The sequence below is a fragment of the Dasypus novemcinctus genome, chromosome 20, assembly GCF_030445035.2.
Source record: "Dasypus novemcinctus isolate mDasNov1 chromosome 20, mDasNov1.1.hap2, whole genome shotgun sequence".
Lineage (NCBI taxonomy): Eukaryota > Metazoa > Chordata > Mammalia > Cingulata > Dasypodidae > Dasypus > Dasypus novemcinctus.
This window is the reverse complement of record NC_080692.1, coordinates 53,388,229-53,531,651: the sequence shown is the minus strand read 5'-3', so window position 1 is coordinate 53,531,651 and position 143,423 is coordinate 53,388,229. Positions and strand designations below refer to the sequence as shown.

At 46.9% G+C, this 143,423-nt stretch overlaps 1 protein-coding gene and 1 long non-coding RNA gene across 5 annotated transcripts; one reads left to right on the top strand and one right to left on the bottom strand.

Moving 5' to 3' along the window:
* The first annotated feature begins 29,648 nt into the window (after positions 1-29,648).
* PKP2 (plakophilin 2) lies at positions 29,649-114,358 on the top strand. Of its 3 annotated transcripts, none has more exons than XM_058283042.1 (13): positions 29,649-29,962; positions 55,947-56,059; positions 56,344-56,837; positions 63,225-63,357; positions 71,362-71,569; positions 79,901-80,078; positions 99,783-99,900; positions 100,685-100,846; positions 101,523-101,690; positions 105,715-105,868; positions 109,677-109,866; positions 112,690-112,777; positions 112,921-114,358. In XM_058283042.1, exons 1-13 carry the CDS (start codon positions 29,740-29,742, stop codon positions 112,987-112,989), a joined length of 2,298 nt encoding a protein of 765 aa, XP_058139025.1. In that variant the 5' UTR covers positions 29,649-29,739; the 3' UTR covers positions 112,990-114,358. The 3 variants fall into 3 exon arrangements, with proteins under 3 accessions (XP_058139025.1, XP_058139024.1, XP_058139026.1); XM_058283041.1 differs by having other exon boundaries at positions 101,520-101,690; XM_058283043.2 differs by having other exon boundaries at positions 29,695-29,962; positions 56,344-56,528; positions 101,520-101,690.
* Positions 30,848-31,971, bottom strand: LOC131274827 (uncharacterized). 2 transcript variants are annotated; one of them, XR_011646693.1, is made up of 2 exons: positions 31,842-31,971; positions 30,848-31,078 (listed from the first exon to the last, which is right to left on the bottom strand). It is a non-coding gene; the product is annotated as an uncharacterized lncRNA (long non-coding RNA). The 2 variants fall into 2 exon arrangements; XR_009182141.2 differs by lacking the exon at positions 31,842-31,971 and adding an exon at positions 31,601-31,734.
* Positions 114,359-143,423: the final 29,065 nt, after the last annotated feature.

The window sequence follows — 143,423 nt, the reverse complement described above, 5'->3', positions numbered from 1 at the left end:
TCAGCCTCCTCAAATATGCTATTATATGATTCCATTTTTTTTTATTTCATTGATTGCAACTTTCATTTCCATAAGATCTGCTACTTTTCTATGTATGACTTCAAGTTCTTCTTTGTGCTCATCCAGTGTCTTCTTAATATCCTTAATCTCTTTAGCCATCTCATTGAAGTTATTAAGGAAATTTGTTTGAACATCTATAATTAGTTGTCTCAACTCCTTTATGTCATCTGGAGGCTTATCTTGTTCCTTTAACTGGGCCATAGCTTCCTGTTTCTTGGTGTGGATTGTAATTTTTTGTTGGTGTCTTCACATCTGGCTTACTAGAGTATTTTTTCTAGGTGCAATTTTTCTCTTTAGTTTAGGGCTTCCTATCATTTCTGCCTTGCTGGCTATGTAGTAGGAGCCAAGCATGTAGTTGGTGCTGTAAGCTGTGGAGACTCAAACTGTCCTTATTGCACCACAGACCAATGAAGCTTATTTCAACTTTCTCCTCTGCCAGGGGTAGGGAAAGAGTCATAGTTATGTGAAATAATCCACATGCAGGCCTAGACTGTAGTTGCCTGGAGAGACTGATGAAGCTTCACATCCCTTTCTCAGTTGCCTGGGGCAGGGATGGAACAGCAGGTGTGGGCAGCAATCTATGCAGCGCAGGTCCAAGATGACTGCAGTTGCCCTGGTAGACTTCTGATTTTCAGTCTATGGCAGCCAAAGTTCCCTGCAGTTACCTACCTAGGCTGCTGCAGGGCTCCTCAGCCTCCTCCCTGCCAGAGGCGGGACTGAAGCCTAGGCTAGGGCTGCAGGCTGATCTGCATCAAAGAAACCGATTCCTGAAGACACTGGGAGTTTCAGCCAGCCCAGCTTCCCCTCAGGCTGGGGATGGAGTCAGAATGGTGGCCACTGGCCTCTTTCTGACTTGGGCTGGTTCTCACCCAGCTGTTCCCAGGTTTATCTCTTAGCCATCCAAGACCAGCAATCAGTAGCTGAAATCAGCAACCAACCATCTCCTCCTCCCCTATTTCTGGGAAATGGAGCTTCCAATTCCCATCACAGAGCAGCTCCTGGGGTGGCTAGTGCCGCCAGAGGAGGACAATCACTGGCCTCCACGGCTTGCCTGGCAATTTCCTGGGAGAGGCTGGTGCAGGTCCTCACAGCTTCCTCCCTGCTGGAGGTGGCACTGGGGCCTCAGCGAGAGCTGCAGTATGATCTGGATTGGAAGAAGCCGGTCCCCACCAGCACTGGGATTTTCAGTCCACCCCACTTCCCCTCGTGCCAGGTGTGGAGTTAAGATGGCAGGTCCCAGCCTCTTTCTGACTTGGACAGGCTCAAACTTTAGCTGTTCTCAAGATTATACCTTAGCCTGCTGAATTCACTTGTCAGTAGCTGAAGTTGGTGCCCAACCATCTCTTCCTCCCCTGTTTTGAGGAAGTGGAGCTTTCGATTCTAGCCACAGAACAGTTCCCAAGGCAGCTTGGGCCTCCAGTGGAGGATAGGCACCAGCCTCCTTGGTGTGGAGCCTCTATTTACAAGTCTTCTCTGCAGATGGGCAGTCTCCTCCTTCTACTCCTTCAAGGACATTGTGGGATGCTCTTCTGGTCTTCTGGAGCCCCCAAACAGGTGCTTCAGCCAGCTCCAGAGAGCTCTGGGTGTTTGCTAACTGCCCTGGAGCAGGAGCTGGCTCTAGGAGCTCCTTACTCCACTGCCATCTTGCTGGTTGTCCCCTCATTCTTTTACTTTTAACCTATTTCTGTCTTTGGGTTTAAGGTGAGTCTCTTGTAAACAACATGTAGTTGGAAAATCCCATTTATCCATTCTGCCAAACTGTGTCTTTGAGTCAGGAGTTTAATCCCTTCATATTCAGTGTGTTGGAGTAAATCTATTTACTTTGTCTGGAGTATGTAGTGCTACTTGGATATTATATTTATGTCTTTTATAAGAGTTGGGAAGTTTTGGCCATTATTTCCTCAAATATTCTTTCTTCCCTTTTTCCCTTCTCTTGTCCTACTGGAACACCCACGACATGTATGTTTGTATGCTTTGTGCTGTCACCCAAATCCCTGAGATACTGCTTTTTTTTTTTTCTATTCTTTTCTTTACCTGTTCTTCTGACTATATGATTTCAATTTTCCTGTCCTCTAGTTTGCCAATTCTTTCTTCTGCATGTTCAAATCTGCTGTTGTATTTTTACTCTATTATTGCTTTTCATCCCCATAATTTCTATTATGTTTTTTATATTTTTTATTTCTTTTTTGGTCACATACCGTCTTCTTAATATACTTTATCTTTATGCAAGTTTTCCTTCATCTCCTAGAATTGACTTAAGAGATTTGTTTGAACATCTTTGATTTGTTGTTCCAAATGAGTCTCCCCCAATGTTCTAATTTGAACATCGGAGCCATATCTTCCTATTTCTTAGTATGGCTAGTGATTTTTGCTCATGGCTAGGCATCTGGTCCTCTTGTTGGGTTAACTCTAAAGGTCTGTTTCTCCCTCCTGCCTAAGGGGTTATTGTTGATTGACTTTGTGTTAGGGCTCTTTTTGACTCTTGGTCTTATCCTAGACCTTTAGAGTAGCATGTGTTTAACTATTCAGATTTTCTCAGGTCTTCTTCATCTGATTCTCACACTGGATATATTGTGCAATTTTTAAGATTGTACTTTTTGTGCATTGTTTCACCTCCAGGAGAGAGCTTTCCCTTCTCTGTCCCTTTTCTTGGAATTTTGATTTGTTCTGTTTATTTTTGTGAAACTTTTCTCCCAACTCCTATGATTTGCTGCCAAGGCAGTATACCAGAAATGGTCTGGCTTTTACAATGGGGATTTATTAACTTATAAGCTTACACATCTGAGGCTGAGAAAAATGTCCAAACCAAGGTATCAAGTGAGGTTCTGTCCCTGAAGACACAGCTACTGGTGATCCTGGACTCCTGCCACATGGCAGGGTGCAACGGCAGCATCTGCCAGTCTCTGCCTTCTCTTCCAGACCCTATTGCTTTCAGCTCCTTGCTGCACCTTCAGTGACCTTCTCTCTCTCAGGTCCTGCTGATTTCAGCTTCTTGCTCTCCTGGATTTCTCCCTCAGCTTCTGTGAGGTCCTTTGTGAGTTCCTGAGTCTCTTCTCTGTCTGTCAGAACTCATCCCACTTGTAAAGGACTCCAGTAAGAGGATCAAGACCCCCCCTGGGCCATGCCTTACTGAAGTGATCTAAGCAAATGGCCCTGAACTGAGTCTAATCAGAAGGTCTGACCTACAGTAGGTTCACCCCCACAGGAATGGATTAATTTAAGATCATGATTTTCTGGGGTCCACAAAAGCCTCAATCTCACACACACACCTTTTTTTGTCTGTGGGGTTTTTCTGCCTCCAGTTTCTTTCCTATTAGGGTATGCCACCCTGGGGAACCATCTATGTAGTTTCTCATTTGTGGAAAGCAGTCAGTGAATAATTGATGGATTAATAGAAGACATTAGATAATAGTATCATACAACAAGCAAGACTGCTTCAATTTCCATCCTCACTAAAGAATATCACCTGTATAAATTTCTTGAGGACTAACTGAAATTTCTCCATTTGCTCAGTGGCTATTCAAAAATGAATTCTAACATATCCATTCCTTTAAATTAAGACTTATTTTATTAAAATGAGAATATTCTTAGGAAAGATAACATGAAATTTTCTTAGTCTTTGTGCCTACAATTAAACTTTATTAAATTTAAATGGAGGACAGATTCGTGCTCAGTAAATATTTTTTAAAGATTTATTTATTTGGGAAGTGGATGTGGCTCAATTGATAGAGTGTCCTCCTACCATATAGGAGGTTCAGGATTTGAACCCAGAGCCTCCTGGCCTGTGTGGTGAACTGGCCCACACACAGTGCTGCTGCATGCAAGGAGTGCCATGCCACACAGGGGTGTCCCCCGCATAGGAGAGCCCCACACGCAAAGAATGTGCCCTGCAAGGAGAGCTACCCCCACACGAAAAAAAGCACAGCCCACCCAGGAATGGTGCCGCACACACAGAGAGCTGACATAGAAAGATGACGCAACAAAAAGTGACACAGATTCCCAATGCCATTGAGAATGCAAGCAGACACAGAAGAACATAGAGAAATGGACACAAGAGCAGATAACTGGGGGGGGGGGAGGGGCGGGGATAAATAAAATCAATCTTAAAAAAAAAAGATTGATTTATTTACACACACACCCCACTGTCTGCTCTCTGTCCATTCGCTGTGTTTTCTTCTGTGTGTGCTTGTCTTCTCTTTAGGAGGCACCAAGAACTTATCCTGGGACCTTCCGGAATAGAAGAGCGGTGCTCAATCTCTTGCGCCACCTCAGCTCCCTGGTCTACTGCGTCTCTTACTGTCTCTCCTCTGTGTCTCTTTTTTTTGCGTCATCTTGTCAACCAGCACTCTGCATGGCCAGCACTCTGTGTAGGCCAGCTTGCATGTGGGCCAGCTTGCCTTTACCGGGAGGCCCCAGGAATCGAATCTTGGACCTCCTATGTGGTAGACAAGCCCAATCGCTTGAGCCACATCCACATATCCCAGTAAATATTTTTGATTTGACTAGGTAAGTGCATGGATTAATAAATAGGTGAATAAGAGTGAGAATGACTCCATGAATAACACAAAAAAGAGAAATTAGCCCAACCCAAGAATCATAGTCTTACCTCTTTGTACCAGTCCTATGACAGTGAAGATATAATAATTTTGCTCATTTAACAGATGAAAAAGTAGAGGAACAGAGATGTTGATATTTGATCAAAAGAAGAGGAAGGGGAAGGGGACTTGGCCCAATGGATAGGGCGGTTCAGATCCCGGGCATCCTTGACCCGTGTGGAGCTGGCCCATGCACAGTGCTGATGTGCGCAAGGAGTGCCGTGCCACGCAGGGGTGTCCCCCACATAGGGGAGCCCCACATGCAAGGAGTGTGCGCCCGTAAGGAGAGCCGACCAGCATGAAAGAAAGTGCAGCCTGCCCAGGAATGGTGCCATACACACGGAGAGCTGACACAGCAAGATGACGCAACAAAAAGAAACACAGATTCCCAGTGCCGCTGATAAGGATAGAAGCGGTCACAGAAGAACACACAGCAAATGGACACAGAGAGCAGACAACCTGAGGGGAGTGGGAAGAGGAGAGAAATAAATAAATAAAAAATCTTTAAAAATAAAAAAAAAAGAAGAGGAAGGAGCACAAAATGGAACTTAGGAGCCAAGCACCAAACATTGTTTAATAACCTTAATATACCCAGTATATCAAGTCAAACCTGAAGTTTGAATACAGACACAGTATGTTGGAGACTTTGTCTGAAGTTACTTTCCAGTTGAGAATCTCAAAGACATTGCTAGCTAGATTTACTTCAGACAGTAGTCAGCAGGCTTGTGTGAAAGTAACAGGTGCACTGTGTCCTCACCGTCTTCTGTGAGCTTTGCAGGCATTTGCTGTCACACCATTAAACCTGACTCACCTGTCTGTCGCCCCACCACACCTCACATGCAGGTGTGGCGCTCCTACTCAAACATTTTACACTAGAGGTGAGCACTAGTTCCAAAGGGCCACTGTAAGTAAATAGAAGAATAGATGAAGGGTGGGGTTAGACATCTGAGTGAGATGGCTATCAGAGTAAGCAAACATCCTAGGAGGACTTTAGGGAGGGGAGCCACCCACGCGACAAGGTCAGGAACACAAATCAAACAATACCCAGAGATACTCAGGGTCCAACCATCCCAGCTTGCTCACGACTTCCTGGGACATGGGACTTTCAGTGCTAAACCAGAACAGCCCAGAGCAAAGCAGGGTGGTCTCCTAAAATAAATCCATAACCAGCTTGAGATAACATGAGAAATTTCATTAAGTAGGTTTTCTATGTAGGAAGGTGACTTTTCCCTTGTCTGTAAAATGGGCTAATGGTGCCTGCCTCCCAGAGAGGTTGTGAAGATTCAATGACTCGATACACGTATGTGCCTAGAAACAGTGCCTGGCACATAGTAAACTACTCAGTAAACTCCGGCTCTTGCCATTATTATTTTTTATTATTTTATGAGGTGCTCATGAATGTGTGCTTTATGTCAATGTAATAAGGCAACTGCATCTAATTCTGTGGTGTCCATTCCAAATATATATACACAACATGATTTTAACTGTCAGATAATTCACTGTCCATCTGGACATGTGCTTTCTTTTCAGAAAATATCCTGGGTTTGATTATTAAATGAAAATAAAGTGAAATTTAACTATTGAATATTAAGTATCTATGTGGACTTTTTAGACTATCATTTGATAGTAACTGCCTAGCTCCAAATTAAAGGCTCCAGTGACAGTCTAGTTTAAGATTAAAATGAATAGACATGAATTTTCCCATAAACAGACATTCTGTTAGAGGAGAAATAACTTGGCTAATATGTATTGGAAAAACACCCTAAGTCTAGAATCCTGTTTGTGTCTATGTCTAGAAAATGCCACTCCTGTTCCTTTTCAGTGATTCCTACACAGGGATTCTGTAAATAGATAGACCAGGACAGGTCACCTTCGGTACTGATTGGTTATTATATATCTCACCACCACCACTAGAATGTAAGTCAGGGCCTTGCCGTCTTAGTCTCCACTGTATTTTACTACCCATCATGATAACTAACTGATCACAAGCACTCAATTAAAGATGATATCAAAGTAAGCATGTTTTAACACCATATTTTTTTCCAAAACTGAAATATACATTGAAAAAAATATCAGCCAAGGCAAGACATTAAAATTCTATAACATCTCTACCATAAAGTGTTGCCAGCTTTTACCATGAATTTCTAATTTTAATTAAGTCGTTAAATAAAAACAGTGCTTTAAATTCCCTAAACACAGGTTAAAAATAACTAAAACCCAAGGATTTTCTCCTCAAAAATATTTTAAGTTCAGGAGGACATGATTTTCTACTTGGCACTCCCCCGTGCTTAACTGGAGATACTTTTCCAGTGTGTGAACACAGACACTCTCTGGAATTGCTCTACCTGTAGCGGAGTCATGCTGTAATATGCTCCTTCACTCGTTCTGGCTATTTATAACATTTCAAAGCCGAGCGGCTGCTCTTGTCCTCCTTATGCACCGTCTGAATAAGGAGATGACAGTTCCTAGACCAGCCATGGCACCGTCGACTGAAGTCTGAGAATCCGCTCGCCCCCCGGCCTTCGCGCCCAGCCACACAACAGCGTGTACTTCTCCAGAGGTAAATATCAGCTTTCCAGACTCTCCCACTCTTCCTCAAAGTGGACATTTGAGACCTACATTTAAGAGTACATTTATGTTTCCCCAACATACATACTCAAATATTAAGTTTAGTATAGGAACTATAAGGCTACACAACTTCACCAAAATTCCAAATTAGGCAGTACACGAAAGGGAACTACAATTTTGACTGGCACTTCCAAATGTGGGGAGGGATGGAGACTGTTTTGCCACTTATTTTACTTGCTGGTTTTTCCGTTTGGACTTGCTGATAATCTTTGCTTTCATTTATCAGAACGAGTGCTTACTGGAAAACACTCACACTCATAAAATCCACATAAAGTCATCAGAAAATAATGGCACCAAAGGCAGTCGATACCAATTGAAGCAACAATTTCATCTCGTTTCCACACTTGGTAAAAATGAATTTAAAATGCTCAGTGCAACCACTTACCATTTGCTCATGCAGGCATTTCCACTTCCCAGTGAGTGACCCAAGTCTCGATCACATCGTAAATGTATTTAAATTTATGCAGCAACTATTACCTATGCTATTTGATATGGCACAACCTTTCAAAAAGTACCTGCGGGGGAGTAATTTCTTCTTGCCTAATTTCCACATTTATTTCCAAGCATGAGAGAATTTGGGAATTATATTTCACTTATTAAACTTGGTGTGAATGATTTTCAACACGTAACCTGCAAACAGCACCAACAGGGACAGAGTGCACGGCATGACCTGTTTGTTTCAGTCTTTTCGTGTGATCAAAAGGAAAAAGCATCCGTCCTTGGAGGGATCCAAGTTATCCCAGCTTAGAAGCAAGACTCTTCCTTGGGTAAGGGAGATGACCGAGTCTGTGGTTGAGGTTGTTTAATCTCCTGGCTGTGTGATAAACAGAGCATCAGGGCTAGGGGTCAGCTTGTAGAGGGAGAAGAGTCCTGAGGGCAGGGCAGAAGCTGTGCCTGCGCAGAGAGCCCAGCCGAGACCTCCGCACTGGTGGTCTGCTTTCTAACAGTTCCTGGGATTGCAACCATCCCAAGATCACATTAAATTGCAGACCTAGATAAGACACGTGTGATTTCAATGCCTCACCTGGGTTAGCAGGAGGGAAAGAATATTTTGAACGTCCACTATCCTGCAAAAATAACCTAAAAGTAATACATTTGGGCTGAGGACCATGACCTAAATTTTGGCACTGTAAATAGCCAGTGCATGCAGAAAGCGCTCCAGGACACAGCTGCAGATACTTTCCAACACAATGAAAGCCAACATTATAAATATTGCAAGAATATCTTTATTCATATGCAAAACACTTTTATATCCAGGAAAATTCATTTTGTCAGTCACAGTTGGAAGAGGATGGGGGAGAGACTTGGGTTCCTCTTTTCAAAATGATATAAACTCTAAAATTTGTATCAAGTCCAAAAAAAACACATATAATTGAGAAATGGCCTTTATTCAACACACACACACCATCTTTACAGACCTTTGCCTTGATTTTCCTGAAGCTTCTAAAGCAGAGTTCAATCTCGGGTTTATTTTCCAATTTACAGCAGATTTACCACCTAGACCGACAGAAAAGTCCCTCTTTTGGATGACTGCTTTCCACTCGTCTCTCCCTGTCGCTCAGCACAGCCTGTCAGGGGCCTTTGGCTCAGCCTCTACCCAAGGTCCAAATACAAGGTCGTATTTCTCTCTCTTCTCTCACATTTTACTGCGATTAGCAAGAAGATGCCAGGGGATATGCCCACATTCTGGAAACCTCCTTAGCTACATCACCCAGATCATCAGGTATATTTTCTACTTTCCATGTCACCTCATGTGACAGTGTTGCTAAACATTCTGCCACTACATAACAAAGATCCCCTGCCATCCAGTATCCAAACACACTTCCCTCCATTTCCTTTAAACTCTCCCTGGCTGCCTTCTCCAGGCCCCTGGCTTCCACTAGCAGTCTTCGAGTCAAAGCCTAGCTGTCACTGATGCTCCTCACAGTCATCGCAGCCTGTGCCCACTGCCAGGCCCCAAAGCCACCCCCACACTGCTGGGTTTTGTTGTCACAACATTCCACTTCCAGGTACCACATGTGTACTAGTTATCTAATGCTACATGGCAGATTACTCCAAACCTTAGCACCTTAAAATAATCAACGTTTATCACCTCACACAGTGTCCACAGGTCAGGAAAGTAGAAGAGGCTTAGCTAGGTGTATTAGTCAGCCAAAGGCGTGCTGATGCAAAGCACCAGAAATCTGTTGGCTTTTATAAAGGGTATTTATTTGGGGAAGAAGCCTATAGTTATAAACCCTAAAAAGTTCAACTCAAGGTATGATAAGAGGTTCTTTCTTACCCAAAGTCTGTTGCCACATGTGGGGGTTAGGCTATTGTGTCAACTCGGTCTGGTAATTGTGCCCAGCTGTTTTCAAGCAAGCACTGGGCTACTGTAATACAAGGGCATTTATGGGCTTTAGTCACCATTGACTTTACTGCAGTGGTAAATCCTAGATAGCTGGTTATAATTACATCAATCAGGGAGATTGCCATCAGCAATGAGTGATGCTTAACCCAATCAGTTGAATGCCTTAAAAGGGGAAGTGATTCCAGCATTGAGAGAATTTCCCAGCTCGTCTTTGGACAGCCAACATTTCCTAGAACTTGTCAAGAAACTTCACTGGACTTTCTTTGCAGCCCCTGGTTGCAGCCTGCCTGCGGAACTTGGACTTGTGCATCCCCACAGTCACAAGAGAGACTCTTACAGAATCGCATACTATTGACAGATCTCCCTTGCTGATTCTGTTTCCCTAGAGAACCCTGACTAATACACCATGTGTTGAAGCAATATGGCGGGTGATGTCCATGAGGGTTCAGCCCTCCTCTTCCTCTTAAGGCTCCATGGTCCCAGCTTCTTTCTATCTCACCTGAAGGCTGGCATAAGGCTCATCTCTCAGGGCTTCTCAGCTGCTCTATTCTCTTCAGCTGCAAAAGATCAGGCTCATCTCTCTTCCCGGGAACTCTGCCATGTCAGTGGAGCTGTCTCTCTCCCTCTGTGCTCTGCTTCTTTGTGCATCTGCATCTTCATGTTCTTGACTGAGCATCCATTTATATATCATAGCCCACCAAGGGGGTTGGCACCCAACACTGCACGCCCTAATGACTGTGGTCGAGTCAAAGCCCAAATCTTGACTTAATAAAGTAAAAGTGAAACCTCCAAATCTAATGCAATCAAAGGGGTATCACGCCTAGAGGAACAGACCAGTTTACAAACATAATCAATAGCTCTTTTGGGAATTTATAAATAATATCAAACTGCCACAGTGTGAGTTTTAGTTTCCTGGCTCCTGGAGCAAGTACCATGCAATGCGTTGGCCTCAATGAGGGAAATTTATTGGCTCACAGTTTTGAGTCTAGAAGAAGTCCAAAATCAGGCGTCATCAAGACAATGCTTTCTCCCAGACTGTGGCTCTCTAGGGCCGGCTGCCGGCAGCCCTTGATCCTGTTCCTCTGGCACATGGCGAAGCACACGGCAGCCTCTCCCCGCCTCCCCCTTCTAGGTTCTACCTCGGCTCTCTCCATCTGAGCCTGAAGAGGCCTTCAGTGAGGATTAAGGCAGTCCTGATGGGCTGGGCCACGCCTCCCCTGCAGTGGCCTCGTCAGAAGGTCGTACTTACAAGTGCTCACACCCTCGGGACTGGGTCTGGTTGAAAAGCATGTCTTCCTGCAGCAGCTGGCTCCGCACTACGTGTGGTTCAGGCCCCCTCAGGAGCTGCGTCCAGACGTCAGCCAGGGCAGTGGTCACCTGGCAATGGGGCGCAGCTCAGGAGAACCCCAGAGCTGGCGACTGTGTGCTGGCTGTGGAAGAAGGCCCGGCTCCCAGCCAGGACCCCTCCTTACGTGTCGCAAAGACTCTTAGACCTTTACTACGGTGAGGGCGAGAAGGGGTGCTTAGCTCTCTCTGACTCTTCTAAAACCTTCCCTGGCCACCCTAAAACAGCTACGTACATCAAGTTCCACTTCTTCAAATCTATCCATTGCAAGACTCAAGTATAAAATGACACACAAGTGTATTCACTGCAGCAAAATATTGACAACAACCCTGAGAACTGTTAAATAAATCAGACTGTTCATACTGTGGAATACTCCACAATCACAAAAACAACTCATAAAGCTCTTTGATATGGAGTGATCATCAAAATATATAGTTAAATGGAGAGCAGATGTGGCTTAAGCAGTCGAGCTCCTTCTTCCCTCATGGGAGGTCCCAGGTTCTGATGCCAGTACCTCCAAAAACAAGCAAATAAATGAAAAAAACAACTCAGGGAGGCCAATGTGCCTCAGTAGCTGAGTGCCACTTTCCCACTTAGGAGGTCTTGGGTTCATTCCCTGGCCCCCAATACTTAAATATATATACATATATAGTTAAGTGAACAAAATAAGTTGAGGAAGAATGTGTGAAGAATCTTACCATCTGTGTTAAAGAGGGGGAAAGAATATTACAACTTTGCTAATATAGGTGTAAAATGCCTACATATCTACATACACTAAGAGTTGGATAACATTAATTACCTCTAGGGAAGAACTGAATGGCAGAGAGAATGGGGTATGATGGAGACTCTACACTTAAGCTTTATTAACGTTGGAACTTCACAGTTGTGTTGCTTATTGAGCAAATTTTAAAATAATTTTAAGAATAAAGAAAACTCTAAAATATAATAAAAATGTGATGCCCCTGCCTGATCACGATAGTGGAGTGAGAAGCTTCCCGGATTTGTCCTCGCACGGAAACTTTGAGTAACCAACAAGAACTGACAAAAATGTCTTTCTCAAAGCTCTGAAAGCAGCAGTAACAAGGCAAGCCCCAGATCGAGGAAAAGGGAACCTGAAAGCAGGAGGATCTCATGGCACCCTGTCTTGCCCTCTCCTGTGCCGTCCCTGGCTTGGCACAGAGCCCATCCGGGTTCCCAAGGGAGCAGAGTAACCCTCGGGCACACACAGGAGTGGCTATCCTTGGTGCAGCCCAAAGGACCAAAACAGAAAACTCCTCACAGGCCCATCCAGAGCTGCCCTGTTGAAGAACACAGCTCAGCGTGCTCTCTTATGATGCCCTGGGAGATCAGTCAAGACATACAGCCTGGGGCAAGGGACGCTGGCTGGGGACACACAGCAGGGCCAGGAGGAAACTGTGGCCTAGGGAAGAGCACTCATTCCTGTGTAAATGGAGAATTCCAGGGTCTCACATGCATAAGCAAGACAAGAGGCCCTAGCAGAAAAGATCCAGAATACTCCTGCACTTTGGCCTCGAGCTATTCTCTTAACTCATTGTACTGATAAACTCTCCAGGAGAGCACTCAGACAGGTCAATATACAAAAACTGGTAAAAGGTTTTTGTTTGTTTTGTTGTTTTGTTGCTAGTTACTGACATTCAATGAAAGCTGTGTCATAACATCATAATGCTAGCTGGATACAAGGTTAAGGAACAGATACCTCAGGGTCTAAACCCCAGTGATAACGTGCTGCATGATATTGATCTCCGCAGCCTGATAAACTAAGACAGCATTCCAGTAATGCCAGGAAGTCTTCTGCAGGACACCGGTTTAGGAGCTTCTGGGCCGGATCATCCCATGAAGTGGACACAGCTGGCGATCTTAGCCCAGGGAGCATCCATAGCACTTGGGATGATTTTCCAAAATTCAGAACCTCAGAACCCATCCCAGATGTTTTAAATTGAATTCATGCTCTAATCCTTTATGTGGTAATCTGCCACTTAAAGTTTCAGAGGGTAATCTACTTCCCTCCTTTCCAATTTTGTAGCCAGCACCTCACTATCAATACCATTTGCAGACAAAACTTTCTGCAGTACCTTCTGTGTGATGCCCAGCCCTCTGGTTTGGAGATCAGATCTCTTCACCCTATGAAGCCTCAGTGACCCATTCAGACAGTCAGTGGAGGACACCAGCTCCCCCACGGTCTCCTACACCTGGTCATTTTTTCCCTATCCTGTACCTGCTGTTCCCCATTATACCTATTTGCTTACCTGTTCTCTCTAACTAGACCACTACTTCCTTTAGGGTAAATCCTCAACTTTGCATCTATACATTCCCAGTGCCTTTCAACATGCTTATCAAAAAATATATATTCAATAAACATTTTTTTTGTTGATTTGTTTGTTTAGATTGAAGTAAATTGAAATCTACTCAGTTTATTCTACTTCCATACATGATACTCAGGCAGTCGAGCATAACATCCACAAATACTGAGTGCTTTATGCAGCCCAGTACCCCACTTCACATACGCTCGTCCTGTGCTTATTAGGACGTGTCGGGGTTGCACTGCTATCGGCCCAGCCTAATCAATGGTGGCAAAAATTTATGTGGGGCTATATCCAAGAAGATGATGTTGAATAAGACATGCACAGGAAGTGAGCATCCAGAACACTGGGGTAGCACTTGAACCAGATCCCAGAGCCCTGGCCCGTCGATCTGCCAGGGGCTATCACCTCCCAATTATGATCTGTTAGCATCGGCCACAGAGCATTGGAAAGTTAAGAAGAATCGAGGCACCAAAAATGAATTACCAAAGATTAAAAGTAATAGTAGTAATAATAACAGTAATAATGTCTATTCTATTTATTCGCCGTCTCCTCCTGTGCTGGACACTTTACACACACTACCTCCATGTCTTCATGCCACTTGTTCTCCCCACTTATCACCTACCCCATCTCTGGGCGATTTAGCTTTACCCTCATAATTCTAAGAGACAAGAATAGGAGAGGAAACACTCTTGGAGGTTACCTAATCTGCAACCCATCCTCTCTTCTTCTCTTCTGCTCATCTAGTCCAAGAAATGAAACTTTGTTCTAGTGATAAGATGTACAGGAAAGCCTTGACCCTGGAAGGAAATTCTGGGCTTTCCTCTAAAAAATGTAGGTGACCCTTGATAGATCCAAAACTGTCTTATTAATAATGTTCTCCTTCACCCCACGGTACCAGTCTTCCCTTCCAAATTTGGTCAAGTAGGCTTTCACATTCAGTGGTTGAAGTGATTAGAAAAGCAAAGTAGCTCAGAAAAAATTCTTTATGGAAAACAATAATAAAACTAGAAGAACACAAGGCTGCAAGCCCAAGACCAAAAATAGTGCTCCTATCTATTGGGCAAATCTCTTAGGTTCTTGGGCCTCAGTTTTCCGACATTTAAATTGGAGGGAATGGGAGCGGAGGTGGCTCAAGCCATGGGTGCCTCCCTCTCACATGGGAGATTCCGGTTCAGTTCCCAGTGCCTCCTAAAAAGAAGAGCAGACAACTAGCAGACAGTGAGCCCAAACAACGGAGGGGAGGGGTGGTAAGTAAAATAAATCTTTTTTAAATTTTTAAAAATAAAATATTGAAGGGAGTTAAATGACCCCTGTAGGATATTTCAGCCTAAAGGATCTATACTTTTGTAAAATCTCTGTCTCAAAAAATCACCAATGACCCTTTTTTAGACACAGAATCTTTTAATCTTTTCTCATTCCCCTTTGCCTCTGCAACATTTGACACTCTTGACCACATTTCCTTTCCTCTCTTGACTTCGCTGCACGGCCGAGGCTTCCTTAAGAAGTAGTGGCACACAGAATCACTGGATATGGTTGTGTAAAGCGGTCATTGTCTAACCTGCCAAACCTAAAAGCCACCATGCCAAAGACATCACTTATGCACTAAGATAGTCCCCACAGATGACAGTAAAGGACCTTGTCAAAAAAAATCAGTACGACAGTTTTTCAAAAAAGGTAATGTTTTCTAATTCACACAAAGGCATCTCAGAGGCTGGCAGTAGCCCTGGTAGCAAGACGGCATTTTCCCTTAGGTTTCTGCATTAGCAGAGTCCCTGGAACATGGGTTTTCCCAACTTGCATTTATTGCTCAAGAAGATATATTGGCCTGATATTCAAAGCCGTCCAAGAGCTGCCCTTCCAGCTGAACCCACACACGCTCATGGGGCAGGGGACAGAAGGACTTGGCAAAAGGCAATTATTATTGGTCACAATATGAACTTTTAGACAGCAGTATGTAGTCCAAGGAAAAACAAATTTGTTCAATCATTTTAGCCTCTAATTAGGTAAAATAAAGCTAAAAAATCAGTACTTTATTTTGAGTCTTAGATAATTTCATGGGGATTTATGAAGTTCCCAGTATTTGGTTCCAGGAACACTCTCAGTTTGAGGCAAGGCAAAGTATTTTTTCCTCATTTTGGAACTACTGATTATACAGAAACTAAAGAACAACACTGATGAATTCCTCCTGATTATTCATGCATAAATGTGAAATACAGAGGCATTCTAGACTGACAGTTCAAAAATAGATAACATATAAAAGTTCTCTCCCTCCCGATTATTTGTGATCACTGAGTTGTCTGCTCAGCAAGTCCACGACCGGCCACATCAGCTGGCTGCTGTTTTTAGTTTGTATATGAATTTTCCTCCTGCCAATTTCCTGAACGTGTCTGCCCACCCTGAGTGACTTAAAATGAGTGAGCATTAAGGAGCTAACCTGAAGATGTTCTTTCTCCCACTTAGAAGGTGGTAAAAACATAATTTTTAAATGAAATTTATTTCCTTTTAAGATTTTCAAATCACAAAATAGAGAAAAAAATTAGGAAAATTGAATCTGAGAAACACAGGGAGGAGAAGCAAAGCGCACATCCTGTGAACTGATGCATTTGTTGGGCAGTTCGAGCTGACGTGGGTACTTGTGATTGGTGGCTACTCTAGTGGCACAGCAACCGTCTGTGACACATCGGCTAAGCAAGGCTGCCTGGGACAAGAATAATCCCACTTTTTTCTTTATAATTGAGTGTTCTGTCTGTGCCTCAGTCCAGGGTAACTAAATACACTTTCCTTGTTTACACACCAATTAATTGCTTAACTTCCTCTTATTCTTTGGTTGTAACTTGAGTGGGTCTTATTCTACTTACCAAATATATTTATCGAAAGTGTATACATTAAATCTTAAACTTAGTCATAGAATAAATGTACTCTTGAGGTGACTGTTTAAAGGATATCTTTGATTAGTATTATTATAAGGTAAAGGTCCTGAGAACCACCTAATTTCTCTCCTATGAAATCTGGTTTCTACATATAGGGGTGTGTAAAATGTGCTGTATCTCTAAATGTTTTTGTTCTTTTTAGTGAACAAACTTCCCAGAGCTCCTTTGCTTTGTGCATTAGAAATCAAGGCATTGAGCACTATTATTCTTTGGATACCCAGGTGTTCGCTCACTCCTGCCGATTGTGGAAGGGTTTGGCTTCATCACAGCCTCACTGCATCTTCTCGGTGCAGCCTGCAGGATTCTCACTACTCGTGCCTGGTCATCAGTGAGCCACATTGTTCTAAACACCCCGGCAGCTTCATCAGCATCGCCAGGCTTTTTGCATGTACAGTTTGTCTCCCTTGCTTTCACTTCACTGAACCACCCAGTTCTAGAAACAACAGAACAATGATGTTTATACTGGATTGCATTTAAAAGATCACAGGGCAGGCTTGAATTTTGTTCATTTTCTCTTTTAGCATTCCTGGTAAGTGAGGTATGCAAGAACTAAAAGATACATCCTCAAACCGATGGGGAGGAGGGAAATGAAAACAACACATTATTTAGGTTAATTTATTTAAATATCAAAGCCAATATCAGTGAAAAGGGAAAGCAATGCAAGAAAGCCCTGTCACAACCACTGGAGGTCACTGCTGCAGTTACTCTCCTAGAGATGAGCCACCTGGACGGAGAAGTGGGAGAGTCCGGCGACCAGACGCCCCAGGACCCTTCCAAGGGCGGTGCCGGCTTGCAGCTACTTTGGCTGTCCCCGGAACCCTGCGGAGGCGAGCGTAAGAGCGACCCCTCTGATGACCTCCTGGCTTTTTTTGGAGACTCATAGCCATATAAACTCACTTGTCCTTTCCATTTCCCCCTTTTATTCAAGGTCAAAAAGCATTTTTGACATCTAATATTACATGTAGGCTGAGATATTCTGTTGGTATGAGTTGACCCTTTGATTCAAGGTTGTTTTCTAGTTACATCATCAGTCCTGCAGGGACAGATGCTGGACATTGTATGTCCTGCCATGGCCCACTGGGTGGACTGGGGGAGAGTGTAAAGTACACTGTAAACCATTATCCATGCGGTGCAGCAGTGCTCCAAGATGTGTCCACCAAACGCAGTGAATGTGCCACGATGATGGAAGAGGTTGTTGATGTGGGAGGAGTGGGGTGAGGGGGTGGGGGCTATATGGGGACCTCATATTTTTTTAATTTAACATTAAAAAAATAATAAAGACAAAAAAATAGGCGGTGCGGGGCCTGCTTTAAACGGGACTGTCCACCACGGATCTTCCGCTGTTCCAAGAGGGAAGAGAAGGCGAGAAGGGGCGGAGCAGACCTACTGGACAGGGGCAAACATTTCCCCTCTGTGGCTCTGCTGGGCAGCTGTCCTCAGGCCTCAGCGGGGAGCTGGGCGGGGAGGCCGCAGAGCCGGGCGGTGGCCGGGCCTTCGTCCAGTGTCTGCACCAAAGGAGGCGGCCAGGGGCGACCCCCAGGAGGGGAAAAGGGCGGGAGTAGACCCCTCTAGGGGGGGAGGGCCGGGGAGGGGAGAGGAGGGCAAAGAAGGGGAGGAGAGGGGAGGGGAGGGCAGAGGAGGGGAGGGGAGGAGAGGGCTAGGGAGGGGAGGGCAGAGGAGGGGAGGGGAGAGGAGGGAAAAAGAGGGGAGAGTCGGGGAGGGGAAGGCAGAGGAAGGAAGAGGAACCCCGAGACCAGACTCGCGGGGGGGCCCGCCCAGGGGGCCCGTGGAGAAGGGATTTAGAAAGAGACTTCCACTCCGTGTTAATTTCAGGCAAGGAAGCCCCTCCATTTTCCTCATTTTAGCTGTTTTTTGGGTATTTTCATGTCACGCTTCCTTCATTCTTTTAGTCGAGGTGAAAGTCACATCGTCGTTTCTATGAACAATTCGGCGGCGCCGTTCCCATCAGCCGCTGCTAGTAACCCCCGGGCAGCTGTGCCAGCTTCCACCAGCTCCTGCCGGCAGCCTGCGAGCAGTATAAGCCCCAGCGGCGGTGTCTGGGCAGGGGTGGGGCCTGCCCCCCCAGCCCTCCTTCCCGGCAGGCCGGCGGGGGCCGTGGGCTCAGCGGGCACTTGGCAAGGCCTCCGCGTGGCATCCTGCCACCCAAACCCTCTGTTACTTAGCCAAAATCTGACCTTGTGCCTGCAGGCAAGCCCCCAGTTAGTGGTAAAGGTTTTCTAATTTTTCTAAGTTTTATGAACTATTGCAATAAATCCTTAAACATTGCTGGGTTCTCAGGCAGCTATACCTATGTAACCATAGCATTTGCACAGGACTGCATATTGCATTTTGTCTTGCCTCTTACTATACATACCTGATTCCTTCAAAACAAGAACCACTTCTCATTACTCTTGGAATCGTAAGAACGGTACTGTGTTTCCTAAGTAATTTTCAGTGAAATAATTTTTTTGTCCCAGACTAATCTTCCAAAATTTTATCTTTGTTCACAGCACTCACCTAGTTAAAACCAAACTGTTGTTGCACAGTGTTTATAGGAAATTCCAAACACCTGGACTGTTAAGGTCTTTGTGTGTCATTGTTGGGTTTCTGCATGTACGCTCTACATTGGGTTCAGCATAATACCTACATTCCTGCAACAACCAGACAGGCAGAAAAATCCACCTGGAGATCCTTGTAAAAATACAGATGCTGTACTCTACTCCAGAACTTCAGAACTGGATCTCTGTGGTGGGACACAGGCATTAATATTTTATAAGTCTCTAGAAGTGATTCCAAATATGAGTAAGGTTTGGAAATCTCTCTTCTACTTTCCTCTACACCTCTCCTAATTTATAATACTAGAGAATGTAAGATGATCTGATATTTTATATAAATGAGTAATTCTATATTTTCATATCTGGACATGTTGCTCAAAAGGAACTTATTGGGGGGAGCAGATGTGGTTCGGGCAGTTGAGCTCCTGCCTCCCACATGGGAGGTCCCAGGTTCGGTTCCCAGCACCTCCAGAAAAACACAAAAATAAACAACAAGAAAACAAATGAAAAAACCAACTCAGGGAAGCCACTGAGCTCGGTGGTCGAGTGCTGGCTTCCCACACACGAGGCCCCAGGTTTAATCCTGGCCATGATGCCTAAAAATATAAATAACTTACTGGATGCAGTGTACCACTCACATAACCTTTCTCTCTTCCCTCTTCTTTCCTTTGTGTTTACTCTTTTTCTGTTCTCTAAATATTAAACAATATCCATTCCCATAGTACCGATAACTATGTCTTCTGCTTTACTTACACATCTATTTCCAACTAAAGGAAAGCTGAGCTTGTCCCATCTCGCTTTGTGGCTTGGCGCTCCTTTGGTGGCAAGTGCTATCCTAGTTTCAGCATTATTCCTAAGAACAAAAACAAGCTGTTAGGAGCCAAATTATGTGCCTGATCCTGTATAAGACATTTCAAATACATCTAAATATTCTTTCACAAAGTCCTATGTGAAAAGTACTTTCACCTAATTTTACAGATGAAGACGTGGAAGCTGGAATCCTGCCTCTTCTACCCACCCCCACTGCAATCCTAACATCCGCAGTCCTGATCAGGTGCCCTGTCCAGTTTACACTCTCCCATTTAGATGCTGCTTAGAAATAGGACCACCTTGCTGCTAAGCAATTTATTAAGCGCCCAGTGTGCAAACTTCAAGGAAAAGTAGATTACAAATTACACGTAAAGAGCCCTACATAATGACAGATGCAATCTCCTTAGTAAGTTGTATGGTTTGGGTTACTAAGAAGAGACGCAATGGCAAACAAGAGTCGCCACAAACTTCTCTGTGACCATCAGGCACACTTAGGACACTGCTAGAAATGTTGCCGAGGGAGGCACGGAACCTCCTACACTTTGTACAAAATGAATGATACCCGCTTTCTTTCTGTTGGCAGGAGGCAACTGGTGGCGCCACCTTAGTTTAATAAATTTAAGACTTCTTGTGTTCTTTCAACAACACAGTGCATTTCAGCTCTTTTGTAGGAAACGTCAACACTCTCCGATTTCTTGCTTGCTTTTAGACCTCAAAGGAGATTTGAGACTAAAAACAGACTCACCCAACCAATGATTTATGTAAGAAATAACAATTTTGGTATACTCTCTAATTCTGCCTTCTTCCTGACACAACTGAGGACATCAAAGCAAAAATTGCATTGCTCTGATAATAGCCAAAATAATGATTATTCCAGCACCAGATACCTGAATCACTGCCAACAGATAGAAAGCAGGTACCATTCATTTTGCTCACTTGAGTAATCTGAAAGAGCAATTCTGGACCAGCCTGAGTGCCAGACCTCTGACCTGGCAGGCATCCAGCTGGGGCACTTTTTAGAATGTCTCTCCCTGCCTCCAGCCACCATGGCAATGGAGAAGCAGAGGAGCAGGTGGAGCTGCTTCATTTAAACCAGCAATTCTCCAACTTTTGGGTTTCCATAACTCTTTTTTTTTTTTAAAGATTTATTTATTTATTTAATTCCCACCCCCCCACCCCCGGTTGTCTGTTCTCTGTGTCTATTTGCTGCGTGTTGTTTCTTTGTCCACTTCTGTTGTCGTCAGCAGCACAGGAGGTGTGGGCGGCGCCATTCCTGGGCAGGCTGCACTTTCTTTCGCGCTGGGCGGCTCTCCTTACGGGGTGCACTCCTTGCGCGTGGGGCTCCCCTACGCGGGGGACACCCCTGCATGGCAGGGCACTCCTTGCACGCATCAGCACTGCGCATGGCCAGCTCCACACGGGTCAAGGAGGCCCGGGGCTTGAACTGTGGACCTCCCATGTGGTAGACGGACGCCCTAACCACTGGGCCAAGTCAGCTTCCCTGGAACATGTTTTAAAAACCACTGATTCAAACTTACAGGCTGGCTAGAGACAGATATACAGAAACAGCTGGACTGGAAATTTGGAATTCCCAAGCAAATCAGTTGAAAAAAGTCCCCTTTTGGCTAATTTGCATACATTGGGTAGATCCCTCATTCTTCAGTATTGCAAGACTTGCTTGTGTTGAGAACCAAAAGAAGGAAAGAGGAAAAGCAGTTTCACCTTTCAAACAGCCAAACGTTGCAGGGTCTTTTGAATGGTGCTAAAGAACCCCCTAAATGAGGAATGTTTTTGCTACCATTCCTGACCCTGCATCTGGCTGAGAAAGACGCTTTAGGGCTCGAGTTCTCTTACAGCTTCCATGCCCCACCTCAGTTCTCTCCCCTGCACACAGCTGTGGCCTCTTGGTTTTCCACAAAACCCCACTTTCTTTTCCCTTCCAAGCCGTCCCCTAGACGGTAACCACAGCGGCACCTCTGAATCACACCTCAAGGCGTGTCACTTCCCCCCAATTTTCTTTGACTCTCCACTGACTTCTACAGTGTTCTCATAGGGTCCCTGGAGACAATTTTTTCCTTTGAAACATACCTATTCATTACTAAAGCTTGAGGAATTCATTTGTGTTGTGTAAAGTCCAAACGCCGCTCTTTTGGCCACGGAGTTTGGATCCAACCACACTTGGCTCCTCACAGCTCACCTGGAGGAAGTCCAGCTCCCCCCCTGCGGTTCCAGTCGGGCTGCTCCTCGCCGTCACCTTGAAGGCTTTCTCAGCTAGACTCCCAGCCCACCCCTCGGGAGCTCTGGTCGAACTGGCCTGCAGGGAGGCACGGGAAGCGGTTTCTTTGAGTCTACACTCAGCTGGTCTGGGAACGCTGCACCCTCACACGCTTCCAGCTCCGCTCGTGCTTCCACTGCCTTACGCCCTTCCACGTCCATCTCACCAAACACCGTCCTGAAGATCCAGAGCAGTTAACGCCCAACTGCAGTTTCTACAGATATCTCCCCAGCGGCACGAGCCTGGGGGGCCAAGTCCTGCAGGACTGCAGGGGGGCCGGGTGACTGTTATCATCCTGTCTCTCCTTTAGTATCGCTCGGAATGATTTTGACATTTTTACAATGTATCTTCCTGTCTACAGCGGAAGTTCCATCAGGGCAAGACTCTGCCTTCTTGTGTGGGGAGGGCAAGTGTCTAGCCACTGCCGTAAACATTGCGGCTTTTAAAACGATCTGCCATTTGATGGCACTTACCTGAAAACACGCAAGATGATCTTTAACACTTGCATAGCAGTTAATGACGCATAGAGAATTTTCTTATCTGTTATTTCACTTGTTTGTCACCCTATTAAAGGTGGTTCTCTTCATTACTCCCATCTTCATGCCAGAAACCAAGGCACTGACAAGTCTAACGACCCGACCAAAGTCAAGCAAGTATTAAGTGGCAGAGCAGAGAAAATAATACAGGTGTATGCAAATTCAGGGGCTAGTGGCTGAGTGCGTAACCATTACGCTATACTTTGTATGTCGTGCATTCATTATTCATTTTCATTCTCCAGTTTTCACTTTAAGTACCTTGTAAAGCGTGCAAACCCGAAGCAGCGCTCTGTATTGAGCACAGGAGGGGAGCTCCTCAGGTGGGCTGGAGGCAGGGCCCTGCGCAAGGCCCGGAAGGCGCAAAGCCGCTGCTGCCTTGATCCCTCAGCAACGGAAACTCGTTCAGGTACTTTCCTGACAAGATTCTGAATTCTGCTTTTTTGAGTTGTTAACTGCCCCGTTAACCATGGAGCAAAAACTTGCTTTCTGTTGAAATCTACACAAGAGCTCTCTTGGCAGGATCAGCCCGGGCGCGCCATTCGGAAGCCGGCACACCCAGAGGCGTCCTTCCTTGTCTCCTCTCCCAGTCACGGGCAGCCGCCAGGATTCCCATCCACCTGGTTCCACGGCCAGCTTATTTTTTCAAAAAAGGCAGAACTGAGCAGGTTCCAAATTTGAACTAGCTGAGTTCAATCTCAAGCCAGGGCTGTGCTGAGAAATTTAAATCCCAGCAGGATGGCTTGGGCTGGAACGCTGGAACGAGCGTCCTCGGGGCAGAGTGCGGGTCCTGCCCAGCCCGTCCCTGAAGCGCCAGCCCCTCTGGGCCCTTCAGAGCTGGGGCGTGAGCGCTAAGCAGAGGGGGGTCTGGGAGGCCTGCCCCAGCTCAGCAGTCAGCTCCGGGACTCAGGTTCCAGGATCAGAGAAAACTGAAGAGGCCCTTGCTTTTCTTTACCTTTATTTAACACCCTGCTACTTGGAATACTACGTGAAATAAATATTTTTAAATAAATAAATGATCAGAATCCCATCTCTTATTACAAACCACCTTTCAGAAAAATGCAAAGATTTGTCCCCACATTCGAACTTTATAAAAAAAGAGAGAACTAAAATAAAAAGTTATTTTTATCATACATTCAACAAATTCTCTATGCTTCCTGTTAATCTGAATTCTAAGTGCTGCAGATAAGGTGATGAACAAGACAGCGAAGTTTCTGCTCCACGGATCTTAGTCCTGGCGGGGAGAGAACACACAAGCACGCGGCCCCACCAAGAAAACACCGACCGGGGAGCCGTGCGCCGGCTTGGCTCCTTCAGCCGGGTCTGCTGGGAAGTTCTCTCTGAGGAGCAGAGATTCAAAGAACCAGGCAAGAAGACATCAAGCCCGGGGAGTGCGGAGAAAGCCTATTCCAGGAAGCAGACACAGGCTCATTTCACCAAGAAATATAAAAGGATACACACGCCCACCCCCAATCTCACAGCACACCTTCAAGAGCCCAAATAAAAGAGGGTCAGCCACACTGGACAGGAATGAGGCTGCAGAACAGGCCGGCTGCCCAGCAGCGGTCTGCCTTCTCACCTTCTCATGCCCACCGTGCTTAAGGTTGATGGCTCTGGAATACACCAACCACGTTCCAAGTAAATAACCCAAGTTCCTTCTTACTAGTGTAAAGGTAGCACCTATTTTCCTCTTACCATTGTAAATAAGAATACCACGATAAAATTAAACTGTGCTCTTCATCACTTCTGAGGTACAACCAGGCACCTTGGTTAACCTCTGTCCTGTCGCGTGTGCGCGATTCAGGGGGATCGTCCAAGCTCCAGTGACCTCCCAGAGCTGGTGGCCAAACCCGAGCTCCACAGGAGCCAAGCGGAGTGGACCCGCTCCATGAAGCATGTCTGCGTTAACTGCACTTGACACCTGAGGACACCCAAGATTCCCAGGAACAGAGCGTCCACCGCTGCCTCCACAGAGGATGCATTCCGACTCAGGAGACTCAGGGCGCAGCCCGCCTCGACCACTAATCTCGGGTCAATCAAAACGGCCTTCCTTTGACTTGGTTCCTCCAACTAGGAAAAGGTAGGAACAGGCCCACCACCTCTGAGAGATCCCCAAATTCCGAATAACCATGTGGCGGCCTTCGTTGCCCTTCCTCTTCTGCACGTACCCCGGCACCACGGCCCTGCGGCCTCCCTGCCCGTGGGTCCAGCCTGCTCTGTGGCCTGCTGTCACCAGCAGGAAGTGCCAGAGCCCGGGCTGGGGGCTCTGACTGCCCTCCCTGGACGTGCCATAAGGAGGCTGGAGAGTGGCAGGCTCGGCCCGCCTCGCTGCTCCAGAGGCGATGGAGGCCGGCCGAGCCTCAGCTGCCCTCAGCCCCACCGGAGTCCCCACCAGGCCACCGGAAGAGCTGCCCAGCCCACAGGGTCATGAGAGGTCGCTGAGTACTGCTGTTCTTACTATTAAATTCTGAGATGGTTTTTTGATGCAACCCTATCTGATCCAGCAGGAGCTGAGCGGACCTCTTCTAAGTCGTAGGTGAATCTTCCATGCAACCCTCTGAGGCCAGAGCTTTTTTTTTTCCTGAGGTACCAGAGCAGGGATTGAACTTGGGACCTCTATGCCTATGCCGGAGGCCGGCACTCAGCCACTGAGCCACACTGGGTCCCCTTGAGGGCAAAGCTATTAATGACACCTAAATACACAAATAAAACACTTAGACTCCGTGAATCTAAATGGCTTGCCCAAGGTCACAGAGCAGAGCAACAAATCAAACCCAGCTCTGCCTGGTCTCAGGCACATGTTTATATCATCTACCATGCTACGATAATGTCCAAAAATTGTGAAGGATATAAGGGGGGGTGGGGTGGGGATGGGGCTCTTGAAATTCAGGCCAGATTAGCAATATTATTTTTCTGTATGAAATGGAATATTTCAGTTTTTGAAATTTCGAGAAAATAGTGCATAAAGAAAAAAAGATGAATTAAAAATGCAAATAATTTATCTGTGAATGGATATACACATGTATTGATCAATACCCAATGATTCAGACCGCATAACGCAGTACCTTTAAACAATGCAAGACACCGAGGTGCTAGCTGGTCTGCAGTTACAAAAATCAGGAACTAGTTCCTCTGACCCCTTCATCGGCTCCGTGGGCACAGGATTCACGCAGGCCTGGGTTTGGGGCCAGGCCCCCTGCTTCAGGAGCCTTTTGTTGTCTGCTCCTGGGTCCACTTAGGGCCAAACTGACGCATCAAAATGCCCACAGGTTGGGAAATGGACTTGGCCCAGTGGATGGGGCGTCCGTCTACCACATGGGAGGTCCGCAGTTCAAACCCCGGGCCTCCTTGACCCGCGTGGAGCTGGCCCATGCACAGTGCTGATGCGCGCAAGGAGTGCCCTGCCACACAGGGGTGTCCCCCGTGTAGGGGAGCCCCACATGCAAGGAGTGCACCCCATAAGGAGAGCCGCCCAGGGCAAAAGAAAGTGCAGCCTGCCCAGGAATGGTGCCGCCCACACTTCCCGTGCTGCTGATGACAACAGAAGTGGACAAAGAAACAAGACACAGCAAATAGACACAGAGAACAGACAACTGGGGGAGGGGGGAATTAAATAAATAAATCTTAAAAAAAAAAAAGTCCACGGGTGAGAGGGTCCCCTCGATGAACTATGCCCCGCCCTCTGCGGTCAGAGAAGTCCAGCCCGGGCTCTGACAGGGGGTTGTGGAAGGGTGACTCGGGCACCTGGCCTCAGGGCCGTCAGTCCAGGAGGCGCTCGGTGCTCAGGGAGCCCAGGAGGGCCCATCTGACCTATGCGCACCTGGCTCCCAGCCCACAATGCTTTTAAAGGAAGAGGCTTCAGAACACACACCCACACACGCCCAGAACAGCACAGGGCGCCGACACCTGCACCAGACAAACGGCTCAGCGGCGTCTGCTCAAAGTCCTCTCCCGGGTTTCCAGTGCCTGGGGTTCCCCCACCACCCAGTTTCATTAACAGGCTCCAGCCCCGAGGAAACTGCCACCGGTTCTCGTGGCAGCATATACATTTGCTCAGAGAGGAGACAAGTTCTAAGGTTTACTTTAACTTTTCTACTGCCAGGTCCCTTGAACTATTAATATAGGAAATATTTTTAAAAAGCAATCAATATTAATAGCCTAGAAATAGTAGCAGGAGAATATTTCATGAGAAGACACACAAAAATGTGTTCCAGTTCATGTTTTAATACGAATCAAAGAGTTTTGGTGCCACTGATGTTCTCCAATTATCTTCATTAAAATGATTTCTGTTCTAAAAGTTATGTTGTATTTTAGTCTTCTAGGAACTTCCTATTTTGCATGTTAGAATTATTGATAATGGAATTTATAAATGGGTAGAGAAAATAAAGATTACTCTGAGGAAGCCCTAGCTATAGATTTGAAAATAAAAGATTAGTGCTTCAAGGTTATGGTGTATAAATCAGACACAAACAGAAGTTTGAAACAAAAGACATTTCTGCATTCTTACTGCGGCCTGAGCAGCAGGACTTGGAGTTCCATAATCCGGTTATCTCCACTTCAGCATTCCTGTGGTTTGCTTTTTTTTTTTTTTTTAATTAAGTTTCTGTTGGCTAATGAACAACAAAAGAAAAGGTGGAAGTTTTCAAAGGGAGCCTAAATCCCGGGGAGGAGCAGGTGGTGGAGCAGCTGCGAACTGTGGTGGTGGCCTGACTTGCCTGCTTGGCCGCCTGGGACCCAGAGGGCTGGCTCAGCCAGCGCTCCCCAGGACTAGAGCATGCCCGGTCCTGCCCGCTGGGGATGGCAGCAGATCGAGCTGCCCCGGGGGCCAAGGCCAGAGGGCGCAGCCTTCCTCACCCTGCAATTAGCCGTGGCTGCTGCAAGGGGATTCCTGCCCGACCACCGAATTCTGTAGGTATTCAAAACTTTTAAAACTTATCTTTAGCTTGCTTTTTTATCTACAAGGAACGTGACACAGCTAGTCAGAATACTCAGACTATACAATGATAGCCATGTGACTTTTTAAAAGATAAAAAGTTACCCCAAAAGTTTGAGTCCTTAAATAAACTAACAGTGGAGCACTCACAGCATTCCTGCACCGTGCTAAGTGCGTTTATCACGAATTGTGCGTTAATTCATCCAGTTTTTATCTACTGTCTATACATGCACTATTGTGGGTCCCAAGGACAGCAGGAAGCAAAAGTCCCTGCTTTCCTGGCACTTTATATTCAATAAGTAAAACACAGATAAGTGCTGTGGAGACAAATTAAGCAGAGAGGGTGTGATGAGCGAGTGGGTGCAGTGCAGGGCCCCACTTACACGGCGAGCGGACAGCAGCAGACGGGACGGGGTGAGGGAGTCCAGGGTGGACCTCTGGGGACGTTTGTCAGCAATCACCAAACAATTACTGATGGAGCATTTCTTCTGTACCAAGTGTTGTCTAGTCCTCACAACCCCACTGTGAGCTAGACACCTTTTTAAAAGATTAATTTATTTATCCCCCCCACTCCTGTTGTTTTTAACTTGCTGTGTCTGTTTATCTTCCTTGTTTCTTTAGGAGGCACCAGAACCAAACCCAGGACCTCTGATGTGGGAGGGAGGGGCCTACTCGCTTGAACCCCCTCTGCTCCCTGCTTTGTGCATCTCCTTATGTTTTGTCTTCTTGTTGCATCAGCCTGCCTGTCACACCAGCTCGCCATCTTCTTTAGGAGGCACCAAGAACTGAGACCTCCCATGTGGTAGGCAGGAGCCCTACCACCTGAGCCACATCCCTTCCCTGTGCTAGGTACTTTTATTGCTCCCATTTTAAAGGTAAGAAAACTTAAAAATGTAAAGAAACTTGCTTACAGCCTCACCATTTACAAAGGATAGGCTATGGTTTGAACCCAGATCTACCCGTGCATTTAATCATCCTGCCAGATCCCGTCCACCCAATAACAACGTTTCCATACGCTCAGTATCTGCACACACTTAAGAAGGGAAGCCCCGGCAGACCCTGCAGTCGTCTTTCAAAGATGGGGCTCAGGCAGCCGGGCGCCCACCTCCACGCAGGAGGTCCAGCTGTTCCCAGCGCCTCCTGAAGAAGAAGAGCGGAAGAGAGCCCCGGGGGCAGGGGAAGGAGGCGGGCAGGGCCCAGCCTGCCCGAGGTCTCTATCAGCCCCTCCATCCCTCAGGCCGCCCTCTTTTCAACTAAATCTCAGCGTCAGGGTCGGATGTTTATTCCTTGCCTCGAATTGAGCTTTCAAAGGTGGCTCTTTACCCAGAGCCCCACGTGGCCCCCAGGAAGCACCACCGGGCCCGTGGCCTGCTGTCCTGGCCTCCAGCCCTGGGGAGCTCGTGGGAAGAGCGGCCAGCACCTGTGCTCAGGGCCGAGGGTGAGGTCCGGGGCCCGGGCAGCGGTGCGCCTCGGCGCTCCAGGCCTGCGTGGAGCTGCGCAGCAGCTGAGTGACAGGGAAAGTCCACGCACAGGCCCAAGCAACCAGGCGCGCTGCTCACTTGCCACCGGGCAAGGCTGTTTCTCAAGGCGCGGAGGGTCAGGACGGGGTCTCGACCCGGAGGCCGAGGGCCCTCCACCAGCTCGCCCTCCCGCCTGAGTCTCACTGCGTGGGCAGCACCAGCACACGGCCAGGGTCCACGCCCAGAGGCTGCGCACACGGCGGGAAGCCTCCGTCGGAGCGCCTCGACGGGACCGGCGGGCGTGCGCCCACGCGCGGGCGAGGACGGCTCCCGGGAGGCAGCGGCCCTCGGCGTCTGTGGAGCGAGCCCCAGGCTCGAGGCTGTGCCGGGGCCGCTTCCAGACCTTTCTCCACCCACTGGTCCTGGAAACGCCCGGCACTGCCCTTTCCGCCTGGCGAGCCGGGCCTCCTAGCGCGCACCGCGAGCTCCCGTGGTTCCCGCCCACCGCCGGCTGCGCCCTCGTCCGGCCGCCGACCCCCAAACACCGGCGCCTCCCGGGCGGGGCGGTCGGCGGACGGGCGCTCCGCGGCCCCAAAGGCGGGAGACCCCTGGCGACGGCGCCTCGCCCCCGCGGCCCCGCTCGCCAGGTGTCCGCGCGCGCCCGGCCCTGCGCGCGCCCCCCGCCCGAGCGCGCGCCCCTGGCCCTTGTGCGCGCCCCGGCTTGAGCGCGAGCCCCAGGCGTAAGTGCGCGCCCCCGGCCGCAGCCCCACCTTCTCCCCGCGCAGGGGGCGCGGCCCGGACGCGGGACTCCCCGCGGGGCCCCTCGGCGGGGCGGGCCGGGGGCGGGGCCGGGCGTGTCCAGGGCCCGCGCTCCCAGCCCCGCCGCCCCGGCTCCGCGGCCCCGGCTCCCGCCGCAGAGCTGAGCGGTCGCGCCCGGCCCCATGGCCGCCGCCGAGTCCGCGGCCGAGTGCGGCTACATCCGGACCGTCCTGGGCCAGCAGATCCTGGGCCAGCTGGACAGCTCCAGCCTGGCTCTGCCGTCCGAGGCCCGGCTGAAGCTCGCGGGCAGCAGCGGCCCCCGCGGCCAGGCGGCCCGGACCCTGCGGATCCGCGAGCAGGTGCAGCAGAGCCTCGCCCGGAAAGCCCGCAGCCCCGTGGGCAACGGTGAGCGGACCCTGCGCCCCCACCCTCGGGCCCTGCGTCCTGACCCTCGCCTCTGTACCCCCACCCTCGGGCCCTGCGCTCCCTGCGCCCCCACCCTCTCCCCTGCACCCTCTGAGTCCCTGCACCCCCACCCTGGCCCCTGTGCCCCCACCCTTGGCCCCTGCGCCCCCATCCTCAGTCCCTGCGCCCCCGCCCTCGCCTCCCACCCTTGCCCCCGCCCTGTCGCGTCGTCCATGAGAACCTGGTGCCCCCCCACCTGTGGCTCGCGCTCCTTCGTGGGACCCCTCGACCCCAAGTCTACCCACTCCGCGGGGAGTTATTTTCCGCAGAGCCTTGCTCGCCGGTGCGTTTTAACGCGCGTGGGAACGTGCGCCCAGGGTGTCCGCGGTGCCTTTGCCTGCCTTGACCTGCGCGCGCCCCCAGCCCCTGCTGGTACAGGGCATCTAACCCGGAGGCCCACCGGGTCGAGGAACACCTGGAAACGAGCTTCTCTGACACTCGCCCACCCCCGTAAATATCCCGAATTTTTTTAAAAAGTAAAAAGGCAAAAGAAAACGTGAAAGCTCAGGAGAAGACTGGCGCTCCTGCAACTGTAAATTGGGGCTGCGCTGCCTGGCCCAGGCACTTCGGGGCTCTCCACCTCTTACGGGGAAACGGGTAATCCAGAATGAACGTACCTGAGGCTTGAGGCCCGGAGCGCGGGCGGAGCAGGCAGGGCTGGGCCCTCCAAAATTCAACCCTCGGGTGAAGGGGATTTAAAAACTTGTTTTACTGCTTGGTAAGGGAAGCAGGAGACTGCTTGACGAGCCCTTTGAGAAAGTTGAGCAGACTATGTGTCATTTCCTCCTCTAGGAAAGGGGATGGGAGTGACACTGTAGCTCCTACTTTAGTTGTTTAGCACATTCTTATTATGAAAGCACTAGAGGAAAGAAATTGAACAGTTAACAAGGTTGGGAAATGCTTTTGTTTCCTGTGATGTTGTTTCACTTGGACAGCGAAGAGAGCAGAACCCAGCCCCGGAAGAAAAGTGCTGGCGGCCAAACCACGCGTAGACGGCAGGCTGGGGCTGAGCCGTTTGCAGCTGGTGTGAGAGAATCCTTAGGGAGCAGTATGTACCTATTTGAAGGTTTGAGAAAAACAAAAAAGATGTTTAATGATAATAGCAAACATTACTGACTACCTACTATGTGCCAAGAATTGAGCTCTGTGTTTTGCATTCATTTTATTTAAGTTTTCAAAAAAACTGTGGGTATTTTTATCACCAGTTTACAGATGATGAAATTAAGCACTAAAGTAACACTCAAAATTCCCACAGATAGCATGTGGCACAGTTGGTGTTTAAATGCGTAAAACCTGATTTTTTAAGCATTCATGACTTATATAGCTAAAATTTTTATTAATATATTTAAGGTAAGATTGAGCGGTTACTCTGCCAAAGTTATTTAATTATTTGCACTTCCGGTAGCTTTGACCCTGAAGAATGACCTTTTAAAATTGGGTTTGCCTCTTCCTTAATGGTTGCTTTATTTTTGTTTGATAATAATAATAGTCTTCACTGACGGAGTTCCGCTCTGCTCTCCCCTCTGTCCCGGGCCTTCCCCATCCCATGTTCCCTGCCTTTATTTTCCTCAACAGCACCTGCGCCGTCGGCCCTTGTGCCCCTCTGCCTCCAGGAGGTTTTATTATATCCTTGATTCCACTGTGTGAGATGGCTGTGGGATCCACCTCGCGGCATGAGAACCCGCGGCACACGTTCCCCGGTGGCCAGCGAGGGCCCCAGGCCGGCTCGGGCCTGTCTTCCCGCTGGAAGGCCTCCCCGGCCAGGCCACTGCCTCCGGGCCGCCCAGCAGGTCAGGGGCGCGGGGAGCTCCGCGCTGACCTGTTCTCCGCGGGGCTCTGGGCGCGCGTGGCATTGCAGTCCTAGGAAGGAAGGCTCCCTTTTCAGTCCGCGTGGAAGTGGTCGGGAGCTTGGAAGTGGTCGGGAGCTTGGAAGGGAGCCTGGAGGAAAGCCTCCTGCCTGTTCAAAGTTCACGAACGCTCCTGAGGAGCAAAGTTCACTCACATGCTTCAATCACAGCCCCCCCCCCCCCCCAGGCGCGTCCAGGTGGAGCTGAGGAAGCAGGCGGCGCGCACTGAAGCCGGAGAGCCGCCTCGGAACTCGGGCTGTGGCTCTGTTGAATACTTCTTTGAAGGCCCTGGGCCGGGTGGTTGTGAGGGGTGTTTGCCCTTTTTGCGTCGCTCTTGTCTCTGAAGTTGAAACAGACAAGCGGTTGTTGAAACAGTGCGGGTCTGGAAGGCTCCTCAGTCAACACAGTCTGGGAAGAAGTGAGGCTGGGCCTGTCCAGGGCAGGAGGATTCTGCTGGAGACAGAAGGTGGGCTAGACCAGGCTGACTGGTTGAGTACCCTGCAGGGGTCTTTAACCCATCAGCCTCCTGTAGCACCTCGTGTAGACAGGGGATTTTCACCGTAAACCCGCGGTGACTCGCTGGGGCCCAGCGATGTGGAGTTGTCTGAAGCTCTCCAGTTAGGGGCAGTCAGAGGTACATAGCAGCGTGTGAAATGAGTCTGGAGTGTAGGGTTTTTTTAAAATCCATTTATAGATGACACAGAGAAGACATTTAAGAATTGCCAGTATTAGATAAGGGAGAAATTGTGTTCATACCCTATTTATTACACCTCTTGAAAGAAGTATTACTTACTATATTATTAAATATATATTAATATATAAACTATATTATTATAGTTTCCCCATGGCCTGGGAAAGTTGGAAGAAAGTAATACCCAAAACTATTATGTAGTACTTATAAAATACAATGAGCAATATCCTAATGCAGTTTACAGTTTCTTGGGAAACCCACCATAAAAGCTGAAGCATGCTGTTCAGTGGCATCCCTGGCCAAGCAGCTCTGAATACCTGCAAACAGGACCTTCCACAGAAAGAACTGAAATTTAGCTAAAGGTAGCAAAAAAGGTGATTATATGTGCTACTGGAAAAAAAATTAGACTTTCAATTGCTATTTGAATTCTTTGTTTGCCTAAAAGATATTCCAGGAATCTGAAGCTATTCTGGGATGAGGTGACTAGTCATTCAGAAAGTAGGAGTGACGAGGAGAGTGCTGCCCTGAGCGGAGGTGTCGGCGTGGCTGATTTCCTGCCCCGCACGCTGCCTCATAGCCCGTGCAGTCTAGCACACTGCAGTACGCACAAAGAAGTGCTTTTTAAAAATATATATTTTCGTTACAGAAGTTGTGAACTTGCAAAACAATCACGCACATGTGTAGAATTCCCATACAACACCCCTTCACTGGCACCATTGGGGATTTACAGATTATGCGAGAATACCAGACTCTTACACTAACCATGGTCCACAGCGTACATTTGCATATTTTTTCCATACATCTCTATTATTAACACAGTATATCTTTGGCATTGATACAAGAATATTATCGTATTGCTGTTAATGATAGTACATAGGTTCCATGAATTGTATTTTTTGTAAACGTGCGTGTCTTCTTAAAGAAATCCTTCTGATAATAATCAGTCAAAGGAAATAGAATGTTAGCAAGATGATAATTATAAAAAATAAACTCCACACACCTTTCTTTTATTGGGGAGGGGTTGTAAAAGTGAGGGTGTGGTAGGGATATTTCAAAATCTGTGAAACTGTATGAAACCACAAAGATGGAGGGTAGCAATGTTTGATGATAAAAGTACATTGTTCTGTGTACTCCCGATAAGATGCCGGAAATCGGAAATCGCCTTCCAGGGAAGGCTTCTGTAGGCTTTTTAACGACTCCATTGATCGAGAGGCTCCAGTCATGGAAGAAAGGATGGCTCACTTGAATTAGATATTCTAGAACTCTCTTGCTTCCATTGCCCATTCTTGTAAAGTTGCTTTGGAATTCAGCTTTAAAGATTTTTTTCTTCTATATGAAAATAAGATATACTTATTAACATTATATTCAGATATACTTTAAACTTAAATTATATCAAGTTAATTGAATTTTTATCTGATCAATAGAAGTTATTAAAGATCTTTGCATTTTTTTCTTCTCTGAGGAAACAAGCATATTGGCAATGTAGTATTTATTATGTTAATGAAGTATAACAACAAAGATTTTGCTAAAACCTCTAGAATTTCCAAATCAGACTTGAATAATGTGGCCTATAATAGATCATTTGTTCCATCTCAGATGATATTAAAGAATTTTAAATTATGCAGTTCAGAGGTATATGTTGGGTTCCAGCTGTTTTGCCCATGTACAGAAAGTTTTGAAGACATAACTACCAAATCCTTCCCAGGGAAGTAAACAGTAAAAGGCAGAGATATACAGAGGAGTAGACAATAAATAAGGGGGAATTTTATTTTTTCTATTAGAGCAAGTCATCTTGCTCCCCTGACTTACCAGAATAAGAACAATATACAGAATTTCAGGTCCTGTTGTATTAGACATGTTTTTTTAAATATCCATTGGGTATCTTTTGAGTAATGCCATTAATGGTGCTTAGATATTGGGCATAAAAAAGTGGTAATTTTATAAATAAAGTGCAGAAAGAAGAGCTTGGAAGCCTACTACATAGAGTAGATTCACATGCGTATTTGAACAAAGACCTATGGACACTTGTAAACATAGCTCCACCACTAAAAAAGCCCATGTCTTTTCATTCTTGAAATATAATCAGCTTTAGGCCAAAACGACCATAACCAAATTTCTAAAATTCCTTGATTTCTGGGATTTCTAGAGAAAATGTTACTCGTTAGAAATGTATCTTATTTCCACTGAATCTTAAATGTATTCTTACATCCTTGGAAAAGGGAGGGTCACATCAGGATCATTGCATCTTGATTCACTTTTTTCTTTGAAGGAAGAAGACAAATGGGAACTTTTCTTGACAATATGAACTTCTTACAGATCATCAAAATAGTACAGATATATACCAAGCCATACAGATAAAACAGTAACAGTAAATATATACCACTTTGGGCTCCAGGTGGCCTCAGAGTGGACACTGGCCTGAAGGGCAAATGCAGGTTGAATTTGTGTAACTAGGATATTCTGATGTGTGTGGACGAATGACTAATCCACAGTTAAGGTGCTGGAAGCGGTGGTGGAAGGCAGTGATTCCTGATTTCAGAAGCTGAAACTATTGGGAAGCTAAGAAGTGCTGTTTGGGGCTGGCTCCAGCCCTCTCCCCACACAGCTGTCTGAGCAAACTTTGTAAAATCTCATCCTTTCCCAACTTAAATTCCTTGGGTTTCTTACTGTTATCTGAGGATTAGATCCTCATTCACCCTGGCATTCCAGCTTAGTGGCCTGCAGCTTCTCAAACGTCCTGCCTGTCACCATCCCCCAAACTCTGGACAGAGCAGCCGCTTATCTCGCCTGTATCCCTCCCCCCTCTGTCCTCCCTCCCTTCGCTTTGCCTGGTTAACTCTTCCCTCCCTTCAACACTCAGTTCTGTCGTATCCTCCTTCGGAAAGCTGCCGGCAACCCTCTCCTCCACCTCGGGTAGAGGGAGTGCTTGAGTGCAAGGAAAAGAATTTGACAGCTAAGAGCCAAAGATGATGCTGCAGCAGGGGGGCCATGACACTGCAGGCTTTGGGAGGGTCTTTTAGGCCAGGGGGTCAGTTGGGAAGGAAGAAGCTGCTGTGGCAAGTGAGGCAGTGAAGTAAAATGATCAAGCGTCATGTAAAGAAAACTTGTAGTGAAGTTCTCAGAGCAAAAAATATTTATTTGTGAGTTTATAAACTCACTGTTTTGATCATTAGTTGCATCAATGTGGTAATTGTCACTGCAGTTCTAAAGTCTTACAAGTAAATCATTATGGTGTATCTCAGTGAGTAAGTTGGCAGGAATGCTAAAGCAAGGAGGCAAGTCACAGAAATTTGCAGATTTAGAACCCAGTATGTAACTACTTATTCTTTTGCCATTGCACTAGTTACCAGTTTAGAAACACAGTAACTACTCAAACAAAATATATAGTGAAGACACCTAACGTGCCCTTTTTTAAAAAGCTTTTTTCTCTCCCCCTCACCACCCGCCCTGCTGTTTTTGCTGTCTGTGTCCATTCACTATGTCATCTTCTATATCTATTTATCTTTTTGTCTTCTCTTTTCGTCTTTCTTCTCTAGGATTCACCAGGATTCGATCCTGGGGACCTCCGATACGGCGAGAGGTTCCCTGTCAATTGTGCCACCTCAGTTCCTGGTCTCTGCTGAGCTTCACCTTGACTCTTCCCTTTGTCTCTCTTTTTGTTGAGTCATCATCTTGCTGCATGACTCACTTGCACAGGCACTGGCTCACAACATGGACACTCAGCTTGCCACGTGGGCACTGACTTGCTGCACAGGCACTGGCTTACCATGAGGGCACTCGGCTCACCGTGTGGGCATTCAGTTCACCACATGGGCACTTGGCTCGCCATGGGAGCCCTCACGTGGGCACTTGGCTCACCGCATGGGCACTCAGCTCACTGCGCGGGCACTGGCTCACCGCACGGGCACTGGCTCACTGTGGGCACTGGCTTGCCATGTGGACACCCATGCAGGCACTCAGCTCGCCACGTGGGCACTTGGCTCACCATGCAGACACTGGCTCGCCATGCAGGCATGCTTTCTCTTTTACACCAGGAGGGCCCAGGGATTGAACCCAGGTCCTCCCATATGGTAGGCGGAGGCCCTATCACTTGAGCCACATGCCTTTTTATGTGGCATGTTTTTGTGGTTATCTAGAGCAATTATTTGAAGGTTATCCCTCAAAATACCATAAACTGGTATATCAAAGGACAGTTCTCAAACTTTTTTTTGATTTTTAGATTCTCCTCCTGTCCCCCAGATATCACCCTGGTCTGTTTTGGCTCATTGTTTATCTGCTCATTGTTGTTTCTTTACGAGGCACTGGAACCAAACCCAGGACCTCCCATGTGGGACGCAAGTGCCCAACTGCTTGAGCCACATCTGCTCCCTGCTTGTTTTTTTGTTTGTTTTTATTCACTGTCTGCTCATTGTCTTGTTCATTGTTTTTTTTTCTCTCCTTCCCCAGCCTGCTGTTTTGCTGTGTCCATTCACTGTGTGATCTTCTGTGTCTGTTTCTCTCTTTGTCTTCTCTTCTCTTCTCGTTTTCTCTTCTAGGATTCACCAGGATTCGATCCTGGGGACCTCTGATGTGGAGAGAAGTTCCCTGTCACTTGTGCCACCCCAGTTCCTGGTTTCTATTGCATCTCACCTTGATTTTCCCCTTCATCTCTCTTTTGTTGTGTCACCATCTTGCTGGGTTGCTTGCCACGCAGGCACTGGCTCGCTCTGCAGGCACACCTTTACCAGGTGGCCCCAGGGACTGAACCTGGGTCCTCCCATATAGTAGACAGAAGCCCAATCACTTGAGGCGCATCTGCTTCCTCTCATTGTTTTTCACTTGTTTTTGCTCACTGTCTGCTCATTATTTTTGCTCAATGTCTGCTTGTTGTTTGTGTGTCTTCTTTAGGAGGCACCAGGAACCAAACCCAGGACCTCCCGTGTGGGAGGCAGGCACCCAGTTTCTTGAGCCACATCTGCTCCCTGCTCATTTTTTGTTTGTTTTGTTCACTGTCGTCTGCTCATTCTTTTTGCTCAATGTCTGCTCGTTGTTTGTGTCCTCTTTAAGGGGGCACAGGAACTGAACCTGGGACCTCCCCTGTGGCGCTTCACAGCTTGAGCCACGTCCATTCCCTCTCACACTTCTTAAGGGGCTCCTGAAAAATGAAGCCTGCTGCTGGTTGGTCTGCGGTGTGTTTGACAGTGGCCACTGGCCTGCCGCCCACGGGCGCATGGAGCCGCGGCCTGTTCTCCCAGGAGAGCTGGTCGTAGCCTCCCATTCTCGAGTTTATAAGGCCTCATAGCCACATACCCTTGCCTGCCTGGTATTTGTCATGGTTGACTGTGTGTGCTCTTTTAACGAGTCACAACAAACAGCACTGCACAACTTTATAATTCAATTTTCAAAGACACAAAACATTAGACTTTGATCTGCATTTAAAAAAGTCCTTCATCGTAGTTCTCGAAACCAACAAATTCTACTCATTTCCTAACCTGAACAAGTACTTACAGGGTTGTAGGCAAGGTATAAAATTGTGGGTTCCATAAATATCTTGTCAATTTCTTGGAGAGTCAGAATAGAAGATAATAAAAGAAGTATTCTGCCTTGTGTTACACACAGAGAGACCCTTCACCAGTTCAGGGGCACTGATGGACGGCTCTTATGGATTCTCACATTTCATGGTTACTTTTTTTTTAGAGAAGTTGTAGGTTTACAGAAAAATCATGTATAAAACACTGAGTTCCCATACACCACCCTATCATGTGATGTATCCTATTTTTTTAAATTTTTATTCTAGTGGCATATATACAACCTGAAATTTCCCCTTTTAACCTCATTCTGTATAATGTGTTGTAAATTATGTTCACAATATTGTGCTACCGTCATCACCATCTATTACTAAAACTTTTGCCCTCATGGTTACTTTTAAGCACTTAAGTTTATTATCAAAAGACCCCAAGGAGCCACTTAAGTGTGAATTGTTACACATTTCTTCTAGTAAGTTCCTCCAAGCCTGCCTCCCTGAAACCACACCCCCGGTTTTACCCCAATGGAGGAAGTCAAGTCTGAATCTCCTGGAGCTCTGCAGGGACGCAGCTGCTGTCAGCCCCAGCTTGCTGTGGGAAGACCACGGAGAAGGCTGATCCCTTCAGAGGGTCAGGGGCCTTCCGGAAAAGCCTGCTCTGGGCCCGCAGTGGACAGACAGCCGCCTGTCAGCACAACGAAGGGAAGCACTGAAACGCCTCATCTCCAGGCGTGGCTTTAACTGTGCCAGATTTTGTGGGAAACTCTTCTCACCTTCCTCCCCAGGAGCTCTCCCTTTAGAACTCATTGTGACCCAAACCACTTCTGAGCCGCCTTCACAGAATGCCGGAAGCTTGAAAGAAACGCTGCCCTCGAGTGGGCGACGCTCTCCTCTCCGATAGAAGCGGGTACGCGAAGGCTGTTTCTTGAGCAGTTCCCTGCCACCTACGCACCATGTATTGGAAGAGGAGCTGTATTTGTTTTTTAAAAAATATTTACCTTTAGATCAGAGGTTCTTAACCTTTTTTGTTCCACGGACCCCTTACTAAATCCACACTATACTGTGTGCTATTTAATAAATAAGTCACACCGGCACCAACTTGTCCCCACAAGAATAATGTGGTTTTTTTTAAAATTTAAATTAAAGCTTATCGACCCCTTGTTCAGAACCCCTGCCTTCTTAGGTGCAGGTAATGGAATCACAGTAGAGGCAATCTGATTTAGTACATTTAATCAACTAGGTAATTAAGCTGCTCACCATACCTTTAAATCACATAGATGACCAAAACAAAGATGCCTTTCCTAACAGCTGCTTAGGCATCTGGCACTGGCTCAGCATTCCTGCAAGGAAAAGCCTGTCAGGACTTCCCTTCTGAGCAGTGGCGTCAACCTGAGGAGAGAAGGTGAAGGAGGAGTTGTGCTGCTGCTACTTTATTTCCCCTGAAGTGGGCTCCATGAAATAGCCATGGGGTTCTTAAAAGAAAAGGTTTGATTTTTAGTTTGCTAAAAGCCGCCAAAAGCAGTCTACTATAAATGGGGTGGTTTTTTTTTGAACCAGGGCTGGGAATTGAGCCCAGGACCTCGTCAGTGGGAAGCCGCCGCTCCACCACTGAGCCCCATCAGCTCCCCTGAGTCGGTTTTTTCATTTGCTTGCTGTTTTTGTTTGTTTGTTTTAGGAGGCACCAGGGATGAACCCAAGACCTCTCATGTGGGAAGCAGGCGCTCAACCGCTTGAGCCACATCCGCTCCCATGGGTCAGCTTTTACAGTGGGTTTTTATCGGGTGCAGGCCCAGGCAGTGCAAGTGTCCAAGGCATCATCAGGCCAGGCTTCTCCCCAGGCCCAGCCGGGAGGCATCAGCTTGTTTCTCCCTTGTCTTCAAGGTTTTCCTGCTTCAGCGCCTGACTTCCTCTCTCTCAGGTTCCGTTGGTTTCAGCTCCCTGCTCTCTTGGTGTTCTCTGTCTGCTCCTGTAGTGTTTCTCTTTTTTCATCCCATTTATAAAGGACTCCAGTAAGAGGATTAGGACTCACCCTGGCTCATGCCTAGAAGTGACCTCATCAAAAGAAGGCCCCACCCACAGCAGGTGCACGGCCATAGGCATGGATTAGCTCTAAGGACGTGTTTTCTGGGGCCCATAAAAGCCCCAAACCGCCGCAGTTTGGATAATAGTACATGAGTCAATATTAGCTTGAACTGTTTCCTATTTCCCATTCATTCATTAGGCAGTGTGCAAATGAGATGAATGACTAAAATAAGCACAGTGTGGTCAGAATCATCCCCAGTGGCTGAGTCACTCAAAAGCAACCAGAAAAATGTCACGTTCAGCACCACTGGTGAGCTTAACTGAATAAAAATGCAGAGATACAATAAAGTATAGATTAAAGCATGTACACTATTTTTTCCCTCTTTCAGGACCACATTAATTCATGAAAAAGTGTGAAAAACAAATTTTTGTGACTCATTCTATTTTAAAAACCATATCTCATTTTTTGCGTATTGCTTTACAATTTTAAAAACATTCAATTGTATGCTTTTGGAAATTAACCTCTTTCTCAGAACCCTGTTAGTAGAGGTAATTATGGGGAAATTGGGGCTTCTAAATAATTTTTGCAGACACAGAAAAGTCATAGCGCCAAGGCTGGAGACCAAGTCTACAGATTTCTTCAGCTTAGGAAAGATACCTGTCTCCTTTTGTGATGTAAACAAATTTGTGAAATATAAGCATGCCCTAATTTCCTGTGTTAGTAACCTAGATTTTCATGTTGGATTTATTTAAAGCAGGATGCACCTGTATTTATAATATGTTTTTGTTTCCTTGTTTCTGTTTTCAGAGGACATAGCTAAGTTATTTTTATATATTCAATCTTCATATTATTTATTATGTATTTTATTCTCAGTTGAACAGAAAATAAAGACTTGCATTATAGAGATTAATTGCCATCCTGATTAAAATTTACCTTTTTTTAAAACCCCGTCCCCCAATTTTTAAAATCTTAGAATACAGCTACTAATTCACCTCTAAACCACCATCCTGATCTCAAACTCATGGCTATCTAAGCAAATCAGTCTACATTATTTGTCTGAGTCTGGTCTTTTAGCCAGAGAAACCATATGTCGTGGCAACCTGCAAGCTGCATATCAGGTGTTATATGTATTCCTTGAGAAGGGAGTCCACGATTTAAACAGCCAATCTTATTATTTTTTTCCCCTATTGCTGACTACCTTGTAGCTATTTCGGGATTCATTAAATCGGTCTCAGTTCATTTATCTGAAACCTGAAGGATAAACTTCCTTGTATGGACTTATGTGAAATTTGCAGAGTATTTGGAGTTGCCCAGAAAATATTCTAGAGGAAAGAGAGAATGATTGTTTTTGGTTCTCTTATTAAATATTATGATTAAATTCCCTCCAGGGCTCTGATAAATGACAATTTCAGGAAAACCAACCACATGTTCTGAGACCAGTAGGGAAGGACCCAAGTTCAAGCCTGACACTTAACCTCTTTGCAATTTAAAGCAAGTAACGTGCTTTTTTCTATTTATAAATGGAGATGATAATAGCTAAGTCTGTGTCAGAGAATACTTTAAAGAAAAATAAGATAACTTGAGCTCCTTGAAAGAAAATTTAGATAGAAATGTGAGGAGGTCATATAAATTGCTTAAAAAGCCTACCCCCGACAGAACCCTGAATTAAGCATTTTACTTCAACAAGTAAACATTGAGCGTGGAACTGGTTCTCTCTTAACTGTCCCAGAATGTCTACATATTCCTGGAAGTAGCAAAGGTAATCCTGCAGGTGGTGCTGGGTTAGAGGGGCCCCCACTGGCATAAATTTGGCTTGGATTCCTAAAATTGTACCCTGTCATCATCTGCTGTTTTATTACAGAGTAGCAGAAATTAATGCTTCCAGTTATCATCACCACTAGTAAAGTCCCCGTATAGACAGTCCCTGTCATAAATTTTGACATGGACACCCCTAAACTACTTTTTAATAACAGTAACTTTGGTTTCTTACCTATCAGCTGACTAATCACTTTCTACAAACAACGGCCTCGTAGAGGAGACCTGTGTCTGGGAGGGGGGGTTGTGGTGCTCCCCTGTTTCCCGCCCCCTCCCTGCAGGACAGCCTGGCTGCTCCTGGACCTGGCCGCCCAGCCGGTCTGCACCAGCAGAGCCCTCCCACCTGGCTTCCTGGTGGGCTGGGGCTGGGGCAGGTGGGAGCCCCAGCCAGGCACGACAGTCGAGTCCTCAAGGCCTCTCGGCCTCTGCTTCCTTTACCTCATCCAAGGCTCAGGTTTTCTGCACAGGGAGCTACATCCACTTTCCCTGTTGTGTTCTTGACATCTTCCATGAGTCTCTGAAGAAGCCTAGAAAAGTTAATCAAGTATTTTTTCTAGGATTTCTATAAGAATGCAACATGAAGGAAAAAAAGTTTTGTTAAAACTAGGGAGTTAGAAATTATGTGGGTTTTGCAGATCTTTGATTAGGTTGACTCATTTTTTTTTCTTTTAGTTTTTTTAATTGCCTTATTTTTTTAAAGATGCATAGACCACAAAAAATATTACATTAAAAAATATGAGAGATTCCCATATACCCCACACCCCACCCAACTCACTTCTACCACATCAACAACTTCTTTCATCACTGTGGCACTTTCATTGCATTTGGTGAATACATCTTGGAGCACTGCTACACTGCATGGATTATAGTTTATATTGTAGTTTATGCTCTCCCACAGTACATTCAGTGGGTTTATGGAAGGATATATAATTTCTAGCACCTGTCCCTGAAATATCATTTAAAACAACTCCAAGTCCCCAAAATGCCCCCACATCACATCTCTTCTTCCTCCCCCTGCCTTCAGCACCTACCATGGCCAATGTCTCCACATCATTGACATAGTTTCTTCAATTGCTAGAGTCACAGTAGTTCTATAGTAGAATACCAGTAAGTCCACTCTAATCCATATTTTATTCCTCCAACCTGTGGACCCTGGGATGGTGATGTTCACTCCATCACTAAATCAAGAGGGGGCTTATATTCCCACATGGTTGATGGATGTGATTCTCTTGTTTGCAGTTGTAGGCACTCTAGTTCCCTGTTGTGGTGGTTAACCATCTTCACCTCCCTATTAGCTGACCTAGGAAAGTCCAACGAATCAGAGAGTAGGAGTTGCAATTCTTCTGAGGCTCAGGGCCGAGATGGCACATGACCAGTCAAGAGATTCAAGTCTCCTGAGTATACACCAACCCCGGTGTCAACCACAGGTTCAGTAAAAGTGACAGAAGAGGCATGTGTAGAAAGGTCACATCTAAGTCCAACTCCATCACACTCAGGAACATAAATTCCAAAGTAGGACTTACTGGCAAGGCACTGAACTCCAAAGCCATCTGCCATGACTGTACAACCTGTGTGTCTTTGTAGCCCTCAGGAGCACCACTACCTGGGGTTGTAACTACTTTGGTTGTCTCTGAGATCCACTGAGATATGTGTAAGCACAACCCCTCTGATAACGTCCCAACTCATTTTGAAGTCTGTTAGCCATATAAACTCATTTGCCTTTACCATTTACCTCTTATTCAAGGTCTTTTTCTAGTTACATCACCAGCTGGTGATTGGTAGTAATCCATCAGCACCTGAGAGGCTCATCCCTGGGAGTCATGTCCCATACTGGGGGGAAGGTAATGCATTTACGTGCTGAGTTTGGCTTAGAGAGTGGCCACATTTGAACAATATGGAGGCTCTCAGGAGGTAACTTTTAGGCACCCTGCAGCTCTAGGCCTAGTTTAAATTTCAGGCACACAGGCTCATAAGCATAGTCATTAGCATCAAGTGCTTTACATTGGACCATCCTTCTTCACTAGTCTTTGCCCTTGCACTTGGGGGATTGGTGCTTTTCCATTGGGGAATGTGACAGAGCTCCCATGGCTAGGAACTCAGCACTCCCTCAGTTGTTTGAAGTGTAACTACTATGAAAATACCCAACAACTATCCGAACATTTTTATGTACCCTATATACATGTCCTGGAGAACTCCCTCCCAACCATGTGTGCCCCATCAATAACACCCCACTCCAGTGTTCCTCCCCTGCCATAACTGAACCCCTCTGTGGTCCAAAACTTCTTCAAAAATGAAGCCTAATGTATTGCCAAATTCAATTAGTAGGAAAATGAAATAGTAATGGTAAGTTTAAAGATTAGAAATAGAATATGTACTAATTTAGAAAAACTAAAAGTAAAAAATTGGGGTATTGAAAAATGAAAAATATCATAAAACTTTGTTTTTGACATTTTGCCTTTCATCACTGTAATAGGTGTTGCCCTGTATGTACAGTGGCAAGGCAATTTCTTTATTTTTATTATTTTTTTATTTCTCTTCCCTTCCCCATACCCCCCAAGGCAATTTCTTTCATTCCTTCCTCAGTGTCCACATCCTTTTTTTTAATTTTTAATTTTGTCTTCAAGAAAGTTTTAGATCACAGTAAAGTCACTTGTTCAATATAGGGGACTCCCATATATCCAACATCAAACCTTTTTCCCCCTTCCCCAGCAATGATCTTTTCACATGTTCATGTTATATTTGCTGCAGCTGATGTACAGATATTGAAAAATAGCTACCAAACGTGGTTCCATTTTGGTTTACATTATGGTTTATATTTTAGACTGTACCATTTTCTCAATTTTTAGTTACATTATGGTTTACATTATGGTTTACATTTTAGCCTACAGACTTTTATACATTTTTGGTGAAATTTAACATGTCCTATAGCCATCATTGCACGATCTTGTGGAGTACTTCTACTGCCCCGCAGTTACCCTGCTTCCATCTATTCTGTTCCTCTCTCCCCGCCCCTCATGGCCCACAGTGACAACCAAGCTTCACTGCTTGAAGGACCAAATTCACAGGTACTTGTAACAGTGCTGAGGGCTTAATACACTAGCTGTCCTACCCCATTGGGAGCCACCAATTCTCTCAAGAGACACAATTCCCTCTGTTTGAGAACATCAGGTCCCCCCAGGATGGGGGTACACCTTACCACTCATTGTATGGGTCTCCACCCAATGATGTAACATACTATGACAGGATGAGCACTCACACACTCCCTAGAAGCCTGCCCCTGTGCCAGATGCCCATTAAGCACCTTAAACAGGTAAACCTTCCCTTTTATATTTCCTACAGTTTTCTCATCATTATAGTTTCAGCCACATACCCGACAATCTCCCATGTTCATCTGTTCACCCCAACTCTCCCCCCAATTCCTTGGGCCATCTGACTCTAGCCCACCTCAAGCCTGCAAAGCCCCACCCAATAGTATCCCTATGTCCCCATCTTATCCCTTCCCTACACAAATACTTACCTCCAATTTATCATAGATTTCACCCATGTAGGTATCAGCTCACAATCTTCCTCTCCCGCCTAATTTCCCGTAAGCCTATCATGCAGTCTCTAGCTTTCTGAAACAGCTTGGTTTGCTTATTTCATATCAAAGAGGTCATGTAGTATTTGTCCTTCAATGCCTGGCTTGCTTCCCTCAACATAAGGCCATCAGGATTCATCCATGTTATCCTATGTGTTTGTACTGTATTCCTTCTTATAGCTGAGCAGTGTTCCATTGTATGTATACACCACATTTTGTTTATCCATTCATCTGTTGATGGGCATTTGGGTTGATTCCAACTTTTGGCAATTGTGAATAATGCTGCTATGAATATTGGTGTGCATATATCAGTTTGTGTCCTTGTTTTCAGTTCTTCTGGGTATATATACGCAGCAGTGGAATTGCTGGGTCATATGGCAAATCTATAGCTAGTTTTTTGAGGAACTGCCAAACTGTCCTCCAGAATGGCTGGATCCTTCTGCATTTCCACCAGCAGTAGATGAGTGTTCCCATTCCTCCACATCCTCTCCAACACTTATATCTTGTTTTCTTAATAGCTGCCAGTCTAATGGGAGTAAGATGGTATTTCATTGTACTTTTGATTTCCATTTCCCTAATAGCTAGTGATTTTGAGCATCTTTTCATGTGCTTTTAGCCATTTGTATTTCTTCTTTGGAGAAGCGTCTGTTCAAGTCTCTTGCCCATTTTTAAATGGGTTGTTTGTCATTTTATTTTCGAGATATAGGATTTCTTTATATATGCAGGATATTAGTCTCCTATCAGATACATGGTTACCAAATATTTTCTCCCATTGTGTAGGCTGTCTTTTCATTTTCTTGACAAACTCCTTTGAGGTGCAAAAGTCTTTAATTTTGAGGCGGTCCCATTTATCTATTAGTTCTTTTGCTGCTCATGCTTTGGGTGTGAAGTTCATGAAGCCATTTCCTATTACAAGGTCCTGTAGATACTTCCCTACATTGTTTTCCAAGATCTTTGTGATTTTAGCTCTTATATTTAGGTCTTTGATCCATCTTGGGTTGATTTGTGTGTAAGGTGTGAGGTGGTAATCCTCTTTCATTCTTTTGCATATGGAGATCCAGTTCTCCAGGCACCATTTGTTGAAGAGGCCATTCTCTCCCAGTTGAATGGGCTTAGTGGCCTTGTCAACTATCAAATGACATATATGTGAGGATCTATATCTGAACTCTGTTTGGTTCCATTGGTCATTATGTCTGTCCTTGTGCCCACACCATGCTGTTTTCACCACTGCAGCTTTGTAATATGTTTTGAAGTCAGGTAGTGTGATTCCTCCAATTGCATTTTTCTTTTTCAATATGTTTATGATTTTGGCTATTCAGGGCCTCTTTCTTTTCCAAATAAATTTCATAGTTAGTTTTTCTAGTTCATTAAAAAATGCTGTGTTGATTTTTCTTGGGATTGCATTGACTCTGTAGATCAGTTTGGGTAGGATAGACATCTTAAAGATATTTAGTCTTCCTATCCATGAAGAGGGAATATTCTTCCATTTATTTAAGTCTTCTTTGATTTCCTTGAAAAGTATTGTGTAGTTTTCTGTGTATAAGTCTTTTATATCTTTTGTTAAATTTATTCCTAGGTATTTGATTTTTTTTTTTTTAAGATTTATTTTTATTTATTTAATTCCCCTCCCCTCCCCCAGTTGTCTGTTTTCTGTGTCTTTTTGCTGTGTCTTGTTTCTTTGTCCACTTCTGTTGTCGTCAGCGGCACGGGAAGTGTGGGCGGCGCCACTCCTCGGCAGGCTACTCCCTCCTTCGCGCTGGGCGGCTCTCCTTATGGGTGCACTCCTTGCGCATGGGGCTCCCCTACGCGGGGGACACCCCTGTGTAGCACGGCTCTCCTTGCGCGCATCAGCACTGCGCATGGGCCAGCGCCACACGGGTCAAGGAGGCCCGGGGCTTGAACCGCGGACCTCCCATGTGGTAGACGGACACCCTAACCACTGGGCCAAAGTCCGTTTCCCGGTATTTGATTTTTTAATTTACTGTTGTAAATGGTATTTGTTTCTTGATTTCCTCCTCAGATTGCTCATTATTGGTGTACAGAAATGCTACTGATTTTCGCACATTGATCTTATAACCTGCAACATTACTGAACTCGTTTATAAGTTCTAGAAGCTTTGTTGTAGATTTCTCAGGGTTTTCTATGTATAAGATCATGTCATCTGCAAATAGTGAAATTTTGACTACTTCCTTTCCAATTTGGATGCCTTTTATTTCTGGTTCTTGCCTCAGTGCTCGAGCAAGTACTTCTAACACAGTGTTAAATAGGAGGGGTGAGAGTGGGCATCCTTGTCTTGTTCCTGATCTTGGAGGCAAAGATGTTAGGATTTCACCATTGTAAATGATGTTAGCTGTGGGTTTTTTCATATATACCCATTATCATGTTCAGAACGTTTCCTTTATTCCTATCTTTTGCAATGTTTCTATCAAGAAAGTGTGCTGTATTTTGTGAAATGTTTTTTCTGTGTCTATAGATACGATCATGTGATTTTTTTCCTTCAATCTGTAATGTTGACATCATAGAATGAGTTAGACAATGTTCCTTCTGTTTTGATTTTTTTAAAAGAGTTTAAGAAAGATTGATGTTAGTTCTTTCTGGAATGTTTGGTAGAATTCATCTGTGAAGTCGTCTGGCCAGGGCTCTTCTTAAGTTGGGAGGTTTTTAATGACTAATTCTATCTCTTTACTTGTGATTGGTTTGTTGAGATTGTCAATTTCTTCTTTCATCAATATAGGCTGCTTATGCGTTTCTAGAAGTATGTCCATTTCCTCTAAATTGCCCTTCTTGTTGGCATATAGTTTTTCAAAGTATCCTCCTATGATAGTCTTTATTTCAGTGGGATCAGTGGTGATATCCCCTTTCTCAGTTCTTATTTTGTGTATTTGCATCTTCTCACTTTTTTTCTTTGTTAGTCTAGCTAAGGGTTTGTCAATTTTATTGATCTTCTCAAAGAACCAGCTCTTTGTTTTGTTTATTTTTTAATGCTTTTTTATTTCTTATTTCATTTAGTCCTACTCTGATCTTTGTTTTTTCTTTCTTTCTTCTTCCTTTGGGGTTAGTTTGTTGTTGTTTTTTTACTAATTCCTCCAAGTGTGCAGTTAGGTCTTCAATTTTAGCTCTTCTTTTTTTAATGTATGAATTTATGGCTATGAATTTCCCTCTCAGTACAGCTTTTGCTGCATCCCATAAGTTTTGATATATTCTGTTGTCATTTTCATTAGTTTCAAGGCAGTTACTGATTTCTTTTGAGATTTCCTCCTTGACCCACTGTATGTGTAAGAGTATATTGTTTAACTTCCATATCTTAGTGCCTAATCTGGGTTTCTGGCTCTAAGGATTTCCAGTTCCATTCCACTGTGGTCAGAGAAATTATTTTGTATGATTTCAATCTTTCTGAATTCATTGAGACTTTTTCTGTGGCCTAGCATGTGGTCTATCTTGGAGAATGATCCATGTGCACTTGAGAATGTATATCCTGCTGTATTTGGGTATAATGTTCTGTATATGTCTTTTAGGTCCAGGTCCTCTAATATATTGTTCAAAGTCTTTATTGATTCTCTTTTGAGATATTCTGCCCAACGATGATAGTGGTGTATTAAAGTCCCCCACTATAATTGTAGAGGCATCTATTTCTTCACTTAATTTTTCCAGTGTTTGCCTCATGTACTTGGAGGCACCCTGGTTAGGAGCACAAATGTTTATGATTGTTCTTTCTTCTTGAAAGATTACCCCTTTTACTAATATGTGGGGTCAATCTTTGTCTCTCACAATAGTTTCACATTTAATGTCTATTTTGTCTGAGATTAATATAGCTACTCTTGCCCTTTTTTGGTTATTGTATGCCTGTAAGATTGTTTTCCAGCCATTTACTTTCAACCTCCTTGAATCCCTGGGTCTAGGATGAGTTTCTTTTAGACAGCATGTAGATGGGTCGTATTTTCTTATACATTCTTCCAATCTGTGTCTCTTGACAGGTGAGATTAAACCATTGACATTCAGTGTTATTAGTCTCAAGGATTCACTTACATTAGCCATATTTTCTTTGGATTTGTGTATGTCACATATTGTTTTTGTTTTCTTTTTGTCTTTTTAGTTATTCTTATGCTCTCCTCCAACTCTGTCTTTCATGTTTTTTTTCTTCTTGCAGAACTCCCTTTAGTGTTTCTTGAAGGGAAGATTTCTTGTTGACATACTCTCTTAGTTTCTGTTTATCTGTGAATATTTTGAACTCTCCATCACTTTTGAATACTAGCTTTGCTGAATAGAGTATTTTTTTTTAATTTTTTTATTTTTTATTGACTTTGTAATAATATTACATTAAAAATATATATGTGAGGTCCCATTCAACCCCACCCCCCCACCCCCCCTCTCCCCCCCCCCCAACAACACTCGTTCCCATCATCCTGACACATCCATTGGATTTGGTAAGTACATCTTTGGGCACCTCTGCACCTCATATACATTGGTTCACATCATGGCCCATACTCTCCTCTATTCCATCATGTAGGCCCTGTGAGGATTTACAATGTCCGGTGATTACCTCTGAAGCACCATCCAGGGCAGCTCCATGTCCCGAAGACGCCTCCACCTCTCATCTCTTCCTGCCTTTCCCCATACCCTTTGTCCATTATGTCCACTTTTCCCAATCCAATGCCACCTCTTCTATGTGGACACTGGATTGGTTGTGTCCATTGCACCTTTATGTCAAGAGGAGGCTCAGATTCCACCTGGATGCTGGATGCAATCCTCCCATTTTCAGTTGTAATCACTCTAGGCTCCATGGTGTGGTGGTTGTCCTTCTTCACCTCCATCTTAGCTGAGTGTGGTAAGTCCAATAAATCAGATTGTAGGTGCTGGAGTCTGTTGAGGCTCAGGATCTGGCTATGACATTGTCAGTCCAGAGATTCAAATCCCCTAAATATATCTTAAACCCCAACATTAACTGCACCTCCAGCACATTAGCATGAAAGTCTTATGAAGGGAGATCCCATCTGAGTCCAGATTCATCACACATAAACACCATTTCCAAAGAGGGGCCATCTGCCCTGGTAGTTAACCCCATCGGCCATGACCATAACTCCCATGGGTCTCTTTAGCCCTCAAAGGAACCAATATCTGGGGGTTGTATCTGCTTTATCTGTCTCTCTGACTCTGCTCAGTTGTGCATGAGGGCAAACCTTCTGCCAGCCTCCAGACTCTTTTTTAGAAACTCGTAGCCATATAAACTCATTTCTCCTTTCCATTTCCCCCTTACTTTAGGTCAAACAGCATTTTAAAGTCATGGTATTTTATGTAGACATGGATATTCTGCTGATCCGCATTGAACCTTCCGTATAAGGTCATTTTCCAGTTGCATCATCAGTTGGTAGTTGATAGTGGTCCCTCGTTGCCAGGGTGAATAGAGTATTTTTGGCTGGAATTTTTTTTCTTTTAGTACCTTGACTATGTCATACCACTGCCTTCTTGCCTCCATGGTTTCAGATGATAAATCAGCACTTAATCTTTTTTTTTTTTAGATTTATTTATTTCTCTCCCCTTCCCCCATTATTTGCTCTCTCTGTCCATTTGCTATGTGTTCTTCTGCATCTGCTTGCATTATCCAGTGGCACTGGGAAACTACATCTCTTTTTTGTTGTTGCGTCATCTTGCTGTGTCAGCTCGCCATGTGTGCAGCACCACTCTTGGGTGGGCTGCGCTTTTATCACACAGGGTGGCTCTCCTTGCAGGGCACTCCTTGCGCACAGCAGCATTGCACATGGGCCAGCTCACCACATGGGTCAGGAGACCCTGGGGAGTGAACCCTGGACCCTCCTTATGGTAGACGGACACGCTTATCAGTCGAGCCACGTCTGCTTCCCAGCACTTAATTTTATTGAGCTTCCCTTGTATGTGATGGTTCTCTTCTCTTGCTACCTTCAGTATTTTCCCTTTGTCTTAAGCATTGGATAATTTGACAAGAATATGTCTTAGGGTGGGCTTGTTGGGACTTATGCTCTTTGGGGTGCGTTGTGCTTCCTGGACATGTACATCCATCTCCCTCAGTAAGTTTGGGAAGTTTTCAGCCATGATTTCCTCCTACACTCTTTCTGTCCCCTTTCCCTTCTCTTCTCCTTCTGAGATGCCTGTAATACATATGTTTGTGCGTTTTGTGTTGTCATTCAGGTTCCTAAGTCTCTGCTGGGTTTCTGTCTTTTTATTGATCAATTCTACTGTTTGATTTCAGATGTACTGTCTCCCACATTACTAATTTTTCCCTCTGCCTCTCTAAATCTGCTGTTATTTGTTGAGTGTATTCCTTATTCCTTGGATTGTGCCATTCATCACCATCACATCTGTTACCTTTTTTTGGATGTTTATAATTTCTGTATGCTCTCCAAGTGTTTTGTTAATATCCTTAATCTCTTCCTTCACTTCATTAAATTGGTCCATGATATATGTTTTGAGAGCTTTGATTAGTTGTTTGATGTTCCGCTACCCTTCCTGGTTTTTAGTTTGTTCACTGGATTGGGCCATGCTTTCCTGATTATTGGTATGATTTGTAATTTTTTGCTGCCGTCTTGTCATCATTTTATCTTAATGGGTTTGTTCAGTTGATTAGCTTCTACGTCTAGTCTTGGGGTTTATTTAGGTGCTGTTTGTGTGTGTGTGTGTTTTAAGTCTTCTCTTTGACACTTTGTTCTTCTTTTTCTATTCCCTTTTGTTGTCTAAGTTCCCTTGAAGGAAAATATTAGGGCCAAGGAAAGCAAAAGAGGTAAGAAAAGGAAAAGTATAATAGTAGTATTGATTGTAAATTTAGCAGAAGAACCACGTGAGAGCTAGGAGAATGGATATTAAACTCATGTAAGCTGTGTAGTTATAACAGTAAAAAAGTGGAGTGCCTACAGTGAGATGGTAAATTGAATATGCGGAATATGGTATGAATTAAAAGGCCAGCGTGGTCAGGAGAGAGGAACGAGAAAAGAAAGGACAATAACATAAAGAGTGAATAAAAGATAGAAAATAGAATAGAGGTGTTAGAAATAAAAAGTCAGAAAAACTGGGGGCTAAACAAAGAGAGGCGGAATGTAAGAGAAACCACAGAAGATCAAAGATAGAAAGATGTAAAGGAAAGGGGATAGCATTGGTAGCCAAAATCAGTACACACAGAAAAGAGGAAATCAAGGATGAGGAAGCACAGCAAATAAGAAACACTGCCTGCAGCACCTATTAGGGAAAAAAAGAAGGTAAAAGGAAAGAGAGAAAAATATATAAAAAGGACTGTTGGGGGGGATAAAGAGGAAGGAAAGACAAGAAAACAAACAAACAAAAAAGACCAGGCGAGGACTCATCATTGCAATTGAATAAACTGCTTAGGAATCGATCCTCCCCCTTTCTCCTTCCTCCTTCCCTCCCCCTTGGAGATTCAAACGGGATCCTGGCGAGCCAACTCACTACAGAAAATAATGACTCTTAGTTTCTTTGAGAGAGAGCACCCACACCTTGCCAGGAACCCTAAGGACGGTATTAGAACCTACCAACTGCTGTCGCCCTCCCTTGGGTGTGCTACAAAGGTCTAGTTAGTTTTCTGACTCCACCTTCTCCCAGACCAAGTTTCCTGTCGCAGGGTGTTCAGGTAAATAGGGCTCTCTCAGCAGAGTCACCTCTCCTCTCTTCCTAGGCTCTCCCCAGGCCAGCCTGGCATGCTCCTCCAAGCTGGAAGAAAGAGGGGGCCAGACAGTTGAACCCGCGCTCCTCGGGCCCCTCCGCGCCCCTCACCAAAACCCTCCCACTCTCAGAGTTTGTCTGAGCCTGGAGAGTCAGGGGAAGGCCGGGCTTCGGGAAGGGCTGGGTTGGGGGAACGCGGCCTTGGGGGAGTGCGGGCTCAGGGAGCACGGCTTTGAGGAACGGCTTTGAGGAACGTGGGTTACGGGACGCAGGGTTCAGGGATCGTGTGTTCGGGGAACACGGGGCTTGGGAGCGCGCCATGCGACTGGCGGTGCTCAGGGACCGCTGCGCTGTCGGCCCGAGGGGAAGGGTTTTGCCTTCCCACAGCTTGGGGCTCTAGGGTCAGAAACCGCGTTTTACCTTGAGCGAGCACTGCTTTGGTTGCCCTCTCCCCAGGTCGATGTCCAGAAACCTCCTGCTTTGTGGGTTCCCAAAACAGCTCACTGGGGCGGGCTTCCGTCCCTCTCAGCTGGCTTTTTGCAGGAGAGACGAGGGTGCGCTTACTCAGACACCATCTTGCTCCACCTCCCATATTATTTTTATTTTATTAGGCAGAGCATGATTGGAAAAGGAGAAAAAAATAAAAGCTGAGAAAAGGATGAAGGACATAGAAGGTGGACACAATACTGTATTCTACCTCCTTTCCCCTGAGACAAGTATTTTAAGATGTAGGAGCCGTGCATCTCGGGGTCCTGTGGACGGAAGGCTTCTCCCGGCTTTGGCCTGAGGGTAGCTGGCTGCTGGGCCACCAAACAAAGCACCGGTCCCCCCATTCAACTCCAAACAATGCTTGTAGTATAGGGGCCGATTTCCTCCACTGCCTGACTCTCACATTACCAATTCCTCGAACAGAGTCTTAGCCTTTTTCTAACTGAACCATCTTTTCTTTGATCACGCTGAGCTACCCAGTTGCTCTATCTAGAGGCATTGAGTCAACCATCGTATTTATTGCCTTCATCAGTGTATTGCAAGAAGCTTCCAAGTTCCTGTCCTGGTAACTCTTAGGAAATTGAACTTTATAGTATATACCACCTAAACCAATGGATGATTCCCAAATTCTTCAGTGTTGTAACAAACATTTTTGGATCTTTGTGAATCACCTCTCTCTTCCATTCCCTCTCCTCCCCTCACTTTTTCTCTTTCCCTCTTTTCTCCCTCTCTCTTTATCTCTCTCTTTCCCTCTTTTCTCTCTAACTCTCCCCTTTCCTCCCTCCATCCATCCTTCCTTCGCTCCTTCTCTCTCTCTTTCTAATAAAAACAACCCCACGACATTTACTGTGAGCTGGTAATAACATAATAATAATCAAAACAATATGGACAAATGTTTTAGACCTCTACTCCCAACAAAGGACACTTCATAAAATTGTTTCAGCAACTTCTCCCTTTGATCATTTCTATTTAGAGATACTTTGTAGCAGAGTAATATTATATCTTTGTAACATGACCTGACCCAATGATTTTTTTTTTAACATTTATTTATTTCTCTCCCCTTCCCCGCCACCCCAATTGTCTGCTGTCTGTGTTCATTCACTGTGTGTTCTTCTGTGTCCACTTGCAGTATCCTGTGGCACCAGGAAACTGCATCTCTTTTTTGTTGCGTCATCTTGCTGCATCAGCTCTCTGTATGTGCAGCACCACTCCTGGGCAGGCTGCGCTTTTTTTCACGCGGGGCAGCTCTCCTTACGGGGCACACTCCTTGTGCATGGGGCACCCCTATGTGGGGAGCGCCCCTGTGTGGCACGGCACTCCTTGTGTGCGACAGCACTGCGCATGGGCCAGCTCACCACACCGGTCAGGAGGCCCTGGGTATCAAACCCTGGACCCTCCATATTGTAGGCGGACGCTCTATCAGTTGAGCTACAACTGCTTCCCACGACGGTTTCCTTGACTTTGTTTTAGAATGACTCTTTCCTGCATCATCAAAACCATGAGGCCGCCCTCTCTCCACCTTTGCTCTTAGAGCCACACCTGAGCGTGGCTGCGGCGATCTGAAGAGGGATGGAGGGGCTGCCGTCGCCTTCTGCGTTTCCACCCTGGCCACGCTTACCACGGCGGGAGCCCCCAAAGACCACACCCACCCACCCACCGTCTCAGAAAGCAACTTCTGGAATTTCCCTTTTCTTTTGCAGTTATTCATTTATTTTGAAAAGTTTGTAGAGAATGTTTTGATACCCTTTCATCATTTGCCACATGCAAGGATGCTTTAAAGCAGGATTTAAAACCCTAATATAAATCTAATGTCTGGTGTTGGCCCAATTACTTAAATTCTAAAGTTCAATATAGGGAAGTGGATTTGGCTCAACACATAGGGCGTCCACCTACCACATGCGAGGTCCAGGGTTCAAACCCCGGGCCTCCTTGACCCGTGTGGAGCTGGCCCACGCGCAGTGCTGATGCGCGCAAGGAGTGCCGTGCCACGCAGGGGTGTCCCCTGTGTAGGGGAGCCCCACGCGCAAGGAGTGCGCCCCGTAAGGAGAGCCGCCCAGCGCGAAAGAAAGTGCAGCCTGCCCAGGAATGGCGCCGCCCACACGGAGAGCTGAGGCAGCAAGATGATGCAACAAAAAGAGACACAGATTCCCGTGCCGCTGATAAGGATAGAAGCGGCCACAGAAGAACACACAGTGAAGGGACACAGAGTAGACAACTGGGGGGGAGGGAAGGGGAGAGAAATTTTTCTAAAGTTCGATATACTGTTGTTACAGAGTCTTCCAGGACTGAGTAGCCCCCTTATGTCTGAGTTACCTTCATCTCTGCTTGACTGCAGGAAGTCTGCATCGAGCCAGCAGCGTCCCCGAGTACGTCTACAACCTGCACCTGGTCGAAAATGACTTCGCCGGGGGGCTCGCCACCGCCGCCAAAACCTACGAGGCGCAGAAGGTAGGCCCCCAAGCCCGCCGCCCCGGCAGATGACCGCGGGGCATCTGCAGTTACTCCTGGTCGTTACCTCTCCCGAGTAAGACGATTTCCTAAATGAATCAGGAAGCAGCTGGTTTCGTGTGGACGCTACGGGAAAGGGGAAACTTGAAGCAGTAGCAAATCCTAGCGCACGGAAAGAGACGCCCACCGAGGCTGTTGAGCAGAGGCCTGTGCGCAGCAAGGAACCCGGGCTTTGGGGGGCCCGGGCGGGCGGCCCCAGGGCTCACGCGGGCTCTCTCCTGCAGGTGGGCGCCACGGCCACCTACGAGCACCGGCGGGGGAGGACCGCGCAGCCCAGCGCGCAGAGGCTGCCGCTGAGGAGGCTCGAGGTCTCCCCCGACAGCAGCCCCGAGGGGGTCCACTACGCCCACAGCGACGTCTTCTACGGTCTGCAGCGCCGGGAGAGCCGCGGGACCGCGCCGCCGCCTAGGTATGCGCGCTCCGAGACCTTCGGGCCGCGCCTCCTGGACGCGCCGTGCCCGCGGTGGCCGCGCGGGGCCCCGTGGGAGCCCGTGTTGCTCGCGTGCCCCCGGCCGCGCACCAGCCGCAGCACCGGCAACCTCCTGGAGAGAGTGAACGGCGTGTGGCCGCCCGCGCCCCCGCCGCCCCTCACCTCCTCCTGGCGCCAGAGCTCCTTCCACAGCTCGCGCTCCACGCGCAGGACGCGCGTCACGGCCGGCCAGGTGGCCGCGGTGGGGAGCAGGACGCTGCTCCCGGAGACAGGCGGCCCCGCGCTCGGGTAAGTCCCCCAGGCCGCGGCGCGCGGGGCTTCTGGAAAGAGGCTTCCCGGGACCCGGGGTGCAGAGGCGGCTGTGCCCGCGCGGCGGTGCCGGGTGCCCGCGGCGCCGAGGGAGGCTGCCCCGGGTGGCCGAGGGGGGCCCTCCGGGCTCGGCGTGCGCTCCGACGCCATCACCACCGCGGAGGCAGCAGCCAAACCAGGCCCTCGCGCCCCTACCCGGCTTGGACACCTGGCATCTTCGCCTTTTGGGTTCAGGGTCAGTGACTTGCAGGGTGTTTTCTGGCAATTACTGAAAAATTAAAATAATTGAATTTTATAATAATTTCTCATGTTTACGGCCCTGCTATTTACTGTACGGTTTGACTAATTTAGTTTTGGGGAACTTATTCCCTTATTCTAGTTTAATTCAGGTACATGAATTCTGTAAACTGAAGAAGATTATTACTAAGAGAAAGGTTAAGCAATGGATAACTCATGAAATCAGTAGCTCTTGAAATAATCTGTTATCATAATGGTAAAACATTAAATATGTGGTATTCCTTTGGTTTCTAGAGTTGCTTGGTGAAATGTAACAGCTTTAATCATGCTTTTAAGTGTAATTATGTAGTGTTACCGTCACCTACAGGCACTGGTGATAAATTTCTTTCCTGAAAGATGTTAAGTTTGTTCTAATCTTGAAGCAGAAAAACATTTTTTATGAAACAAAATTTACCATGAACAACACGTCTAACATTTCTTGTAGAAAGCAGATCCTTTGTCAAAGTGGATACAGTTAGAAAGAGGAAAAAATCCATGACATAATTCATTATGGAGAGTTTTAAATTGATGATTCGCTCTCGTCGAAGGTTTACCGTATGCTAGGATTTGTGCCAGGCACAGATTTAATGAAATGGTTTTTGACAGTAAGAAAGTCTGTGCTCCCACGTCCCCCGACACCCGGTGTCCTCCCGCCGCGGTCTTGGTGTGGCCCTGCAACTGCCTGTCCTCTCCTCAGCCTCTGCTTCCCCGGGACCCCCTCGGGACAGGTGCGCGGTGGCTGCTTTGTTTTTACACCACCGGTCACGCACTGAGTCTTCGTTCTTTCTGGCATTGTTGACGCCGCTGTTGGTGGCATGCCTCGCCCTGGTTTCCGGCACCTCCTGGTTTCTGTGCCTCTCCTGTGTTCTGCCTCTTTTGAGCGTGTCTTCTCTGTGGGCCCGAAGATGCCACCTTCCGCCTTCGTTCCTGAGTGCTGGTGCTACTCCGGGAGGCCCTGCGTCCCGCCTACACCCCCGACTCCCGTCGCGCTGTCGTGGGCTCTGCCCTCCTGCTGATCGCCGGGCCTGTGTGGCCCTGACCACCCGGCACCTCCCGGGCCGACAGCCTCGCCGGACCGTGAGCTCCTGCCTGCCCCTGAGCCCGGCCAGCTCCTCCTCCTACCGCCGTCGGAAAGCCACGAACCCCGGCTGCGTTCTCCCCCCACGGCCGCTGTCACCGAGCCACACTTCTGCCTCGCAGGGGGCTTCAGTTTTGCCTGTCCTTCCGCCTGCACCGCACAGACCACTCTGCCTCCGTCTCGCCTCGCTCAAAACCTTCTCCAAGATTGTTGGAATGCTCCTCAAAGCCTGAAGACTTAATCCGACTCCAAAGAATAGGACCACGTGGGGTCAAGCATTTTTAAAATAAAGGGGAGAAGTGTTCATTCCTGACTGTTGGCAGAGAGCGTTCTTGTTCGATTGCAGGAAAGAATTCAAGGATCGAACTAGGGAACAGGAAGGTTTATTGAACCGTGTCTGGGGAAGGAACGTCGGAGCAGGTGGGTGGGCACGTGCGGGGAAGAGCACCGGGGGGCTGGTCGCTGACGGCTTCTGCGCCCTTGGGCACCGGGCGGGCGCTAGCGAGGTTGATCCATGGTTTGGTGGATTAGGCGTCTCGCTCTCTTGCAGGCAGGGGTCTTTACCTGTTGTTGCTGCTGGTCTTTCCACACTGGGGGTCTCCGACCCTCCCCCTGCAGGTCTCTAGACAGTGACCCTCCCCCGTCGCAGGTTCCCTGCTCTCCCACCTCCTGACGGTTTGCTGAGTTCCCAGCCTAGAGACCACACATCATAAGAGGGACCTTTGCTCTCTATGAAGAGGGATTCTCGGCCCCGAAGGGAGGGCGTGATTGCGGGGCCTCTGTGCCCGCCCCTGCCCGTCCGTGCTGAGCCCATGGCTCACGCCAGACCCCAGGCTGGCGCTGAGACCACCTGGCCTGCTCCCGCTGCCCGAGGTAACCTCACATTCCAAACCGTGTCCAGCCCTTCTTTGTTTTTTAGGAGGCACTGGGGGTTGAACCTGGCACCTCGTATATGGCAAGCAGGCGCTGGACCACCGAGCCACGCCCACTGCCTGCTCCTTGTCCTCTGAGTCTGTCTTTTCTGTCTAGTGAAGTTCCTGCCTGTTCAGGGTCTTCTCACACTTGGGGCCCGTTCCTCTAGACTCGCTCGATAAAGCCATCAACCAGCGCAGTGGCATCGGCTTTGAACAAAGGATCTGGCTTCCAAAAGAGGACCGACCGGCCAGTCACTGAGGCAGCAAAAGCCCAAACCGTCCAAGTAAACCAAGAAAGTCCACACCCGTCCTAACAACCAGACTGATGGAGAAGGGTGAAAAGGCACCAAGTCAAGGGTTTCAATGAATTTTTCTGAAACTTTGATTTCTTTACCTTTGGGCACTCAGTGGTTCAGCACGTGAATATTAGGCTCCGCCACAGGAACCAGCACCATGAGTGATAAAAACTGAGCGGCACTTATGAAGGTGTAGAGAGGACCAGCGGACAAGGAAGTGCAAGATACTCTCGAGTGGACCATTGACAATGAGGTGCAGCGGTGCTTAGAAATGTATTCACCAAATGCAATGAATGTCTCATGATGATGGAGGAGATTGTTGCTGTGGGGGGCACAGTGGGGTGAGGGGGTGGGGGGTACATGGGGACCTCATTTTTTTTAATGTAATATTAAAAAAATGAATTTAAAATTAAAAAATTAAAAGAAAAGATACATGCACGTGCTAGGTTGTGTGGTACGTGCCAGCGTCTGCAGGAATTCAGAGAGCGCGATCGCTGTGCCCTGGGACAGCCTGTGGAGAGAGCCAGGGGCTTGGGTGTGACATGGAGTGAGTGGAAAAGAACAGAAAGGCCTGCCTGACTTCCTTCCAGGTCCTCATAATCACCAAGCGCTTTCAAATTGCCACAGGGTCTTTCCTTCCATTTCTACTTTTAACAGCCCAATTTAAGCCTTCATTGCCTCCTGAGACTCTTACAATGCCCTCATGTATGTCTTCATTTCTGGAAACATCTATTCACTTCAGAGTCATCTTCCAAAGCAGTGTTTCGCACACTGCAACATCGGGGAATTAGCATTTTTTGAGCATTTGGTGCGAGGCAGGAGCTTTCCACCCCTGCTCTCACTTCTTCTCCTCTGAAGTGCAGCCGGGTGGTGACCTGGGGACGCAGCCGGCGTGTGAGCAGGGAGCTGCCCGCGGGGCCTGGGCGGTGAAGTCTGTTTCGGGTTTATGAAATGTCTCTGCCTGACCACGGTGTTGCTCTCCGCCTCCTCTGGCACTTCTCTTGTTGCTGACATCACTCCCCACGCAGGTACAAGGCATTGAAAACCCTCCTTTCTGGAGAATGTTCTCCAGCGACGGGGGTCCCTCCCCCAGAGCCGACGTCTCGAAGTGTTTTATGGGGAGTGGGAAGGGAGGGAGGGAGGAAGGGGGTGGGTGATGAGGGGGGGGAGGCGAGGGAGCACAGGGGAGAGCTAGAGGGATGACCCCGAGGCGTGGGCGCAAGGGCAGCACAGTTCCAGTGGAGCCTTGGTGAATAGGCAGGAGAGTCAAAGGGGCTGGCTTGGGAGGAGGCGGGCAGTGTTTGGAGGAGGGCAGAGGCCTGGTGTGGTTGGGGGGCGGCGAGAGGAGTGGGAGGGGGCAGCTGAAGGTGGCAGGCCGCCGTGGAGCTGGACCGCGTGGGCCTTAGCCACAGAAAATCGGCGCGGCGGTGTCGAGCACGTCTCCGTTCCACGCGGCGGGGCCTTTGCTGAGCTCCTTTGTGAATCACGTTCAGGGAAATAAAAGATTAGAGCAGTGGAATCGTTTGTGGGTATCAGAGGGACTTGGGAAATCCAAACTTTCCTAAGATATATTGTGGTTTACGGGACAGATTCATGATGGAATTTAAAAAAAAAAAATGGCTTAAGTTATAAATTATCTTTCATCAGCTAAAACACCTGTTAACCTGACGGGAAAGACTTAAAATTGTAAAAGGGATTGAGATTTTTTAGTTTTGATTTCCCTGTAAAGGCACTGGGATCTCCATGTTTACCTCATACTTCCATTTCTTTCTTTTTTCATAGTATTTTTCCCCCCCCCCCCCCAATGGCTTTTTGCATGTGTCTGCTCTCTGTGTCCATACACTATGTGTTCTTCTGTGTCTGTATTTCTTATTTTTATTTTATCCCCACCCCCACTTGCAACTTGCTTTTTGTCTGCTCTCTCTATCCATTTGCTGCATGTTCTTCTGTGTTTTTGTCTCCCTTTTTGTTGTGCCACCTTGCTGAGTCGGCTCTCTGCGGCACTTGGGGCCAGCAGCTCTCCACAGCGAGTGGGTGAGCCTCCCTTCACAAGGAGGCCCCTGGACACGAACCCAGGGTCTACCATTGAACCCAGGGCCTCCCGTATGGTAGACGGGAGCCCAGCTGATTGAGCCACACCTGCTTCCCACATCCGTTTCTTTTTAAAAATGTGTTGATAGTAAATAAAAGTGACTCAAGTCTGGTTTTAATGATAATAGCTTGCATTTTTCACCAGTTAAAATAGGCTCTGGAGGAACAGCATCTTTGAATATGAGATCGATATACGGTTCTCAAGGCAGCTGCTGGAATGTTCTGCTCCACTTCTAATACTCTTAAGCCCCTGAGGTAACGCTTCCAGGCTTGAACATGTTTAGAAGCAGCGGGTATCAGCTTTTAGTAATGAGACCCGTTACTCCTTTCCCAACAGACACCCAACAGAAGCGGGTTCTTCTTTCCCAATTCCTGACACTGGCGTTTAAAGACAGAGCGGGTTTATTGGTTGCACAAGCAGAGGTGCACAGAGTTCTCATGGCCAAACTGCCTCCTGGATCTGCAGAAATTCTAGCATTTTATAGCATCAGGGTGCTAATGGTGGCATCTGCAAGGCTCGGGCTGTGTGCCGGCCCCTGGTGAGTTACGAGGTTACATTATCAAGATTGAGGCACGAGGAGGAAGATACCAGGACGCAGCCAGTGCGGGTCTTTCATGGGCCATCAGAGGAGGTCCAGGGGTCATCCTTTCATGAGAAATGTCCATATACAAAGGTCAGATCCTCTGGGGTAATCATTACAATGGCAGGTTTCACATATGAGGGTGAGGTCAGCCCAGCCAGGCCAGTCATTTCAGATATTAACCCTTTTGGCTAGTTTTATAAAGGACAAAAGAGAGCTACTAGGGTACATATAGACTTGACCCTATTCCAGCAGCAAAGCACAGAGCAGCAGCATGTGAATGGTTTTCTTTAAGAAAAAGCATATTTGTAATTGCATGTATATATATATATATATATATATATTTTTTTTTTTTTTTTAAGATTTATTTGTTTTTCCCCACCCCCCTCATTTTTTGTGCTTGCTCCGTGCTCTGTGTATCTGCTCATCTTCTTCAGGAGGCACCAGGAACCAAATCTGGGGCCTCCCATGTGGGAGAGTGGCACCCAATCACTTGAGCCACCTCTGTTCCGTGCTTGTTGTGTCTCTCATTGTGTCTCCTTGTTGTGTCATCTCATTGCATCATCTTGTTGCGATAGCTCTCTGTACCAGTCCGTTGGGTCAGCTTGCTGTCTAGCTCGTCTTCTTTAGGAGGCACTGGGAACCACACCTGGGACCTCCCATGTGGGAGGCAGGTGCCCACCTGCTTGAGCCACATCTCCTTCCTGGAATGCTTATAGTTTGAACTCATTTTCAGGTGAAATACATTCTGAGCAGCTATGAGAAAAATGTGGTTTTTGAGGGGCAGTGTTTCCTCTACAGGTATGACGTTACCAGGGTAGGAATCACCTTTAATTTCTGATAATGAGCATCTTTTAGAGTTCACTGTAAGTCTTACGTGCCTTCAAAGACCCTTTTTAAGGCGTGATTACCAGGCAGCACCTACTTACCTAAACAGGAGTCCCCCTTCTCCTCTGGTAAGTGTCGGGTTCTGCTCGGGGGTCCCTGGCCTGCGCAGTGGACGCCTCTGCCGCGCCGCCCGGCCCCCACCCCTGAGGACCCGCAGGGCTCGGGTGTCCAGGGGTTTCCGGTCATCTCGGGCCGGTCTTGGGGGGCCAGGCGGGCGAGGCTGAGTGTGGCTGCTTGTCTAGGAGCGCGGAGGTGGAGCTGACCCTGGAGCGCGCCGTGAGCTTGCTGGACGCCGACCGCACACCGCCCCGGACCTGCGCCGCGGCCACCTTCATCCAGCACGAGTGCTTCCAGAAGGCCGAGGCGCGCCGGAGGGTGAGTGTCGCCCGGGGTGCGGGGCCTCCCGAGCGCGGCTGCCGGGAAGGAGGCTTCAGCTGGCACAGCTGGACCCGACGACAGCCAGTGCTCTGCCCAGGGCCCGGGGCCCTCCCGCCTGGCGCCGCGGGGCCCCGCCTGTGCGGGCGGCAGGGAGGAGCGCGGGCCACGGCGAGGCCAGGCCTGGCCCCCGGGTGTGCCCCTTTTCCTCGACGGTGTTGGGAAGTTGTTTTTCTCTAAAGTTTTTTCACGTCTTTTGTCAGTTACCCTTAAGTAGGTACTATCTCTCAGTACTTTCATATGTGGTACTGTTGTGGGTTTTTTTTTGTTTTTGTTTCTTAAAGATTTATTTATTTATTTATTTATTTATTTATTTATTTATTTATCTCCCCTTCCCCGTCCAGTTGTCTGCTCTCTGTGTCCATTCGCTGTGTGTTCTTCTGTGACCACTTCTATCCTTATCAGCGGCACCGGGAATCTGTGTTTCTTTCTGTTGTGTCATCTTGTTGTGTCAGCTCTCCGTGTGTGCGGCGCCATTCTTGGGCAGGCTGCACTTTCTTTTGCGCTGGGCGGCTATTCTTAAGGGGCACACCCCCCCCCCCGACGTGTGGGGCTTCCCTACGGGAGATACACCCCTGCATGGCATGGCACTCCCTGCGTGCATCAGCACTGCGCACGCGCCAGCTGCACACGGGTCCAGGAGGCCCAGGGTTTGAACCGCGGACCTCCCATGTGGTAGGCGGATGCCCTATCCATTGGACCAAGTCCGCTTCCCTAGTACTGTTGTTTTAATTTCAGTTTTTGGTTTCTCGGTGCCAGTGTATAGATTGGTATCTGCTAATTTCCATGCCTGTCCCCATTTGGTGAGGGCGCTGCACCACTAGTAAAATAGCTCTGGGTTCAAGTGCCACTTTGTGCCTCCGTGGACACTCTGCACGTGGATATGTGGCAGTTCATCGTTAACTAGTCCTGCCACCATGCTGGACCTTGGTGCTTCCTGACCTTTCCCTCCTGTAAATGGGACAGTTACTCCCTGTACGTGGGTGTGGGCCTGCCTTCCTCATTATTTCCTAAGGTTAGGTGTATCTAAGAAAGTGAATAAACGTCTTCAGAGTTGTTGACACTGGTTGCCAGTTACACTGACTCACAGGCGCGGTTGGTTCGTGGGGGGCGGGACATCCCGCAGGCGCTGGCTGTGCGCGGGCACCTGCGGGACCAGTGGGGCTTCGCCAGAAGGGAGGAGAGCGGGCGCCGCACCCCGGACAGGTGCCCAGGCCACGGGTCACAGGGCGCCCGTGTCCCAGAGCGCCAGCCACTGCCCCTTCTTGTTTGCCACCAGAAACCCTCGTCATTGTATTATTTTGTGGTTAGAGGGAAGGTCATCAGAACAGATGGAGAAAGTTGAAATTCTAACGTGTGCTTCTGCCTTTCTTATATTTAGAAACTGTCCCAGAGGAAAGGTTTTTGAAGTTCTGCAACACTCGTGTTAGTCTATTTCTTGTTTTCTTATCTCAAACGGGAGGAGAAATCCCCTGGAGATTCAGCGTAACTGGGCAGCTCATGGACCTCCCCTGTGGCAGGTGCTCCCGAGTGTGGGACCCCTCGCCACCCGTCCCTGCATGCGGCGAAGAGAATGTCCTCGACTTCCTGACTAGCATGACTGGTCTCCATTTGCTTGATGAAATGGATAAAGGTCCTAAAAATGATTTCTAAATGTGGTAGGTGCTCGCAGAGAGAGTCAGATCACAGAGCGGGTGGCGCTGCAGCAGATCCCAGCGCTGCAGCAGATCCCGGCGCTCCTCCGAGCACTGTTCTGTGTGCAGCCCCCTCCCGTCAGGGCTGGACCGAGTGCCCGAGGTGGAGGCTTCCGGGCTCCACTCACGAATCCTATCTCAGCCTGAAACGCAGTCTGGCCCATAAGCCATTTCACACCATTTGTAAAGAAGCAAATTACAGATTAAGTAGTAAAATATTCCTGAAGCTGCCAGAGTACCTCAGGACAAACAGGATTGTCTTTTTGCATCTGATGTGTAGAGAATGAAGATTGGACTAGCTGACACTTATGATATTTGTAGAGTTTGACTTGAACTACCTTAAAACCTGTTTTGCAGTAATTGAAGGCATTAGTGAACCCTGTGAATTATTTAAAATAAACTTGCCTTTTGCTTTTAAGAAAGTGTGATCATGGGAATAGAGGAAGTAGTCAAATAGGGAGTCTCTTGGATGCGATTTAACTGATAGCTCTGACGTGGCTGTGACGTATCTACCGCTGGCATTAGCGTGCAAACGTCAAACTGTGGCTCTGGACATGTCCCGTGTGGCCGTCTGTCCTGGCCCTTGTCCTGCAAGGAGCCCGTAGGAGGCCATGCCCCCTCGAGACGTACTGCCGTGGTCAGGGGTCTCTAGGACACAGAATCAACGGGAGATCTGGGCAAACACTGGGACTTTCATGGGAATGTCGCGGGGGCTGTGGGCTGGGTGATCCCCAGGGCAGGCCACCAGCTGGCAGCTCCCAGGAAGGTTTGGTGAATTCCCCAGGAGAGCCCAGCTGGCTGCTGAAGTCATCACTTCTCCTTTAATGCCTTCCCCTGATTGTGTAGACGTCTCTCATTGCTGAAGGCCATCTCCTCGAGATGGTGGGTGTGAGCAGCTGGAGAGGCGATCAACTTACTGCAAACTTAAGTGCACAAAAGGCCCTCACAGTCACATTCAGGTCAGGCTTGCTTGACCAAACAAGTGGACACACCCTCACCTGGCCCTCAACCAGGACAGGTCACCCTTTGACAACTTGGCACCCAAACACATCTCCTTACACCATACTTAATCTCGAAATAAAAACAATAACATGTATATTTTCACTGAACAATATTCAATGTCCTGCATACAACTGGAAATGAACTAACTTTCCCCAGAATAGGATACAAGTCCTTGGGTAATATCCACTCTTAAACTTGATATCCTATAACAAATATTACACCCTAAAGTTAATACATTTTGTGTCATATGATAGGGAATAAGATAAGGAAGAAAACGAAGACAACTGCTTTATGTATATGTATACCACCATATTCAAAACAAGAAATATTCATACAATTACAGTACCTGTTTCTGTAACTGGTCACATGGTCATAGTGCATCTTTTTCACTCCCTTCTCCCACTTCCCGTTCCGTATTCCCTTCACCCTCAGCCAGCACCTCGGCTGGCCGTGGTTCTTTGCCTGGTGGGGTGACCCAAACCTTCATTCCTGAAATTTCCCCAACCATTGTTGGTCCTGCTCAGACTGCACTGTTGCAGTTTTCTATTGACCTAAATCACAGGGCATGGCAGTACCAAGAGACGCCCTAGGGGATCTAAATCACAGGGCGTGGCAGTACCGAGAGAGAGGAGAGACGCCCTAGGGGATCTCCTGTATTCCAGGCAAACTCTTCTTTACCTCATTACGTAGCTGCAGTCCTGTTTCCCCTTGATAGTTTCGGCTTGATCAGTCACCCCAGCCAGTACAGTAATTCCCTTCTTTGACTGTTGATTCGGAAGCAGGAGGAGCCCAAAGTGGCCAGGTGCAGTCCTAACTTCCAGTTCAGTGGAATCATTGTGTTTCTTGGTGACAGCACTCCTCCTTTTGGGAGGTAGACCAGTAGATCAGCAGAGCTGAAGGCTGCAGGGACAGGAAGCAGAAGTTTTCCTCGTGGATCACTAGGGTAATAGTGCATGGTACTACTCCCATTTTTACCCCTTGATTCCTGGACCCATGAATCCTGGCTATGGGAGAAACAGCACCATAGAGTGGACTCTGATTTAGCACACACACAGCATTGCCCCGGCCCTGCAGAGATTGCCACCTAGTTGGTGCTGTAATTGAGTCTTAAAAGCCATTTCACTGTTCTATCAATTCAACTGCTTCAGGGTGATGGGGAACATGGTAAGACCAGTGAATTCCATGAGCATGTCCCCATTCCCACACATCATTTTATGTGAAGTGGGTTCCTTGATCAGAAGCAATGCTGTGTGGAATGCCATTGTGGTGGATAAGACATTCAGCAAGTTTCAGAAGAAGTTTCAGAAGAAGCACTATGTTCAGGGAAGGCAAACCCATGTCTGGAGTATGTGTCTATTCAAGGTAGAACAAAATGCTGTCCCTTCCATGGTGGAAGTGGTCCAATGTACTCAACCTGCCCCCAGGGAGCAGGCTGGTCACCTCGGGGAATGGTGCCATATCAGGGGCTGAGTGTGGGTCTTTGCCGCTGGCAGACTGGGTGCTCAGCCATGGCTGAGCCCGTGCATAACCTCTGTCCCACCACCATGGTCACTTTGTCCATGCGCGCAGTAGGCAATGACAAGAGTGGTGGGAAAGAGGCTGGACTGGTATCCGTAGAGTGAGTTACCACTTGATTATTAAGATCTTCCTCTGCTGAAGTCACCCTCTGGTGGGCGTTCCCATGGTGTACAGGTATCTTCAGGGTTTTTGCTCACTCTGAAAGGTCTATCCACATCCCTCTTCCCCAGACCTCTTTCTCTCCAATTTTCCAGTCATGTTCCTTTCAAGCTCCTGACCATCCAGACAAACAATTGGCAATAGCCCATGCATTGGTGTGCAGACACACCTCTGGCCATTTCTCCTACCAAACAAAACATCCAGGTACACTGCTCAAAGTTCCACCCACTGGGAGGATTTCCCTTCACCACTCTCTCTGCCAGTGGTTCCTGCATATCATGCAAAACCATCTATAAACCAGGCCTGTGTTATCTCTTAGTCAACTGATCATAAGGAACTATGCAAAAAGCCATAGAGACATAGAGACGGTAATGTGGCAGGGGTGGTGATCATGAGCATTTGGGCCACTTCCTCATGTAACTTGTGCCTTCAGATCTTGCTCAAGTTGTAGCTCCACTTTATGATGCAGTGCTGCTGTGCAGGCCCAACTTAGGGTTTGGTGGGTCAGACAATGCTGTAGGTCTCACAAATTCATTCCTCACGGTCTAGTGAAAGGTGTGTCCTCTGGACATTCCTGAGGTGGGTGAGCAGGTCTTAAATGGTGAATCCATTCCAGCATTCCAGACTCTTTAAGCCTTTGGATTCCTTCATCTGCATTACACCGGTGCAGTTCTGGCATCTTCACCTCAGGCAGTGTCAGCCACCTTTTGGTCCTTGCTTCAGCCAGCCACTGGAACAAACTTTTAAGAGCCCTTTCTTACCACTTAAGCTACAATATTGAACCCAGAATCTCTGCTTAGTAGTCCCATAACAATACTTTCACCCTTCAATCATTACCCCCACCCTCAATATCCATTCCCACACATATTACCCTGATTTCTGTCTATATAAATTGGGAAAAATGATGCAGTTCATTTGGAGTATAGCATACCTCCTCATGGGTCACACTTTTGAGGTCTCTTGGGACTTCAGCCTAGTTTTAGGTCTAGAAGAAAAGGAATGGTGAAGGTAGGTCATGAGAAGTGTCTTGCTAGCCACTTATCTCAGGGCATTCCATTGCTCTTTCATCTGGTGAGACAGGATTAGCCTCTTCGGACAGAGGAGTGAGGGCTGTTTATTCTGGGAGGTTTATCAGGCACAGCAGGGTTAATCTCTCGAGGTTGGGGTCGGAGCCAGATTCCTCTGGACAGACTGAAAGTGGCTAGGTCCTCAGAGGAGACCATTCAGAGTTATCTGGCAAAGACTCAGCAGAATCTAGGGTTTCAGTGTCCCCCTCACCATCACCAACCCCTGTGACCCCATTCCAATTGTCAGGATCCCACTCCTTTCCAATCAATGCCCTCACTTTAACAGCAGACACTCTACGAGGTTGGGAGGTTGGTAATTCAGCCACTCACACAGTGAGACTTGAGGTCTGGTTTGCAGAAATAGCACGTCTGTGGCTACATGAAATAAGATTTTCTTCCAGGGCACACATAGAAACATTCACAATCTTCATGCAGCACTTGAGAATTTGAAACCTTGAGTTTCTTTTTTACAGCTGTATGTAGCATATCTAGGAACAGCCATCATTATACCTTTTACCTCTACAAACTATTACAGTGTCAAAAACACCCTCACCCAGAACCTTGCTTCTTATAAGCATTTGAGTAGCCATATCCAGGGGTGATATTTTGAGTATTTCTACTCATGCCAGGAACTATCAGTGCCATCTTAATTATTGGAAATAGAGTCATTAGTGCCTTTTAGAGATTAGATTAGAGAATGGATTCCAAAATCCCCAGAGCCAGTTCAGAAATCCCATCCTTAAATTCTGTTTTTCAAGAACCACTCCTATTACCAAAGCTGTGTTAGTCAGAATTTTCTAGGAAAACAGAGCCAACAGGAGATAGATGTAAACATGATTTTTTAAAAATAAGAATTGTCTCATGGGACTGCGGGGTGGCCAAGTCCAAATTCCACAGGGCAGGCTGCGAGCAGGGAGGGAACGCCAGTGAATTCCCCGGGAGAAGCTGGCTGGCTGACATAGAGATGGAAATTCTCTCTTCTCACTGCTGAAATTGTCACTTCTCCTTTTACAGCCTTCAGCTGATGTGATGATAAGGCTTCTCTAATTGCTGAAGGCAGTCTGCAGTCTCCTCAGTTGACTGTAGAAGTAATCAGCCAGAGAGGCAATCAACTTACTGAGGATTTAAGTCCACAAAATGTCTTCACAGTAACAGGCTGATGCTTGCTTGACCAAAAAAGTGGACACCATATCCTAGCCAAGTTCACACAGGAATTTAGCTATCACACTTAGGAAACCATAAAGTTATCGAAAGACTCCTTTCCTCTTAAGATTCTTGCAAGATTTATTAGATGATGTATGAAGTCTCAACACTATGCCTCAATTTGTGGTGGTAGTGACAATAGAAGTGGGAGGAATTGTTATGGTTATTATTGTGGCTATCGTTTTTATTATTAAGATTATTTTATACCAATACTTTTATTGCTGTCTTGCTAGTTGTCTCCTCAAACCGAACCAAGGAAAACATGAGATTGGAAGACTGTGTCTTAGACACCATTTGTCTGCATTTGAAAGGGAGGCTAGAAAGTTGTAGATGGAAAATATGAAAATATGCCGCTGGACCAGGTGAGCGGCTCTGCCCTGGAGAGTAAACTGCTGGAGTTAGCACGTGTTTCACAAGTGGTGGACCTCACCTGAAAGGGAAACTCGTGCCCCTGCCCAGCTTATTTCCTAAGAGTTCTGCATTCAGAGGGTTAAAAGGGCTGAGAGCTAGGCCCAAAGCCCTTGTCAACCTAAAAATTTGAAACTCAGGCTAGAGGAAGCCTTGGAAAGGAAAAGGAACGCCCTCAGGCTACGGCTGCACCTTCTCCTCACCAGCCCGGCCGCCTCGATTTCTTCGGCATTACCTGCAGAATCACCTGGCTCAGGTTGGCTTTACTTGGCCTTTTCTGAAGCACGCGCAGGCTGTAGGATCTAAGCCCGCGCTTTCTCTTCTCTGCTCCTAGTTCTAGCCCTTTTGCTAATAGCATGCTCTACCCTGTGTATTCGGATAGAGTACTTCTAAAAGAGCACTGTTAAAAAGTGTGAAATTACGTTATTTCCCTAAATAGAAATGCTGGCATAATTTATGTACTGCTTTCTAAATACTCAAAGCAATTGATTATAAAAATAACTTGCATTTAGGCCTAGCTTGCTCTAGAACTAGATCACCATGGCCAATGCGTTTTGTTTTCTGCTAGTGAAGGTGATTTTCATTGTGTTTCACTGACTTTCTTCTGAAAAAAGAAAACGTTCCTGTAGTTTGGCATTCTTAGTAGTGCCCGGTTCCCACTTCTCTTCATTCGGCTGCTTTCTCCCTCCGCCGTTTTTTAGGTGTCGGTCTCAACTTCCCTGTTTTGCCGTCAGCTCCTTGCTGGCAGGCCCTGGCCAGGTGCACGCAGAGGCCTCCGGGAGTGTGCCGCAGTTGGTGGGGGGGGCTCCACCCGCCGCGGAGGGCGCTGTCCCTGCTGAGCGTGTCCCCGCCGGTCAGCTGAGCAGGTCCTGACTGCGTCCGCGTCTCCCCAGGTGCGCCAGCTTCGCGGCATCCCCAAGCTGCTGCAGCTCCTGAGAGCTCCCAACGAAGATGTGCAGCGAGCCGCCTGTGGGGCCTTGAGGAACTTGGTGTTTGAGGACAACGACAACAAGCTGGAGGTGGCAGAACTGAACGGGGTTCCCCGGCTGCTCCAAGTGCTGAAGCAAACCAGGGACCTGGAGACTAAAAAGCAAATAACAGGTACTGCTCGCCGAGCCCTGGGGCTGGGACAGCGCTCCAGCCGGTGCGTTCTGTCGTCTGTTTCTCTTAGGTTTCCTGGAAGGTGTGATTGATGGGCTCATTGTGATCCAAGAGGCAGCTTTAAAGGAGCGTTGTTACTTGATGGCTTAGACCCAGGATTGGAGCCAAGTTTGCATTCCTTTTTACCTAAGGAGGAAATAGTCTCAGGCTGTTGGATTTTTTTTTTTTTTGAGGTCCCAGAACCCCGAATGTAGGAAGCCAGGGCTCAACCACTGCGCCACATCAGCTCCTCTTAGTTGGTTATTTGTTGTTGGTGGTTTTTTTTAATTTATTTCTCTCCCCTTCCCCCCCCCCAGTTGTCTGCTCACTGTGTCCATTTGCTGCGTGTTCTTCTGTGTCCACCTGTATTCTTGTCAGCGTCACCCAGAATCCGTTCTTTTTTTGTTGCATCAGCTTGCTGCATCACCTCTCCGTGTGTGCGGCACCACTCCTGGGCAGGCTGCACTTTTTCACGCTGGGCGGCTCTCCTTACTGGGTGCACTCCTTGCACATGGGGCTCCCCTACACATGGGGCTCACACCCCTGCGTGGCACGGCACTCCTTGCACACATCAGCCCTGCACAGGTGCCAGCACATCACACTGGTCAGGAGGCCCTGGGCTTGAACCTTGGACCTGCCATGTGGTAGGCGGATGCCCTATCCGTCGGGCCAAATCCGCTGCCCCTGAGTTGGTTCTTTTTCTTTTATTTGCTTGTTGTTTGTTTGTTTGCTTTTAGGAGGTGCCTGAAAACCAAACCCAGAACCTCCCATGTGGGAAGCAAGTGCTCAACTGCTTGAGCCACATCTCCTTCCCTTTTACTTATTTGGCCTCCCCCCCCCCCCCCCCCCCCCCCCCGTTGTCTGCTCTCTCTGTCCATTCACTGTGTGTTCTGCATCCGCTTGCATTATCCTGCGGCACTGGGAAATTGCATCTCTTTTTTGTTATGTCATCTTGCTGCGTCAGCTCTCCGTGTGTGCTGTACTACTCCTGGGTAGGTTGCACTTTTTTCATGCAGGGCGGCTCTCCTTGTGGGGCGCACTCCCTGCATGAGGGGACCCCTACACAGGGACGCCCCTGCATGGCAGGGCACTCCTTGCACGCATCAGCACTGCGCATGGGCCAGCTCCACACGGGTCAAGGAGGCCCAGGGTTTGAACCCTGGACACTCCATATGGTTGATGGATGCTCTATCAGTTGAGCCACGTCCGCTTCCCTTAATTAACTTCTTGACTAGACTCACTGGGTGAAAATTCTGCAAAAATTTTCTGAAAAGCAGCTTTGTACTTTGATAATGTCTAAGGCTTCAGTAGTGTCCCAGATAACTAACAGGAATCACATCTAGTTATTTCTATTATTTACTCAGCAATCAGCTTGCTAGATATATGTGAGGAAAGTAAAATGGAAAGCCAAAGTTTCTCAATATAGAGGATCAATCTAATCAAATTAATCAAAATACCATAAGTTATTTTTCCCGATCTTTCCATCACTTGGACCCCTCCCAGTAACAGCTCCCTGGCCCACCTTCCCACCCCATCTTCACCCCCACCCCACAAAAAAAGAAAAAGAGGGAAAGAAGTTTTTTTAGTTCTATTTCTAATCAATACTAGTTTGAGCAAATATCTTCTTTTTACCAAATGGGTTTGAAAGATGAAATAATCAGAATAAAAGCAACAATTTCATTAGTATGCCCTCAAAGCGTGGAGAAAGGGGATTTATGTTTTAGTTAAGCGAGCAGTGCCTTGGTGTTTGGACATAAGCGCCCTCCCTGCCGTCGCCCTGCTGAGCTCCCCGCACGGTCACTGAGCAAGGGAGGGTTCCCGAGCGCAGCGTCCGGAATCACCTGGCGGCCGTACGGTTTACGCGTTACCACAGAGCTGTGGGTTTTGAGTTAGTAATGGGTGTCCTTGGGATTAAAATCTCACATTCACAGATGAGGGAACTGAGGCTCAAAAAAGCTAATCTCTTTTATCTATTATGGATGTTGTTTTTTAATTAAATAGCGATAATAGCTGACAGTTTTCTAGTAAATACTTAAGAAAAAGGTACTCAATAAATATTTTCTAAATCGAACTGAATATATTTTGCAGTGAGCCTATACAATTTCTTCCATCCTCACTTTATTATACAATAATTTTCATTTTTTCTTATAGAAATTTTGTCATGATATTATCTCTTCCTCACCTATATCCTACTTACAATATTGCTTTTCTACCTTGATACATTTTAATCTTGTAAATCTACACAGAAGGGTGTCCGTGCGCCCCTTTGACCAGCACGCAGACATGTCCCATAGAACACATCCTTTCGTATCCTTCACTTACATTAAAATAGCCACAAAAATCGAGCAATCTCATTCGTTTATTCATTCAACCAGCATTTTTAGAGTGGCTTTCAGATGCCAGGCACTGCGAGTCGCAGTCCAGGGAGATGGTGGTGATTTTTTGTTTCTGTGTTTGTTTGGTTTTTTATCAGCTAAAATATGAAAGATTACAGATGGCTGGAATAAAAAGAATCAAACCTCATATTTACAATCTTAACGTTTTCTTCATTAAAATATAATTGCGAACCGCAAGAAAGAATCAAACAAATGGTGGTTCCAATTGTCCTACTTTATAATCAGAAAAGCCTTCGGGGGGGGGAGCAGTATAGTTCAGTGGTTGAGCACCTGCTTCCCACGGACAAGGTCCTGGGTTCAATCTCTGGTACCTCCTAAACAAACAAACAAACAAACCTTCACAAAGGAGATGTGTACCCTGCAGGACCTTAAAAAAGGAACATGGGAAGCAGATGTGGCTCAAGCAATTGGGCTCCCGTCTACCATGTAGGAGGTCCAGGGTTCAATGCCCAGGGCCTCCTGGTGAAGGCAGGCTGGCCCATGTGGCGAGCTGGCCCACGTGGGGTGCTGCCCTGTGCAGGAGTGCTAGCCCACGTGGAGAGCTGGTGCAGCAAGATGACACAACAAAAAGAGACACAGAGGAGAGACAATAAGAGACGCAGCAGACCAGGGAGCTGAGGTGGCACAAGAGAGTGATTGGCTCTCCCCCACTCCAGAAGGTCCCAGGATTGGTTCTCAGAGCTGCCTAATGAAAATACAGGCAGACACTGTGAATGGATGCAGACAGCAGACAATGGAGGGAGGGGGGAGAAATTTAAAAAAAAAAAAAAAGAGGGACAGGCATTGGGTTGGCATTTCGAAGTAGGATGACAATTATCTCTGGCAAAGTGAACATCGTGAGCGAGGCAGAGAGGCTGAAAGAAGCTGCTGGTCATTTAGAGGAAACACGGCTCGTGGACGGGGAGATGGGGGCACGGCAGCTGGACGCTGCAGGACGTGGGTGTTCCCAGGGAAGGGTCCATGAGTCCCGGTCCGTCTTCCTTGGCACAGGCAGTAGGAAGCCAAGGTCAGAGAACATTCTGTGACACTGCTGCTACAGAGTCTATCCAAGGCCCGCTTAGCGCGTCCGCGGAGCCGCTGCTGGGAAGCTGGCCGTGGCGTGCAGGCTCACGAGCTGGACTTCCCACCTGCGGCGGCCGTCGGGCGTTAACTGATGGAGTTGATACCTGAACTTTTGAGGCACATCCTTCTGAAGGACCCAAATGAAGTATTGGCCCAAGAGAGACATGTTTTGTCTTTGTTAGGAACCAAAGCAGGTAACTATGTAGACGAATCTTCTCTAATTTGTCTGTTTTCTGGACATCTTTCCTTCCCGAGCCCCTGCTGAGTTCTGGTCCCTTCTTCCTGGCGGCTGTGTGAGGTGGCAGCAGGTTGGCTGTTCACTTAGGGTCAGCGCCAGGCTCAGAGGGGCTAAGCCCCCCGGGCGTGTGGAGGTGGCAGAGCACGGACAGACCAAGCCAGCTTCGGGCCCGTCCTTCTGGGGCAGCTGGTGCCCCCGTTTCACGCTCCTCTGGGGAGCCTCTTCTCTCGGCCTCGCAGGCTGGCTCCACCCACCCCTCCGGGACCCCCTCAGTCCCCGCCACTGCCTGGCGCCATGTCTGCGTGCCCCTCCTGCCACAGCCCCTTGCCTGGGCCCTGACCAGCACAGCCCGTCCTGTGTCTCCTCCCTCCGCAGCCAGGGATTTTCTTTCTAACGCTGTCCATTGCCTTCCCGGTGACCTCTACCGTGAAGGCCGTCCCCTGGCCTGTGGCCCGAGGAGTTCACGATGAGCCCGTGACCCCTGCCCGCCCCGGCGGGCCTGCGGGCCGCCCCTGGTCTGCCTCTGCCGTCGCTGGGGTCCTCTAGCCCAGGGGCTCTCAACAAGTGAGCGAGAGTTTGCATTCAGAAAAGCGTTGTTCCTGGGGGGCTGCTGGTGCAGCGTGATGAGTTCATTAAATTACAGTGCGGCGGGGGCTTGGCGAGGGGCCGTGGTTTTGACCTGGCCGGCACGGGTCTGTGGACACACGAGGTGGGGCCCTGCTCTGGCACCCCTGGGCGACCCAGCGAGTGCCCCTCCCTCAGCAGCTGGCTCAAGGAGCCCCTCCCTCAGCAGCTGGCTCAGAGTGCCCCTCCCTCAGCAGCTGGCTCAGAGTGCCCCTCCCTCAGCAGCTGGCTCAGAGAGCCCCTCCCTCAGCAGCAGATTCAGAGTGCCCCTCCTGCAACTGGCTCAGAGAGCCCCTCCCTCAGCAGCTGGCTCAGGGAGCCCCTCCCTCAGCAGGTGGCTCAAGGAGCCCCTCCCTCAGCAGCTGGCTCAGGGAGCCCCTCCCTCAGCAGCTGGCTCAGAGAGCCCCTCCCTCAGCAGCTGGCTCAGAGAGCCCCTCCCTCAGCAGCTGGCTCAGGGAGCCCCTCCCTCAGCAGCTGGCTCAGGGAGCCCCTCCCTCAGCAGCTGGCTCAGGGAGCCCCTCCCTCAGCAGCTGGCTCAGAGAGCCCCTCCCTCAGCAGCTGGCTCAGAAAGCCCCTCCCTCAGCAGCTGGCTCAAGGAGCCCCTCCCTCAGCAGCTGGCTCAGGGAGCCCCTCCCTCAGCAGCTGGCTCAGGGAGCCCCTCCCTCAGCAGCTGGCTCAGAGAGCCCCTCCCTCAGCAGCTGGCTCAGAGAGCCCCTCCCTCAGCAGCTGGCTCAGAGAGCCCCTCCCTCAGCAGCTGGCTCAGGGAGCCCCTCCCTCAGCAGCTGGCTCAGAGTGCCCCTCCCTCAGCAGCTGGCTCAGGGAGCCCCTCCCTCAGCAGCTGGCTCAGGGAGCCCCTCCTGCAGCTGGCTCAGGGAGCCCCTCCCTCTGCAGCAGGTTCACCGCCACCATCGCCCTCCTCCGAGTCGCCCCTCTGCAGGGTTCTGGAGGCAGGGGCGCCTCTGAACTGCCTTTGTGTCCTTTGATACTAGGTTTCATTTGTCTCATGCCCTACATTTATTGCAGTAACTTTTGGGGTGGTCGTGTTAAGTTTCTCAGCAACTGTTAATTTCTGACCTAAATTAGGAAACTTTAGCAAAGACCCCCTTGTTGATAAGGAGTGAGCTGATTTTATCAGGTCCAGGCACCGAGTAGGATCTAAGAAGTCGCTCTTACCTACTGTCCAGTTCATTGGACTAACTCAGGACAACTAACAAGGATGTGAGGAGGGACGACCACCACACCAAGGAACCGAGAGAGTCTACACCTGCCAGCAAAAGCGTCCCATCCATCAGGCACATGGGATCACAGCCCCTCTCAATTAGAGGTGGAGGGGGCACACCACCCCAGAATTCTCAGGGTTGGGGAATGGACGAAGGACTAGAGGGGACCTACTGGCATTCCACTCTAGACTTACTGTGATTCTAGCATTGGAAGAACTTATATCATTGATGTGGAGACAGTGGCCACTGGAGGTTCTGAGGGCAGGGAGAGGGGAAACAGGCCTAATACTAGGGCATTTCCGGGTCTTGGGAATTGTCCTGAATGACACTGCAGTGGCAGATACAGGCCACTATATGTCTTGCCATAACCTGCAGAATTGGGTGGGAGAGAGTGTAAACTGCAGTGTAATCCGTGCTGTGTGGCAGTGCTCCAAACGTGTTCATCAATTGCGATGAAAGTACCACCCTGATGAAGGAAGTGACTGTGGGAAAAGTGGGAGGTGGGGGGGTGGGGCATATGGGAATCCCTTCTATTTTTTTATGTAACGTTATGTAATCTAAGTATCTTCTAAAAACGAATAAAAAATAAATAGATAAATAAATAAATAAATAAATAAAAAAGAAGTCGCTCTTTGGGTTTCCTTCAAGGCTCTCTCAGTAGACTGTGAGTGAGCCAGAGCCTCCTCGCCTGGAATTAGACTCCTTAGTCCTGGGTTTGCCCAGACCTGGGTTTGCCACCTGGGACCTGACTATTTAAACATGCGTTCTTTAGTTACTAAAAAGCACGTATCCCTACGTATCTTAACCCCTAATTCCTTTTGGATTCTATGTTAAGTATTTTCCCAGTTTTTCTGCTGATATTTCATTTTTAAAAATCATTTATACTAATTCTGTATATCAGGGATGTTAACCCTTTGTCTCTCATATTGATGTACATGTTTTCCCAGGTTGCAGCTGGTCATTTGTTCTCTGTGCTTGTGTGAGGGGCGTGTGGAATAATTTAGCTCTTCCCCAGTTCCGTGCCATCCAGAAAGTTGATGAGAATGACATTTATATTCAATATCCTACTTTAAAAATTAAATAATTATATTAAAATTTCCAAAACATTATACCTTGGCAGAAATACTGTAGCATACCAAGCTGTAAAGGATAGTGACTGCTGAAGGAAAATTCCACTCTTTGTTCAATTACTCCTCTCTGGTTTGTTATCCTTTGAGTGCCCTGTGTGGTCTTTTAAAAAGAGGAAATGTCATGATGTGTCACATTTTTACGCCTTCGAGTTCCGGCAGGCAGAGACGGTTTTGCTTATTTAGAACTCGGGAAGTTGTTTGGGTTTTGTGTTTTCGCTTTCTCCTCTTTTCAACTTTCTTTTGTAGCTGAGTAACCAAAATACGACCTCAGACCTGCCTTCAAATAGTTTTCAAGCGCGTCTGGGCTTTGCTCTTCTTCTCCTGGTGCTAGCTGGAGCCACCTGGTTAAGCCAGAAAGGTAGTTGCAGGCCTGGTGCTCTAGAGGCCTGGGCCAGCTGCAGGGTGGGTGAGCGGTGACCAGGTCTCAGCCGTGGAGGCCGTTCCTCGGGCTTTAAGCCGAGGGCACGGGGCAGCGCCACGCGATCCAGCCAGGGCTGCCCTGCTCCTCGCAGGCCGTCCGACCGCCGTCTTTGCTTTCCTTTTCCTCCTGGGGCCTGAACTCGAGGGCGAGGAGTATGAGGGAAGGGGGGCGGTAGACGGGGCGCTTTGCTTCCGCCCTCACCTCCGCCCTCACCTCATGGCTGTGAGTCGAGGCAAGTTACCGAGGACCGAAGAGAACAAGTCAGCCTCATCATCTGGGATTCACCGGAAGAGCAAGCAGAGACGTGCAGCCCTCCTACTGAAACAGAGCTATTTAGTATCAAATTCGTAAGAAAACAAGTCCTCAATTTTTAGGCCGCCTGGTCTTTTCCCTTTAGTAACCAGCCTTTGTCTCTTCCTCACGCAGCACAATATCATCTTAATTTATTCCTTTGTCGGCTTATACGGCCTTGTCATTAATGTGAGGGATTCAAGAGAAAGGGGGAAAGCGGAGGACTAGATGTGGTACCAGTTCTCAGGTGTAGACACGATGCCTCGGCTCCCCTCGCCCCTTGCGGGAAGTGAGCGAGGAAGCGGCGGTCGTGTGAGCCCCCCGGAGGAGCCTGTGAGCAGCGGGTGGGGGGCAGCCTGCCGCAGGCGTGGGAAGAGGCGCGCTCAGGCCCGTCTGCCATTCCTGGGAGATGAAATGTCATTCCTGGGAGATGAAATGTCGACGGGAAGTGACAGGCAGGCAGAGCAGGCGGCAGCCGGCGCGTCTGTCCGTGTATCTGAGGGAGGAAGATTATGAATCTTAAATGCTGGCGTCTTGGTCACAGTAGGATGGCTTCGTGCCTTCCAGTGGGTGGGCCCAGGATTTATCATCCCAGCAAGGTGGCTTTCGAGGTGGGGTTTTTGAAGAGAACTGGCAACGAATGTTTAAGAGTTTCTGGCATCCGTTCCCATTTCTGATTAATTTTAAGCCTACACAGTTTTATATCATAAGATACGTGTTTTTAGAATTGTTCTAGGGCTCAGCCACCTTTGCCATCTAATGGGATTTAACCAGGTTAGGTTGGGGAAGGGCTGCGCCCCTTTTTACAATCTAGCCGGAACCCTGGAAGTGACACTGAACGGATCTTTTCAGCGAGGTTTCCACCACTTCCCCCCACACTCCGTCTGACGGTAGCTCTTTGCTTTTCCAGGTTTGCTGTGGAATTTGTCCTCCAACGACAAACTCAAGAACCTGGTGATAACAGAGGCCTTGCTCACCCTGACGGAGAACGTCGTCGTCCCTTTCTCGGGGTGGCCAGAAGGAGACTACCCGAAGGCCACCGGGCTGCTTGACTTCGATATATTCTACAACGCCACGGGATGCCTGAGGTAACAGCGGGGCCCTCCCCTCCTCTGTGTCTGTAACACTGCGTCCGGCCCCAGCTAGAGCTTCCCGCCTGGAGATGCCGTGAGAGGTGAGGTCACGGTGCCGAGGGACGCTCGGGGGGCAGCAGCGTGGGGGCTTCTACCTGCAGAGCTGCCCGTGCGGCTGGTGAGCGCGGACGCCAGGCTCGAGAAACCAGCGCTCCCAGCTCCGTCCACTCTGGCCCCCCCGCCTCAGCTCCAGGCGGCTCTAGTTAATGGGCCTGGGGTTTTTAAATAGCTCTAAGGTGACAAAGTCTGAAAGGACAGCCTGTCTTATAGAAACAGCTCCAGAAGGCGATGGTGTGGTCAGTGCTTCTCAACATCAGGAGAGAGAAATGCCTCCACCGCTCCCTCCCTGGGGCTCGTCTCCACCCCCACGTCCCCCAAATCAGGAGGAAGGTGGACGCCCTTGTGAGGGAAAGAAAGCACCAGCCTGATCTCTAGGGTGCCCCTCCAGCTGTGTTTATATCTGAAAATAGTCACTGTCCCTTGAGCCCAAGACTTTGAAGGAATGGTTTGGGAGATCTCTTCTTCTGCCTTCCGTCCCTTCTGAACTTAGGCCCTTCTGTGTTTTAGGGAATCTGTGTTTGGATGTTAACTGAGGGAATTTGCTACGGTAAGCTGTTTAACTCCACAGTTGCTCACACAGTATATATATCAAATATGATCTTGTGGAAAGCATCATGTTGGCTACGAGAGTTTTCCGGAGGTGACTGTGACAATCCAGAAGGAGCGTTTCATACCGCAGAGGGGATACATGTGCAGACTCACGGGAACAAAGTACGTGAAGCGCGGCAGAGCAGGGGTCTCGAGGGGCCTGGACGCAGCATTCGCTTCACCTGCAACTCGTTCGACCCCCAGAACCAGGACGGGGTGGGGCCCGCAGTCGGGTACAAGCCCTTCAGGCCATTCTGATGGACCCCAAAGCTTGAGAACCAGGGCTAAGGCACAAGTGAACTGGCAGGAAAGCAAAACAAAGGGCAGTTCATTGCACCTGAGTGGGAGCAGAAAGACCCTAGAGAAGTGCCGAATGAACCGAGCCGGGGTGAGCTGTGACTGTCAACAGTTGAGATTGTCCAAGGATGGGCCACATTTCTCAAAGGCGTAAGAGGTGCCTAACTGGAACCTCCGGTCCATCCTTTGTACTGCCCACTGGAACTGTCGTCTGGTACACTTTTTTTTTTTTGAACTAGAGAAGTTTACTGAAAAATCATGGAGAGAATAGAGTTTTTTTAATCCCCCAAAATCATACATGCAGTTTTCCATATTGTTAACACTATGCATCAGTGTGGTGCCTTTTTTACAATTGATGAAATGATATTAATGTAATTGTACTCTTAACTGTAGACCATAGGTTCCAATAGGGTTTACTATTTTCTTGAACAGGCCTATGTTTTGTGTTGTTGTAATTTTTCTTCTAATAACACATATCTAACCTAAAATTTCCCTTGTTAGCCACATTCAGTGGTGTCAGTTACAATCACAGTGTTGTGTGACTGTCACCACCGTCCACCACCAGAACTTTTCCGTCACCCCAGACAGTCTGTGAATTAGGCAGTAACTCCCCATCCCCTCCCCACCCTGTTCCCCTGGTAATGCGGATTTCAGTTTGGGACTCTGTGAATTGGCTTTTTCTGATTATTTCATAACAGTGAGATCATGCATTGCTTGTCCTTTTGTGTCTGGCTTATTCCATCAACATGATGTCTACAAGATCAGCCCATGTTGTCGCACGTATCAGAGCTTCATTCCTTTAACCTGCTGAATAATGTTGCCCGCTATGTATATACCTCATCTATTTATCCATTCCTTTGTTGATGGACACTTGGGTTCTTCCATCTCTTGGCAATTGTGAATAATGCCACTATGAACATTGGTGTGCAAGTATCTGCTCGAGTTCCTGTTTTCAATTCTAGATATACCTAGTAGTGGGGTTCAGGGTCGTACGTAATTCTGTACTTAACATTCTGAGGAACCACCAAACTGTTTTCCACAGCAGCTGCACAATTTTCATTGCCTCCAGCACTGAATGAGTGCTCCTCTGTGTCTTCTCCAGCACTTGTAATTTTCTGTTTTTTTTCTTTAATAGCATCCATTCTAATGGATGTGAAATGGTATCTCATTGTGATTTAGATTTGCATTTCCCTGGTGGCTAATGATGTTGAGCATCTTCTCCTGTGCTTCTGACCATTTCTATATGTTCTCTGGAGAGATATCTATTCAAGTCTTTTGCCCAATTTTCAATTGGGTTGTTTGTCTTTTTGTTGCTAAGTTGAAGGATTTCTATATATGTTCTCGATTTTAAACTTTTATTGAATATGTGGTTTCCAAATATTTTCTCCCACTGTGCATGTTGTCATTTTACTTCCCTGTTAGAATCCTTTGAGGTGCCCTGGAGCCCAGCCAACCAGAAGAGCCGACGTGGGCAATAACGAATGCTGTGCCCATTCCACCATTGGCAAATGGAGATCCAGTTTTCCCAGCACCATTTGTTGAAGAGACTGTTCTTTCCCAATTGAGTGGTTTTTGCCCTCTTGTCAAAAATCATTTTGGCCATAAATGTGATGGGTGATTTCTGAGCTCTCAGTTTGATTCCTTTGGGCTATTTGTCCTTCCTTTTGCCAGTACCAAGCTGCTCAGTAATAAGCTCTAAGATCAGGAACCCTAAGTCCTCCTACCTCAATCTTCCATTTTTCACACCTTTGGCTTTTCAGGACCCTTTACCTTTCCACATATATTTGAAGAATGACTTTTCCATTTCTGCAAAAGAAGGTTCTTGAAATTTTTGTGGTGATTACATTGAATCTAAAAATAATTTTGGGTAGGACTGACATCTTAACAATATTTCATCTTCTAATCCATGAGCTTGGAATGTCCTTCCATTTATTTAGGTCTTTGATTTCTTTTAGCATTGTTTTGTAGTTTTCTGTGTGCAGGTCCTTTAGTCCTTGGTTAGAGTTATTCCTAGATCATTTATTTTTTTAGTTGCTGTTGTAAATGGAATTTTTTTCTCAGTTTCTTCTTCCAATTGTTCATTGCTTTTGTATAGAAACATTGATTATTTTGTGTTGATCTTTTTCCCACCACTTTGCTCAACTCATTTATTAGGTGTAGGAGCTTTGTGAATTTTCCAGGATTTTCTCTATGTTGGGTCATGTCATCTGTAAATAGGGAATATTTTTCTTCTTCCTGTTTGGGGTGACTTTTATTTCTTTTTCTTGCCTAACTGTTCTGGTAAGAACTTCCTCTACAATGCTGAACAGCAGTGGTGACAGAGGCATCCTTGTCTTGTTCCTGACCTTAGAAGGAGAGCTTTCAGACTTTACATTAAGTAGGATGTTAGCTGTGGGGTTTTCAAATATGCCCTTTATCATGTTGAGAAAGCTTCCTTCTACTATTGTTCTAAGTGTTTTTATCAAGAAGAGGTGCTGGATTTTGTCATATGCCTTTTCTGTGTCAATTGAGATGATCATTTGTTGCCCCCCCACTTCATTCTGTTAATGTGATGTATTACTTTGATTTTTTAATGTTGAACCAGCCCTGCATGACATGATAAAACCCACTTGATCATGGTGTATAATTCTTTTAATATGCTGTTGTATTCAGTTTGCTAGTGTGTGCAAAGGTAAAGGGCTGTAAATAGCCAAAACCATCATAAAATGGAAGAATGAGGTTGGAGAACTCAGAGATCCCAACCTTAGAACTTATTACAGAGCGGCATGGTACTGGCAAAAGGACAAACACTGATGTTCATAAGAGATATTGGTCTGAAATTTTCTATATCTGGCTGTGGTTTGAAGGTGATGTTGGCCTCATAAAATGAGTTAGGGGTATTCCCTCCTCTTCGATTACTTGAAAGAGTTTGAGCAGAATTAGAGTTACATTTTCTTGCAATGTTTGGTGAAATTCCCTGTGAAGCCATGTGATCCCGGGAGGGTTTTGATGGCTGATTCCGTCTCATCAGTAGTCATTGATTTGTTGAGAACTTCTATTTCTTCTTGAGTTAGTGTAGGTAATTTGTGTGTTTCTAAGAATTTGTCCTTTTTATCTAATTTATTGGCATACAGTTTTTCATAATATCCATGTAGTCCTTTTTTTTTTTAGCAGGGTCTGTTATAATAGCTCCTCTATCATTTCTGATTTTTGTTACTTGTATCCTCTCTCTTTTTTTCTTTGTCGGTCTAGCTAAAGATTGGTCAGTTTTATTGATCTTTTCACAGACCCAACTATTGGTTTTGTTGATTCTCTGTAAAGTCTTTAGTTTTGTACTCTATTTCCTTTATCTCCAATCTGATCTTTGCTGTTTCTGTCCTTCTCCTTGCTTTGGGTTTAGTTTCTTCTTTTTTTCTAGTTCTTCCAGGTTCAAGATTGGTCTCTGGTTTGAAGTCTTTCTTCTTTTTTACATTTAGAGTTATAAAGTTTCCTCTCAGCACTGCCTTTGCTACATCCCATACGTTTTTCTATGTTGTATTTTCATTTTCATTCACCTCAAGGTATTTTCTAATATCCCTTGTGATTTCCTCTTTAGCACATTGGTTGGCTTGTGTCTCTGATTTCCGTCAAGACAGACCTCCCTCCCTGGGGTGTTTTAAGGAGGCAAGCCTTTGCCTCAGGCTGTCCTCCTCCACAGTTTCTTTAGTTGTCTTTATCTGCTTTCACCTGGAGGACAGATTCTCGGAAGGAGGTTCCAAAGTCAGTCTTTCCCAGATGAAACAGAGTCAGGGAACACAGAGAGGGCACAGCTCCATCCCAGATGCTTCAGGGCAGGCCTCAGGAAGGGTGCAGGTACTTTCCTCCAGGCTCCCCAACGCTGAGCGTTCCTGGCCTGCCCAGCAAGTGCAGCCTGCCAGCACACTGTGCCCCGCGGCCCTGAGCGAGCGCTTCATCTTTAGTCCCCGCTGAGAGAGCAGTTTACTGGTCTTCACCATAATTTACCAGACTCTTCCCCCTGCACTTCCTTGAATGCTGTACAGTGTGCTTCTGGCCTCCAGAATTTCAAAATAATTGTTTCCGACTGTTCCTGCCTGTTTAATAGGCTGTTGTGGTGTGAGAACTGAATTCCTGAACTTCCTGCTTCTCGTCTTCCCACAGCCCTCTGTTGGGGGTCTTTGACTACTGATTCAATCTCCTTACTTGTTATGGTCTGTTGAGAGCTCTCTCTCTTTCAGTCAGTGTGTAACTGTTGTAGAAGTTGAGAGAGGTTCTATTATTTGCGTATAGAAAGGCCAGGACTCAGGAATGATTTGAAAAGGAAAAATGATTTATTGACGGCCGGCTGGACCCGGGACCTTTCTGTTTCAAACCCAAGCTTCCAACAAGATTTTCAAGTTCCTTTTATACAAAGTGAGGAGTCAAATGGTGCTTTCATCAAAGAAAACCACTTTCTTTGTTAGTTAAGTCTTTGCCTGAGTACCAGGTAGGTTTTGAATTAGCATATCGCCCACATTTCAGGTGAGCTTGAATTAGCATCTTGCCCACCTTCCATCTGGATGCAACCTTGAATACTCATCAGTCTTACATCCTTTCTGAACATTCAAACCCCTATCACTTAAGTGGATTTCTAGAGACTGGGCACACTTGGATACAGAATTAGATGATTTTGAATTTATGCGCAGGCTATATTATATTTCCCATTCAGGGCCAAGTCCAAGTTCCCTCAAGCTTTGGCATCACCACCATCAGAGTCTCCCTGGACTGACTGGTATGTATAGAGAGCTTGCATTGCTAAATGGCCTCCCGGGACTGGGGTCGTTGCCTTGGTCACCAAGGGCAGGACTGCAGCCTCTTACCGTCCCACACCACACGTCAGGACACAAAGGGACGAACAACCTCCCACCCACAGCCCACATCATAAGTAGCTTTTGCGTTTCTGTAAATTTCCTCATTTCATCTGGGTTTTCTAACTTACAGACATACAGTGGTTCATAGTGTCCTCTCACAATCCTTTTTATATAATGTCCCCTCTTCATTTCTGGTATAACTTATTTATTTATTTATTTTTAAAGAATTTTACATCATGACTTTTTTTTTTAGATTTTTTTTTTTTAATTTATTTCACCATTCCCAACCCCCGCTGTCCACTCTCTGTGTCCATTCGCTATGTGTTCTTCTGTGTCCACTCGTATTCTTGTCTACAGCCCCGGGAATCTGTGTCTCTCTTTTGTTGCGTCTTTTTGCCGCATCAGCTTTCTGTGTGTGCAGCGCCACTGCTGGGCAGGCTACACTTCTTTCACACAGTGTGGCTCTCCTTACAAGGCACACTCCTTGCGCATGGGGCTCCCCTACACAGGGGACACCCCTGAATGGCACAACACTCCTTGCACATGCACATGGGCCAGCTCCGCACAGGTCAGGAGGCCCTGGATTTGAACCCTGGACCTCCCATGTGGTAGCGGATGCTCTATCCATTGAGCCAAAGCCGCTTCCCTGGTATCACTTATTTATGACCTTTCCCTTTTTTTCTTTGTCAGTCTAACTAAACATTTGTCAGTTTTTATTGATTTTCTCAAAGAACCAACTTTTGGTTTTGTTTGATTCCATTTTTTAAAATTTCTCTTTCATGGATCTTTGCTCTAATCTTAGTTATTTACTCCCTTCTGCTTGCTTTGTTGTTGTTGTTGTTTTTAATATAAGCATTTAGAGCTATAGCTATAAATTTCCTTCACAGAACTCCCTTTGCTACAGCCCTTTGGCATGATGTGTTTTCATATTCATTCACCTCAGGATGTACCATAATTTTCCCTGTGGTTTCTTCTTTGACCCATTAGTGGTTTTATAGCATGTTGTTTACTTTCCACATATTTGTGAATTTTCTAGTCCCTCTCTGTTATTGACTTCTAACTTAAATCCAATGTGATTAGAGAAGATACTTTATTATTTCATTATTTATAAATTTATTGAGATTTTTTTGTGACCTAATAAATGGTTTATCCTGGAGAATGACCCATGTGCACTACTGAAGAATATATATTTTGCTGCTCTTGGGTGAAGTGTCCTTTATATATGTCTGTTAGTTCTAGTTGGTTTAGAATATCATTACGTCCTTTGTTTCCTTATTGATTTTCTGCCTAGATCTTCTATCCATTATTGAAGGTGGTGTATTGAAATCTATTAATATGGAAATATCTTATTTCTCCCTTCCAATCTATCCATATTTGTTTCATATATTTTGGGTCTCTACCATTAGGTGCATATATATATTTATAATTGTTAAGTCTTCTTATTGAATTGACTCCTTTATCCCTGTTCTTTATCCCTCATAACATCTTTTGACTTAGAGTCTATTTTATATTATATTATCCCAACTTTCTTTTGGTAACTGTTTGCTCGTTTGGTTACTGTTTGCATAGAATGTATATCTTTTTCCTGTCATTTCACTTTCTGCCTATTTCTGTTCTTTGAATTTAAGGTGAGTCTCTTTTAAACAGTATATAGTTGGGTCATGCTTTTTTTTTGAGTCCCTTCTTATATCCTTTGTATATGTTTTTCAAATATTTTCTTTGTGGTTACCATAGATCTCAAATTTATCACCCTAAGTCTTTAGTAATCACATTTAATTTGCTACAACTTATCTTTAATAGCATACACAAACACTGTTCTACACCCCTCTGCCCCAACCTTTTTCTTATACTTGTTACAAATTATATCTTTATATATTCTGTGTTCAAAGCCATATATTTATCATTATTTTTTATGCATTTCTACTTTAGAACTTGTAAGAAGTAAAAAGTGGAGTTACATACCAAAAAGTATAATACAATAGTATTGGCATTTATAAATATCTATATAGCTATCTATAGCAGAGGTCTTTATTTCTTTATGCCAATTCAATCCACTGTCTAGTGTCCTTCCTTTCAGTCTGGAGAACTCCCTTTGGCATTGCTTAACGGAAGGTCTAGTGGTGAGGAATTCCCTAAGCTTTTGTTTATCTGGGAATGTCTTAGTCTCTGCCTTGCTTTTGAATGACATTCTCACCAGATTCAAAATTCTTGACAGCAGTTGTTTTCTTTCAGCACTTAAGTATTTCAACCCACTGCCTTCTTGCATCTGGTTTCTGATGAGAAATCGGTACTGAATCTTCTTGGGGTCCCTTGAATATAACACATTGCTTTTCTCTCACAACTTTCAGAACTTTCTCCTTGTCCTTTGCAGTTGACAGTTTGATTACTCTGAACTGGGCATGGGTCTCTTCGAGTTTGTCATGACTGGGATTTGTGGGCTTCTTGAATGTGTATATCCACATCATGAATGCTTTTCATTGCATGGGGTAATGCCATTATTTCTCTGAATATTTCTTCTACCCCTTTTCCTTATTCTCCTCCTTCTGGTACCCCCATAATGAGTATATTGGTGTATTCATTGTGCCCCACCAGTCTCATAGACTCTGTGTACTTCATTCTTTTTTCTCTCTGTTCCTCTACCTGAATCATTTCAATTCTTTTACTCAAGTTCATTGATTCTTTCTTCTGCAGCTGCAATCTGCTGTGGTAATCATTTAGGGAACATTTCATTTCAGTTTTTGCAGTCTTCAACTCCAGTATTTCTGTTTGTCCTTCGTTAAAATTCCTATCTCTTTATTGAGATTCTCATATTGTTCATTCATTGTTTTCCTGATACCCTTTAGCTCTTGCTATGTTTTTCTTTATCACCTCGAGCATATTGAAATCATTATTTAAAGACTTAGTCCAGTATGTCCAAAATCTGGATGTAGTGTTGATGGCTTCTGAATTTTTACCTCATTCCTTTGGATGGGCCATCATTTCCCCCTTTCTTTGTCTTGTAATCTTTTTTGCACCATATACATTTTAATATTTTAACATGTTAACTCTGAAATTAGGTCCCTGAGCTGCCTGTTCCTTAAGTTTGTATCTAATTAGTGATAGAGATTTCCTTGAGTGCTAGGAGCTACTGAAAAAAACCTGAGCAAAGCCCACCTTTCACAGTGTTTGCAAATCAGCACTGCAGTGGTTGGTGCTCTCCTTCAGAGCTTAACCCCCGGCTAAAGGAGATGGGCCTAAGGCAAAAGTGAAGGTCTTTTGTCCTTTCTCAGCCCTTGTTTTGTTCTGGATGTAGGAATGCCTTAGAATTGCCCTGTTTACAGGAATTCCTCCCCCGCCCCTTCCCCCAGTGCTCTCTTGTGTGTCTTTGCCGCCAGCGCCTTGACTTAATGTTTTCTTAACCTGTCCACAGGCTGCCTCTGCCTGCAGGGCAAGTTCTCGGAGGTGAGCCATAGAAGAGCTCACTGGTTCTGCCCGCCGGGCCACCTGATAGCTTGGCACTGACACGAGGCATGCAGTGTGCACACAGGTGGCACTCTGCTCCCTCCAGAACAGGGCCAGGGACCCGCAGTGGGCATGCAGGCTGGCTCCACGCCATGCTGGACAGGGTTGAGGAGGGGCTAGCAAGGACACTGTGGCTTCTACAGTTTTCTGAGCTGTGTTTTCTTGATTCAGCACTAGCCCAGTGATTGCCACCCTCTTTAGCTGTATTCCAGCGTTTTGGGTAAGTTGGCTCTGCTGGTTGTTGCTCATTGTTCCGAGATTCTCAGGGAGAACGGCTCCCTGGGGCATCTCATCCCACCGTCTTCCACCATCTTCCACCATCTTCACTGTCGGTGGTCTCCACCGCACTTCTGACCCGTCACTCACCTTCTTCAAAACATCGAGTGTATTCAACCTCTGGCTGCTCTTGCTGGCCCCGTAAGAGTTCCTCACGTGGACATGTGTTGCTCAGGGCTCTTGGCTGAAAGTGGCAGAAACCCAACTCAAGCCCACTTGAGTCAGTTCAGGGGGACGAGGCTCCCATGGCTGCGAAGATGCCAGTGGTCACTTGTGTGCCTGGAGGACCTGGGATTTCCTCTTTTTTTAGTTTTATCTTATCACTCCTTGCTCTTCTTTTTGCCTGTTGGCCTCATTTCCTCCAAATGCACAGGCAACCCTTCTCCACTTAGCAGATAGCCTGGTGGTTTAACTGCCCAGCAGAAAGTGCTCCGTTTCTCCAGAGGACTGTGCACACTCAGGAGTGGCCTCAGGGCAGCGCCGTTCACTTGTGCCCTGCTGCCCACCGGGCAGGCCTGGGTCAGCTGCCTGCCCCGCGGCAAGTGCATCCAAGTGTGTTCCCGTTGCACAGGGCTGTGAAGTCTCGCTGGGTGGATGAAAAACAAAACAGAAGACACCTCGGCTCATTACAGCATACACCTCCTTTCACAGTCTGTCTGCAACCTTCTTTGCCATTTTATTTCCCGTTTTCCCACACACATATTTCATACCTTCCCACTACTTGCTTTTCTTGGGATGTCCTGGATACTTCCATATAGTCAAGGTTTTACTCTATTTGCCTGGTAAATATTTTCTATTAGTCTCTTGAATACTTCCTCTCCTAGTTATTTAACACAAAGATAAACTTCACCTTTTCTGTGAAACTTTTTCCAGCCTCCCCAGGAAACATTCCTTGTTTGTTCCTGTGACTTCAAACAGGACTTTGCAGGGAGTCTCCTCCTTTTATAGCTTTTATCACATTGTTGTTTTATGGTTAGTTGTTTGCTTATTTTTTCTACAAGATTGTGAATTGCTTAAAAACTAAGGCTATGTGTTTGTTTTGGTTTTTTTTATCTTTAATCCCCAACACCTAGCAAAGTGTCTGGCATATAGTAAGCATGCATAAAGTATTTTAACTAAAGGGATAAATGAACAAGTGAGCAAATGAAAATACATGATGAATTAATTGGTCAAGTCTGGCAAGAGTTGTGTGAAAAGTAATCAGCAGCTGGCTCAGACAAGATGGGGGTCTCAAGGTCTTGTCAGGGGCTTCTCTCTCTCTCCTGTAAACAAGATTAGCTCATGTCAGGAGAGCAGAAATATGACGTGTTCTGTGTGCAGAAGAAGAATTCTGGTAGCAGCAGGAAAGGGGTATTGAGGAGGTGAAGGTTTAAAGGCAACGATGTCAGTTACAAACCTCTTCTTGTAGTTTCCTTTCTGAATGAGGAGTAGAAGGTGGGAATGGTTTAGGCGAAGCAAGAACCTGTTTGGCACACACTGTCCAGTACACATAGCAGTTGTGTACACCCATTCAGAACCAAGCGACACCACTTTAAACAGCGTTTGCAAAGTTAATCCAAACCACCAGTTTGAACTGCTTTCAAAAGCAGAATAGAGCAAACATCTGGTAAAATATTTTTTTGCTTACTAAAATATTTGTTATTCCATCTGTATGTCTAATTTGTAATATTAGATAATATTTACTGAGTCTGTATTACCTCTGAGAAACAGTCCTAAATACCTTATGAGGATTTTCTCAGTTTATTCTCATAGCAGCCCTTATGAAGTAGATTTCCCCCATTTATCAGAAGAGGAAAACTGAGGCTTGTAGCGGTTAAGTGGTTTTCCCATTGTCCTATAGCTAAGGAGAGATGGAGCTGGAATTGAAATCCAGAAAGCCTGTCTCCAAAGCCAGAGCTCTTCTTCAGTAAGCAAGCACATCGGTGCCGTTGGGTGCCATGTGCTGGCTGCTCTAGAGTGGATAAAACCTCTGCCCTTCATGCCTCACAGCATCACAGCATCCAAAAGGCAATTTATAGTCATATCCAGTTCTCATTATGGACATTGTTTCAGAGTTCCAGTGTTTTTGTTTCACAAGCTCTTCGCAAGAGGCACACTGCGCTACATTATATAGAATTAGAGAATGTTTAAAAGAGGATGCGTAGGAAATGGGAGCCCTTTCCAAGAGAGGAGGTGACGATGTGGAAGACTTCAGGTAGGTGTTGGCGCAGTGGGTACAAAGTCCACCACAAGAATACTCAGGACACGAGTCAGTGTGTAAGAAGAGCCCCTTACAGAACAAATCAAATAGTCTCACTTTCTGTGGCAGTAAAGTGTTTGCTAGGTGGTTGGTTATTCACAACCCCAGCTCAGTCTAAAAAGATTTTAAGACAGGTGTTGACTGGTGTGCTAATAGCAAACCATAGCTGTATAAGGAGGTCATAAATACTAGCAGATGTTTTAAGAGCTACAGATGTGTTTGCGGCATTCTCTGCCCCTGTGAGTTCAGAGCCACAGTGCACTGTGAATTGGTAACAGGAGCAGCACTTGTGGTGCTGGCATTCACTAAGGCGTTGCTAAATGCCATCAAGCCCCCTGGACTTCCCTGATCTACACAGAGCAATCGTGGGGCTGGTCGGCAGACAAAACGTTTGCTTTCTTAAGAGCTGGTGGCAGCTACTGTTCTGCTCAGCTGGAAACCAGGGAGAGATAGGGGAGCATATTCATATCTTAGCCTATGAAAAGACCAAGCCTGCCTCCTGTTGTCAGTATCAAGACCTTACCTACAAGATTAGCATCTGCCTGCAGCATTGGTGCTTTCAGCGGTACCTTTGGATTACATACCTTCTTGCAGTTTCACTCACTAAAAGATAACCACTTTTGCCACAGGAGTAGGGATGTGTTCATACAAGTTCCATTTTTTCCCCATTATCCTAGCATGATGAGGAGTAAAATCCGAGTTAGGAGAGGAAAAATAAATTGGTACACTCAATGGCGTGCTGGTGCCGGCACGTGAGACCCATTATTTGCATCTCCTTATAAAACTGCGTTCAGTGACATCCTTTGGTCACTTGATGACGGTATTTATACCAAGGAAATTGACAAACACTGCAAATCCCCAAAAGCCAGTTCTCTTGTGTACTCCTGGCACTGGACTTCCATTAGTCACCACTTTAACATTAAAATGTGGACAAATGGGTTATGAGCACTTATTGGCACCTGACCCTTTGCACATTAGAAATGATCCTTTGTTTTCTTGCAGAATAATGTGAAATTTCAGCATTTCCCTTTGAGTGGAGAAAAGCTGCTCAAACATCCCATTCCGTTTTTCAAAATAGTTTTTCATACTTAAGGTAAAAAAGTATAACTTCATCAAAATATTTAATGATTTATTACAATTAGAAGGTTACTCTTCCAGATAAATATCTCAGATTCCAAAAGATGCATGTGACCATCATACACCTGGAAATTAATGAAAAAGCAGCCGCTGCCTTCTCAGGTTCGACGTCCACGTAATGCCCTTTTCTCTCTTTAGTACGAGCGGCTCCTTAGGCGTGAGTGCGATTTGGCTGTCAGATCCCCGTGTTACACCTCATTGATTGGCACACTTTTGGAAAATCTGTGGATGTGATATGAAAAAGAACACCAGTGATTATTATTAGGCTAATTCTGAAATTTGTCCATCCCTCCATGAATTCCCTGGCTCCTTTCCTCCCTCTCCTTCCTTCCCTCCTTGCTCCCCTCCCCTTCCCGGGTCTTCTTTCTTGTCTTGGGGGAGTCAGGCTCTAGGGTGTGGAGAACGTAGACGGTGGAGGGGGCTGGGTGCTGGCAGGTTGGAGCCTGGGAGAAGCGCGGGCCGGAGAGCAGGGAGGCAGCACCCTGGAAACACGCAGCCAAGCCGGCAGGCAGCTGTCAGCAGACCTGCTCTGCAGGTGAGGAAAGCCAGTACCTTCCACAGTTACAGAACCAGCTACCACAAATCTGAGAAGGGAAATTAGTCCAGCCTTCTTGGGGTTTGCCTTCTACTTGGTCTTTCATCCTGCTCTTTGCCAGCCCTTTCATTATTCTCCAAGTACTCGTCGCAAGCCTGCTATATTTTAGATGCACACAAAAAACTGTGTGGCTTAACAAATAAAATTACTTCTTAAATTTCTCCTCAAGTGAATGTAAAAGGTATATGTGGTATTTAGTAAGTATAATCTTGATTTTTGAAAAAAAGGTTGTTGGGAGTGGATGTAGCTCAGTGGTTGAGCACCCGCTTCCCATGTGCAAGGTCCTGGGTTCAATCCCTAGTACCTCCTAAGAAAAATTTGTTTTAAAAAAATGTTTGTTTGATAAGTGAAGCCTCAGGGGTACAATGTCTTTATTTTGAAATTACTCCACAATTCTCAAGTGGTTCCAGCAAACAAATCAAACTGAGCAAATACAGACGTGCTTCCCCAGTCACCCCCTTGGGTCGCCTTGGACCACAGCCCTGAGGAAAAGTGTCCCGGAGGGTCAGGCAGCACATCTCCCCCTCCTGACATCCTGGCTTCCACGCTCCTATCTGTGCCCTTACCACATCTGCCCAGATAGTTTTAATAAGTTATACTTCACAAAAGTCACAGCAGTTCCCTTTGCCAGCACTCTGCCTTTATTCTTATTGTCAGGCTGTGAATTTAGCCTGCCTGCTTTGAGCCAGCTCTGGAATAACTGTTAAAGAAAATACACGAATAGGGATAACGTGGAAGAAAAAGAATCAGCCAAAGAAGCAGAAGAATCCTTTTATGTAGCGCAGGAAGAAGACTGGTTCTGCCGGTCTTTCTGCACTGGTTAGTTCATGAGGTGAGTCTTGGACAGAAAAAGAAATTCCGGAGGATGACTTTGTCAGAGATTTTTAAGACGTCCCTATATTTTAAGGAAATCTGTCTGTGGATTAATTGGAGCTGGTATTTTCTTCACTGTTCTCTTATGACACTGGAAAGTCTTTTCCCAAATACCTTAAAACGATCATCACAGTCAGAACTACTACTACTAATTTTTAAAATTCATCATTTTAAAAAATGGGCAGGTTGATCTTTTTGGATAAAACAACTGACTTTTTCATGATTTTTGAACTAAAACCTGTGCCTGCCTTGCAGGCATCATGTTTTTCTCCTTCAGTTTTGAAGCTCAGCCCTTGTCTGGCATCCCAGATTTCTCTTCCTCTACGTGGCAGGAATGCCGGCTCAGGACAGTGATTTCCACCCATGCGTTTTAAATTGCACTGTTTTTAATTCTTTAAGTGGAATTGGGCCGTCTATCCCAAGTGATGGCCCCTGCTAATCAAGAGGAAATGAGCTGCCTGCCAGCAGTGGTTAATGGCTGAGCTGACTCTTCAGAATTCTTTTGGAAGACCTGACGATGCAGGAAAACAGAGCCAAAAGGTTTTAAAGATAAAATGTCTCCTTCTCCTCTGCTTAGTTTTTTGATGTGTGGTAGATGCTGGCTTATCTGTCTGGTTAGCTTTCCTTGTCCGGAAAGGAACAAGATAGATTGTCGAGCTTAGTTCTACCTCCCAAGGTTGCTTCTGTTTGCACAGGGACTTGAGCTGATGTTTGCTGATACCTTCAGGAACTGATGTTTACTTCAAAATAACAGACAAGCCCTTTTGGGGGCATAGTTTTGTTCCTCTGCCAGTTCAAGCGAGGCTCCTTTTGTTCTGTGCAGTCACAGGCTGCCTCTGCTGCTTTCTCTTGGTTAATCACAGACAAGGCCGGCCTGTTCCTGGCTGAGTGAAACAGAACCCGCCTCAAGCTCAAGTAACCAGAGGAAGCCATGTCTACTTATCAGCCCCGTCTTATCACTGCTTCCTGGGTCTTGGAATGGGCTCTGGCTGCGCCTGCCCAGCGCTTAGTGGACTGGTACCACCTGCGGCTTCACTGCCCGATTCGCAGTGCTTTTAGGAAGCCCGTAATTGGTGACGACGAGGACACACCCGGGGTAGTTAAAACCGCCGAGATGGTCAGTCTCGGCTGGCAGTTCTTGCATATGCTGTGGAGGTGAGCTCTGTAGGACAAGCCCCTTTTGTTTGTTTTAATCTCTGCCTCTTAGAATTGCTGGTCTGGTTGAAGAGTCTTGAGCAGGACTGTTGCCTGCCATTCGCACGCCCCGGGAACTGCCAGCCTTTCCTTTAAACGCTGGACATCAGCGCATCCTTCTCCCAGGCCAGGTAGCCATTCAGCAGAGTGGGCCTTCTGTGTGAAACGCCACTTCAGTGCTGGTCAACGAGCGTTATTTGACAACTTGCGCACACGTAGCCACAGAAACCCTGTTTTAAGCCAGTTAATTTCAATTTTAAATGAAAGTCACAGGTCAGGCTTTGGAAAAGCACTTTAGAATTCCTAATTTCATGAATTTTGTGAAAATCACAAATCCCAGTATTTTATAAAGTGCCTACCACAATGTCTAGCGCACACACACAAAATTGTAGCTGTTTTTATCATTTGACATTCTCCATTCTTTTATTTACCATGTAAATTTAAGGTTTAATCACACTGTCATCAATCTGAATGAAGACATACCACTTTTCCTTTTAATTCTAGCAAGGCTCAGAGTGTTTTCTTTTCAACTTGACACTCAGGAATGTGTGAGATAAGTGGTCCTGGGGAGAGTCAAGAACACAGATTTGATTTCAGATGAAATACCTGAATTTCCCCAAATATGTGAAGTTCTGTGACCATTTCAGAGACTTCTAGAGCTTCAAGTTCTCCTCCTGCATAGGCCAATACGAGCCATGTTGCCGGGAAAATTCTTCACGTCAGCCCAGCGGGGCTGCTGCAGTTCCCGTCCAGGGTGGGAGGAGCCCAAAGCCACCCAGGGCGCCTGTGGAAGGCGTTGTGTCCTTCACCCACCCCAGAGACCCTGCCTGTAGCCTTCAGTCCCCTCCAAGCCAAAGACCTGCTGCTAAATGTTCAGTTTACGACTTTACCAAGCAGTGGAAGGACCCACGTATTTGCTCAGACTTTGACTTTGTGATACCAGAGGTAAGAATCTAATTGAAACCATAGGCACCCAGTTAAACATTCCCAATAATCAATTTTTATTGTGGAACTTCTGTTAGTTTGCTCATTCCCTTTTACATTTTACTCTTTTTTTTTACTTTTTATTTTCAAATAATTTCAAACTTACAGGACAGTTGGAAAAATAATATAACGCCCATGCCATACAGAGAACTCTAACATGCTCCCTCTTACTTTCCAGCAAGGTAACTTTTAATATTTTTTTTTATAGTTTTGGGATATTTTTCCATATTGAACCTCCATTGGTTATGTATAGGAAACATCAATAATTAAATATTTCTCAAGATGGAGAGAGTTGCTGTAAAAGTATCAATTCTGCTTAAGAGTACCCATGTAAATGCTCTGATTCCCACAAACTTAAGTATTAACTAATGGAAAAAACACCATAGGATTATATATCATTTTCTAATTTTGACTGCTTTCTTTTTCAGAGTGCTAATATAGCAAATTCTCTTCTCACTAGTGACTTCTCTTCATACCATTCATATTTCTGGGCAGTTGAGTAAGGTGGGAACTATTTTTGATAAGCGCAAACAAATGCTGAAGCAAAGGATTCGGTGCACTTTCTGTCCCGCAGGCTTATCAACTGCCAAAGCCCTGATAAGTCCCATTTCAAGCAAGTAGAGTCTGGATAATACCAAACTACAAGACAGCACTCAGTGTGTGTGAACTGGCAGTCCTGCCAAATTGAATTACCGTTTTGACCCAAAATAAACACCCTGAAGTTAAACAAAGCTTAGTCACCCACCTGCAAGGTATCGTGGGCTTAGCTAGATAGAAAGACAGGCCTTGTGATTTGCAGAGCAGCTCCACGCTCTTGCCCCTTTCCAGAGCTGAAGGTTGGAAAGGTCAAAGGGAGGCTCTCACGGGAGGGATTACAGGCCTGGGAGCGGGTGAAGTGTGGTCTTTGCTGAACAAATGGCACTGCAGGAAGGCTGACGGGTTTGCCTCTACTCTGGAGCCGCCCTGGGTACTAGACAAGGAGCTGCCTTCTTATCCTGACTTTACCACTCCCTTACCCCGGAAAAGCAACTCCAACTCTGTGGACTTGAGCTCCTCCAGAAGTAAAGTAAGAAGACTAGAAAAGACGCTTTTTATGTTTCTGTCAAGCTTTTGACAATTTCATGATCCTTAAAGGGCTCAGAGGGAAAGAGAGATTTTGGATTAAATAATCATTTCTTGAGAAAAAGCTATAGTAAAAATGGTTTTATTTATTATGGTTTATCAATTTTTCTTTTTTTATGGATGGAATGTCAGTTTTTCAGGAACAGTAAAAATTAAGTAAAGAAGTGAATTTTTCATTAAAGAGTTAAATGAGAACCAAAATCACAGGAGGATATTTTGCTAAAATTAAAAGTTTCATTGTATCAGTTCAGCAACCATTATTAGTGTATCCCTAGTTTTAGGTGTTTTGGTCCCATCTCCTTGAGTATTAGATTGAATCATGAAGTAATTGTTTGTGTGGATTAAAAACAGTTGAGTTTTGAAAAGTGGATGTGCCTCAAGCAGTTAGGCTCCCATCTACCATATGGGAGGTCCAGGGCTCGATACCAGGGCCTCCTGGTGAGAGCAAGCTGGCCCGTGTGATGAGCTGGCCCACGCAGAGTGCTGGCCCACGTGGAGAGCTGGTGCAGCAAGATGACGCAACAAAAAGAGATGCAGAGGGAGAGACAATAAGAGACGCAGCAGACCAGGGAGCTGAGGTGGTGCAGGGACTGAGCACCTCTTCCACTCCAGAAGGTCCCAGGATTGGATCCTGGAGCTGCCCAATGAGAACACAACAGACACAAAAGAACACACAGCAAATGGACACAGAGAGCTGACAATGAAGGGAGGGGGGAGAAATAATAAATAAATCTTAAAAAAAAAAAAAAACAGTTCTACCAGTTGCCCATAGAGGAACCTATAAATTAAACCCTAGAGCGGGGTACAGTATTATCTGCTCTCCCTTGTTCCCTTTAGCTCTTGATATAATCCTGGCCACATTGGTTCTTTGACAAATGCGTATCAAAGGCAGTATTTTGGGGCAGAAAGCCTTTTTTTAAATCATAGAACAGAACAACATTATTTTAAAGATCAAGAAAATAAGAGCCATAAGGTCCAGAGGTATAGCTGAGTCTGAAGCTCAGAATGGCCCTGAGATAGACAAGCAGTCCTGGACATGCTGTGACTGTTCAGTAAGAGCAGCTGCTCTGATAAATTGTACAGGAACATTCCTAACAATAAAAGTTGGCAAAGGAGAACAGGGGGGGTTCTCAAAATTCTGAAAACCAGAAGGCAATATTCTTTTGCCTTGTTGACAGATGTTTTACATTTTTGCAAAAAAAATTTAATGATGAATGCTAAAAAGAAATTTAGTCCAAAGAATGGTAACAATTGTACCAGAATATAAATATGCTCCTTAAATGCATTACTTTGCTGTGTTTGATAAGCTTCAATTCTCTATAAGGAAGCAACCTTCACTTGTAGATTTACTGTTTATAGAAAGGTGACATGGCTTAGCAAAATTAGAAATAGACTCAGTGCAAAGATATTTATAGGTTATGATTTTACTTAGGTCTTACACACTGTGGAACTCTGAATTTTATGTGACATCTCTGTCACAGAGCATCTGGTTTAGTATTTGTCAATGACAGTTTCCAACAAAACCTAAAAAAAACCCAAGAAAACATCATCTATGCCCCTCTTTCAAGAGCGGAAAAAAACCGAGGCCAGAGGAGTGACGTCCCTTACAGTTAAGACAGAGGAAGTTGGGCCCTGGCCGTCACGTCTGTTTGTCAACAGCCCATTCGTTTTCTTTTAATTTGCAATGTCTGCCTCACATCACAAATGGGGTGAGAAGTACATAAACAGCCTCTGACCATCATGTTTGGGGTGGCGTAGAGATAGGACTTGCGCTGCACGGGTGCGGGCTCTGTGATTACGTTTAGATGCTACGTTCAGATTCGACGACGCCCCGGCTCCTGGTTTCCTGACCTCAGGATGAGTCTTTCACCCTTTGGCAGTTTTTCAGACGGCCAAAGGGCGTCCGGCGGGACTCGGGGAGCCCGGCCTGGCTCACGGCTGTGCCCTGTCCTCGCTCTTTGCCGCAGGAACACCAGCTCTGCGGGACCTGAAGGGAGGAAGGCGATGAGGCAGTGCGACGGCCTGGTCGACTCGCTGGTCCACTACGTCAGGGGCACCATCGCCGACTACCAGCCGGACGACAAGGTGACCAGGGCACCTCCCGCCGGTGCCCGGCCCGTGCCGTTGCGCTCGGCTCTTGCGGGCACACGCGAAGTAGCCGCTTGGGTGTAGACTCACTCGCTGAGCGTCGGCCGAGCTGAAGGTTCCTCACACGTGCTGAGAAATGTTAAAATGAAAATCTAGCCCCGTTTCTCCTACTTTCCAGACCCAGATTTCCTTCTACCTATTGAACTCCTCTGCTAGGATAGTCAGAAGGGGCCCAGGCACCCCAGGTCAGGCGAACCTGACCTCCTCACTCCCCCGCCCCAGCTTGCTCCTCCTTTTAGAAAGAGGAAGTCTCAGTCACGCCGGCCACGTCCACATCCCTCCCGTCCTCCGGCCACGTCCACATCCCTCCCGTCCTCCGGCCACGTCCACATCCCTCCCGTCCTCTGGCCACGTCCACATCCCTTCCGTCCTCCGCGGGATGCGCTTGAGCCCTCATCCCCGCAGCACTGCTGCCCTTGCCCGGCCTCCCGGCACGGGTCCCTGCAACGGCCTCCGGCTGGCCCCTCGCTGGCACCCATCAGGGCCGCGGACCCGTCTCGAACACGCACGCCCTAGAGAGGGGACCGGAGTGTCTCTGCTCTGAAAACCTCAGCACCGCAGGCGTCGAGCCAGACCCCGAGGCACAGCCTTAGGCCTCTGTGCAGAGTCAGCCTGGCTCAGCCCAAGCCCTGAACCCACCGTGGACCCCAGCCCCCCCCCCCCACCTCTAGCCACCCACACCCGCGGAGAGCTCCACCGTCTCCCCCGCGCTGTCCCGCAGGCCACGGAGAACTGCGTGTGCATCCTGCACAACCTGTCGTACCAGCTGGAGGCGGAGCTGCCGGAGCGCTACGCCCACAGCATCTACGCCCAGACGCAGGCGGTGCCGGCCGACGGCGCCAGCGTCGGGTGTTTTGGCGGCCGGAGCAGGAAGGTGAAGGAGGTAGGCCTTCCCCGCCCGTGGGGCCCGCCTTATTCCCGTCCTCATGCCAGGCGGGGAGGCAACACAGAAAGGTCCTTTAGGTCACGCGTCCTGCCCTGTGGCCTCGGGCGGGAGGAGGCGGACAGCCGCGGGGCAGCATCGGGGAACCTGCCTCAGCGGGAGGGGCAGCCCCGGTGTCTGGCCTTGGACGCCCTAAAGCCAACTGGACGCACTGGAAGCAAGTCCACGGAGAAGAATCCTGTTTTCAGATGAGGTGAAAGCTGCGAATGTGGCTTCTCTGCGTTCCCAGTGCCGTGGTGTCCCTGAACTTGGAGATCAGCTGGTGGATTTAGAGCCTGCAGGGCCCCAGGAGTCTGGGGGACTTGTTCCCCTCTTCGGTGTGGCTGGACAGTGGAGCTGTTAGCTGGCAGCCTCCTGAAGATGGTTCTAGAACAGCCCAGCTTCAGTCCCTGAGTCCTCTCTCACTGCGGGGTAGGGGAGCGAGCATTAGGAGACGCTGTTGTCGTGCTCTGCCAGGCACGCGGCTGGAGGGCGCGCGCCCCGTGTCCTCATTTCTGCTCGAAGGGCTCTTGGGGCAAACGGAGGCACTTCTAGGTCAGACGCGCGCGGGACCGGCGTGGGCTGAAGGCCACGGCCACGGCCGCTCGCTGACCCTGCGCCCTCCCGTGCCCAGCAGTGCCAGGACGTGCCAGTGCCGGAGGAGAGCAACCCCAAGGGCGTGGAGTGGCTGTGGCACTCCATCGTGGTGAGGATGTACCTGTCCCTCATCGCCAGGAGCGCGCGGAGCTCCACGCAGGAGGCGGCGCTCGGGGCGCTGCAGAACCTCACGGCAGGGAGTGGCCCGGTGAGTGCCGGCTCGGGGTGCTGGGCGCGCCTGGGCCGGGCGAGTCACCCCTGCCCCACGGGGCCCGCCAGCCGCGCGGATACGGCGCGGACACGGCGCGGACGTCCCCACCCGCCGGGATTCTGCCGTTGGAGTGCGGGTCCCGCGGCGCTCGGCTGGGCCAAGAGGACGAGCCCCGGGAGGGGAGCCCGGTGGGCGCTGCTTCCCCACGGCCCGCCCGCGCTGCGGCGACACGGCGCCTCCTCCACCGAGCTGCTCTGCCCCGCGGGTTCGTCCTCTGGAGGGAGAGGTGCAGCCCCGCAGTGCTCCAGCAGCCCCGCGTCCCGCCAGGGAACCGCGGCTCCGCGGGGGGGGGGGGGGGGGGGGGGGTCAGGGCACCGCGTGCAGGAGCTCCAGCTCTGCCCGGGGCGGCACAGGGCTGGGGGGGCCCCAGGGGGCGAGTGAAGGGGAGGGTCCTAGGGGTGGGCTGAAGCGGGGGGTGGTCCTGGGGGTGACTGAAACGGGGGTCGTCCCAGGCTGAAGCGGGGGTGGGGGGTTCCTGGGGGGCAGTGAAGGGGAGGGTCCTGGGGGTGACTGAAGCGGGGAGGGTGGGCTCGGGCTCGGGCCCTGAGCGCTGGGGTTGCGCCGCCCACCACGGCCTGCAGCGGGAGCGTGGTCCCTCGGGGCCTTGGGAAGGCTGTTCCTGAAGGGAGGACGGTGCTGCGGGCAGCAGAGCCCCCCGGACCCCGCGGAGGACGCCGGGGCGTAGGAAGCGCCTGCCCCCAGCGCGCGGGCTCGGCGCCTGCGGAGGGGAGATCTGGGCACAGGACGGCTCTTCCTTCCCATCTGCTCCGCCCGCGCTGCGTCTTTAGAGATCCCGCAAATAATCACTTGAACCAAATTTATATTCTTTGCCATGACTATAAAATTATTAGAATAAATTCCACAATAAGCCAGTCCTAATTATACATCCTCAGGGAAAAGCAGTATTGTGGTAGCAAAAATATTGTTTATTCTTAACTTGAGAAACCATGTTCATCTTTTAATAAGTGTGTGCTCATGCAAAACCTTGCTGTGTTTTGAATAGGATTGTAAAATGTTTAAAAAAAGCAAAACATATTTCTCTTATCTTGACTCTGTGGTTAATTATTCAACCAAAGTCCATGACTTTGATTTATAGCAAGACTTAATTATGCACAAAGAGAAATAAATGGGGAACTAAGTGCCACATGGGCATTACTTTCTCTTCTTTCTTTTCCAAATCGAATTATTAACTCTCAGCTAACTTAAAAGAAAATGCCAGAATGAAATGGCCCTGGCGTTTAAGCCCCTGTGCTGAGTAGGGTCCGTGGAACTTCTCAAGCCTGGACTTGCCGTCTTCTGTCCCCGGGTTCTCCTGCGGGGTGAGGGCAGCCCCCTCCTGCTCCGTCGTTGATAAATGAACCTTTCTGAGCACCTGCAGTATAGCAGGAAGGTGCCGGTGGTAAACAGGACCCCATTCCTGACTGGTGATCGTCTAGCTGGGTGGAAAAATATAAAACGGGGCATCCTCAGAGATACTAGGTCCAAAGGGCACTCGAGCAAGGGAAAGTCTCTGTAAGTGTCCTCGTGGCATCGAGGCCTTCCGAATCGTACGGAAGCTTACCCAGCCTCGAAGGAAGGCAGGTGCTAGCCTGGCGTTGGTCTACACAGGCTGGACTGCTGTTGATCTCTGTTCAAGACTCTTAGAGCTAAACCTGCCTGAAGGTTTATAGGAGAAAATCATTAGCAGTCTAGACTCTTTATCCTTTAAGTTATGGGATGCTTTTTATTCAAATTTTGATGTGTATGTATATCTTTTCTATTCTTTCTTTTCCTAATATTTTTATGCTTAGATGGCATAATACAGATCTTTGTTTTTATAATTTCTAACAGGAATCATTAAACAGAAAACATGAAAATCAGGCTATTAACCATACCTCCTGATAATAGCCCAACATGAAAGTGTAACTTGAGATGGTGCCAAGCAGTTGGTGACCAAGTTACTAACCTGGAATAAAGTACTTCCTAACAGATAGATGGTATAATTTAAGTATAAGTGTGTAACAGTAATTGCTAGTTAGTAAAATTACATCGAGCTCTTTTAGTTCACAAATAATGGCCATTCTAATAATAAATGAGGAAAGGGGATGGGTTGACAGACCAACGCCCCCTGTCCCAGGACACCCACATCTCATCCTCGGAGCCTGTGAACACGTCACCTTTCAGGTGTGAGCGAGGGAGGGTCTCGAGGTGGGAGGTTACTCTGCCTGACTGTGGCAAGTATAGACGTCCAGTAGAGGCTTTTGCCCCAGAGCCTCCCAGCTCTTAAATCTGCTGCTTGTTTTGGTTCTCTGTTCAGTTTTAAGTTTTGGTTTGCTTGCCTTGCCTTTGGGATTTTTCTTGGGAGTTCAGCAATGCATTTTGAAGAATGCTTGTGGCCATTTTTCCAGAAGCGCGATAGTTGTTGAGGCTTTTAGAGCATCTCATTCCTCCTCCTGCTGAGTGAGGCTCTGAAGGACCTGAAATCCCTTCTGAAGCGTGTAAGGAGGAGCCAGGTGACGAGCGATGCTTGAGACCCTAGTGGAGAGGGAAGACGGTGAATCTGCAGAAGCACCCGTCTACAAATGCGTCGTTTACTCTAGCATCGTTTGTTAGCTGGGTGATAAATCAGAAAAGACAGCCAGCATGTGCTAGACTGGTATTGATCCTCATGTGCTAAACTGGTATTGATCAGTATTGGGTTAACCAGCCCCATATTGCAGTTTTGTTGGGCAGGTGCACAATCAGCTAGAATGACAAGAACTGGAAGGCATGAGAAAGAGAGCACCTGGGGGTTGGCGTGCCCTGATCTGAATAAGAAAGTTAAACAGAAGGTCAGGCGTGTGCAGGCAGGAGTGAGGAGACGGCAGGTCAGAGTAAGGAAAAGAGAGCAAGGACGCTGCCCAGAGCCGCTGGGGGTGCTTTCCGGGGCATGGTGCTGCATGGGCACCTCTCACGGTGGACGTGAGCTGTGGGGACGAGACGCGTCAGTGGCTTTCAGGTGGCCCAGGAACTGCGAGGCCACCAGCTCGTCCTCTGCATGGACGCGGGTGGAGACCCGGGTTCTGAGCCAGGTCCAGCAGCCGCAGCAGTGTCGGGACGGGCTCAAGGCCGGAGGGGCTCGAGGTCTTGCTGTGGTAACGTACCACAGGGGGTGTAGAGTGGACGTAGGGGTGAGGCCGTTCATGGAGGGAAGAGGGTTGTCCCTAAGGGCCGTGGGCAGGAAGGAATGTCCACTTCTCCAGTGGCGCAGACCAGCCAGCCTCCGAATGGATAAAGGGAAGGAGTCTCCTGGGGGAGGCACGTGACCCGGGGCATGACCTGCAAATTAGTGGAAGACAAGGTGCAGCCTGTTTCCTGCAGGACAAGCATTCTAAAATGGTGTTTGTTGAACTTCTTGGAGTCGTGGACACTTTGAGAGTCTAATAAATTTATGGGCCCTTTTCCTGGAAAAGTCAGTTATAAACAAAATTTAGCTTATCAGTTTGCCTCCTGCCCCCTCCCTGAAGGCTGTCCCTGGGCCCTGGTGTGGATATCGAGGTGGTGAATTGTGAGAGAAATCAGTGTAGAGAAGCCAGCGCCCTCGAGGGCCGAGGGCTGGAGCCTCGGCGTCAGCAGAGGCCAGCGCAGAGCGGTAGGCGCCAGCTCGCTGCCCCTCCACTGCCGGGCGCGCTGGAGCTGGGAAGGCTGCTGGCCCTGCACCTGCCAGCCGGTGCGGGGGCCCTGGGCCCTGAGCCTGCGCCTGTAGGCTCTGACATAATCACAGGGGGTCGAGCCATCCATGCATTTCCTTCTTGAAATACCCAATCTCTTTCAGAATAAACGTTTTATCCAATAATTAAGAAGACTTTTAAGAGAACTTTTTAGACTGGTTTTATCTCAGCTGTAGCTCTTAAAGCATCTCGCACGGTCTCTAGTAATCTGCAGAAAGCCTAGTGTTACCCTGAAATCAAACAGCGCATTTACAGCGCCTCTTGCAAAACAGATGCCGACCTCGGTAGCCCACACGGTGGTGCAGAAGGAGAGTGGGCTCCAGCACGCCCGGAAGATGCTGCACGCGGGCGACCCCGTTGTGAGGAGGACCGCCGCCTCCCTGCTGCGCAATCTGTCCCGGAACCTCTCTCTGCAGAATGAGATCGGTGAGTCGGTGGAAGTGTCTGAAGGTGATGTGCGCAGGCTGAGAACATCGTGCAGTAATTGTCCTCTCATTCTCTTCACGACGATGACCTTAAAATGCGAATAAACAGCAGAAAGTGACGTTAGCGGGAGGCTCTCTCATTGGATCCCAAATAGGGTTTTTCTTAATATCAAGCTTTTTGTCTGTTTGTTGTTGTTTTTGTGGCTTTTGTTTTTTGTGGGTTTTTTTTTTTTTGAGGTACAGGGTCCAGGGTTTAAACTTGGACCTTGTGTATGGGAAGCCAGTGCTCAACCGCTGAGCCACATCTGCTCCCTGTTTATTTGTCTTAATAACTGCAGAAGAGAAAGTTTGGACCATGCTAGTAATTAACACATACGTAGTATACTTTTTTCCCATGCGCACTGAACAAAGCCTCGTTGAGAAGTTCTTTGTGGCCTGTACAGCATTCGCTTTCCTAGAGCCTGGAAGCACACGCACAGTAGCTCACACTGGGAGCTTGGCAGTGTGCTGGACTAGGAAAAAAAACGGATAGACAAATAAACACAAGAGAAAAACAAAGAGGCAGAGTCCCGGCCTGACGGTTTTTAGAATAAACTCTGCTTTTTTAGACTGTTAAAAAGGCAGAGGTAGCACTGTTAGGCTCTCAGCTTAATTTTTCATTCCTTGCATTGTACTCAGCAATAGGTGCTAAATGGTTGTTGAATTAAATTGAAAATTACAAAATGAGACAATAGGAAGATATAGTATAATTAAGCCAGCCTCCTATGCTCCAGATGTATTAGTCGAAATTCAGTTTTTCACCAAATCCCACTAAAATGATAAACGAGTTTTGTTCTGGGTTTTTAATGGAGTGGATTTGGCATCCACACACAGATCCACAGCACCTGGAGCCTGTTGTGCTCATGTTTTAGTAATGCAGTTTCCAGACATAGCCAGCAGCACGTTTGCAGGCTGCTTCAGACAATGGTTCCATGCTCATTAGAGAGAGAGCCTGGAAACTTTTCAGTGAATCCAGAAGAAACCTTGCCGTAGGCATCGAAATTATGAAAGCATTCTCCCCATGTGTTGTGGCTTTTGTGCTACATTTCAGTACAGATGTATTTTCCTGAGACTTTTTCCCCCACGTGTTATTCCACCTTTTAAAACATTGCCAGTATAAATAAAATTTTTAAAAAACAAGTATAGTCGGTGGGACTGGCCAGTAAAAAACAACAACAACAACAAAACATTGCCAGTGGAAAGAACCGGGGCCACGTGCCCGCAGGGCGGCAGTGCTGCCCACCTCAGGCCTGCTGGGCGGGCGCCGCTGGGCTGCGTGGCCCCTCCTCGATGAGTCTGCCGCGAAGCCTTCTCTCATTTTAAAGGCAACATTTATCAGCAAGATAAGTGCAGTTCTTAAATTCACATTTTAGTAAAAGGACCTGTCTTGATTCACAGGTTTAATAGCCAGGATTAAACGAAAATCAGCTTGAAAACCTTCTCCATGTTTCTCTTGAGGGGTTTCGAGGTCAGGTGAAGGTCATCATGTGCGGACCTGTGTTGAAGTCTTCGCGTTTTACTTAAGTTTACAGAAATGCGCCTGAAGCGCATGTCTTAGCAACGTGCAGGGACAGTGTGGCATGGGACAGTGTGTCGTGGGACAGCAGCCGGGAGGCTTGGCTTTCCACCCCACGGGCCGGGCCGGCCGGTCATTAAGTGCCTCCAGCCAGGGGAGGCCCGGTCCCTGCCCAGCGGCGCGCCCGGGCCTCAGGTTGGGCATCTCCAGGAGCCTGAGTCCCGCTAGTTCACTGTGACGCGTGTTTTCAGACATTGAGGAATGGTTTAGCTTTTAAGGCATTGAGTTCCAGCGTTAATAAAATCTCCCCCAACAATACGACTTTGAACCGTAGCCCTCAAAAATTATTAGGGTCTTTCATTTTATATTTTATGTTCATAGTATAGTTTTATAAAATACTATTATAGATCCAATTTAGTTGTTCCAAAGTGAATGTATTTCAGGCCCAGAGTTGGTCTGGAATGAAAATATATAGATATATATAGTGTTTAGCTTTGTCAATATAAACAGTTCTACTTTTCTAACAAAAAATAAACTTGTTTTAAAATGTCCAAGACTCCAACTTCTTTAACCCTCACTCCTCCCCAAGTTTCCGCTTTAAGCTGATCTATGGAAGTGGCGTCCAAGCTTGCGGAGGGAGAAGAGGGGACTGCCTCCTTCCCCAGGACACTCAGCAGGCCACGGCTGCACCACACCGTGGGCAGGCGGCTGCGCACTTTCTGATCGCGTCAGACGGGCCGTCTCCAGGTGTCGTCCTAGAAGCCGAGAAAGGAAGATTCCTGTTCCCCCCTCTGGTTTCACTTACTAAGAGGAGGAATCCTGCCCATAATCGCTATCATCTACTGAGAGTTTACTGCCTGTGAGATACTCTGACACAATTGATACACGGTAACTCATTTAATCCCCTAAAGCAACCCTGTGAAGTAGCTACTGTTATCACCGCATTTTACAGATTATGGAAATGCAGCACAGAGAGGTTGAGTAGCTTGTCAAGACCCCAGAGCTCTCAAGTGCAGGGCCAGAACAGAAATAAAGAACCTGCTTTATTTCTGAATAAATAAATATTTTTTATATATTTATAAATATATAAATAGGCTGGACGCTGCGCTCTTACCACGATGCACGATACTTAAACAACACTTCAACTTTAAAAAGTGCTCAGGCCTTCGAGCCTCAGATGACTTTTCATTCAGGACGCCTGTTGGTGCCTCCGCTGCAGGAGCAATGGTAAATGGCAAATCCTTAAGGAGCCCTCGCCCCCCGGGCAAGGCGCACGACTCAGTACAGTACCCCAGAGAGGACAGCTCAGCTTCCACGGGAGCACAGCGGGGGGAACATTCGTCAGAAGTCCCCGTAGAGCCACAGAACACCCAGGCCTGGGAGCCGCTAGGGCAGGGGACGGTCTTCACCCTTGAAGGAGAGTCCAAAGTGCTTAGAGAAGAGGGACACGTGCCCAGGACACACACTGTAAGTCACAGTCATGTCATCAAGCAGCAGTCTCTTCTGTTCTACAAAAAAGGCCAACTCAGATCCTATCAGCAATAATGAAAAAGTGGATTTAAAGTAGTTTATCACTCCTTTTCCAATAACACTATTATTTACATAGTGGAGAAACTTTGGGTGGTACAGACAATTTTTAAAAATATTTTTAGATCACCATTAATTTCACTAGAAAAACAGCCCTTATTAACATTTTAGTACATATCTCTTCAGGTTTCTTATGCGTATTTTCTTTTTAATATTATAAACTATGCATATAAATATAGATTTTCACTGAGCATAATAATATAATTTTTTTTGTTATTGTGTGCTTCCTAGTTAGGTTTTGGGGTACATAATACTCCATGCAGATATACTTCAGTTTATTAGCCATATTCCTATTATTGGGAGTTTTAGACTTTTTACAATTTTTCACATATAAAATACAACCATCAAGATCTCTACACAACATTTTGCCAGCATTTAAAGTATATCTATAGGGTGAATTCCCAGAAATAGAATTATTGAATCAAAGAATATGAACATTTAACAATTCTTGACATTTAGATCTAAACTGCTTTCTGAACAGATTTTGCCACTCTCCGGCGCACAGTGCACCTATCATCTTCTTAAAAATCTGTATTTAATTTGATTATCAAAGATTACCTCCTTCCACATGATCATTAACCAAATGTCTTCCTTTTTAAAAATATGCTTCAGCCCAACTGTGCTGGGGTCTTGAGATTCAGAACCTAATACTTTCTTTCCGTTTTAGCCAAAGAAACCCTGCCCGACCTGGTCTCCATCCTCCCCGACACTGCCCCGAGCACCGACCTCCTGGTGGAGACCACGGCCTCCGCCTGCTACGCGCTGACCAACATAACCCAGAGCAGCCTCCAGAGCGCGCGGGACCTGCTGGCCGCCGGGGGCCTCCCCAAGGTCATGGCAGTCAGCGCCGGCGACGCGTGAGTCCTCGAGCGCCGCCCTCGCCCCTCCCGGTGCCCCAGCCAGGCCGTGGGCGCGGGGCAGCGTCAGGGCTGCCCGCTGCGCAGAGCTGGGCTCTCGGCCCCGGGGCCGGGCCCGTGGAAGCGGGGTCCCCCAGCCGAGGGCCGCCCGTCCTTCCAGACACGGGGCCGGCCGCGCCACGGCCCTGAGTGCGAGCTCCGGGTTTCACTGGCCTGGTGGATCATTGGTTCCTGCTGCGATAAGAGCAGCAGGTGGTGGGCGAGTGGGGGCCCTGCGGGAGGAAACGCCCTTTTCCACGTGGACCTGTGGGCGCTTGGAAGCCACGGCAGGGCCTGGAGGTCCCGCTTCCTGGGGGTCTCTACCACGTTCCTTTCCACCTCTTATCCCCTTTGGAGGACAGAAGGTCTGACGCATACCAGTCATCACATGTTCCTGTTTCTGTGTTTAAATTTTCCCCATTAAAAAAAGAAAGGCTGGGCAGCCGACGTGGCTCGGTGGTTGCGCGCCGGCTTCCCACACGTGAGGTCCCAGGTTCAGTCCCCGGCTCCGAGGCCTCAACAAAACAAAACAAAACCAAAAAAAAAAAAAAAAATTAAAAAGAAACTTTAAAAGGGTGAGGAGAACGTGAAAGATCTTATAACCAAATTATTAATATTAGTTCATTTATTTTTTTATTTTTTTAAAGATTTATTTTTATTTATTTAATTCCCCTCCCCTCCCCCGGTTGTCTGTTTTTTCTGTGTCTTTTTGCTGCGTCTTGTTTCTTTGTCCGCTTCTGTTGTCGTCAGCGGCACAGGAAGTGTGGGCGGCGCCATTCCTCGGCAGGCTGCTCCCTCCTTCGCGCTGGGCGGCTCTCCTTATGGGTGCATTCCTTGCGCGTGGGGCTCCCCTACGCGGGGGACACCCCCGTGTAGCAGGGCACTCCTTGCGCGCATCAGCACTGCGCACGGGCCAGCTCCACACGGGTCAAGGAGGCCCGGGGCTTGAACCGCGGACCTCCCATGTGGTAGACGGACGCCCTAACCACTGGGCCAAAGTCCGTTTCCCAATATTAGTTCATTTAGATTGGTGGGATCCGAAGGGGATGGAGAATATTACCTTTTTCTCTTGATACAACCCTGAATTGTTTGATTTTTTTTTGTAAACATGTGTTACTATTGTAAATAACCAAAAAAGAAAAGAAACGTTGTTAAAGCCTGGTTCTGATGAGTTGCAAAACAGGCTTCGCGTGTAGTGAAGGAGCCTGCGCTTGCTGAACCAGGGGGAGAACGGGCGGTCTTTTCACACCGCGAGCACACACCTGCACGGCCCTCCCGGGTGAGGCCCCACGCTCTGCTGACCGCACCTGGCGGTCACTGAGGAAGGGCTGGTGCGGAGCCAGAGGGTCCGGGTGTGAGCTGCGGGAGCCGAGGTGGCCCAGGTGCTCCAGCACCTGCTTCCCATGTACGAGGTCCAGGGTTCAATCCATGGTGCCTCCTGGAAAAATAAGTAAAAATAAAACAGAAGCCTGCAGGCTAGAGCGTCACTTTCCTGAGAGCAGGGCACGTTCACCTGTCCCCAGAGCCTGCAGGTGGCAGCTGCTCAGTCCTTGTGGAAACAATGTATTTCTGCTGCAAAACAGAAATGACTGTTCTCAGTAGGTGTCAAACTTCTGGGCAGTTGTCCATAAGACTTTATGATTTTTGTTATTTGGATATCCACATCTAACAAGCACATGGGGATATGCCAGCGTTTCTGCAAACAGCTTGTAGAAGCTTAGCCTGGCGTGGGGATGAGAGCCAGTCCTCACTGCCCGGCACCTGGGAAGAAATCTGTCGGTGTGTCCACTGCTCCCTCCGCACACACCTGACCAGCCATTTACAGGCCAGCTGCAGCCGTTCACCATTTACAGCCTTTTATCCTGGAAAAAATGAGCTCCAAGAGGCAAATAACCAACTGATAAACAGACTTTGTGAATATAACACCCTTTTCCCAGTTTTAAACATTATGGACCCTTAGCTTTCCTGGATTTATATGCAGTTTGGCTCTTAGCAGGCAACTTTGAGAAGCACACCAGGTAGGCGGATGTGGAAGAGAAAGCCTCGTACAGGAGCACCTGCGGCTCCTCGCCTGCACATTCCAGATTGTTCCACAACCTGTTTTTGTTGCATGTTTACAAACTCCTAGGATATGAAAGGGGAAAGTATTTTATTTCTTTGCTTAAAAAAATCAATGTCAGTCATGGGCTAGTTTAGGCGATGGAAAAGAAGAGAGCTAAGAAAGCATTGGTCCACAGCCAGAAAAAAAAGAGGTTTGGGAAATTTAAAGAACTTCAAAAGCTAAGTATGCTGCCAAATTCATCGTGACCTGGATTTGTAACAGGAAAAAGTTTTCCACTCGCTCTATCTAAAAACATGAGGTGATTTCAAAACTATTTAATCAGGGCTCCAACAAGAATTAATGTCAGTGTCTTAAAGAATTACTTCCTTCCTATATTCATAGGGTCACTAAGTCTAAGAGGCATATATCTTTTCAGTCATACTTTTCTTCATTTTTATTGCATAAATATATGAACTATATACAAATATAAAATATGTTCTGTAGATGTCTAAGGATGCATTCATATTAAATGTCAGGGGTTACTAATAAACTGTGTATTAGCTCTGGGGGGGGGGCCTGGCGAGCTGCCCTCGGGAGCCCTGCTCCGTCTCGCCATCGTGCGTGGCCTGACTTAACCCAGCGCCCGAGCAGCGGCAGGTGGAGACGGTTCTGGACCAGCAAAGGCTGTGTCCACCAGGCTCGCCGGCTCTCACTGATCTCGGAATGTCTGTTTCTTCTTTCAGCTACTCCCCTAACAAAGCAACTAAAGCTGCTTCCGTCCTCCTGTACTCTCTGTGGACACACACGGAACTCCATAATGCTTATAAGAAGGTAAGAAAACTAGAAAGGAGTGTGTTGTTGTTACCAGAGCCAGAAAATACCTGCTCCGCTTGACTCTGGTGAGAAATCACTGAAAATTGCATTTTCTTGATACAAATTTTTACATTTCACATTTCTGTTTGCTTATTCCAAAGGCTCAGTTTAAGAAGACAGATTTTGTCAACAGTAGGACTGCCAAAGCCTACCACTCCCTCAAAGACTAACGAAAATGGAAAGGGCTTCCAGGAAACTCGGCTGCCGAAAGCCCCGGAGGAAAGCACCTATTTTTCTACTGCCCAGTCCAAGGAACCTCAAAAACCATGTGCTGTTTCTATCCTTTTCTATTTCCATGGTCCCCAGAATTCAGAAAACAAATAACCAGAATATAATTTCGTTGGTCTTCCAGAAGACATTTGCGCGGATGCCACGAGTCAACACTGGCGTTGGGCTCTCCTTTATCCTCTAGGAATAGTGGGTCTTACCCGGGGCTGGTGGCGTGTGGCCTCCTGGAACCAAAGCTGAATCCATGCGAATGGACACTACGGAATGAGGAAGGAGGGAGCTGTGCGCCCCTGGGACTCTAGAATTGGGTTTACGTCTATCTTCCTTCCCGTGTCCACGCTTTGCCTCTCACACCACAGAGCTTTGCCACAACTCTGACCGCAAGTGCATTATTCTGCTGAAACAGAAGGGAAATGGCAAGACACATTTGCAGAGTTACCCAGAGAAAACCGACTGGCGGAATTGCTTGGTGGTTTGTTTATGTTTGCTTGTTCTAGTCCTTTTGGAGTTTTTCCCTCAGATTTTAAATGGAATTAGTACTTTTAGGTCACAGAGCATGCTTGCCTTTAAGGAAAAGAAACTGGGGGGGGGGGGGGGGGGGGGGGGGGGGGGGGGAGCTGACGTGATCATAGCAAATGTGGAAATCTTTTCCACAAAGGAAGGCAACCGTGGCTATGAAATTCAGGTCCCCCTAATACTGAGTCAATGGGTTTTTTGCTCAAGGGAATGCTTTACTTACAGCAGTACCATTAAATGCAAACCTCTTCGAAGCAGCTGCTTCCGCTGTAATCTGTTTTCTGAGCGTTTTCGGCCACTGCGATGGGCTGGTGGAATGGCCTCTGCCTTAGAAGAGGAGCCCACGTCCTGCCTCAGTCGGCGGGGGCAGCCCAGAGCGCTGAAAACGGCTCGTTTCAGTGCGCCGCAGGATCAGCCGCCCACCTTTGCCCAACGTTTGAAAAATAACGTGGAGCCGCTGAACCCCGCCGTCTTCCTCAGGCCACTGCCGAAGGCCAAGGACGCCTGGAGAAGACGGCGAGTCCTGTCGAGGAAGGACGCATCTGGACCTCCGGCCAGGACGGAAAAGTGCCCATGCTCCGAAGCAACGCCACCGGCTGAAGCAAATCCATACCGTGTTATTTTAACTGAGCTATCACTAAAACCACTCGTAAGGAGTTAGTTTGCTCAACTAAAATTCTGTTGTATTTTGCCTTTTTTTAAAATTCTGAAGATGTTTGTCATAATAAAAATCGTTCAACTCCTTTTGGCCAGAAAGGAGTGGAACAGAAAATAAAATCCTATTTCCAAAGTGAATGTGTCCTGAAGTCTTTTTGATACTTGGAATTTAAAATATTCTCAATTTTAAAAGCTCAACGACGAAGACTTAGATGTCTAATCTAGGTCAAAATGAAATCATTTATAATGTGTTTTAGACACTGATTTTTAAAATACTGAAGACGGAGCAGTTAAAGCTCAGTGGTCGAGCACCCGCTTCCCACGTATGAGGTCCCGGGTTCCATCTCCTGTACCTCCTGAAAAAATAAGTACTGAAGAAAGAAATTATGTCCTTTTCCAGAGTTCTGATGATAAGACTCTGGAGTCTGTTTATTCTTCCAGATAACTGATGTATTTCAAGAGGCGTCAGTGTTTTTTAAAGGCAGTAATAGCGACCTCAATAATCCTAAGTAAAACGGGCAGCGGTGGAGCCGCCTGCTTTGGTGTGTGCTCCCGTCTGTGTGTGAGGTGTCGGGGCGCACTCAGCCTGGCCTCTGAGGGTCTCACCTGGTAAGCTTCAGTTACTGTCGGCTGGATACTTTGTGACTACTGATAGTTTTTCCTTAATTCAAGCCTCAAATTGTTTACCAGGAAAGACTTCCTGAAAGACGGGCTGAGTGGCTGAACCTCACCGGGACGGCAAGCGTGTCGCTGTCTAGCGCGAGTCGACTGCGGTCCCTGGCGGGAGCAGCGCAGCCTGCTCTGCTCTGGCTCTGCTCGCACGGCCCTCGCTGCCGCACTCATGGGAGCCCCTGAGGTGGTCCCGTGGGCACCGCCAGGCGTGGGCAGGGCCCACCAAAGCCTTTTCCTTTGTGCCTGGACCGTCCCCGTGCCAGAGCAGGCGTGGACAGGCTCGGCCGGGCCTCTGCCTGGGGAATTCTTAGTGGCCCGGCACGGGGGCTGCTGGCCTGCACCTGCATCGCTGGAGACGACCGTCTGCCCCTGATGAGATACCCCAGGGCTGTGCCCCGTGGAGGGGCAGCGGCTGTCAGGTGGGAAAGGAAGCAGCAGGACTGACGAGGCCACTTAGAACCAGTCCTGTCACCCTCGGAAGAAGCAATTCCTTGAAGACAGGAAATGAGAACTAAATATGTAGCTATTCATAAGGTGTACATGTGTAAATATAAAGGAATGAAATTTCCTCTGAACAGAACGCATGATGAAGTCACGCTGGAACGAGGAGGACATCGGCAGGGGGTGCTTTGAACGGTTTGGCAGAAAAAACTTCTGTTCACAGAGCCTGGGGATTAGGAGGGAATAGAGGGCACCGGTGTTTCTCATGTCAAACAAGACTCAGTTCTTACTAAAGTGATAGAGAAGGAAAGCGTGCAATCACGCATCTGACAGCCCCAGCACGACCTGTAACTCACCCATTTTAGGGCTCCGTGACTGTTCAATTGAAGTATTTGTTATGGGAAGAAAATAAGTAAAAGGGGAAATATTACGCTTTTGAAAATGAAGTCCTCCCTTCCATGTCCCCATCTTCACATTTTCGAAAGACCGTCAGGGCGCAGCTAATGGTCCGGTGCTGTCGCGGCAGGTGGCGGCTGTGGGGAAGCCGCTGGCCTGGGTAATCGTGGACATTTATTCCTCTCTGCTACTTCGCTGGATCCTCGGCCTCTTCCGAAATACCTGCTTTTCTCTTTCTCTTTTTTTTCTTTCCCTTTTTCTTTCTTGTTTTATGTTTTAAACATGAAACAACCTGAGGCTGAGAGCGGTGAAGGACGTTCCCAAGGTCACCCAGGCGGAGCGGGCGGCGGGCGCCCCGGGAGGCGCTGGGCGCCGGGGTCCTCTCTGGCTGGTCGTGAGAGAGGAAGGCGCGTGGCCTGCCTCACGGTCACCGGACCCAGCGGCTCGGGAGCAGCCAGCCTGGCCTCAGGGCGGCTCTGGCCTTCAGGCGTGGGCTGCTTCCAGCGCCTGGGCTGCCGCACCTGGGACAGGTGGAGGACAGGGTTACCTGGCCGGGCGGATACAAGCACCACGTCCCCTCCCACTTCACACACTCGTCCCTTAGGTCAGGCAGAGACAGGAGAACAAGGCTCGTCGAGGCCAGCGAGGCCGACCACCACCTCAGGACGCGCGTCCTTGGGCAGGGCAGGGGAGGGGAGTTGGGGGGAGGGGCAGTTACAGGTGGACGGAAAGGAAACTCTTAGGGTTAAGTAAGTCCGAGGGAAGCGGGTTTGGCCCAACAGATAGGACATCTGCCTACCACATGGGGGTCCACAGTTCAAACCCCGGGCCTCCTGACCCGTGTGGAGCTGGCCCATGCACAGTGCTGATGCGTGCAGGGAGTGCCCTGCCATGCAGGGGTGTCCCCCGCGTAGGGGAGCCCCATGCGCAGGGAGTGCGCCCCGTAAGGAGAGCCGCCCAGTGCGAAAGAAAGTGCAGCCTGCCCAGGAGTGGCACCGCACACACGGAGAGCTGACACAGCAAGATGACGCAACAAAAGAAACACAGATTCCCGTGCTGCTGACAAGAATACAAGTGGACACAGAAGAATACACAGAAAATGGACAGAGAGAGCAGACAACTGGGGCGGGGAAGGGGAGAGAAATAAATTAAAAATTTAGAAAAATTTTTTTAAAAATAAATTTGAATAAGTCCGAGAAGGGCTGAGCTGAAGTTGGGAAGGTCCGTGGCTTCCCTGGGTCCCCAGGGCCTGCCCAAGGAGGGCAGCGTGCCGCACCTCAGGCTTGGCCTTCCCGAGACGACGGTCAGCGCCTTGCCGTCCTGCTCAGGCCGTGGGCTGTGTGGCCGCAGGGCCGGCCAGTTGGAGGGCAGCGCCTCCCCTGCCATGACGCCCTCCAGCCGGCCAGGCTCAGGAAGCCCAAACACCAGAGCCCGGGCGGCGTGGGCTGCTGGACGCGTGCTCGCGGCGCCCTGGCTGCTGGTCAGGGCGGGAAGCCCAGGCCTCGCTGACCGCTCCGCGGGAGCCTCCCGTCCAAGGTAAGTCGGGAGCTGAGGTCCGCCTGTCCGCTGCTGCTCCGCGGTGCGCCGCGCAAGTGCAAAGCCCTAAGTGCGCCGTTTTCTTAGAACTGTAACAGAATGCTCTTCCTAGGAACAACCGATCCTTCGGTGTTGGGTTTTCTTCAAGAAAAAAAGGAGCTTCGATTTTAATGACGTCCTTCGAGGTAACGTGGACTGAGCACGCACGCCCGAGGCCAAGGGCAGCTGAGGTGCCCCTTGACGAGTCGTGCTCGCGCGTCGGGGAGCCTGCCCCAGGAGCTCTTCACCTTGCGTGGCCCACGCACCCCTTACCAGGTCCACCCTCGACTGCGGGCCGTTTATACACGTCAGCCCCGCACCAGCACGTCCCACAAGAAGAGTGTTTCATCTGAGTTTCAGTTCAAGCTCACAGAGCCGCTGCTCTCCACGGTCCATGCCGTCTGCAGTCGCATCTGCTGCACCTGAGAAATGAACCGTCAGCTCCGTGGTCAGGGCTCGGGCCGGGACCTTCTGGGGTGCGTCTCTCCTGTTAGAAAGGGAGTGAGACGCAGAGAATTCAGACTCTTTCGTTTTTAGCCGGGAGGAGTTAAGTCAGAATTAATGCCAGAAGCGAGGAAGACCTGGACAGCCTGTAATTAGAGCAGGGGAATATTCTAATATTTAGGAAACCGACAAAATTTTTTCTTAAAATTTTTTGTTTCTTTTGCCCTTTGCTCTAATTGGAAATATTTGCAGTTCCTACTGGAAAAAAAATAGGAGTAGCCTGTGTCCCTGTCCCTGCCTAAGCGTCCCCTGCAGGAATCCTGCGAGCGTGGTCCAGCAGCGCCCCCCCCCCCCCCCCCCCCGTGGCTCCTGCCGGGTGGCGCAGCCCCTTGTCAGGCTGGTTCTCCTCCTTTTGTGAATCACTTACGAAAGTCCTTACCTTTGAGTAACAGGGAAGCTCAGCCTGGCCTCAGCATAAGACTTTTATCTTGTCAATAGCAAGGCCAGTGTGACCCCGTGGTGACAGCAGCAGCGCCCTGGCGTCAGGGACGCAGTTTCCTTCCGTCCTTCTGCTCGGCTGTCACAGCTAGCTGATGGCACGTTTACAGAAACGGCGGCGGCAGCTCCAAGCACCCTCCCTTGCATCCTGTTTTAAGCAAAGAAAATGCCCACATGCCTCCTTAAGACATCCCCTGGTGCCGTAAGCCCGAATTCCACCACGTCTCCATTCCCAAACTAGCGCCTGGTAGGGAAGATGGAACCGTCTTCTTTCCTGCACCAGTCACACGTCCCCCAGGCTCGGCCCACCCTCCCCAGGGCTCAGGGAAGGCGACTGCGTGAACCAAGTCAGATTCTGTAAGGAAGTAATAAAAGGCCTGCGGAGCGGCCAGCCTTCACTGGCCCCTGTACGTAGGGACACTCAGAAAGGAAAGAAGTCTGCAGTTTCAAGCAAACTGGTTTTATCCACAGGGTAGCATTGCTTTCAAATACCACAGCTGAAAGAACAAGTATTTCTGTGGGGGCTGTTGCATTAGGACACAGTACTTGCAAGTTTATGGGTAAAGAAGGATGGGAGAGCTGGGATTGCAGTAACCCCATAACCATGACTTCAAAAACAGTAATAGGCAGTAAAACTGATGCTCAGTTGAGTAATAGCAGAACAAAATAGTTTCAAAAGGTACCTCGCCTCTTTTTCGGTCTCTCCTTTGCTTGCCATCTACCATTTCCCACCTTTAACTAGTAAAAGCAATACGGAAGCCAAGTTACACCTTCACTGACAAAACCATCCAGGAGGAGAGTTGGTCTGAGCCCAAGGTTGTGGAATGTCTCCAGTGTCCTCAGTGGGACCTCAGACGAACTGGTGTGTGACTCTGCTAGACCGGAACGCCAGCTACGAGATTAAACTGTCAAGTACGGGGAGAGAGGCAAGTTCAGTGAGCTAATTTTGGACTTCAGATCCCTCAGTTTTGTTGATAAAAGCTCTTTGGAAAGCTTTAACCTGAAAATAATTCTACTCAGAAAAAAATAAATGCAATTCCAAGGGGCATCTGCTAGGTACGGGCGTGACCTGACGGCTGCGCTGGCCACTGCGTTTTCCTTGGGAAGCGTGCTGTGGAGCTCATAGTACCAAAATACGACCACGGGACGGGCAAAGCCTGTTTCCTGCGGCATATTTGCTAGCAAATGAGGAGAGGAAATAGTTTCTGAACAGCGAGAAGGGCCCGTAAGCAGATCCCGACATAGTCTGCGAGCGTTTTAAGGTCGGCCGGGAAGCCAGGCCTGTGGCTTATACGAGGTGTCGGGGTCTGCTGGGCAGAAGGGCTCCGGTCTCCCGCCCGTGCTAAGGTGCTAGCAGGTGCCAAACATCCTCTTCTCATCAGAACCTTTGAATTCCTGTCTGCAAAAATATCTCCTTCTGATCCCATTTCTGAGGAATTTCTCGGTGTGAGCAAAGTTACATAGAGTATTGTAAACTGCAGAGAAGATGAAACGTGCGTTTTCACAGGATTGTGTGAACTAAACTAAGCCTTCTTTTCTGTGACTTCTTTGTGATGCTTTGGTGATAAATATGTGTACGAAGGGAAGAAATCTGGGATTGTAAATAGGGACCAGCCCTGACCAAGTTTCTCTCAGAGTGACCCAGAACTCGGAACGGACACAGAGGCAGATTGAGAGATGCGGGACTTTCTGTCCTTGTTCACTGGGCAAGCATGTGTCTGTTCTGGGATAAACTGAGGAGGTGCTTTATAAGCTCCTGTGGCATTTGGGAAACATCACCAAGTCATAATGAAGTCACCCGTGGGTTGTGGGGCTTGGCTGGGTCTTTTTTTTTTTTAAATGAAATTTTTTATTGTCTTTTTTTTTAACATACATAGCTCACACAAAACATTACATTAAAAAATATGGGGAAATGGACGTGGCCCAGTGGTTAGGGCGTCCGTCTACCACATGGGAGGTCCACAGTTCAAACCCCGGGCCTCCTTGACCCATGTGGAGCTGGACCATGTGCAGTGCTGATGCGCGCAAGGAGTGCTGTGCTACACAGGGGTGTCCCCCGCGTAGGGGAGCCCCACGCACAAGGAGTGTACCCGTAAGGAGAGCCGCCCAGCGTGAAGGAGGGAGCAGCCTGCCCAGGAATGGCGCCGCCCACACTTCCCGTGCCGCTGACGACAACAGAAGCGGACAGAGAAACAAGACGCAGCAAAAAGACACAGAAAACAGACAACCGGGGGAGGGGAGGGGAATTAAATAAATAAATAATAAATCTTTAAAAATATATGTATATATGAGGTTCCCCTATACCCCACTCCCTACCCCATTCCACTCCTCCCACATCAACAACCTCTTTCATCACTGTGGCACATGCACTGCATTTGGTGAATACTTTTTGGAGCACTGCTGCACAGCATGGATTAGAGTTTACCTTGTAGTTGACACTCTCCCCCAGTTCATTCAGTGGTTATGGCAGAATATATAATGTCCAGTATCTGTCACTGCAATATCATTCAGGACAGCTCCAAGTCCCAAAAATGCCCCCACATCACACCTCTTCCTCCCTCTTTCTGCCCTCAGCAACTCCCATGGCCACTGTCTGCACATCAATGATACAATTTCTTCCATCACTAGAGTCACAATAATTCTATAGTAGAATACCAGTAAGTCCACTCTAATCCATATTTTATTCCTCCATCCTGAGGACCCTGGGATGGTGATGTCCACTCCATCACTAAATTGAGAGGGGGCTTAGATCCCACATGACTGATGGATGTGATTCTCCTGCTCTCAGTTGTAGACTCTCAGTTCTGGTGTGGTAATTGACCATCCTCACCTCCCTGTTAGTTGACCTGGTTAAGTCCAACAAACTGGAGAGCAGGTGTTGCAACTCTGCTGAGGCTCAGGGTCCAGCTGGCACATGGATGGTCCAGAGATTCAAGTCTCCTGAGCATACACCAACCCCAGTGCCAACCACAGGTTCAGTAAAAGTGACAGAAGAGGCATATGTAGAGAGGTCACATCTGAGTCCAACTCCATCACAGTCTGGAGCACAAATTCCAAAATAGGGCCCACAGGCAAGGCACTGAACTCCAGAGCCATTTGCCATGACCATAGGACCTGGGTGTCTCCATAGCCCTCAGGAGCACTACTACCTGAGGTAGTATCTCCTTTGGCAGTCTCTGAGATCCTCCTTAGATATGCATAAGCACAACCCTTCTGATGAACTCCTGACTTATTTTGAAGTCTCTTGGCCATATTAACTCATTTGTCTTTACCATTTCCTCCTTTTATTCAAGGTCTTATTTAGTTGCATCACCAGCTGGTAATTGATAGTAATCCCTCGGTGCCAGGGAGGCTCATCCCCAGGAGTCTTGTCCCATGCTGGGGGGGAAGTAATGCATTTACATGCTGAGTTTGGCTTAGAGAGTGGCCACATTTGAGCAACATGGGGGCCCTCAAGATGTAACTTCTAGGCACCCTGAAGCTCTAGGCTAGTTGAAATTTCAAGCACACAGGCTCATAAGCATAGTTATCAGTTTCAAGGCTAGATATTGTCTGATGGATGCTCAGCATCCAGTTCTATCTCTTCTCTGCTCCCTCCTGTATCAGAAGCTCTATGGTCAATCCCGCGCTTCCCAGGCTGCTACACCTGTTTAGGATGTGGCTTAGGTCCCAGCGGTGGTGGGATGGAGAGGCCCCTGGGCCGGGTAGAGAGGCCTCTGAGGCCAGCAAAGAGGCCACACGGCTAGCCATCGCAGCCTGGCAGTGTGTTGGCCCCTGTTGTGACAGGCGGCCTCCGTGGCCCAGTGTGCAGGAGGCAGCCTGGTAGTGTTGGTGCTGTGAGGGCAGATGTGGCGGCAGCTCCTAACACCTGCTCCTGGAGGGCCTCTCCACAGTTGCATAAGGACCCAAACCCTTTCCATTCATTTTGTTTTGGCACCAAACCCTGTTAGAGTATTCCAGTCACTTTTATTTCCTAGGAATTGAGAATACAAGCTTCCCAGAAGGGTCTAATTTTATGTGTTCACTGAGGTTTTGGTCCTAAAAAGGGATCATTGCTGTATCATAAAGATTTGTGATTTTTTTTAAACATTAAGTTCAATTTAAATATCTAGTATTTTTCACTTATAAATCTAGCTATTTTTCTAAAAACCCCTTACTTTACTTTGATTAACATTTCTAAGAGCTCATAAATTTAACTGATTCATTTACCCTATGTAATTAACCCCTCAATCAAATTCAGTTGACCATTTTTATGTATTTCGATGTGAAAGGCCTTCAAACTCCTAACAGGACATTTAACAGGCATTTAACAAACCAAACCTTCCTGCACTGTTAAGTGTTTAACAACCTGAGCATAAAGATTTAATAAATCTGATTCCTTAAGCATTCAAATACCACTTACAAACTGAATCAAATTATCTTTTGATAATTTCTTATAAAAACCACAAGACTAGCATTAATTAAACATTTCAAATTACAAACACAACTCCAAAATGTCAGATTCTCTTAAATATGTTGAATAACAAAGATGGGCAGATTATAATAATGATTTAAAACTTATCTCTGTGTTCACAGAAGTGTGAAAATTAAGATTTTGATTTACAGCATCATTTCTGTGATGGTTTCTAAGTCTTTGCAGGATTAGAAAATTATTGACACTAAACAAACCTGTTTAGCACTCACAAGGATCTGGTAACAGTTTCCTTTGATTCTTCAGATTAGCCACAGTCCAGGCATAGGCCTTTTGGAACACAAGCTTGTCCTTGCTACATTTTATTACATTCTTTCCATGGAGTGAATCGCCTACTCATGCACACACACTCATACCCATGCTCTGTGCCAACTGAGATTGCATCTAGTCTCTTTGCTACCTGATTAGAATTAATTAAATTATGCAACCACACATGCTCATTGTTATTAATCTTTTAATAATCTACTTTACCTATCCCATCAGCCATCAATCTTTAAGGCATTCTATATGGATGTTGCTGATCTTTGGCCCTGATAAAAAAATCTAAAAGAATTAAAAATTAGAGAGCAGTGTCCCTTTAGAAAGAAAAAAGAAAAAACTTCTTCTCCTTCCTTTTTTTCCCTCCGGGGGTAAAACCTTTCTCCCTGAAAGGTTTGAGCTCAAGGGAAATGAAAGGCACTCCAGGTCTTGAATTTATATCCTACTACAAAGAAATATTCCTGGATCAAGAATCCTTAGCAGTTTGAGATGTTTTTAAATCCTTTTCGATCAACTGGGGCTTTTGCTGTCAAGAATTATTTTAGTTACATTTTGTTGAATGCATCATTAGAGCCGTGGATTTGTTCTGTCTTTAGCCACTGAATTTATCCTGGAAGCCCAGGTTTCTTGTAGGAATTTCTTATCTTTAGAGGTAGACCATCCGAGCAAACCATTAGAGAAAGGTCATTTCCAGGAATGCTAGGCTCATGATTTAATCTTTTTGAAAAACTATTCCCGACCTGAGTACATTGCAAAAACCCAGGCCAGCTGCTGGACACCTCCTCCTGGGAGCCGGGGGTGAAGGTCAGCGTTCCCGCCTCCTGGCTGTGAGTCGTGACTTTGAGACGCTGTGTTCTGGGCTTGGGCCACCTTTGCAATCACAAGGCCGACTCAGGAGTGCATACAAACGGTTCTGCGCACCACAGCTATGTATTGATTCCTGCTTGTCCCCCGGAACTCAGCAATTGGTTTTTAAGGACGCATTCCCTTATCTGATGTCTTTTAACTCTAGAATCACATTATATCAAACTATTATAAAACCTCTAAGTTTTTTCATGATATACGCTCTGACATATGTCCTTTGTATGTCAAAGAAGTCTGATTAAGTGATAAGGACATTTCCTCCCCCACCCCCCAAAAAAATCCCAACCTTAATAAAATATTTATATCTGGTTTGTCACAGTGCCTGAGATTCAAAATTAGCAATTAAGACTTGAGTCAAATATAAAACATCCTTTAAAAGGCAAACTACCTTAGTTAGTTGTTTGTTAGTTAGTTTGCACCATAACTCAGACCGACATCAGAAGGCCACATAAAGCAAATCAATGGCATTCCATAGTAAGTGATCATTCAGCAGAATAATATACAGTACGAAAAAGAATGAGCTGTGACCAGAAGTTTCAATTAAAATAAACTTAATTTTAAAATGTTAGGCAGAAAAAGCGAGTCACAGAAGGCAATGGAAAGGGTTGTGTTTCCATGTATATACAGTTTAACCAAAATAAAAAATAAAAAACTAAAAAATACCTTGATTAGGAATGGATACTCAGGTAGCTTTAAAAAGCTGTAAGAGTAGCGAGTAAGTGACCTCTAGGAGGGTGGACGTGGGGAAACCTGGGTGCTTGCGAGTTGCTGGAAATGGTCTGTTTCTTGACACGTGCATGAGTTCTCGAGGATGATGGAGAAGCTTGAGGCTAACAGTAACAATTAAAGATGGGCTGCCGTGATGGCCAGAGCCTCATGCATTTGTCCCACCAAACGGGGGACCTCGGGCTTGTCACTGGTGGCAAACGGCATTTTTTCTCAGCCCCAAATATACCTAATGCTTTGCATGTTCATGTCACCACAATCGAACCCTACCTTGCTGAAAATTCCCACCAGCACTGCAGCAGGGCAGTAAATTAGGAATCAGAGGACGGATCTGGAGCCCAGCAGGAAGCCCCCGTGGCCACAGCACCCCAAGGCGGCTGCTGGGAGACCCCACGAGGACCCCCTTTCGGAACAAGGTTTCCTCCGGAATCAGGGAAGCCCCGGATATTCTGCAGGGCCTTGTCATTGGGCCCTCCCCGGGAAGTGAGGGTGGGGTAACAAATCAAACAGCAAACAGCTGGGGTTCTTCCCCACATTAGCAAAGGGGCCCAATCACTAATGGTTTAAAAAGGAGTGGAGAGAAGCAGATTTGGCTTAATGGATAGAGCGTCCACCTACCACATGGGAGGTCCAGGGTTCAAAACCAGGGCCTCCTGACCCATGTGGAGCTGGCCCATGCGCAGTGCTGATGTGTGCAAGGAGTGCCCTGCCACGCAGGGGTGTCCCCCCCATAGGGGAGCCCCATGCACAAGGAGTGTATCCCGTAAGGAGAGCCATCCACACGAAAAAAGTGCAGTCTGCCCAGGAGTGGTGCTGCACACAGAGTTGATGCAGCAAGATGACGCAACAAAAAGAGACACAAGTTCCTGTACCGCTGACAACAACAGAAGCCGACACAGAAGAACACACAGCAAATGGACACAGAGAGCAGACAATGGGGGGAGGGAGGGGAGAAGTAGAGAGCAGTTAAAAAGAAAAAAAAGCAACTGGCCCTGCCCTCACCTTCTTCTCCCCCCCCAACACTAATCCCCCGGATCAGCAGGCAGGTAAATTTGGGTGTGGGGAAATAGCTTGATTTTGACCGTGGGAACCTGGCTTGAAGTTGAAACATTCCCATAATGCAGATAAAAAGTGTGGGCTTAGAAACACCGGCCTTGACTAGATGGAACGCTGTCTGGTCAGCATGAAAACTGTTTGTGTGAGGAGGCGTTTGAACTTTGTGTGGCCTGTTCCCCAGTATTGCAGGCGTTGCTGCTTTAATAACAAACAGCCTTGAAAGTAAACACAGATAACTCCTGCTCTGTAATTTCTAATAAATACGATGTGGAAACTAGGGTCGAGGCTCTCAGTTCCAGAAGCTGTTGAGCCCCCGGTCCCATCTTTAATCTCTCTCGTGTCTTTCTCTCCTTCTAGTTCTTAGTTCTGCGTCGCCTTCCCTTCATGCACACCTGTTGCTGAGCTGGTCTCAGCGTGTGGGCACTGGTGACCTGTAAGGGGAACTGCAGTCTGTAACCAGCGCTCGTTATTCCTTTTCAGCCCCTTCCTCTCTACCTGGGCCCCGTAATCTGTTATTTTCTCCCATTTCTCTTCCCTCCATTCCTTAAAAAACTAAATTGGCTTGCCCTTAAAATTCATTTTTTGTAGCTTAGCCAAGAACCTAGGAAAATCTGGCCACAGCGTGGTCAGTGCCTGTTGTGTAAGTAATCCTTGGCCCCGCCTCTGAGTATAGAGCTGTGTTTCTTTTGACCATCAACCAAAAGCCGTGACGGCACTTCGTTTGCAAATGTACACGTAGGGCAGTTAGACAGGGACGTGCCTGCAGCTCCAGGGAGTGTCGGCAGCCACTCTGTCCCAGCGAGTCCGTCTCAGGACTGGCCTCTTGCAGAAGGCGATGCCCGCTTCCCGGGAAGAGTCCCCGAGCACAGCCGTGCTGCAGCGAGTGTGAAGGTCCCGACGTCCCCGCCTGTGTGGTCCTAGTTACACGCTAGTGGGGGGCCGCCTTTGGAGAAAGTACTTGCCACGTCTCAGGGTTAAAGGAGACTTCCACTCCTTGCTGCTTAAGCTTGGGCAACGATAAGCTTGGTTAGATTTCCATCACTCTGATATGAAGCTTCTCTTTATCTTTAATGGACTCCACCATATACAGAAATTTCCTCTCTTTTAGACCCAAAACTTTCTCAACCCTCCTTCCAATGTGGCATCAGCGTTAGGGGACTAACCTGTTCTATTACCCTTCGCAGCTACCATTCTAACTACTAATGGAATAACCGCCAGTTACTAACTTCGCCCAGGTCCCCAGACGCTCCGCGGTGGTCCCTCGTGATTCTGAGTGGCCTTTGCTTGAAGTCTGTCCTGCCCACCCCCCGTTCTTCACCTGGCGAACTCCCTGAGCTCCATCCCTGTCCCCTGGGCACATGTCCGAGAACTAGCCGTGGCCCCCAGCCGCTCTCAAGGCAGCTGAGCCACCTTCTTCTGGAAGAGACAGTCCACCTTCGGAGGCCGTTTCTAGATGCCGGTTTCCGATCTCGCAGGGGATCAAGTCCGCAAGGTAACTGTGACTGCACAGTGGGATTAGATCCCACTAGGAAGCTGATCAGTCCTGGGCCGCTCCACTTAAAAACATAGAGATCTTTGACGGAAATTCAATGTGGAATCAAATAGTCGAAAAATAGAACATATTTTAAAACTCGAAAATCAGAATTATTTAGCTTGGTAAGAGCAGAAAGCAGCGTTAACAACGGTCTTCAGACTCGTGGGTTATTGCAAAAGGAGCTTGGGCGGGAACTCTGGGACTGCAGTGGCCTCGGCCACCAGCTGCCGGTGGGTCAGCCTGCCCAGGACGGCTCTCGGGAAATTGCAAGGATGTGGAGCTCACGCCAAGGATCGGACAAAGACCAGCCAAATGCTAATTTGCACTGACTGTGCTTTTCCCCAGAACGGCACAGACCGTTTTCCAGAGCGTCTCCTCCAGGGGTGCAGCTCTGCCAGCCTGGGGAGCCTCTGCAGAGGCCCGGGGTGCCTGCTCCGCGGCACGCAGGGGGACCTGGCCTGGCCCCGCGAGCTAAGCACCTGCTGTGGCCACATCACAGTCAAAGGCTTAGAGGCCGGCGGGGAGCCCTGTGCTGGGGTTTCCACCCTGCCCCGGCTCGGCTCTGTGCCTCCACCCTGGAGGGTTTCTGTGATGCTGGTTCTGATTGGAACAGATCCCAGCGCAGGGCTACCCCCATTGCTTTGGGCAGTTGGCTTGAGCCTTGAATCCAGCCACACTGCCCGCGGCCCCTCTCCGTGGTCTGCTCGGTGGTCTGCTCCGTGGTCTGCACCTGAGCCTTAAGTCCTCACTCTGCCGCCTGCGGGCCTCGGGAATCGGTGGCCAACGCCGCGTTTTCATCTCTGCTTTGCTGTCAGCACCAGGGTGCCACGTGTCCCCTCTCTGACAGCTGGTCCTTGCGAGCCCGCAGCCGCTGCTTTGCTCTGGCCACTTCACTGGCCTGTGGTCTGATTAGAGCCCCTGCAACGGGGCAGCGGTGTGGTGCAGCTGAGACACCGGCTTGGGGTGAGACGAGCGCGGTCTTGATCCCAGCTCCATTTCTTTCTTGCTGTGACCTTTGGCAAATTACGCCATCACTTTGAGTTTTCTCATCTGTCGTAAGGTGAGAACTGTGTCTGCCTCGTGGTTGCTGACAAGATTGACAACAGTAATGAACATAGAATTTTTGTAAAGGTTGACACATTTTATGGTCTGTTACTCCACTCCATGCACAGCCACTTTGAGCAGAGCCTGCTTTTCTCCTTGGTGCAGTCTCTTGTTGAATGCCTTTCTATAGGTGAGGAGGAAGCATTCCTTTTTCTTCTCTTCTGACTTGAGAGGCCTGGAGATTTCTCCTCCTCACAAAGTCCTTAGAAATGCTCTTTTCTCCCTCTGGGGGAGGGGCTCCTCTTTGTGCTGGAAACGCATCGGGCCGGACCCTGCTGGCAGTGAGAACACTGCTTCCAGCGTCCCACTCACATAGGCTCACACACCCACACCCCTTGTGGGAAGCTTTTGTGATATCTCTGGATTTCACAATAGGGTAAGAGGGAAGCAGATTAGAAATTACTCTTTCATAATGCACATCCTTACATTAAAAAAGCCAATAAACATTAATGTACAGACCAAGAGGGTTTTCTGGCTCTCGGCCTCAGAGAGATCCTAAAGTGCTTCTACTTTTCAAAGAATAGAGAGCTTGGCTCTCTTTGCCCCCAGATCCTGGGGGGCGACCTCCACACCCTGGAGTCTCCCAGGATAGGGTGCCTCGTGTTCTCATGGGGAGCCCAGGAGCACACCACGGGAGTCAGCCTCCCTGGTAGTCTTAGGGTGGGGAAATGGCCACCCCAGAAATACCCACCCAGTAGTTAGGGGGTTGGGGCTTTGAGCCTCACCATATCAGCCTGATACACCACCCCTGAGAGGGGAGGGGGCTGGAGATTGAGTTCAACCACATGGCATTGAGCCCATCAATGATGCGTATGTAACGAAACCCCTGCAAACTCTGGACCCTGGGAGCTTAGGTGAGCTTCCAGATGGAGGAGACACATCCTCAGAGGATGTCGCCCTCTGAATCCACGTGGAGAGGCCACGGGAGCTTAGGTGAGCTCCCAGACAGAGCAGACACATCCTCAGAGGGTGTTGCCCTCTGAATCCATGTGGAGAGGCCACAGGAGCTTAGCTGAGCTCCCAGACGGAGGAGACACATCCTCAGATGATGTCGCCCTCTGAATCCACGTGGAGAGGCCACGGGAGCTTAGGTGAGCTCCCAGACAGAGCAGACACATCCTCAGAGGGTGTTGCCCTCTGAATCCATGTGGAGAGGCCACAGGAGCTTAGCTGAGCTCCCAGACGGAGGAGACACATCCTCAGATGATGTCGCCCTCTGAATTCACGTGGAGAGGCCACGGGAGCTTAGGTGAGCTCCCAGACAGAGCAGACACATCCTCAGAGGGTGTTGCCCTCTGAATCCATGTGGAGAGGCCACAGGAGCTTAGCTGAGCTCCCAGACGGAGGAGACACATCCTCAGATGATGTCGCCCTCTGAATCCACGTGGAGAGGCCACGGGAGCTTAGGTGAGCTCCCAGACAGAGCAGACACATCCTCAGAGGGTGTTGCCCTCTGAATCCACGTGGAGAGGCCACGGGAGCTTAGGTGAGCTCCCAGACCGAGGAGACACATCCTCAGAGGGTGTTGCCCTCTGAATCCATGTGGAGAGGCCACAGGAGCTTAGCTGAGCTCCCAGACGGAGGAGACACATCCTCAGATGATGTCGCCCTCTGAATCCACGTGGAGAGGCCACGGGAGCTTAGGTGAGCTCCCAGACCGAGGAGACACATCCTCAGAGGATGTCGCCCTCTGAATCCACGTGGAGAGGCCACGGGAGCTTAGGTGAGCTCCCAGACAGAGCAGACACATCCTCAGAGGGTGTTGCCCTCTGAATCCATGTGGAGAGGCCACAGGAGCTTAGCTGAGCTCCCAGACGGAGGAGACACATCCTCAGATGATGTCGCCCTCTGAATCCACGTGGAGAGGCCACGGGAGCTTAGGTGAGCTCCCAGACCGAGGAGACACATCCTCAGAGGATGTCGCCCTCTGAATCCACGTGGAGAGGCCACAGGAGCTTAGCTGAGCTCCCAGACGGAGGAGACACATCCTCAGAGGGTGTTGCCCTCTGAATCCATGTGGAGAGGCCACAGAAGCTTGCGTTTGAGATTCTCTCACACCCGCCCATTGCATCTCTTCTTTTGATTTATTTGTGTCCTGTTGCTCTAATAAAGCTGTAGTGCTTTAAGTGAGTTCTGTGAGTCATTCCAGCGAATTCTCAAATCCTAAGGGATGGTGGGAGGTGCCAAATTTGTAGCCAGGGTGGGTGACCATCCCCCCTTCGGACAGGTGGGGGCTGAAGGCCAGCCCTGTGCAGGCCCTCAGCCCGCGGAGCCTGCCAACTCCAGAGGCAGGCAGACTTGAACGCACCGTAGCTGCTGCCTGAAGCGTGTGCAATTGGTGTCACGAGTTCCTGCAGTCTGTACATGGAGGTGTGGAAACTTAAATGACATAGTGATATAGCCTGTGCATAAATTCAAAATTATCTAATTCTGTATCCAAGTGTGCCTACTCTCTAGAAATCCAGCTAAGTGATATAGACCCTATAGGCTTTAACTGAATGTGTACTCAAGGTTGCATCCATATGGGATGTGGGCGATACATTGATTCCAGCTTACCTGGAATGTGGGGGATATGCTCCTTCAAGATGTATCTGGTACTCAACCAGACACTTAACTAGCAAAGGAAAGTCGTTTTCTTTCATAAAAGCACCATTTGACTCCCCACCCTGTATAAAAAGAACTCAAAAATCTTATTCGGGGCTCAGGTTTTGAACCGAAGGCTCCCGAGTCTGGCTGGCCGTAAATAAATCTTTTTCCTCCCAAAATTATTCCTGAGTCCTGGCTTTTCTATACATAAATAATTGAACCACTTTTGACTTCTACAACATTTTGGGGGCTCATCCAGGATTTGCAAACAAAGGCCAGAAAGGTCGCATTTCGCTACCCCTTCCAGATCCCCGAGGAAGCCAGGAGGACTCAGGTGAACCCCAAACCTGGGCACCCCTGGATTAAATTTAGTCCCTAAAAGATGTGGGCTCCACCAGAATCTTCCCGACAAAAATTGAGGGCAATGGAAGGTCTGAAAAAAAAAAATTCTGGGAGCAAAAAAGATTCCAAACACAGAAAAAGGTAAGACTCCCCGGGGAGCATAATCAGGAAAACTCTAGCTTTAATTGCTAGGAAGGGGAGCTCAATCACCTCCCGAGAGAGCCCCAGTGCCTCCAGAAATTTGGGGGGGAAGCCGTTCTCTTTAATTCTGGGGAAAAAAAGGAGAAAAAAGGGAAAAAGCCTGGTGTTTGGGGCTTGTCTCACTGCATGTTAGAATTTGGTCCTTGTCTCTCCACTGAGGTAATGAAGGCTTAATTATAATAGGAAAAGATGTCTATAGGTTTGAGTGCTAACGTCCTGGAAATTGGTCTGGATTTTGAAAAACTTGGTTACAGGAAAATGAATCGGCCTTTTTAGTGAAGCTTGGTCTGGATGTAAAGTTAAACAGTGAAAAGGTCTAGCTGGAATCTTTTGTTATAGTGCTGAATTGCAAATGAATTTGCTTTATATCAGATGTAATTGTTAAGTGTTCTCCCTTCCTAAAGTTTGTAATGGCTGCGGGGGCAGCCGTGCTGAAGAAAATATAGAGAGAACTTGTAAGTCAGAGGACTAAGTTTTGTGCTTCTGCCTGTGTCAGCTCAGTGCTGGTGCTAGAGTCGTGTGGTGTGTAAAGCGGTGGAATTTGGTTGAGCTGGACGCTCCCTTGCCGTTGGTAGAGGAGTGAGTCGATTGTAGTTTGTGGAGCGAAACCGCGGCTGTGTGTGCACGTGCTCCGCTGTCCTGCCTCTCTGGTCGGCCCCGTTTGCAGGAACTCAGGGGCTGTCGGTGCCTGGGTCCATGCCATGCACCAGGTGTGTTGGCGCTGGCCCAGTCGGGGTGGCTGGTGGAGCCAGTGACGTGAATCATGGCCCTGCCAGGGCAGGAGTCCCCAGGAAAGGCGCTGGATTTGGAGGGTTCTTTCAGGCCAATTTTAACAACCTAGAACTTACCTCATTGTCTTCTCTCCCCTCCTCCCTTTAGGAGGACGCAGAGTGGAAGCAGAAAGCTGGGAGGGGGGGCAGCTTGCCCCTTTCCAGTGAATCCACACCTTCTATTCATAAGCCACATGCCTGCTTAATCACTACGCACCTGACTTCCTGGAAGGAGGTGAAGGGAACACAGAGCAGGATCAAAATAAATGCAATAAAGTTCCCTCCCGAAGGTGTCAAAGGCCAAAATAAATTTGCATTCTGCCCAGGTTCTGCTTTTCCAAATCTCTCTCCCTGTGAGTCTATGTAGAAATGCGTTGAAATGTTTTAAAGCTGTAAACTTGTCTAAAGGAAGGAGGCTGTTGCCTGAAAACAATAGACCTCTGATCATTTGATAGCCTTTTTAATGGTCTGGCTGGGAACATCAGCAGAAAGGGTCATAAAACAGGAAAAAAAAAGGATAAACCTCAACTTTAAAATCGTGTTTGGTTTTTGTCAGTTGCTTGTGCCTAAGAATTCACAGTAAAAGGTAGTTTCAAAATGAATCTTTAAATGCCAATACTCTCTTGGTGAATTAAATGCATAACTCACAGATGAGAATTTGTTCCCTTACTAGGAAAAGGCAGAACTTAGCAGGATTGTTACTAATAAAATTCTTGTAACTTAATTAATAAAGGTATCCAATTCACCTTAAGGTTAAAACTTAATGAAAACTGTAACTAAGAGTTAAGATAATTTATAGATGCATTTATATTACAAAACAGCAGAAGGATAATAACTGAAATTATAGCTGGATGGATTTAGCCTGAACCTGTTACTGTAAGTGTAAATTCTAAACTGACCTTACCTTCGTTTACAGTCACTTCAAGCCCAGCCTCACCCCTCGCCTTTGCTTTTGTTATTGCACATCAGCTTCTGCAGATAGCCCAGGGAAAAGCAGACAGGAAACATCCTCGTCCGCTGTCCTACTGGTATTAGTGACCCTGCTTCCTCTCATGGCTCCAAGTGTGGACTAAATTGCTACCTGGTGGAATTCTTACCCTCGGGCTGAATATCCACTGGGGTCTTTTTATCTCCAAGGGCTGGGAAGTGAAGGAGGCCTCCTGCCTCGCCTGTCGGGGTTCCTAAGAGGGCAATTCACGAGAGAAACCAGCCTCCCCGAGGCTTCAGTAGCCTTGGTGAATATGTATAGGATTAGTCTTGCTCATCCAAAAATCTACGAAAGTCAAAGTAAAATAAGGTTCTTAAACAAAGGAAAATTGTATTAAAGCATTGAACATTTTGGTTACAAGCCATTAGTTAAGAAACAAAATTCTTGTGCCAAGCTACATGGTCATAGTGCAAAAAAAGAAAAAAAAACTTTCAGGAGATCTTTCAAATTTTTGCAATCACACTTATTTTGTAAAAAAATGGAAGTTTTAAGTAACTAAGTTGTGTTTCTGTGTCAAACCATTCATATCTACCTATTTGCTCCAATTGTTCAGGTTAATATGCAGTTATATATGTGAATAAATAGTCCTGGAGCCCAAATTAGACTAAGCAGGATGGAAAGGTCATATAGAAATCTGGGAAAGCAGACTTGGCTCAACGGATAGGGCATCCGCCTACCACATGGGAGGTCCGTGGTTCAAACCCTGGGCCTCCTGACTGGTGTGGTGAGCTGGCCCATGCGCAGTGCTGATGCACGCAAGGAGTGCCATGCCATGCAGGGGTGTCCCCCGCTAGGGGAGCCCCACGCGCAAGGAGTGCGCCCCATAAGGAGAACCACCCAGCGTGAAAGAAAGTGCAGCCTGCCCAGGAATGGTGCCAACCACATGGAGAGCTGACACAGCAAGATGACGCAACAAAAAGAGACACAGATTCCCAGTGCTGCTGACAAGAATAGAAGTGGACACAGAGGAATACACAACAAATGGACACAAAGAACAGACAACTGGGGTAGGGGGGGGGTGGAAGGGAGAGAAATAAATAAAAATAAATCTTTAAAAAAAAAAAGAAATCTGATTATAGGAACTATTGGGAAAGGGCCTTCTCTTTGCAAGAGCTTTGAGGGAGGGGCTAGGTGTGGCAGATTAAAACTTTCTAGGCTAGGGAATTAAGAATCAGTTTGCCCTGTAATACCCCAGTTTAAACCTTTTAACAGTCTTAAAATGAAGGTGGTTAATAATTCTATTACCAAATTTCAGTGAGTAAAAGAAAGTCCATAGAAGCTTTGGAAAGATCTTTCCCAAATTATGATTAAACAAATTATGCAATTATAATATATTTTGGAACCTAATAGTCAGAATGCTTTTAAAATTATTCACAGTTTCAGAATTTAAAGAAAAGAGGTTTTAGCTTCCTATAAAGAAAAGAAAGAGAACATTCCTTGCATAAACTATAAAGGTTTCAATTTTATTTAGCTTGGGTATAATCTCCCTTAGTTTATAAAATACCCATTAAATAAAGTAACATATGTACAAAATCTTTGGAGTAGTGAAAATTGTAAGTTCATGTTAATGAAATTAAGCTAAAGAAAATTGTAGATATGCTCTCTTAAATGAATAAAAAAAACTTCTTTGGTTGATAATTGTAATTTAATAAGTTTATTTAAATGTAAGGTAACTAGTCTATGTAGTTGTGGTCAATTATAAAGAGTTTGTGAAAGCATCTTCCAAACTGAAGCATTTAAACGGTTCTAGTTCTAGAAGCCATTGTTAACTAAAAACCTGGATTGGTATTGATGGCAAAGAATAACTTCGTGATAATAAAACCTGCCTGAAGGTCACTGCAAGGTGCATATTTAAGTAAATCGTAATGAAAAGTTACCTTAATTCTATTGGGAATCTTCTGTTTTCATTTTAACAATGAAAAATAGTTTTTTTTCCCCTTCTACTACTAAGGTAAAATGTCTGCTAGTATCTTCATGGTAAAAGTGTAAAAAAAAATAAACAGTCATTTGATATATAATGTGTTGCATTAAAAATGTTTAAAAATGTATATAAAATCAAGGGATAAACTGTAACATTGTCAAACTCTTTTGTGCATTCAAACCAGGCCTTGAATACATTACAGGTTGCCTCTCCATGTGAGTTATTGGCTAGGCTGGTCACTGACCCCTCAATTAGAAATATTTGCTATATCAGCCACTGGTTGTGCTCCTGAAGTTGACAGAAACTATGTTGCAGTTTCAAGCTCCTGCAGTAGCCAGTGACTCGGTACAGCCAAGCGTACAATGGACATCGCCTCCAGACGGGCACTGTTTCATAGTGCAAGAGAGCACTATGCACCAGGCTGGTAAAATACTGGAAACTCTCTCTAGGATCAACAATGCTATGGCTTGCTCACTGTGTGAAGAACATGCTAAGTGCAGCCATGATTACCAAGATACTGTAAGTAAAACTTAAACACAATTGGCATTATGTCCTGCTCTGTGGAGAGAAAACATGTAAAGTATTACAAACCTGAAACTTAAAATGATTAATTGCAACTCAGAATCCTTACGCATTAAGTAATACATTAATTAATATTAAGTGCTGTACTTTTATCCTGTTCTGAATATATGCCTAACAATTATAATGTTATCTTTTCTATTCTGGATCAGATACAAAAATACATTAGACATGTTAAATTCCTAGTAACTTCATTTTCTAAATGGTTAATAAACATGCCTATAAAATAAGGGGGCAGTCTTAGCTGAAAACAATGGGGCCACCAGTCGCTTGCAGGAAGCCGGTTCATCGGGGCCAGGCTCAGCCACCCTGCTACTCTACGGTACTCGACTGTGTAGCAAAAACGAGGCTTGCTTGCTTGTGATGGGTCACCTATTGAACAGTCAAAATTATCAGAAATTATTCAATTAAAACCAAAATGTAAAAAACTTTATTCTGTAGTTCTGATCACTCCCACAGCTAAAAGCTAAGAAAATTTCCCACGTGGTGCAGTAATCCTGAGTGAAACCAACTGCCCAAAAGCTGCCAGTTCACCAGGAGCACCTGACAGAGCACACGAGTGCCAATCATTAAACAGCCTGAAATGCATCTTCAAAACAAAGCTAAGTATCTGTTACGATTTCTCTCTGAAAATAAATAACTTAAAATACATATATATACTGTTCCCCACCAACTTTTAAAAAGGGTGCCATCTTTATAGGCACCTAACCTTGTCTACCTCTGTAATCCAATGTCCTCTTTTAAAAATAGGTATTCCAAAATTTTAATTAAGTTTGTTTCTTTCAGAATGAACATCTTATTAACCATATGAAAACTTCATCCAGCTTCGTACAGAATGCCAGATCCATCTTCCTCCAATCAAAATAAAGTAACAAAGTTTTTACACCTTGTTAGGCAATGACTACAACCCATGGCCAGGAGGAAGCAGTTACAGAAAAAAGATCGTCTCCCAATAGCACCCCTTTAACATTAAAGGTATAAACTCTTTAAGGGTAAAATAAAATTAATAGATGGATCTGGAGCCTGGTGGGAAATCCACATAAGCGCCAGTGGCCCCCGGGTGACTGCTGGGGGGCCCTGCCCCCAGAATTCTGCTGTCCAGAACGAGAGCTTCTTCTGAGAACAGGATGGGCCCAAATATTACCCAGGAACTTTGTCTTCAGGCCCTCGCTGAAAAATTAATGAATGGGATAATCAATCAAAACGCAGGCAGCTGCCCTTCTCGTGACTCTGTGCACATACCAGCCAGTCCAGCGGCTGCTGACAATAGTGATGCCGAGGCTTAATGGGCGTAAGCTTGGCTTCAGGGGGGATACAATGTAGCCTGCGCATAAATTCAAAATCATCTAATTCTGTATCCAAGTGTGCCTGCTCTCCAGAAATCCAGTCAAGTGATGTAGGCCCTATAGGCTTTGACTGAATGTGTAGTCAAGGTTGTATCCAGACGGAATGTGGGCGATATTTAATTCAAGCTCACCTGGAATGTGGGGGATATGCTAATTCAAGACCTAGCTGGTACTCAGCCAGACACTTAACTAACAAAGGAAAGTCGTTTTCTTTCATAAAAGCACCATTTGACTCCCCACCTTGTATAAAAAGAACTAAAAAATCTTATTCGGGGCTTGGGTTTTGAACAGAAGGCTCCCAAGTCTGGCGGCCATAAATAAATCTTTTTCCTCCCGAAATTATTCCTGAGTCCTGGCCTTTCTATACGCAAATAATTGAACCGCTCTCGACTTCTACAACAATAACCCCGTCACCTCAACCAACAGTTGTCTCCATTGTCTACCCCTTAGCCTTTATATCTTTATGTATATATTTTTAGGAGGTACCGGGGACCGAACCCAGGACCTAGTACATAGGAAGCAGGTACTCAACCACTGAGCTACATCCGCTCCCCCCTTTGTATCTTCTTAATTCAGAGTTCTCTGTGTCTTGATGACATCTTTCCTATACTGCAAATAGAAAGAAGAGAGCCTTATTAACAGTATAACAATTTGTGAGTCAGGCAGACCAAGTAAGAGCGGGAGTTCCAAAGTGTTCCAGGGGCATTGGTAATTAATAGTCAAAAAAAAAAAAAAAAAAGGGATAAAAGGGAAATGGTGGTCGTCAGCCAAATTCTAGTCTAGTGGCTTACTGGAACACTGGGTTGGGAAGAAACTTGTCCAAAACTGATTGGTCAGCGCTGAGGCCTCCTTTTCTGGTCCTATTTTCGCTAAGTCTTGTAGAGCCAGACTTCCCTCAGTGTAGGGGTGGACCTTGTGTGCCAACTTTTCTGGGAGCCGTTTTGTAACCCAGGACCTGATCATCAACTTAGAGTTCCTTCAGCAACTAACGCCCAAACGCTTGCAACCAGTGATTGAAACAACATCCTCTCACCAGTAGGCTGACTTCAACTGAGGTGTTAATAGAAATATCATTTTGTCCAAAGAAGCACACTTGGAAAAACAAAGCAAGCTTTGTTATGCTTCTGAACAAACAGATCCTGTGGAAATGATATATTCTTGTTTCTTGTTTCTTGTTTCTAAAATTTAATATTACCTTTCTTTTTTAATGCGAGTTTTTTGGAAGCCAGAGCCATTGTAGCCATGTTAGGAATTCACAGACTTAGGCGAGGATGAAGTGGAAAGCTTACTTCTGAGTTACTTGCCTCTGTGCTGCCCAGAAACCCATTTGTCTAACATAGCTGATCTGAAACTTTACTATTGAAAAGAATCATAATGCTTTAGTGTTGAAGATTACGTATTTCCAATTTCTTTCATATGTGTTGCTTTAATTTTTTTTGCAACAATTATCTGATCAACAAATAATATATAAGTGCTACTACCTACAAACTCTGCACCCAGGATTGTAATGGATGTGTTACTTGCTCTCATTTATTGCTGGCAGTAATCTCCAATTCTCTATTAAAAGCTAAAACCACATACCCTTTGAACAGCAACTGAAATTCTAGGAATTCATACTACAGATATATCAGTACATATGAAAAATGGCATGAATAAGATGATTCCTGCAGCAGTATTTGTAAGTGCAAAAGTTACTGCTCTTTATGAGAATATAAAAAAACATAGGGGTGCTCTTCTTGTACTGACTGGAAAGTTCAGCAAGATATAATGTTAAATGAGAAGAAGAAAGATGCACAAAGGTCTATATAATATACTGTCATTAGTGTATAATGTATTTTAAAAGATGAAGAAACTGATAACAATAGATCTCTTCTGGAAGAAAACTAGACCCATCTTTAAATGCTTCATTTGACCCATAGGGCCTATCTATCTATCTATCTATCTATCTATCTATCTATCTATCTATCTATTTATATTTTTAGGAACCATAAGATTTTTTTTTTAGGGTGCACGGGATATTGAACCCAGGACCTTGTACATGGGAAGAAGGTGCTCAACTGCTGAGCTACCTCAGCTTCCCTGAAGTTGTTTTTTCCATTTGTTTTTTGTTTTTTGTTTTTCTTCAGGAGTCACCAGGAACCAAACCTGGAGCCTCCCACGTGGGAAGCAGGTGCTCAACTGCTCGAGCCGCCTCCGCTCCCCACCACAGGCTTTTAACATGAATCCTAGGATGTGAGGGTCAAAGGGCTGAGCTTACAACTCTTTATATGTTAAAGCAGAGTTATCTTTCTAATGAAAAGCAATACAAGGTTATTTTTATTCAAGTCTCTTTTGCATATTTTTACATGTGGGAAATCCCAATTTCTACTTTCCAATTTTCCATCCAATGGGCAACTTATCCAGTCTTTGAATAGCTTCCAGGTCCTTTCCATCTTGGATAGAACCCAAGTGTACCCCAAACAAAATAACTCTCTCTTTGTTGGGATGTGTATCCTTTCAATATTGCCAGGAACAATATTATGTAATATCAATGCAAATGCATGTTTTAGGTGTTAAAATGTGATGGAAACTATATTGCCTAAGAGAAAATAAGGTAGCAGATAAAGAAAAAGAGTGAATAAAAGAAAAAAATCATGGTACAAGTAGAAAAGAACAAGAATACTCAAGGTTAAGTTAATTAAGACCTGAAATAAGAAGGATCCTTTAAAAACCAGTTTAAAAATATTCCCATAGGAGAGAGCCAAGAGGTTGCTGGTTTGAACTGAAGTATATTCATCTTAAAATAAGGTGTGGGCTGCCCATGGAATGTGAAAATTTATCCATTGGAATACAGGATAAAAATTAGAATTGTATTTATATATTTCAGTTCAATTTGTATATGTTTTATTTATGTTTATCATAGATTCTTTTAGCACCACATGTTTAATACACACACACATTTGGCATATTAAGAGGTAAATTCTCAAACTTCCTTTACTGACTGTGGTGCATGACAAAAAAGATTTGGAGACCATTAGACCACTGCTCAGGGTAAGAACTAGAGAAGCCAGATGGGAAGAATTTTGCATCTTTCATGTCTAGGATTATTGGGATGAAGGTAGAGAAAAATTGTGTTAGAATAAGATGCTAGACATCTTAGGAAGCCAGGTAGAACTCCCTGGCTTTGACTGTAATTTGATAGACTGCGTGTTTATGCCCAGGTCCACGTCCATATGGACGTTTTTCCCGCCCCAGGCAACTGAGGGCCATCCTGCTGGTGACTTGGACTCCAAGAACTTTTAGGAAAGATCAAGGGGAAGGAGCTGTAATCTTAAAGTTAGCCCTAAAAGAAGAACCATATTCAGTCCAATCAAGCCTACTTATTTGAGGGACTTCTGCTTCCACTTGATGGAATAAAGGGTACCAGGCATGTCTTTCCTCTGTAAGTAATTGGAAAACTAAACAAAAATATATGAAACAACTGTTTTTAAGCTTTAGACGGCAGGCTTTGCAGCACTTTTCTGACAGAAGAGAATAAAATGAGGTTAGCCCTGCAATCACCTTGGCTTTCTGCCTGGTGGCGTTTTCTGGTCCATAGAGGTCCCGAGAACAACAGTTGCACTGAAATGAAGAAGCAGAGATCGTGAATAGGAAGGCTGAGGAAACTGGAACTTGTGGGACAGAGTCTGAGGAAGGGGGGTCTGTGCACAGTGGAGCTCCAGGACCACAGAGGGGTCCCCTGAATCTGTTCCTGAGTACTGAGCTGCACGTCCATGGAGAGAATGCCACAAGGCAAGGCGATGACTACCAGAGCTGCAGGCTGAACACACTTGCACAAGCCTGGGAGATGTCTGAGTCTAATGGGAAAAAATCATGCCGTATTTAGAGGGTGGAAACAGAAGAATGACACCAGACATCTTATTAAAAGCAATGAATGCTAAAATAAATGGAATGATATTTCAAGTGCGGGAAGAAAAAACTCAACCAAAACTTCTGTATCTAGCAAAGATATTTTTCAAAAATGACAAACAAACCTGGGAAAATTCATAACCAGCAGACCTGCCCAACAAGAAATTCTAATGGCAATTCTTCAGGGAAAAAAAATTAATTAAACCAGATGAAACTTTCATCTCAAAAAGCCAAAAATAGTGTACATGAGCAATTACCAACCAACTTTACTTTATTAGAGTAATAAATATGTGCATATGTAAAAATATTTTGTACAATTTTTTACATTTTTAAAGATAATTATTTAAAGCAAAAATCCTGCATTGTAAGGTTTATGATGTATGTAAAAGTAAAAATGTATGACAGGGGCTCTCACTTCCATCAGAGTTGTGCAGTCATCAGCTTAGTAATTTCTGAACATTTCCTTTTTGCCAAAAGAAAAATATCATACCCCCTATTTTTATTTTTTATTTTTTTGGCATAATATACTCTGTAGCATCACATTTTCTTTATTATATTTCTTAGCTGTAGCTCTTTGATTCAGAAATTGGAGACTGTCTTTTCATTAAGTTGTGATTCCCTCCTCTTTCCTCAAATTAGGGAATTTTAAAAAGTCTTAATTATATGAGTTACCAAATTGAATTTTCATTTACACATAATTTAATTATTTATAAAGTACCCAATATTGTAGCTTACAATATATATGTTTTAAAAAATATTTACAGTGATACAATTTATTGACATTTTTTGTAAATAAAAACAAAACTGAAGATTTCCTATGGATACACGTGTGTAAAAGTATTTAAAAAATTGCAATAGTACACACCAAAGGAATAATAGTGGCCACCTCTGGGGGAAGAGAAAACAAAGATCAGGGATGGAAGGCAAGGAAAATGTTTAGTTTTCTCTGTAAATTTCTTGTCTATTTTTCTTCTTTCCATTTTGAGACAATGTTCATAATACTACCTAGGTTATAAAACAGTATAAAACAAAACAACAAAACACTATATATTTAGAAGAAGTTGAAGCAGTATAGTGTTTCCCTTCTTGAAAAACCTTATTCAAGGCTAGTTTTAACAGAAAGAGTAATTATCACTAATTTCATTAGGGAAAAATTTAATGTGTTCTTTTTTTTTTTTTAAAACAAATCAATTTTATTGATTCATATTAATAGAGCATACAATTCCTCCAAATTGTACAATCAGTGGTATCTGGTATAATCACATAGGAGTGCATTCATCACTTCAATCATTATTACAGTATTTTCATTATTTCAGTAATAATAATAGACAAAAAACAGACAGACAAGAGAATTCTTCACCTCTCAATCTCTGTTTCCCCTGCTGTACACAGCTGCTATTTCTGGGTATTCTTGCACATTTATTTATTTTTTAAGCAGTTTTGAGATATATTCACATACCATATGATCTATCCAAAGTGTATAATCAATTGCTTTTAGTATAATCACAATATTTTGCATTCATCACCACAAAAAATTTTAAAATGATTTCATCACTCCAAAAAGAAAAACTCCACACCCCTTAGCAGTCACCTCCCAATCCCTCTGTCCTTCCCAGCTCTCTGAAAATAAAATGACAGTTTTAACATAACATTTTTTTCTATAAAAATATTCCATAAACATGCACACCATTGAAACAATCTTTTTTGTTTGGGAGATTTCCTACACGCATTAACTTAAATTGTCAACAATTATAGAGCTGTATTTCTGATGTTAAGATAATTGGGTGCCACCTAGTGTTCAATTTCTATAATTCCTAACTTTATAAATTCAAAATTGCTATTAAAACCGAGGTTCTGAAAACTGCATATGGAAATGCTCTTTGTTGATGTTTATGGTGGCAACACAAGATCATGAAGAGAATGTGTGTGATAAAAAATTAGTGTAAAAATAGCCACGTGATACTAAAGTATGAAAAACAGATCTCCCCTTTTGACTTCAAATGTAGATTTCTGCCCCCCACCTTTTACTGTATCAAAATCTCAAGATAACATCTAGGTAACTGAATACACAGAAAGTTTCTATACATGGCACAGACTATTTAAAAGAGGAGCTTAATCACAATCCATAACGAGTGCAGGGTGAACTGGAAAAGGCAGTAATCCAATTATTTATTCTTTTTTAAACACCAGATATTGTGAGTCTTTTACCCATAAGTTCCATTACATCAAAAAATAGAGTGGGTTTGGCATTTCACTTAAGATAATTCGGCACAATCAGTATTAAAGAAACACAAAAACATACCAGTCTGCTTTAACAAATTACACTCATGCTAATGACTTTATTTTTATTTATTTACTTTTAGGTACCAGGACCAGAGATTGAACTCAAGATCTTGTATTTGGGAAACCGGCACTCAACCACGGGGTCACATTGACAACCTTGAGTGGGTTTTTTTGTTTGCTTGCTTTTTGTTTGTTTTTTTTTCTTGTTTTAAAGAGGCACCAGGAACCAAATCCAGGACCTTCCATGTGAAGCAGGTGCT

Bases quoted from the DNA above. Each gene is read 5' to 3' on its own strand.
- PKP2 (XM_058283041.1), top strand. From the start codon at position 29,740: ATGGCCGCCGCCGAGTCCGCGGCCGAGTGCGGCTACATCCGGACCGTC. The intron at 99,901-100,684 runs GTGACCAGGGCA...GCTGTCCCGCAG, and splicing joins ACTACCAGCCGGACGACAAG to GCCACGGAGAACTGCGTGTG. The intron at 109,867-112,689 runs GTGAGTCCTCGA...TTCTTCTTTCAG, and splicing joins GCAGTCAGCGCCGGCGACGC to CTACTCCCCTAACAAAGCAA.